The sequence below is a fragment of the Staurois parvus genome, unplaced genomic scaffold (assembly GCF_062004578.1).
Source record: "Staurois parvus isolate SC_StPar_1 unplaced genomic scaffold, SC_StPar_1.0 ptg000154l, whole genome shotgun sequence".
Classification (NCBI taxonomy): Eukaryota; Metazoa; Chordata; class Amphibia; order Anura; family Ranidae; genus Staurois; species Staurois parvus.
Window position 1 is genome coordinate 22,106,574 of NW_028317950.1, and position 120,147 is coordinate 22,226,720.

Consider the following 120,147-nt stretch of genomic DNA (forward strand, 5'->3'; position numbering starts at 1 on the left):
CCCCTCACTTTGGGGAGCTTTCCACTTAATGTCTGTCCTGTTTCTGGAACAGAAAGTAAAAAAAATATCCACACAGAGGACACACGCAGCAATAAAAATATTTCAGATGTTTTAACTCTTCCAAACTTTATCCAGAACTGTAAAATGTTTTTTATTTTTTAAACTTATTTTATTCAAAAAAATGTGTATGCCAATTGTATAAAATACAATCACATGTATCTGTGCAAAGTCATGGACAATATCAAGAAGTATGACATATCGAAAGAGCAATAGTCACCATCACATGTACACACAGATTTCTCGAACAAGAGATAAAAAAGGGATGCAAATGAAAAAACAAAAAACAAACAGGAACAGAAAATAAGAGAACTGAAAACAGCCATTAATCCATAAGGTACATTACAACAGTTAAAATATTATCATTAAGTGGCATTCATTCACCTGCACTACTGTCTAATTTTACTTTAAGCATGCCCTGACTGTTATATAACACATACTGTATGTCTTGCCATTAGGTGATGCCATTGCTGACAGCATGAAATGGGAAGGGGTTTTCTTTCTTAACCACTTCCTGACCACCCTATAGCAGAACTACTGCTACAGGGCGGCAGGGATGCTCAAAATCACAGATGTTGTATTTCCGGGTAGGGGGGGCGCTTGCGCACTGCCCTACCCCGCCACCATTGGCGGCTACAGCTGTCGATCACCGGATCCCGGCACCCGGCAATCGCCGAGGAACACTGCCAGGGGAGAGGTCTATATGTAAACAATACAAATTTCTCCCCTGTCAGCACCAGCATGCTGCTTTGTATTGCTATGCATAGCAGAGCAATACAAAGCAGCATGCTTACATAGTAAAACACACACAGGCCACATAGTAAAACAGCATACAGTTAATTCTTTGATTGCCCCAGATGTTAACCCCTTCCTTCCCAGTGTCATTAGTACAGTGTCAGTACTTTTTAATAGCACTGATCACTGTATTAGTGTCACTGGGGATGTCAGTGGCAGTTAATCAGTCCCCCCTCCAGTGTCAGAATGCCCTCTGCAGTCCCGCAATAAGTCACTGCCATTACTACTATAAAAAAAAAATTCCAGTATATATACCGCCATTTGTAGACGCTATAACTTTCATGTAAAACAATTAATTTACACGGACTGGGATTTTTTTTTAAAGACATTTAGCAGAATACATTCTGGCCTAAATATATGAGGAAATTTGATTTTTCAATTTTTTTTACTGGATATATTTTTAGCAAAAAGTAAAAAATATTGTTTTATTTTTCAAAATTGTCATTTATTTGTTTATAGCACAAAAAATAAAAACCGCAGAGGCAGTCAAATACCACCAAAAGAAAGATCCATTTGTGGGGAAAAAAAGGATATTGTTGTTACATGTACCACATAGCCAGTACTTGCCAGATATTCCTGCAGCTCCTTTAATGTTGCTGTAGGCCTTTTGGCAGTCTCCCAGACCAGTTTTCTTCTCATCTTTTCATCAATTTTGGAGGGATGTCCAGTTCTTGGTAATGTCACTGTTGCACCATATTTTCTCCTCTTGATGATGACTGTCTTCACTGTGTTCCATGGTATATCTAATGTCTTGGAAATTCTTTTGTACCCTTCTCCTGACTGATACTTTTTAACAATGAGATCCCTCTGATGCTTTGGAATCTCTCTGCGGACCATGGCTTTTTCTGTAGGATGCGACTAAAAAAATGTCAGGAAAGACCTACGAGAACAGCTGAAGTTTATTTGGGGTTAATCAGAGGCACATTAAGTGAAGGCAGGTGTGTACTGACTCCTATTTAACATGGTTTTGAATGTGATTGCTTAATCCTGAACACAGCTACATCCCCAGTTATAAGGGGGTGTGCACAATTATGCAATTGCATTATTTTAGTTTTTTATGTTTACTCCCCCCCCAATGGATTTAAGTTTGTTTTTCAATTGAGTTGTACAGTTTATAGGTTACATTAAAGGTGGAAAAAGTTCTCAAATGATTTATCTTTGTCTCATTGTTTTTTACAACACAGAAACCTGACATTTTAACAGGGGTGTGTAGACTTTTTATATCCACTGTATGTCATCCTGCCTATTCTGGTTTAGGGGCACACTGTGCTCCCCCTGGGACATTCAGCACGCCACTCCTGTGACCGCTGTGTCCGGAAGATTGTGGATCCCGGTACCCAACCACTATGCAAACACATGATCACAATGTCAACAAAGCTGTTGTGTCCTTGTTATATAGCTACCCAACGACCCCTGCTGATGACCTGAGGCCAACATTTGTGGGAGGCAGATTTAGATCTCCATTTAACGCCACAGCAAGCAGACAAAATCTTTCTCCTGGACCATAAATTTTCCATAGCAAATCAATATCAGTAAGCGGGGTACAAAATTATCACCTGGTGGTACAGGGTACATTATGTTCTCCATAAGATGAACAGTGCTATTCCTGACGTGTATTGGTGATGCAATGCAATGTGGCAGTGGGCATTATATTTCATATTTTTTGGTCCTGTCCAGGCCAACCGAGGCCAACCCTGCCACATGCTTACTTGATATCCATCATATGGAAGAATTGACAGCTACACTCCATAACTGAAGAACAATTCAGGAACAAGTGGAGGCCCTGGAGATATTTCACATGTACGGAAGCTTACTTGCCGGAAGTCGTCCGTTCTGAGTCCACCTGAAACCCAGGTTTTTTATTTTTCAGTGGGTGTTCTGTTATGATACCCTTTCGCAGTGTGCTTTGTTTGTTTTGCAACAATCTTGCAAATAGTTCTCCCATCCTGTCCCCTCCCTTCCCTTTTTAATTCTCCCCTCCCTTCTTTCCTTCCCTTGCTGTGCTCTTTTTTCTTTCCTTCCCTGTATTCTTCAGATTTAAATTGAAAATTGGTTACCTTCTCAGAAGTACTGCACCAAACAAAAGTATCTGGAGACATACATTTTGCAACAATGCGTTATTATGTCAGTATAGCTGTTTGATCTTTCTTGGGTCTTACGGCCCCTTTGTCTCATTGAATTTCCTGTTGCATATGCAAAGCTGTGTGGAGGCGGCTCTTTTATGTCATTATTACATGTCAAATATGTACCACATTATGGCTTTTTTCTTGATAACTTGGAATGCTTTTGATGACAACTTCATTTTTTGTACCTGAAAAGCTTTTCCATAATAAAAGAAAAAAAAAAAACAAAGCTGTTGTGAAAGAATTTCATTCACAACAGTTCTGTTTCCTGAAGAGTGATGCTGTGATTGGCTCACAGCTATTACATAGTACCTGGGCCAATCACAGCACCCTGTACCATGTGATTAGCTGTAGTCAGTCACTGATCACTAGTAATCCCAGCTGTCATTAATGTAACCCATTGAAGACAGTTGAAAACATTGCTGTTACAATGATCATCATGATGTTTTAAAACAGTGCTGGTGACAGCATGTAAAAAAATGTGAAAGAAAAATCATTTAATTTCTTAATTTTCCATAAAAAGTTAAACTTCAAAGAACTTGCCCTGCCTCTTACTAAGTACCTCTGACTGTCAGTACATCAGGACTGATCAATTTTCAAATATACTGTATATACCCTAGATATATATATATATATATATATATATGCCATATAACTTTCACACAATCCAGTGGTATGCACTTATTCACTTATTGGGATTTTTTTTTTACCAAAGGCATGTAGCAGAGTACGTTTTGGCCTACATTAAGAAAAAAAATGTTATTTTATTGGATAAGTTTTATTTGTTTTTTTTTTTCAAGATTTTTTCACTTATATATCAAAAAATAAAAAACCCAGTGGAGATCAAATGCCCCCATAAGAAAGCTTTATTTGTGTAAAAAAAAAAAATAACAATTTAATTTGCGAACAATTGCCAGTTAAAGTAGCGCAGTGATGAATAGCAAGAAATGGTCTGGTCATGAAAGGGGTAAAACCTTCTGGAGGTTAAGTGGTTAAAGTGGGTTTTTCTTATTCAGGCTTTGTTTGAGTACAATTATAACCCATTGTCCATAGAGTGGGAATGTCTTTGATTGCAATTGAGTATCTAATGCAGGCCATAGACTCCTAGATGTAAGCTCCAAGGAGCAGGGCCCTCAATTCCCTCTTGTATTGAACTGTATTGTTACTGTACTGTCTCCCACTATAATGTAAAGTGCTGAGCAAACCGTTGGCGATATATAATCCTGTATAATAATAATAGACGGGTCGTTTATCGTCCGAATTTTCATCCGCACTAAAAATCGGCCGATAATCACGCCATTAGTGGGGCCAGCCCGTCGGCCATTTTTCGCGGATCTTCTCATTTATTTTTATTGGTCATGTCGGAAAATCCAGGAAAAACTGCAGTTTTTCATGGACATTGGTGGCAGCATCGCTGCCAGCAATGACCGATTTTTCGTTTATTGGCCGAAAATTCGGACGATAAACGACCCGTCTATGGCCTGCCTATAGGTGTTTGGAAATTAACACTCCAAGAAGCTTTTATTTTGTAACTCACTTATTGTTATAATAAGTTCATCTGGCCTTCAGTCTGAATATCTCATCAGCATTCCATATTATTTATAATTTGACCTCAGGAAAACCGTGACAAATAATACATATATACGGTGATATTTATGTAGAAATTGTGTGTCAGTGAACGATCACCGTAAATAGAATTCAAAGAAGAAAGTAAAACACAAAGGCAAAACAAACTAACAGGAAGTTCAGACCATGGCCTTTTGATTCCATTGATATCTGATGATAGGCCATTGTCACTTTATTAAAACTAACCCAGAAAACAAAGCTGTAAAATTAAGACAATATAGTAGCAGATTTTCTTTAAATTTTTCCCAAGGGTCACAATATTTGTGTTGTATTATACAATAACATTTACATATATATTTGTTTGTCTGTTGGAACTGCTTGGCTCATAATTGGTCCCCAGAAGACTATGTCAGGCTGCAAGCCACCTCAATTAAAAAAAGAATATGGGGATGTATCTCTCTTATAAAAGTTTACAAAACAGCTGCCAATGTTCTGTCCATCAAAAATCACCTTTGTGATTTACCCCAATTGATCACAAGCCGACATGATAAAAGAAATTATATCTTCCTATTTACCAATTTATTTTTTAAAACAAAGCAAAAATGTCTGGAAAGTCAATTGAAACAATCATAAGCTAAATATAATCAGATAAGTAATATGTTTTTGATACCCTACATTTAACAAACAAAGGGGCATGAATTGGGCACCAATTCACAAAAAGAACATTGGGGAACTGGAGAAAGTACAGAAAAGGGCAACCAAACTGATAAGAGGCATGGAGGAGATCAGCTATGAGAAAAGATTAGAGGAACTGAATTTATTCTCTCTTGAGAAGAGGAGATTAAGGGGGATATGATCAACATGTATAAATACATCAGTAGTTCATATAGTGAACTCGGTGTAGAGCTATTCACCCTGAGGTCATCACAGAAGACAAAGGGGCACTCTTTATGTCTGGAGGAAAAGAAATGTAATCTCCAAACACAGTAAGGTTTCTTCACAGTAAGAGCTGTGAAAATGTGGAATAGACTCCCTCAAGAGTTGGTTCTGGCCAGCTCAGTGGATTACTTCAAAAAAGGCCTGGATTCTTTCTTGGATACACAAAATATAACTGGATACTGTGAGGGACCGCCTGGCGGTACCACTAGCACCCCACTGATCAGGCAGATCAGGCGGTCCCCAGAGCACAGAATCTAAGCCCCAGAGTACTTGTTCACCAGGGCCCCTGATGGTGGGGATGGACTTGGAGTACCCTGAGACCAGGTCGTGGCTACTGAGTATACCTGTCAGTGGTAGGGGTAATCGCCAGGGGCTCCCATGGGGGAGAGCCTGATATAAGGAGGTCGGGTGATCCCGATGGGATGGATGGCTGAGCAGGTGCGAGGTCAGACAAGCCGGGTCGGTAGCCGTGGGGACGGTGCGGTACAAAGCAGCGGGCAGAGAATAGTCGGGTCACTCGCCAGGTCAGCAACAGAAGGTCAGATCTAATAAGGGGCATCCAGGAGAGAGGTCAGGCAAGCCAAGGGTCAGAGCAGGAGAATACAGCGTGGTCAGGTACAATCCGGGTCAGCAACTTACAATACACAGGTTCGCAGATACAGGAATACAGGAAAGACCAGAAGGCACTGAATGACAGCTCAGGGCCGTTTAAATATCACGCCCTGCGCTGTCATTGGTGCCAGGTGCGCGCGCGCGGCTCCTACTGCGCATGCGCGAACCCGGACGCCGCGGCTGGCCAGGACCTAGTGCCCGCGTCCCTGCATGGGGCGGCGCACTGCACCTGCGCCGTGACCAGCACCGCGGGGATCCCTGACACTAACATTTATAGGTAAAGTCGATCCAGGGAATATCTGATTGCCTCTCGGGGGATCAGGAAGGAATTTTTTTCCCTGCAGAAGCAAATTGCATCATGCTTTGCTGGGTTTTTTGCCTTCCTCTGGATCAACTGTGGGTATAGGATTATAACTTTTTTTGTTTTTTTTCAATGGTTGAACTGGATGGACTTTTTTCAGCCAGACTAACTATGTAACTATGTAACCCCTTCACGCCGACGTAACACAAATATGTGGCTTCACAGAAGTGGGCTTTTTTTCCGCACAAAGACTGGGATGTCACTGAGAGCAGGATTGGGACCCAGGACTCCCGATTCCAGGTCACATGATCGCTCTGATAGCCTCTGATTAGCTATAACAGTGATCAGTCACTGTACAGCCCACCCCTTGGGTTTTTGTTCTCTATGAATGGAAGAGAGAGATACATACTCCTTGCATAGAGGAAAAAAAAACCCAAAAAACTGTTTATTAAAAACAAAATAAATAAAGAAATATTAAAAAAGAAAAGAAAAAATAAAGAAAAAATACCTAGATCTAGTTCAGTGCCAGGGTTAGTGTTTGGGTCAAAGGTCTGGGTCAAAGGTCAGGATTTTTTAAAAATTGGTTTCAGTGTCAGTTAGTGTCAGTATCAGTGTGTTTTAGGTAAAAAAACAAAAAAAAAATGTGCACTATTGTTTATGGGCTGTAATGTGGGTAAAAAACAACAAATAACATACACATATATGGAATCGCTGCGATTGTCAAGCGCTGGAAATTTTTTTTGGGTTGGTCTTTGGTGGTAGGTTATGGTAGTAACAAGAAACACGCAGCAAAATTTAAAAAAATGATTTTTTTTACTATTTTGGGCCAGTTTTCCTTTGATAATAAGAAAACAATCAATTTGTCCTAAAAAAAAACAAGGTATAATTTACCTGGATGTACAAAGTAGTTGTGATATATTCCTAGGCGTTAGGATTAGTTTTACCCTTAGGTGTAATGGGGTTAAATAAGAAAAGCTTAAAGCGGAGTTCTAGTCACTCTGTAAAAAAACAAATAAACGTCAGCAGCTATAAAAACTGTAACAACTTACTCTTCTGATCGCCTACTTTAGAGACATATTTTATGTATCCCATTTACACTGCAAAGCAGTACGGTGAGCTGCGGTAAAATGCAGACATGTTTCATTTCAGTACAGCACACTGGAAGGCAATGCATATCACTACACCACAGTGTACTGCACTCCTGTGCAGAGACATGAATGAAGTGTCACTTTGTAGCATTTCAAATAAAGTTAAAAAAAAGAACACAGTGCAGTGAGCTAAAACACACATTTGGTTGCAGACTCACTACCCCTGGACTGACAGTAGCCAGTATGCTAAAACTGAGCGATATAACATACAGTGCTATGTGAAAGAGCCCTAAAGGTGTCAGGAGCAAGGGGCCTCACTAGTCTGTATGTTATGAGTAGTGGCATTGTGGTTTATTAGTGCATGCATGCTGCTTCCAGTTGCTACCTGTGTCCAGAATGTGGAACTTTGGATTCTGACATTAACTGGCCGCCGTGCTGGTTGAATTCTGAGGATGCATGATGGATGGGGATTCCTCACGCAATGCCCAACCTCCTTCATCCATGTACCCTCTGTAACTCTGAGCTCATGACAGAGCTCTTTTTTTCAAATTCCTTCATTAATTTTACTTTTGCTGCCTCATGTGGTTAGGCATCCTGCAGTTTAACTCTCCTATTGTAAGGAATTCCTTCCTAAACTCATACTACTTTTTCCATCCTAGAATTCATATGCAAGATGTGGATTTACAAGTAGGTAATGTAGAAGCAGTACAATACTTGTATCACATTTGTTTATGTTACATTTGGTACCTCCAAATAATATTCTTTAGCAGCTGCTGCCTGGCATGCTACTATAGATCCCTTTCACATGACCAGAACCTGTCAGTTTTTCAGGCGAACTTGATCAGAAGGTCCATTCATCTCTATGAACAGGCCAGAGTAAATAGACTGTTTTCTGTTTACACCCACCTATCACCAGGTCTGACCAGGTTCTCTAACAAATGAAATCCATCCTCTTCTGTTTAGTCGGAACAGATCAGAGTGTAGTCAAGTGTAAACAGACAGCGGAGTCTGTTTATTCTCGGCTGTCCATAGAGCAAAGCAGGCTCTGTCTGTGTCTGCTTTACAGAAACTGAGGGGATCTGTGAGTTAATCACAACAGAGTCTACCCCACGTGAATGGAGCCTTGCTGTTAACCAACATTCCCAAGTCTTTCTCCAGCTCTTTCTCCTTAAATGTGATGGTGTTCTATTTATTTACAAGGTACATTTTTTTAAACATGTGTGACAATGGAACAGTTTTTTATGCTAGGTTTTAAAAATGTTTAAAATCTCAAGATCCTTGTTTATGTTCTGCTTCTGATCATCTATGTTGCGATCTTAATCAAAAATGTATCTATCATTGTGCTAGTATCAACATACCACCATCTCAATCTGCCCATGTGTATCTTCCTCCGAAATTTGTCTTTGGCTGATATCTTCTTTACCGCCAATATTATGTCAAACATATTAGATGTCCTATTAAAAGAAGAAGCCATTATTTCCATCCTAGGTTGCCTCATTCACTATTATGTGTTTGCTTCCTCAACTCTCACACAAGGTTTCATACTTACTGTGATGGCTTTTGACTGGTATTTGGCCATCTGCCATCCTTTGCACTATTATCTTCTCATGAAGCAAACACTCTGCCTGCACTTTATTTTCTGGCTATAGGCAATTTGTTTTGCCCTCTCCTCAATTGAAATAGCCACTTGGTCCCAGGTAAAGTTTTGTGGCTCCGTCATCATCAAACATTTCTTCTGTGACTATGGCCCAATCTTAGCCATTGCTTCTTTGGACACATCACTCATAGAAACTGAAGATTTTATTACTGGCTTTCCTCTTACGTTTTTCAAATTTCGAATAGAATAGAAACAGCTTTTTTTCACAGTGAATTTGAATCAATTTGATATTTTCAATTTGAATTTGATTAGAATACATCGAATCCATTGGAAAAATTCAAATCCTGTCAAAAACTATTAAACGAAACTGAGCTAAACAACATTAATTTTGTTATGAATGCAACAAAACAAAATTATTAATTTAATGAATTGATCCAAAACAAAACATTTTTTTTCATTCTGCACATGTCTAATACATAATTTATGCTCCTTGAAAGTCCAATGGTGCTTCTTGGATTTTGGGTCTCTCAATGCATCTAGGCTGCGAAGGAGTGCCACACATGTGGTATACCCATACACAGGAGACTCGGCAGAATGTGTTTTAGGGTGTAACTGTAAATATAGTAAGAAATAGGTTTAGAGGTTCAAATATAAATTACTGTATCACCCAAGATATGGCTTCCATCCAGTAGCCAAAAAATATGCAGACCAACAAAGATTTGTGAAAAGAAATTCACAGGAAAGCGGCTACATTATGGACAGAATGCGATACTCAGAAATATTTCCAAAAATTATGCTTTATTACACATTAATAATAGACAATCGGGCAATCGCCCTGGTTTACCATCACCTCAGTATGAGACAATACACACAGACCTAAAACCATTTATAATCACACCAAGACCGGTCTGGATATATATATGTGCTGCAAAGGCTGTGACAACCATAGTCTAGAGCATTTGCAGCACCGCACATTGGTTACACTCCCTGTAGGAGGTGTTTTCAAAAAATTGTACCATAGGTATATAATATCACATGCTATGCATATAAGCAAATACAGTTACCACATGGAGAGAAACATAACCATAAGCCTATAAAAGGCAATATGGGTAAAAAAAAGAGTGAAAAAAGGTGGGATATACCCCAATAATGTAGTTATGGATTCATGCAGTACAACCCTGTGAAGGCACATGTGGTTGGGGCCCATCTACCCGTGGTAGACGCAAATAGTTTCAAAAATTCTTTATAGATGAAAGAGTCCCTGTTGATGTCTTGATGGAGAGATAAATGTAGATAGCAGAGGCCTGCTTTATATGATTTCTTCACCACAACATGTGGACTGCAAACCACTTTAATATTTGAGATAGAATGAGGCCCAATGGGTCTTCCGCCTGTTGCAATATATGTTGTATGCCTTGCATCTAGATAAAGCATCATAATGTCCCCATCCTACAATAAGACAAATAATATGAGGATAATCACTCTGGGTACTCTCACTCTGATGTATATATAGTATAAGTAACAGGAAACCTTCTTCGTTATTTCTGTAACAGTCCACTCACCACCTGTGCCATGGGTAGTAAAAAATAGAAATATCCTTCATAGGTACTGCCGTGTTGATCCAGGGAACTGCTGCTTACATCAGCCGACATTTTGCTACTAACACCACTCCAGTATAATCCAGAATTCCTGCCCAGGAATACACCCTCCTTCTTCAAACACTGGTGTACTCCACCACTACTACCAGCAAAATAATTTTTTGCCCGTCAATTGTTCTGCTCTTTCCAAGACCTACTACCATTAGATAGACTGGAACCGCTCCCCAGATGGACCTATTTTCAGATTTGATATTTGCTAAACACAATGCACAAACGTGATTGCTACACCAGAACCCTGGTGGACTTTGAACATCTTTGCTACGCCACCTCCCCACAAACCCATCTTAATTCTAAAATCTACCCCCTCTTGTTTTCAAATGCCCCTTCGGACCGTGATACCACACAGAAAGCCTAGAATAGAGACTTGGAGACAAAACCTTACTGATGAAGAGTGGGCCCGTACAAATCACAATCTCTTTAGAGGTTCTATTAATGTAAATCTCCAAGAAACAAACTACAAAAAAAAGCTGCTGGTACTGTACCCCGGCACGCCTCCACATTATTTCTCCTGACATACCAGACACTTGTTGGCAATGCCAATCGGATAAAGGGATACTCTTCCACATTTGGTGGTCTTGTCCTCGGATACGCCCTTTCTGGACTGACGTACATTCCATGCTTAAACAAATAACAGACCATGACCTGCCCTATGAACCTGCTACTTTTCTCTTCCACCATACAGATTTGTCCCCCTCCACATACAAACGACCACTGACCATGCATTTATTGAATGCAGCTAAAACACTTATCCCCAGGGCACTGGAGATCAACTAAGACCCCGGAACTTTTTGAATGGCTTTGATGCATTGAACAGGTGAGAGAGATGGAGGAACTAGTGCATATTAGCAAAGAAATGATTTCCTCATTTACCACCACCTGAATGAGATGGTTCTTGTTTACCGAATCAGACTTGTACTTGACTGACCCATTCAGGGTCTACACCTTCATTTCTACCTCACTTCACCTGATCCTCATCAGGGCCATCTTTACTATTGATTGGACCCTGGGCAAACATTTCCTCGGGTCCCTCCAATGCAATTTTGCTCTCTGCTTGCTCTGAGACATACAATAAATAGCAGCTAGACTCAAAATCAGTTTACAGCAGCAGATCTGGCAGCAATTGCGATTGGTTGTTGGAGATTACAGAATATCATTTCCACTCACTGACTGGTTGCTATAGGTTGCAGAACAAATTACAGCTCACTGATTAGTTGCTAGAGGTTACAGCACATGATTTCTGTATGGTGATTGGTTTCAAGAGGTTAATGCACATTATTACCACTCACTGATTGGTTGCTGTTGGTTACTATGCATTATTACTACTTACTTATTGATTGTTAAAGGTTACAGTTCATCATTACAGCTCACGGATTGGTTGCTAGAGATTAAAACACATCATCTCACTGCTTGCACACCATGGACTGGGAAGGTGAGGGGATCCACCAATAGACAGAAACTAGGGATCCGAGGACTTCTGGGATCAGTGGCAGTGCTGGGGTTGGGATATATGGCAGTGCTGGTGGGGTGGAAAGAGTGACAGTGCTGGTGGGGGATGGGATCAGTGGCAGTGCTTAGGGGGATGTGATCAGTGGCAGTGTTGGATGGGGATGGGAGGTGACATTTCTACACTGACTACCAATGTAATGGGGAATTTGCACTGACCACTAATTTAATGAAGAATTTACACTGACAACCAATGTAATGGGGGATTTTACACCAACAGCAAATACATTTCTACACTGGACACCAATGTAAGGGGGAATTTACACTGACCACCCATTTAAGGGGGCTTCTACATGGACCACAAATGTAAGGGAGGATTCGACACTAACCACAAATGCAAGTTTGGAATTTAACCGCCTACCAATAGAAAGAGCATTTTCTACACTGCTGAGGCACTGTGGGGCTTGGTGAGATTTTTAAAAAAGGTCAGGGACCTTTTCTCTGCATTGAAATGAATGGGCTGCCCTACATTTATCCACTCCATCAGTACACCTTTGTGTAGTCATACATACATTTCAACGGTGTATTTAGTTATTTGCCTGAAATTTCAGCTTCAAAGAAAATAACCTGAGGAAAGGGCTATAACCTAAAGTTCAATAATTTAACAAACAGCAGAAAACTATCTAAAGTTCAGAGGCTCTTTAACCAATTTAGGGATGCTATAAGCTATAGGAAACTCCTCTCATTGCATTGTATTGTCTGCACAGGAAATGAAATAAAAAAAAAATAACTACCGGTATTTATCTTGTAGAGGACTGCAAAATAATAGTTTCTTTTTTTCATAATTCTTTTTGTACTTTTTTAAATTGTTAGAGATTAAATATTTGATACACATTTACCAACTGCAACCAACAGGTGGTGGGTTATTGATAAGAGCACCAGTTGTGTTAGTAAACTGGAACTTCACCTGAAAAGGGAAGCTCCACTTTTTCTCCTTCTCTCCCACTTTTGGATGGTTTTTTTTTTGCTCTGGGAATGGGTACCCCGTTCTGGCAGATACTTGCTCTACCTAGGTAAGCAGAGTGGAGGTTCTCCCTTTTCCCACCAACCTCTTGGGATATGTCACAGGTCCCAGGAGACTGCGAGACTATTGGAAAAATCCATCCCATCTTGTGCTTACACAGTGGGGAGCCAGCTGAGAAACACCAGGAAGTCACAGCCAGTTTCCCACATCCAAGATGGCGACACTGGGGACCCAAAAACTGGCTTGTCTGACTAGAAAGCACATCAGTAACACAATTTATTAGGAACAAGCTGAGTAGTGTTCAAAGAAGTAAGCTGCATCATTATATTGTCTATCAGATTATTGTGTAGGAAGCCATCTATTGGGTGTTCACTGCAATTAAAGCCTATTTTTAATATTTTCAGATGACAAGAACAGGAAGTTATAAAGTAAATTGGTGCAGCGCTACCCCAATTCTACACTACTCCTACACTGGCGTATCCCAAAAAAACATCAGATATATATAAATAAATGATGTACCATACCATTATACAATAAGTTGGTAAATAGAATGCACATAAAAACAGGATGAATCATCCAAACATGATCTAATGGATCGTATCGCAGAAAAATATAAGTGACTAATGTATGCCACCAGTGCAATTCAGTGAATACAAAAAACACTCACTCACAAATCATAAAGTGAACTGATCCACTAAGGGATCCATGGTGAGACAAAATGTGAATTAATGGTGTAATGATAAAGAAACACCAGTGAAAGGAATATTCAGAAATAAAGGTCAAAAAGTCCTATTGGGACTCCAAAAAGTATGAACTATAATAATCAACATATAAAGTGAATCACTGAAATGTGGGATCAATTATCACACTGATAATAATGGTGACCACGAAAGCTATAAATAACCAAAAAATATAGTGAAAAGTAGTGAGAATAGGTACGTGAATCCTTGAAAGTGGGATGAAAATTTAATCACACAATAGTGATAAGTGCAGTGATTAAGAAACAAAAAAAATGTTTTAAATAAAAAACATATGTAAGTGATATCACAACAAAAGTGATGTTCAAAAAAAGACCACTATGAAAGTGTCACATAAAAAAAGTTCATAAGTCCATTTTGAGTAGTGCAGAAGAACAGAAAGTTCCTCGTACTGGTTAATAAAGTTTATCCACAAACCACTGCATTTTAGCTTCTTTTTTTCCTTTGATACACATATGCTTGTAAGTCTATTCATTGTTTGTTAAAGTTATGATATATCTAGATAGCGCTGTTACGTATTCCATGTGGATTGAAGATGTGCTGTCTGCAAAGAAATGTGATGCATTGTGTTAGAAATGTGCATGCGTTTGTAAGAGACATATATAAAAGCATATTGTAACCTTAGTTTATGTGATTTTATTGCAGTTTTACAGAACTATTCACAGAAGTAAATTCAGTTTTGGCATTAAACATAACACTGCTTTTGTCAGTTTTGTTAGCTAGCTGTCAGCTAACCATTAATAGGACAACATAGTAAAAAAGCATACATACTGTATAACAGGTGAAGATAAAGGAAAGAAAGAAAGTGAAAGAATCCACACGAGAACTGTACTTAAGACAGTACTCCACTGTGATTCATACATTATGGATCCAAATGGGAGTGTGGGTATTCTGCATCAGATTTCAGGGACCAGGCCTCACATGTCCAGCTGCAGATATTCAGTGCATTCCAACAGATCATCAGTCAGTTCTGCAGGCCTTAAAGCAAGAGCAAAGGCGGAAGCAGCGTGAGCAGAGGTACGCTCAAAAAGAAGCTGGCTTGATCAGGCAGAATGTAGATCTAGAAGCTAGAATACATGTGCTGATGATTCAAAAAGTGACAGCATCAGTATCAGCAGAAGCTGTGGTATACAAAACTGCTTCTGTCAGTTTTGTTAGCCAGCTCTCAGATAACCATTAGTAGGGCAGCATAATCATCTTCCACCAACCATACCAAAGACTCAGCCTGAGGCATATGAAAGGGAGGAGTAAAAACAGCATGACCATGAGATGTAGTAGGTGAAGCTAATTCAGAACAAACATGAACCAAAGACTGAAAATCTGCCCTGATAAACTAAGGTGTGCATCACCTGAAAGTATTCCAACAGTTTTTCTCGAGTGCAATCCTGCAAAATCAGGTGGCAAAGATCTTAACTCCCCAATGCCAATTTCACACAACAGATAACTTCCACTAGAAGCATCATGACATAAGGACAGCAGATACTAAATGCAGAGATCTCCATTTCTTCAATGCGTTTCACAGGACAAAGCCTTCTTTTTCAGGAACAGCAGAGCTTTATAACTCTCTGGAAAGATGAGAACAAACAATGACTAAATTCTCATCTCTGGTATATAAATATAGTAAGATTTGGTTTCATACAGTAATGTAATACTATCAGATTTTAGTGTATTGAGTGAATGTCAAGTGAATGTCAAGTTTTTACATTTTTGAAATTCCTGCCGGTTCCGTCCCCCATATGTCCTGTCGCTCACAGGGAACGGAACCCGGAAGACAGATGCCACCAGAGGACATGGCCGGGGACACTGCAGGAGAGACATCGCGGGAGTGCAGGACAAGGTAAATGCTGGAGGGATCCCAGAGCAACGCTGCAGGGTATTCCCGAGTGTAGCTTGGGGTTACCACTTGTGGTGCTGAAACTTTACCCCGAGCTACACTCGGAAATACCGCCAGGGAGGTTAAAGTAGAACAAAACTTTTTTTTCATTTTGGATAGATCGGGTGTCGGCAACCCGCGGCTCCAGAGCCGCATGCGGCTCTTTTTCACATTTGCTGCGGCTCCGGAGCACACTGCCCACCAGGTGACAGGCAATAGAGTTGCCGTAGCTCAGTGGTCGGCAAGCCGCGGCTATTTACACTCTTTAATGCGGCTCTTCTGTGTGCCTCTCGGGCGGCTGCCCCAAAAGTCAGGACTCTGCAGCTAGCCCAGCAATGGGCAAACTACGGCCCGGCGGACCTTTTAATCCGGCCCGCGGAGCGTGGCAAACATTGGCTGTCAGGATGTAGGCGGGGCAGCGTGACGAACTCCTCTCCTCTCACAGTCCACCCGGAAGACCGGAACGGCGCGGGAACACGGCGAGAGGAACGCGCGGAGCAAAGGTAAGTGAATTGACACAATATGGGGAATGAATTACTATAGGGGGGATGAATTACTATATGGGGGATGAATTACTATGGGGGATGAATTACTATATGGGGGATGAATTACTATGGGGGATGAATTACTATATGGGGGATGAATTACTATGGGGGATGAATTACTATATGGGGGATGAATTACTATAGGGGGGATGAATTACTATGGGGGATGAATTACTATATGGGGGATGAATTACTATGGGGGATGAATTACTATATGGGGGATGAATTACTATATGGGGGATGAATTACTATGGGGGATGAATTACTATATGGGGGATGAATTACTATGGAGGATGAATTACTATATGGGGGATGAATTACTATGGGGGATGAATTACTATATGGGGGATGAATTACTATGGGGGATGAATTACTATATGGGGGATGAATTACTATGGGGGATGAATTACTATATGGGGGATTAATTACTATGGGGGATGAATTACTATATGGGGGATGAATTACTATGGGGGATGAATTACTATATGGGGGATGAATTACTATGGGGGATGAATTACTATAGGGGGGATGAATTACTATAGGGGGGATGAATTACTATGGGGGATGAATTACTATATGGGGGATAAATTACTATAGGGGGGATGAATTACTATAGGGGGGATGAATTACTATGGGGGATGAATTACTATGGGAGATGAATTACTATATGGGGGATGAATTACTATGGGGGATGAATTACTATATGGGGGATGAATTACTATGGGGGATGAATTACTATATGGGGGATGAATTACTATGGGGGATGAATTACTATATGGGGGATGAATTACTATGGGGGATGAATTACTATATGGGGGATGAATTACTATGGGGGATGAATTACTATATGAGGGATGTATTTTCAGTTTTAAAAATGTGGCTCTCAAAATAAATTTCAATCGTGGTTTTGGCGAGATTTGGCTCAGTTGAAAAAAAAGGTTGCCCACCACTGACCTAAGGCTATGATTGTGATTATGACGATACACTGTGGCCCTGATTAACCCTTTGCTTACTGGGCCCTTAAACCCCCTTCATGACCAGAGCGCTTTTTGCAATATATGCAGTGTCGGATTTGTTTTAAATGTTGCAATGGTTTTGCGGCTCCCAGTCTTTTTTACCCTCTCGAAAACGGGTCCAAGTGGCTCTTTATGTCTTAAAGGTTGCAGACCCCTGGGATAGATCAAGGGAGGGTTATAACCCCGTCAGAATTTTTTTCATTATCTGTGTCCCATTGTGGAGATTTCCCTTCACTTCCTTTCCCAGGATGTGAGAGGAAATCCCTGCAAATGAAGGGAATTCCTTGGGAACCCCTCGGTCACCAGAACTAGTGTCCCCTTTGGAAGATTTCCCCTCTACTGCTTTTTCTGGGGACAATCCAAAATGTGGGATTTTCTTTAGCTTTTGATAATGGTAAACAAGACAAATAGAGAAGGTGAATCTCCCTCACGGGTGTTACAGGCAGCAATACAAACTGACAGGCATTCTAATTCTTCTCCACTCTATCCAAACCTAAAAAAAACTTTTGCCTGTAATTATACCTCAATGTAGGAGACATTTTTGTGTGCACTTTCGAAGATGTGGTCAGAAAAGTGCAGCATGTGACAAGTCGTTGTGGGAGGACATATTTCTGGCGACTTTGACCCATAGAAGGACTAGAAATTGGTCTCTAACAAAATGGCCGTCAGCGTTACATTCCGCTTGGCGTTTAGTGTCATTTCTTACCAGACGTCAGGTCAGGTGGTGGTAGAATGGGCGGGCGCGTTTATAAGGAAGTGCGCAGGCGCGCTAGCTTCCTCTTTGCTGTCGGCGAGGTGAGTGAGATGGCGGCTCGGGCCTGGGAGTCGGGATCTGGAGGGCGGTGGGGGATGCCTGGCAGGCCTCTTACCCGTGTGTTCTCCTTGTGTCTCCTGTGTACAGGTACAGAGCGCCATCATGGGCCGCAGACCCGCTCGCTGGTGAGTGATCCGAGGAGAGGAGCCGCCATGTGCCGGCCAGGCCGCATCCATGTGGAGTCCGAGTCGCCAGCATGGGGGGGAACGGGCCTAGTCCGGGCGGAGGAGCTGACAGCTGCTCATCGAACACCGTTCATGGCTCTGGCGTTCTTATGTTAGAGGGGGGATCCAGTAATGGGGGATAATGATGGTTTACATTGAAGAGCTCATAATGCCAAACGGGTGCTGCTGAGACCTCTGGGGCTTCTAGATAGGACTGTGCTGGGGTGAGGGCCTCTGCTAGCCATGGCAAAAGTATCTGTAGGAGATGTAGGCTCTGATTGGTTCTGCCTACATGGTAATCTGCACCCCCTTCACACAGTCATTGGTGAGCGGGGACATGGGTGCAGCTGCTGGTCCTCAGCGAGTCCCCACTCCAGTACAGGGACTTGGGGGTGTGATTAAAGTACAATTCCAGCATCAACCCAAATGGTTTTAAAGCAGAGCTCCACCCAGAAGGTGACAATGCTTCAAGGCTCCTCCCCCGCTCCTGGTAAAGAATTGGCCATTTTGGGATGTGGGTACCAGATTGACAGGCTTCTGCTCTGACTGCCTAGGTGATCAGAAACGGAAGCTGTGCACTATAAACAAAAACAGTTAAAAATTTGTAATAAAACTATTTTTCTTTTGTATTATAACATTTTGCAAACCAGGTAATTTTTCTCCTTCGCTGATGTGTGTTGAGGTGGCACAGATAGGCAGCAGTGATGAGGTGGCATTGATGATGCTGCACTGATGGTGAATGACGGGCAGTCCTGATGATCACTGGTGTTCTGCTTTGTGACAGCTGACGGTTATCGGCAGTACTATCCTCACGCTGTGACAGCAAGAGGATAGTGCCACCGATAATCAGCAACTGTATTTACTCTGTGATCTGCTGTCATTGGACACAGCTGATCACATGGTAAAAGGCTGCTGTGATTGGCCTTTTACCTGGTGATCAGCTGTGTCCATAGGACACATTAATCACAGATCGCTGGGGGCATGTGGGAGGACCCAGAACTGGATAACCGCGCTGTAGAAGTCATTCGGCTATAGCGTTGTTACCAAGTGGTCAGTATGCGTTTAACCCTTGTGGTGGGAGGAGGGGCATGCAAGGGTAGTTTAATTCATGGCCTTAAAGCAGAGCTCCACCCAAAAGTGGAAGTTTTACTTTAAGGACTGCTCTCCATTAAGGATTTGCACCTATGGGGGGCGGGTACCCAAATTTGACAGGTACTCGCTCCCACTTCCGGTCGGATCGCTTAGGCGACCAGAAGCGGAAGGTGTCCTTCCTCCCTGTAGTCTTTTGGTACACGTGACAGGCCCTAGAAGACTACAGGACCATTCATGAAGCGCAGCGCTACTCGCGCATGCGCAGTGGGTACCCAGCTGTATTCCTCCTGGAATACAGGACGGCCGGTGTAACTGGCTGCGAGGGACAGGTAAGTGGCTGTTTTTTAAAAGTCAGCAGCTACAGTTTTTATAGCTGCTGACATTTATTTTTTGACAGGGTGAGTGGAACTCCGCTTTAAGCTTAAATGGCAGCTGCCAGTCAGTGTAGGACATCAGGTCACTTTAATGTCACTACAAAGACCTTCTGTGTTTTGTAGTGCCAGCACCCATTCATCCTTCTTTCCTCCCCCCGCTCTGTTGTCAGCTAGTTTGACAGGCATTGGTGCATGGCCCCAAACGCACACTGTCTGCATTTGGGGCTGTATAGGTGAGTCCATTCAACTATGCATTTCCAATGACTAACATAGGTTGCTCTGGATGCATAAACAGATTGATCTTGCATGCTGTACAGACATATGTGCTCATGTGAATGAGCCCTCAATGCCCCAAACGATGACTTTATAGGAATATATGTTTATACTCCACAATTGGAGCTGTAAACTGGGTTCTACATGCAAAATATTCTGTTAATTTTATGTAAAGGTAAATGGCAGTGTTTGGTTTTATTTATTTTTACATTGCTCTAAATTGATATTCTTGTGTTTAGTTACAGATACTGTAAAAACAAGCCCTACCCAAAGTCCCGCTTTTGTAGGGGTGTCCCAGGTAAGATGCAATAGATTTTTTTTTTCCTCTACCCCTCCACCCCCCTCTACTCGATGACAAGACACTTGTATGTTCATCATTACAATGCAGTATTCCCTAATGTGTCCAAGTATACCACGCTTTTTATAATTTTCTGGGAGCTGAAGACATGTAATTAGCCTGTTGGATCACTGGGCCTGGTGTTGGCTTAATTACTGAGATTTCTTTAAATTTAGTTAAGCCCATGAAGTGTCTGGTTTCCTAATCCTAAATATGATAGGATTGCTGGCCATGAATGGACATTTAGTTTGGAGTGATATGTTGGGCATTCCATGGTAGGGCCCTTGTACACATGGACGTCAGAGAGCCTACTAAGCGCCTACCAGGGTGTCTCATAGACCAAGGATCAGTGCATGCTGCCACTTAAGTACTTTGTGAAAATGCCGACAGGACTTTTTGATGTTGAAGTTCCCTTGTTTAGTAAAGCACTGGCTGCTGTGAGGCCAGTTATAGCTGTCAAGCAGAAGTCACTAAATCTACTTCTGCACATTGCCTTAGTTGTAATATATAACTCTATTGTAATATCCTATTTCAGTCAATTTACTTTTCAATGCATTTACTTTTTTGTGGCTGACTTTAAAAGGAATATGTTCTTTTGTAGATCCTAATGGTCTTTAATAGATGTCAAGTTTAGTCTGTTTCCAAGGAATTTAAATGTTTAGATATTCAGAGAGATAGACGTTGTGCCAGTAAGTCTTATTTTTTTTCTTTCATCTGTAGCACATTTGCTTTTTGTTTTTGTTGCCCCCCAGATCCCAAAATCAGGATTTTTGACTTGGGTCGCAAGAAGGCCAAGGTGGATGAGTTCCCACTATGTGGTCACATGGTCTCCGATGAGTACGAGCAGCTGTCATCTGAAGGTAAGACCAACCAGCTATGGAGCTTGTGTTCTCACTTTTATTAAAGTGTTAGCCTGGATATTCTGCACTGGAATATATAGCTTTAAACTGCCAGCCTTACGCTCGCTAATTTTTACTGAATATGACAAGTAGTTTAGATGTTACTTGCATCTGTTTTGGGACTGCTGGAAAATCTTTGCTAACTCATTCTAAAGGGTAGTTCTGCTGACCATAAAAAGCCAAACTGGACAGTCACTGGTCACATGGTTTGGGGTTCTAGGCCATCTAGGCATGAGTCCTTAACCATCTTTAGTTTCCAGTGCTGTGATAGTTTTGATAATGACCCAGTCATACAATACTGTACCCAAGTTAATTTCGTATAATTTTATTTGAGACAGAACTCTTTGGTATAAAATAACCAGAGGTTTCTTTTTTTTTTTTTTTTTTTTTTTTTAAATATATAAAGGAAAAAAGACAAACCTTTTGTAACTGTTGCTTTCTGTTGTATACAAAATGCCAGAACAGTACAAATACCCCCCTCCTTCCTCAAATGACCCCCTTTTTGGAAAGTAGGCACCCTGGAATGATCTTTTATGCTGGTAGTGAAAGAGTTAACATTATTGGGTGGCATAAATCCATTGTACTAAATGGACCCTGTGCAGTAAAATGCTTTTAGAAATGTTAAATGTCAGATAATGTCTGCTTCATGGCAGGTATTAAGCTTTGGACAGGGTCTCTTTAGATGAGGAACACTCCTTGTTTAACCACCTGCCGACCGCAGATAGCTGAATGACAGCTACACTGCGGCCGGCAAGTTCTGGGAGGGCGTCATATGACGTCCTCCCAGAACGCGCTCGGGGGCGCGCACTAGGCGATCCTACGGACACAGCTGATCACGTGATGTGGTTAAAGGTCAATCACAGCGGCCTTTTACCATGTGATCAGCCATGTCCAATGACACGCTGATCACAGGGAAATGCAATTGCTGGTTCTCGGCTGCACTTTCCTCACGCTGTCAGATTGTGAGGAAAGTACTGCCGAGAACCGGCAGTTGTCAGAGCAGGGATTGACACTTGTCAGGGCACTGATGATCAGTGCCCTGATGATCGGTGCCCAAAAGTGCGCCCACCTGTGCCCAGAAGTGCGCCCAGTCAGTGCCCAGTGGTTGTGCCAGTCAGTGCCACCGATCAGTGCCGTCTATCAGTTCCCATCAGTGCTGCCTATCAGTCCCACCTATTAGTGCCCATCAGTGCTGCCTCATCAATGCACATCAGTGAAGGAGAAAAATTACCTGTTTGAAAAATTTTATAATGGAAACAAACTTTTTTTTTTCAAATTTTTTTTGCACTTTTTTTTGTTTATAGCGCAAAAAATAAAGTGCCCAGCGGCGATTAAATACCACCAAAAAGCTTTATTTGTGAGAAAAAAATGATAAAAATTTCATATGGGTTCAATCTTGCATGACTGCGCAATTATTTAAAGTGTGACAGCGCTGAAAGCTGAAAATTGGCCTTGTAAAGAAGGGGGGGTATAAGTGCCCTGTAGGTAAGTGGTTAAGGCTTGCTGGGTGAAATTATGTATAAACCTTAAGGCTTGATAAAGTAAAACCCAGGTCTGTTGTGATTGCTCTGATTGGTTTACAGCAATCTGCAGGTAGAGCTACTCTGGCTTTGTTTTTACCAATGTGTGCTAATGACTGCATGTTTACATGCTGTAAATAGTCCTGTTTATAAATGACATTTCAGAAAAGTGTTCGGATCCTGTGTTTGTGTGGTCCGCTTTACTTTATCTGCCTTTGTAAAAAAAAAAAACCAAACACACAATGTGTCTCGGCAGACAACCTTGCCACTAGATCTCTAAAGATATAAAGATCTCATTGGATGGTTAAGCCCCTCAGCATCCTTATGTAAATGCAAAATGGCTGGGTTGATGCCTTCAGCAGTATTCACCAGTCTGTTTAAGGTCTTGCAAAGAACAGTTGGCTGTAATAAAAGCAATGTGCAGGAATAAGATTGCAGCTAATTAAGCCGACCAGCTTTTGCCATTATCAGAAGCTGGTGTGCAATGGCTGCATACAGCAATTCTCTGGTTGTGTATGCGCTTTGTCTCACCCCATACAAAGTGCTCTAAGGGACCTGGGAGACATTTTCTGCTGCTGGCAGACAAGAATGCCTTAGTGATCATTCTCTGGATTAACAGACTTATGTTTTCTTTCTAGCTCTTGAAGCTGCTCGCATCTGTGCCAACAAGTACATGGTGAAGAGCTGCGGCAAGGATGGTTTCCACATCAGAGTGCGTCTCCACCCATTCCACGTCATCCGCATCAACAAAATGTTATCCTGCGCTGGGGCTGATAGGTAAATGTAGTAGATGTTCTGACCTCTTAGTCTTGGTATGGAAGCCAAAAGAGCAAAGTTTTTTCCAGAAAATTCCAACTTTATAGAGCCAGTTAGTGTTCTGGCACAAATTTTATAGGGCAGGTACCTTTGGGGAGCCTATGCATAACTGGGCCTATTCACACTAGAAACTGCATGTCGAAATTGCACAGGAACCCTGTGTGGTTCTTGGTTGATTCACATGCAGTTCTGAGCCGTGCGTTTTCAGCTGAGTCGTTATAAAAGGGCTGAAATCGCACTGCACCAAAAGAAGTGCATGTATTACTTTTTGAAACTCAGTAACCAGATCACTTGGTGCTTTTGTACCATCAGGTTGGTGCGGGCAAACAAACTCTGTTACCTGCGCTTAGGGTGTCTTTAGCTTTGTACTGACACCTCCTGCAGATCGCAAGGGCAGAGCGATTGGAATGTGGTGTGGAAAATGCACAGGAACACTGATTTTCTGCACTGTGTTCTAGTGTGACTGGGCCCATGTGCAGATGGTCTTACTGGAATCGTAAGATCACATTGCTAACAGCTTAGCTACCTTACTGACTGCTTGGCTACAAATGCCTGAATGCTAAAGTTACGAGTTTAGCATTATTAGATTTGAGCTTAGTGCTTTGCTTCCCGTGACAGTTGTACATTTTTCATTTTGTTCCAGCAGCTAGGAGAATACATGCAGCCCACCTTAAAGGGATTGTAAACCTTCACATTCCCTTTGTTCTCAGCTGTATAAGAGTTGGGGGAGGAGGAAAAAAAAAACAGCACACTGACTTTCCCAGTGAAAGGCTGAGATCCCAGCACAGCTATAGAACTGACCATGCTGTGCTTTTGCCTAGCATACTGTTTTTATAATAGGAACGCAGACGGACTGACAGGAACATCAGGGATTTCACACAAGGGAAGCAATACAAAGAATATGATACTTTTTCATACATGCACATGGTACATCAGGAATATGACGTGTTTTGGTTTACATAATTAAGCATTTTCCGTCTTGCAGTTAATTAAGCCGACCAACTTTTGCTATAATCAGAAGCTGGTGTGCAATGGCTGCATACAGTATTATCCTTGGCTGTGTATGTACTTTGCTGCCTATGCTTAGTTCTTTAAGGGGCCTTGGAGACATCTGTCAACTTCCTCAGTTTTGCTGCCTATGCTTGGTGCTTCAAGGGGCCTTGGAGACACCTCTGTGCCAACTTCTTCCGTTTCTAACTTATTTACCTCCACAGGCTCCAGACTGGAATGCGTGGTGCTTTTGGGAAACCTCAGGGCACAGTGGCCAGAGTTCACATTGGACAGGTCATTATGTCCATCCGCACCAAGACCCAAAACAAGGAGCATGTGATTGAAGCTCTGCGCAGAGCCAAGTTTAAATTCCCCGGCCGCCAGAAGGTAAAATGCAGTTCTAACTGATCAGATTATCAAATATACAGTAATGTCTGTCCTTTAATTTCAGGTGTGTAAACCCAAATTCTCATTTAGTATGTTTTGGTGGCATGTCTCTTTATAGTGTGGTTTTTTTTTTTTTGTTTTTTTTTTGTTTTTTTTTTGTTTTTTTGTGTATTGCAAAGTTTTACCTGGAAATCCTGTCAGTAATTGCGCTTCTGGTGAAGGCTGACCCACACTGCACCACTGTTTCACAATTAGCATTGTAAGCCTTCTGTTTGCACTCCTTTACTTGCCTGTTGGGCTGTCTGAGACCTTATGGGCATCCCAAATGAAGGAATGCATACAGTAGGCTGACTATATTTTGCAATTTTAAGGCACTGGCTCAGTGGATCCTGGAATGAACCTCCAACAATTGCTGACAAACATAAAACATTTAGGTTTTAAATACCGTGAGGATCTTCATTCACTGCTCTTTTCTTTTTTTTTTTTTTTTTTTTTTTTGCTTAACTGGTTGTGTTAAAACCACAAATGTCATGCCCAGTTTGGGAACATTTGCATGCTTTTGTCCTCAAGCATGCATGCAGTTAAATTCCTTCATGATCCATACATTAATGAATTAAGATTCTAACCCTTTTCCTACTGGAATTTCACTTTGAAATCATTAAGGCTGGTTCTGGGTAAAGTTTGTTGCAGGTAGTGCTGTGGTTGGGCATATGTATGAATTATTCATCTTTAATATGTCATTTTATAGGTTTAATATTTGTTACTGCTGTTTATAACATGTCCCTAATCTTCTCCAGATCCACATTTCCAAGAAGTGGGGATTCACGAAGTTCAATGCTGAGAACTTTGAGACCATGGTGGCTGAGAAAAGTCTTGTTCCTGATGGGTGTGGTGTCAAGTACATGCCTAACAGAGGCCCTCTGGCTAAGTGGAAGGCACTGCATGTTGAATGAGCTCCCCACTTTTATCTGGCCTATGTACTTTGAGATCTTGTGTCAATAAAGTTTTGAAGTACAGTGCGTTTTTCTGCCATATAGTTTTAACTATACAAGGCTGTATGTAATTAAAAGAAATTTGGTATTTCATTCCTATGTTATACGTTTGTAAGTTTTATATTGGATCGCATCTGCTGCATGGTTTTTTAGGTTGGTTAACTGATCTGACCCAAGGATTAAGATGACATCATCAGCACTTACACTTTTTTTAAATGATGTGTTTGTCTTACTCCTATTAATCTTAGTATGTGCCTAATAATTGGGGCTTTTCTAACCCTGGTTCACAATGTATATGACTTTGAAATTGTGCTACTTGAAGTTGCACGATGTCAGTCTCATGGCTGTGACTTGGAAGACATCTGTGCAACTTCACAGATTTTTTTTTTGTACAAAGCATGCCTGAAATTGCAAAAAAATAGAGCAGGAACTACTTTCAAAATCATTGTGACTCTGGAGTTGCACCAATTTGAATGGGTCCATTGCAGGCAATGAGGTGAGACTTGTCATTCGATTTGAAACTGACAAGTTGCACCGGATGTGGACAAGGGCTTAAAGGCCAACTCCACCCAATGCTTTTACACTGTGGTGCCATTAGTGGGGTGAATTAGCCACTGTCATCTGAAAAGATTAAATATCCCTCTAATTGTATCTGCACACTTTATAATGGTCATACTTTAGGCCAGGTTCACACTTGCATTGACAGTGGGTGTTTGTGTGATGTGGTGCCATTTGTTCTTACCAATTCACTATTTTTTTTGTAATGTAGCACACCACAATTGTAATCAATGAAATGTGCTGCCCCTAAACACTACCCTTCCTGCCCAGGCCAATTTCTAGCTTTCAGTGCTGTTGCTCTATGACAATTGAAAGGTCGTGCAACACTGTACCAATATTATATATACTTTTTTTTGGTTTTGGAGACAGCTTTCTTTTGGTGGTATTTAACCACCACTAGTTTTTTTTTTTCTTTTAAATGTTTGCTAAACAAAATATTTTGAAAAAAAGTTATTCTTGGTTGGTTATGAAATAAGCAGTTTTTCATCATTGATGATTAGTGTAAATGTGCCCTGTCAGAATTGCTGGCTTTCCTTTCCTAACTGATGACGTATGAGGTAAATAAATGCCAAAAACACATTGGGCACAGCTGGTCACATAGTAAAGGGTCACTGTGATTGGCCCTTTACCTCAATCTGTGTACAATGGACAGCAATCAGTGTGTAGGGGTGGGTGGGATTCTGGAAGGACATCTATAGACACCCTCCAGAACTAGATGACTGCTGTAGCTGTCTTTTGGCTATAGTTGGCAACTTGTTAATGCACCTCAACAGTATAAATCCAGCCTTGCGTAGACTTGTATTTTGGCCATACAGCAAGATATATATAATAGGATTGCTGTATACGCCTGTCCCCACCAGCATGCATGTTTACTTTGCTCCTAGCTGCTGGTAGTGAGGAGTGGATGCTCAATGTATGAGGAGTTGCCCCCAGTCACACACATTGGTGCTGTTCAGATGCTTGGGTATAGAGACCATGGATGGCAAGAGCCTGGAGCAGCAGCAGGAAATAGGTTTGTATACATGGAACTGGAACATAAGTGGCTTCTAAATGTTGCCTTTTGCGTTGACTGCTTACCCGACTTGCTGGAGCCACAGTGCAGCCAGGAGACAATGAAGTGTAGTCATGGTGTTCCACCAAACTAAATCCAAGTCTAAAAGCAAATTCTAGTTCCCTGCTGGACTAACAAAACACTTGAGTGAGCAGCCAGTGTTAGCTGACCTGCCTCGTTAATTGCTATAATGAACAGACCGACTGCTCCAAGTAAAGGTTTTATTGGATTTTTGTGTCTTCTGCTTGATTAAAACTCAGTGAAGTGATTTGGTGAAGAATGCGACGAACTGAAATGTAATGATGCCACATAGCTTAATAATCATATACAAATAGTTTGCTGGAATGAAATGGACAGTTATAGCTCTCTGTCCATCCGTGGGTCTGTCCGAAGATTGACCTCCACTGGGAAGTGATCACTGACCTCCAGGGCCTGTAAAGAAGAAAACATTTTAAGATTTGCATTATACACTAATGGGTTCTATGCCATGTGCAGCTCTCGCCTGCCTTAGGTGGGCTTACTAGGAACCTACCTACAGGTGCTTAGAATTGTAATCCCTTTCCAAGAAACTTGGATCAAACATAGGAATGATATATCTGAAAGGAAATCACACTTGGATACACACACAGGTTGCCGTTCATGTACTATATCTAGAGATGCTAGTTTACTGAACTTCACTGATGTTTCTGATTTGCTTCAAGTTTGTAATTTGCTGGCTGCTGAAACCGTAAGTTCACATTTGCAATGTGTTAAATATTACACCTGTATGTAATGCTTAAGATGTTACAGTACAGCACCTGCCTCTACTACCATTACCACCCTGCCTGACAGCAGTCTTCTGCCCACATAGTCGTATTCATTCACAGAGTTCTGTGAATGAATGAACTACAACTACCATCAGCCACCATGGCAGTTTTTAGTTCTCAATGAACTGCAAGGCTGCTGGTGAGTGCTTTTGTAGTTCATTGATTTATCCTGTGGTTCAGTAACTACAGAAGGTACAGGTAGAAAGCTGACTGAGGGTCTGCAGGAGCCATGCATTGTACCAGTGATTTGTTGATTGCAGGCACAATGCTTTACAGGCTGCAGTGTAAAAAAAAAAAAAAAAATTTCTTTTACCTGCAAAAAAGTGCATTTATAATAAAAGGTCAACCTATCCTGTAGGCTCCATGCACTCTGGGTGTTTTGATAACGCTGGTAGCGTTAGCTGTGTAAAGTCACATTAAAAACGTGAGATTTTCAGCTTTTTTTGCATTCGTGTTTAATGACTTTTTTTTGTAAAAATGCCAGATTTACAGCGTTTTGCCATGTTTTTCAGCGTTAGAGCGTTTTTAGCGTGTCCTCTAGAAGACTTCCTGCATTTGTATACAGCTGACTAGAGCCCACAGCCCCTGTGCTTTATCAATTATTCTTTTACACCCTATAGTTAAGGTTTGTTGCAAAGGAGAACATTTATGACAAAATCCAGCAAGAGTCATTCCTACCTCCTCTTCAGAGAGCCCGAGTTTTTTCTGGAAGTTGAATGGTTTGGCAGATCCTGGTATAATCGCTTTGAGAAATTCTTCTCCGTGTACAACAATGCTGTGTGAATATAAACAAATTTGGTTATGTCAAATATTACAGGACCAGAATTGACCCAATTCTTCCATCCCAGTATTTACCGGTCATAGGCACAATGTGTTTTGGTGTTTACTGTTGTGTCGTCTTTATCACCGATCAGCCAGTGGAAGGTATTACTGCTCCGCAATTGAATATTCTTCCATTCCTCATTTGTCACATAGCCACAAGCTGCATTCAGGTCTCCAAGAAGCATAACACTCTGAGATCAGAGAAAATAATACAGTACATTATTTCCCATACAAAATGCAGTTGTCGTGATACAAACATTCCTGTGGATATCTGCACAGGGTATTTTATGAGCTAGTACACTTGCCCTTCTACACTGGGAATGTGAGCTGAAATTACACCAGGGTTCTAGTAGCATGACAGTTGCATATTTTACCTGTTTGTGTTAGCCTCTACCTTTAAAAAAATGTAATCAAGTATACAGGTGAAACTCGAAAAATTAGAATTTCGTGCAAAAGTTCATTTATTTCAGTAATGCAACTTGAAAGATGAAACTAATATATGAGATAGACTCATTAGATGCAAAGCAAGATAGTTCAAGCCGTGGTTTGTCATAATTGTAGTGATTATGGCTTACAGCTCATGAAAACCCCAAATCCACAATTTCAGAAAATTAGAATATTGTGAAAAGGTGCAATATTCTCGGCTCAAAGTGTCCCACTCTAATCAGCTAATTAAGCCATAACAGCTGCAAAGGGTTCCTGAGCCTTTAAATGGTCTCTCAGTCTGGTTCAGTAGGAATCACAATCATGGGAAAGACTGCTGATCTGACAGTTGTGCAGAAAACCATCATTGACACCCTCCATAAGGAGGGAAAGCCTCAAAAGGTAATTGCAAAAGAAGTTGGATGTTCCCAAAGTGCTGTATCAAAGCACATTAATAGAAAGTTATGTGGAAGGGAAAAGTGTGGAAGAAAAAGGTGCACAAGCAGCAGGAATGACCGCAGCCTGGAGAAGATTGTCAGGAAAAGGCCATTCAAAAGTGTTGGGGACTTTCACAAGGAGTGGACTGAGGCTGGAGTCGGTGCATCAAGAGCCGTGGTGGCTCACAGACGGATCCTGGACATGGGCTTCAAATGTCGTATTCTTCTAGTCAAGCCGCTCCTGAACAACAAACAACGTCAGAAGCGTCTTACCTGGGCTAAAGAAAAACAGACCAGGTCTGTTGCTCAGTGGTCCAAAGTCCTCTTTTCTGATGAGAGCAACTTTTGCATCTCATTTGGAAACCAAGGACCCAGAGTATGGAGGAAGAATGGAGAGGCACACACTGCAAGATGCTTGAAGTTCAGTGTGAAGTTTCCACAGTCTGTGTTGATTTGAGGAGCCATGTCATCTGCTGGTGTTGGTCCATTGTGCTACATTAAATCCAGGTCAACGCAGCCGTCTACCAGGATATTTTGGAGCACTTCATGCTTCCTTCCACAGACGAGCTTTATGGGGATGCTGACTTCATTTTCCAGCAGGACTTGGCACCTGCCTAGACTGCCAAAAGCACCAAAACCTGGTTCAATGACAGTGGGATTACTGTGTTTGATTGGCCAGCAAACTCGGCTGACCTGAACCCCATAGAGAATCTATGGGGCATTGCCAAGAGAAAGATGAGAGACATGAGACCGAACAATGCAGAAGAGCTGAAGGCTGCTATTGAAGCATCCTGGTCTTCCATAACACCTCAGCAGTGCCACAGGCTGATATCTTCCATGCCACGCCGCATTGAGGCAGTAATTGCTGCAAAAGGGGCCCAAACCAAGTACTGAGTACATATGCATGCTTATGCTTTTCAGAGGTCCGATATTATTCTATGTACAATCGTTGTTTTATTGATTGCATGTAATATTCTAATTTTCTGAGATTGTGGATTTGGGGTTTTCATGAGCTGTAAGCCATAATCATCACAATTATGACAAATCACAGCTTGAACTATCTTGCTTTGCATGTAATGAGTCTATCTCATATATTAGTTTCACCTTTTAAGTTGCATTACTGAAATAAATGAACTTTTGCACGATATTCTAATTTTTCGAGTTTCACCTGTATAGAAAAATATAAAAATGTATTTTTAAATAATTAATTAGTGTGTCTTTGTATTAACCTTTGGTAGTTCCCTACATAACATGAGCCAAACTGGAAGAGGCAGGAGAAGCAAAGTTATTAAGGTACAGATCGTTGGCCAGTTGGAGGACAGAACATAACAGAGCTCATACATCAGTGTGTTACTTCTCTATTGCTATGTAATCACTGGATTGGGGCGACAATTGACCAAGATTCAGCTTCAGCACTTTGTAAGTCACTGATTTGAGCCCCTTTCACATGGGCGGACTGAAAAATAGACAGGCGGATCCATCAGACCATCGATTGTTCTCTATGGTGAGGTGGATGTAAATGGGCATGTGCCCATTTACACACACCTGCATCCCATCCGATCCACCAAAAACGGATGGGGGATCTGTTCCCATCCGTCCAGTGGATCGGATCGGATGAAAGTCGGATGAAAACATACAGGCGGTCTGTTTACATCCAACTGCCCCATAGAGTACAGCAGGCTGTGCCCATGTCTGCTCTGCACAAGCAGAGCAGACACGGACCTGTCATCTGCCTGCTCAGCAGGGATCAGCAGTCAGATCCCCCAATGAGCAGGAGGATCCGCTTGGAGTCCAGTCATGTGAAAGGGGCCTAAAGCTGGCCATACACAGAGCAAATGTCTTCTGATTTCTAATGAACCAGCCGTATCTGAGAGGGTGACCCTGTCTGCCTTCGCACCCAACATCCCTTGATTGAAAAATCAAGGGAGCTAGGCTTAAAATTGCTGGCGAATTTGTGCCTTCATCCAGTTAGATGGAGGCACTGTTCAGATATTTTGACAGCTGGCAGAGCCGGCAAACAGAATGAAATACCCCAGTGGGGAGAGTCATCAATCCACCCTGTGTAGCATGGATGGAGGAACCTATTAAGTGCAGGCTGAACAGAAAAAAATCTTTATGTGTATGGCCAGCTTTAGAAAATGTAGCTCCGACCTTCCTGCTTTGCGTGCAGACTCATGATTCAGGAAGTATTGAGAGCAGAGGATCAACATGACAGCTGATCAACTAGTATTTCCAGGCAGAAGTTAGCAATGGCATCCTTTACATTGTTACCCAAACTGTTACTAGGGTGTGTGCCGGTATGACTACAGTCTTTAAACCTAATCTGGCGCTGTGGAAGCTAGGAGAATAACAACCTATAGAACAAACTTTTCCATGCCTACCTCAATTCTCCAGTGACTCTTCACCTCCAGCATGACCTGCAGGAGACGGTTGATCTCCTTAGCCGCTTCCCTTGGGCAGGTGTGATGAGACATCAGGGCAAAGTCTTTAATAACTGTCACAAAGAACATTTGAAATGTTTACATGGAATTTATCATCAAGATGTAATACCCAGTAAAAAGCCTTTGATGTAACTGTCCCACTGTAGTACTTAGAGGCAGTCCGTCATTTAAGTGGAACAAACCCTCCTGGGAAGGAAGCCAAGGAAGCTGCCATCTTGGCCTCTGTTTGATCTGGAACTGACATGGTGTTGCGCATGGTCAGTTATGAGTCCAGGGATTTTGTGGTTTGACAGCTTGGTTGAAATCACAAGGAAATGTAATGCATGCCAGGAATGGAATTGTTTTTAAAAACCATTAAATTGATGGATTTAGTTCTGCTTTAATATGCATGATAGCTTTGAGCCATGTGAGGACCATTTGCTCCTTCTTTGGGGTCCTTAGTGATTTCTGTTTTGTATTTGTGCTCTTTAACAGACATAAACTGGCCCCTTAAGGATTATTTTCTCTAAATGCAGACCGCTGTTCTATTTGAGTTTGGCATGCCTGTCCTACACAGAGATAGCAAGAGTCAATAAGTACAACCTACCTGTTCTCAGTGAGTGGAAGCGGACAACAAACGGTTCTCTTGCAAAGGCGTCGGGGTGGTCTGGATGGTCTTCCACATACTGATACCAATCGACCACCTTTACTGAGTCCGATCTGCCATGTAAGGAAAGCCATAGTTACAACTCTAGGTGGAGACAACTGCAGATCTGCAGCAAGTATAATATGCAAGGTGTAGGAGTTATGGGGGACTACTAAAAATTCTAACTGGGTCCAGGACCAAGTTCATACTTCACAGACTCACTATCTTCATAAAACAGTATAAAATGTTTGCCAACAGAAGATTGTAATAAAGTAAACCTTTCACAGATCTGGGAAATTCAAAACAGGCATTTTGTGGGAAAATGCTTAATCAAAAATTACTTCTAGTGAAAGCTACAAGTCAAAATGATCAGCAGATCAAGAGATATAGGCATCTGAGTATGTACTGTATAAATATTGACTTTCCTAGTAGGAGGTAAAGTTGGCACCACCACCTTCTGCTCCCTGGACCTTCCTGTTGGTTCTTTCATGTGACCGGCGGTATAATTGTCTAATAGGGAGGTAAAAGGGACAGGGCCAAGATTGTTTTTTTTTTTTTTTTTTGGGGGGGGGGGGGGGATATTTAACTCTGCCTAATGTCAGCTGCATAAAAGATAAAGCTCTGTCCTGATTGTTTTGATGTTAAAGTGATTGTGAAGCTATTTTTTTTATTACAATAACAAACATGTTATACTTACCTGCTCTGTGCAACAGTAGAGCACAGAGCAGCCCCAAACCTCCTCTTCTGGGGTCCCTGCCAGAGATCTTGGCTCCTCCAAGTCTGCGTCTGCCCCCATAGCAACTGCTTGCTATGGAGGCAGATATGAGGGCGGGCTCAATCATATCCATCTGTAGGAGCTTAGCCTTCCTTCTCCACACTGGATTTGACTGACAGTAGCAGGAGGCACTGGCCCCCACAGCTGCTCCGTCACCTATGAAAATAGAGAGAGCAGAGAAGAGCTGCTGCAGAAGGGCACAGTGCTGGATCCAGATCAGGCTCAAGTAAGTGTTCAGGGGTGGGGGGAGGGACAGATACATGAAGGTTTTTTTTTACCATAATGCAGTAAATGTATTAGGGTAAAAAAATATTTTGCCTTTAGAACCCCTTTAACTGTAGGTGATCTTCTGTAAGTGATCTTCTCTATGCATTTTTTGACTATATGCTCAGTTTAATTTAAAGGATAAGTTCACCTTCGTGAACATGTTACATGATCCTCCCCTTTTTAGGGGGGAACATGTAACATGTTTTGGCTCCTGCAGCTGCTTGGCAATTTGCTCCCTCTATGTGGCAGCAGTACAGGGAGAAGTTCCCCGTACCCAGGGCTGCAGTTAGAAACCATGGGGCCCCATACATCCAACATGGCAGGGCCCCCTTCTAAAAAGCTTACTATGTCTCAGTTATGAATGAACACAGTAAGTGATCAGTACTAATCACTCATTGTTATCATTTAAAGGAAGGAGCTGGTAAATGTGATATATTTCCTCCGTTCTCCATCCTGAAGGATCCTATTGTGTTCTTGTAGCTGCCGATGGAAAGGAGATGAGGGAAGCCAGCAGTACTGGAGGGGTGGGGGCGCACGGTGTATGGCTCCCTCTGCAGCAGCTGAAAGCCAGCGGGAGGGAGAGGAGAAGAAGCCAGCTTTCAGCTGCTGCAGAGAGCCACACAGAGAATCATTTCCAGTAATCCCCCCCATCCTGCCATGCCAATCACCCTCCCTGCCCACATTGATTATCATGTTACAATGGCATCTTAAAATACCTGTGGGATATATTATGCAGCAAGTGAACATGTTGTCCCTGAACATGTGTTGAAAGCAGAAAAAATGGGCAAATATAAGAATTGGAATGGCTTTGACAAGGACCAAATTGTAATAGTTAAATGACTGGGTCAGAGCAACTCCAAAACTGCAGCTGTTGTGGGATGTTTCCAGTCTGCAGTGGTCAGGACCTAACAAAAGTGGCCCAAGGAAGGAAAACCAGTGAACCGGTTGCAGGGTCAAAGGCAGCTAAGGTTTATTGATGAACATGGGTAGAGAAGCCTAGCCTGTGTAGGCCAAGGTAATAGAATTGCTACTGTAACTCAAATTGTTGAAAAAGGTAATGCTGGTTCTTATAGAAACACACAGTGCATCACAGTTTGTTGCATATGGTGCTACGTAGCTGCAGACCGGTCAGGGTGCCCATGCTGATCCGTGTCCACAGCCAAAAGCACCTACAATGTGAACGTGAGCATCAGAACTGGAACATGAAGCTATAGAAGATAGTGGCCTGGTCCGATGAATCCAACAATAGTTTGAGAAAAACAATGACTTTGTGATGTTGTCTTCAATTTCTCTAGATCTCAATTGGTGGGATGTGCTGGAAAAACAAGTCTTATCCATCCGTGGAGGCCCCTCCTCTCAACTTATAGGACTTAAAGGATAAGTTCACCTTTTAACAAAAAATTATCTATACACTTTTTTTGCAGGTAAAAAATGTTAATGTATTATTTTTTGTTTCTGGAGCCTCTAAAGCATTGCACCAGCGATCAGCAAATCGCTGATGCCATGCAGGGCTCCTGCAGACCTGTCAGTGTTTCTGTGTGCCTGTACATCTGGTACAGGCAAGCAGATACTTACTGACACACAGCGCCGTGGTTGTTCATTAAGAACTACAAGCCAACAAAGCTGTCGGAACTTGTAGTGTTCTCATTTACAGAACACTGTGAATGAGTGACGTGGCTGGGCAGGTGGGACCCGCATGGTTGAGTTTTTTTTTTAAATTGTGACAGCTGTAATGCATTACATGTTACACCCTGTATATGGATGTAACATGTAACATGTTATGAAAGGTGAACTTATCCTTTAAAGGATCTGCTACAGATGGTGCCAGATTCCACAGCATACCTTCGGAGGTCTAGTGGAGCCCATGCCTCGATATAGTGGGTGGTCATAATGTTTTGGCTGATCTGTGTAAGGGTGGATTGGGGTCATGCATTTGTTGCATTTGCATTTGGACATTTTTACCTTTTGGGTAAAGTGGGGAAGCAGCCTCTGCTGGCTTTTTTATTGCTGTCCACATTCAGGAAAAGAAAGAAAAATCCAACAGGTTACGGCTGAAACACTAGGTAGTGGGGAATCATCCAGAAGGGGTGCCTGTTCAGTGGACAAGTGTCAATGGCAAAAATTCCCCTTGTTTTGGGGGTATTTCCACTTACATCCTGTCATGATTGACAGACTGGAAGTGAAGGAACATTTCCCAGATGGGGACAGCAAAAAAGAGGAAGATTGTAATGATGCCTTATTTTAACCAAATCTAAAGCAAAACAAAAAAAATATTCTTCTTTAAGGAAACATCTACCTCTGCCATACCTGTAGATGAAGACAAACTGCTCTTTGTAGCTGTTCTTTCCCAATCTTTTACTCTCCACATGTTTGTATTGATGGATAGAATCGTACCTACAGAAAATGGAAAGGAGACTTTTGAGACCCAGCAGGTGTGTTACTGGCCAGGTCACCAGTTGAAAACACAGGGAAAAAAGCCTGAAAAAGGAAACTAATGCAGCCACCACAATAATTGGTAAGCTGCAATATATTAGTTATATTACATTTTTGGTTTCGAGTCTAATACCACTTTAAAGACATCAGAAAAGGGCAGCAAATTGCATTTACTGTATATATACATATATATACAGTATATATATATGTGTGTGTGTGTGTTTGTGTTTTTCCAGCATGCACTTTGGAGTTACCGGTTGAGTTCAGTCACAAGAGCTGGGACAGCTTCTCCCTTGGAATCTCTGACCTCTTGGATGGCACTGATGTCACAGCGAGACAGAATCTGTTAAAAAAAAAAGCCTTTTTCTGTAAAGTTGTTGGGTTGTAAACCCTTACATATATATATATATATATATATATATATATATATATATATATATATATACCCACTAAAGTGACTGGCCTCAGGTGATACACAAAGATTAAACCATTCATCCCACATAAGTTGTGCCTGTTTATTTGCAGTCTCCTCTATTCTACAGCCATTCAAAGTGCAGGAACAGAGCTAAGGCTATCAGTCTTCTGAAGGTCCCTCCCCTGTCACCATTTTACTCTTGGTGTTAGGAAAACTTGTCAGAAGTGATTCAAGCTGCTAGCAGAGAATTGAAGCAGCAGACAGAAATCACACTTATGCCCCATACACACAATCAGAAAATCGAATGACAAAAATTATTAGTACACAGCTTTCAATAACTGTTCACGACTGTACATGAGACAATATTCGAAGGAACAAGCACCAAAAATTTTCTTGTACGATAACAGCACAAATGATTTTCGTTTAATCAGTAAAGTAAAAATTCATGAGACCAAGATCACTCATGCTCAGAAATGAAAGAATACATTACAATACAATACATTACATCACTTCTGAAGATGTATTCGGTCTTACATGAATTTTCGTAACTTTAGTAACCTCTTCATTTTTGATATGAGGCTAGTACTGAACCAAAAACAAACGATAAGTTGTCCGATCTGATTGTGTGTACTGGGCATTAGTGCTCTTGAGACAAGTACACACTATAGAGAGATGTGCTTTCTTCATATTTCATATTTGAGGTTTACAACCACTTTAACAGCAAGAAACGAGGGAAGAGGAGCAAGAAAAGAGTTTCTGCACACATTGTAGAAGGTATTTGCCTTTAAAAAGAACACCCAAAGAGATCATTAATTGAACAATTACCCACCTTCACCAGGGTGCCCATTATCTTCTTATTGGATGCTTTAGCTTCTCCAAAACTTTTGATGTTAAAAGCACAGATCTTGAAGGTAGCTGCAGAGACATGCAGAACCAACAGGAAAAGCAGAAGGATGGGAGTTTTCATCATGTAGCTGTAAAAACAAGAGCTTACAATCTAATACACCATCGCAACTTCACTTTGACAATTGAAGCTGGTTCTGATGAATTGACAGTACTTACCTATTAGTGTGGTGTGATTTTATTTCACTGAACTGTGTAGGTGAGAATTCCTTATTGTTGAAGAAAATGTGGTTGAGGGAAGTTCAAAGTAGCCAAACTTCTGATTTCCACTACAACACTATCATTGCATTGCTCAGTAAAAAAAATTCTATTATTATTTTAGTAATTGATAGATTGATGTAATTAGCTGAGAAATGTTAAACCTAGGAAGGTGTCTTAGGAGATATAAATATGGTACAGTAGATACTACCTCTATTCAGGAGAAGCTGAAGTTACAGGATGGGTCTCTGGTACCTGGAAGGATAATAATCTCTGATGAATATTGTGGGTCTACTATTGCAAAACCAACACAACTGGAAAGGTTAGATAGTATAATAGAAAAAAGCAGAGTTAAATTTAGGATAATTAGAAGTACCAGCATAGTAAATCATAAGGATGTCCAGAGGAATAAATTCATGAAGTCCAAAGATTGTAGAAACCAAACAGTAGGGATGTAAGGACTTTAAGGTTTGAAGATGAGCCACCATCAATAATGCCACGAATGCCCAAGGGAACCAGAAAAACAGAATTCTCAAAACTCAGAAATACAAGATGAAGAAATAACCTGGGAAATAAGTAAAAATGTCCACATTGAAAGAAAAATTGCTGATCCTTAGTAGGTTTCTAATTTAGCCATCCAGGATGTTTTTAACGCCAAAGAAAGTACTGGAACCAGTACAATAATATACTTCAAATTGTTACAGTTTCCAAAAAAAATAAAGAATGTAACTCTTTGATGTTGAAGATCAGGTTACCAGAGGATTAAACAGGACAAACACCAAGTCAATGGATGATGAATGATCACAGTCGACACTGTTAATGTTCAGAACAGGTTCATATACACACAGAGCAGGTCTATGAACAGAGGACAGAGAGGTGCCTGCTGTGTCAGTGCTGGGTCAGCATTTTCTGGAACATAAGAGAACGGACAATACACAAGGCTGGAGGCTACAGGAGGACCATTCTGCAATGTACATAACATTTTTATAGTAGTTCCATGAGGTGTACCTCATGACAACCTGGTGGCCACTGCCTAGAAAAGCTAAAAAGTAGCTAATAAGTAGCCATTATAAAAAGTCCAGTAACAAAACCTTACTAAATATACTTTAAAGCCAGGGGCGGACTGACCATTCGGGCACTGCCTGAGGGCCCAGGGTCAGTAGGGGGCCCCATGAGATGCCCCTCGTACCTTCCATAGGCTTTTTTGGGTGTGGTTTGAGTGTGGGTGAGGACACAGGGGCCCCATGAGTTGTCAGTCCACCCCTGTTTAAAGCATGGAACTTTTCTGCATCTGTTTAATGCAGAGTACTATTTTCCCAAGAGTAAGGCCAAAACACTTCAGCAGCTAATCATCTTGTGCTACGTTCACACTAGCCTTGTGTGCAGGCGGCAGAGAGGCGTTTGGGAAGCGTTTTTACCGCTTCCCAAACGCCTCTGCCAATTCTGCACATTACAGCACATGGTGCTGTTCTAACAGGAGCGTTTGCATCGCGTCGCGGCAAAACGGACGCCTCTGGTCGAGTCAGGAGGCTTTGAAGCCTCCTATTCTCGTCTATGGTGCCGCTCCGCAAACGCCCGGGCGGCGTTTGCGGTGCGGTTGCGGGGTGTTTGCGGAGCGGTAACACCACTCAAATGCATTATAGGCGTTTGTGGGGCGTTATTAACGCTCGCAAACGCCTACCAACCGCCGCTAAACCGCGCATGCGGCGTTTGCGGAGCGTTTGCCGAGCGTTAAAAACGCTCCGCAAACACCGGACCAACGCTTGCCAAACGCTATAGGGGCGTTTGGCAAGTGTTGGCAAAACAGCCTAGTGTGAACGAGCCCTAACGATAGTTGATTGTTATAAGTGGCAGTGTATCATTCCTATTTTCATTGCTGATCATTTTCAAAAAGTTTGCGCTATCACTTTAGTAGCTGAAAGGTAAATTGGTCATTTGTAAAGCAACTGTTGCTTTTGGATAGTTTTCATCCAGTTTAATTTCAAAGAAAGACAGACATGCTATTGGTTGAAACCTTAACCTCTTGCCGACCGCGCATAGCCGAATGACGGCTTCACCGCGGCCGGCCAGTTCTGAGTGGACGTCATATGACGTCCTCCCAGAACGCGCTCTCCTGCGCGCCCCAGGGGGCGCGCACCCAGCGATCTCCGTGATCGCTGTGTCCTACGGACACAGCTGATCACGTGATGTGGTGAAAGGCCGATCCCACCGGGATCCAATGACACCCTGATCACAGGGAAATGCAAGTGCCGGTTCTCGGCTGCACTTTCCTCACGCTGTCAGATTGTGAGGAAAGTACTGCCGAGAACCGTCAGTTGTCAGAGCGGGGATCGGCACCGATCATCAGGGCACTGATGATCAGTGCCCTGATGATCGGTGCCCAGCAGTGACACCCGCAAGTTCCGCCCAGCAGTGCGCCCACTAGCCCCGCCCACCCGTTCCCAGCAGTGCCCCCACCTGTGCCCAGCAGTGCCCCCACCTGTGCCCAGCAGTGCACCCACCTGTGCCACTCTGCAGTGCCACCTACCTGTGCCCAGAAGTGCCACCTACATGTGCCCAGCAGTGCCACCCACCTGTGCCCACCCACCTGTGCCCACCAGTGCCACCCACCTGTGCCCACCAGTGCCACCCACCTGTGCCCACCAGTGCCACCCACCTGTGCCCACCCACCAGTGCTGCCCACCAGTGCCACCCACCAGTGCAGCCCAGCAGTGCTGCCAGTCAGTGCCACCAGTCAGTGCCCAGGGGTTGTGCCAGTCAGTGCCGCCAGTCAGTGCCCAGAAGTGATGCCAGTCAGTGCCGTCTATCAGTACCCATCATCAGTGTCACCTATCAGTGCCGCCTATCAGTGCTGCATATCAGTGCCGCCTATCCGTGACCCCTAATTAGTGCTGTCTATCAGTGCCGCCTATCCATGCCACCTCATTAGTACTGCCTATCAGTGCCCTTTAGTGCTGCCTATCAGTGCCCATCAGTGCCACCTCATCAACGCAAATCAGTGAAGGAGAAAAAATACCTGTTTGAAAAATTTTATAAAAGAAACAAACTTTTTTTTTTTTTTCAAATTTTTTGCACATTTTTAATTTATAGCGCAAAAAGTAAAGCGCCCAGTGGCGATTAAATACCACCAAAAGAAAGCTCTATTTGTGAGAAAAAAATGATCAAAATTTCATATGGGTACAATGTTGCATGACCGCGCAATTGTCAATCAAAGTGCGGCAGCGCTGAAAGCTGAAAATTGGCCTGGTAAGGAAGGGGGTATAAGTGCCTGGTAGGCAAGTGGTTAAAACACAATATACCAAAATAAATACAAAGTAGCACATTTTAATTCAAACTGTTAGCAATCTTGTTTTGTTGAGCTTTATGTACCTATGCGTATGCACCTGGATAGAAAACTGGTTACAGGAGGGTGTGCAAAGAGTGGTGATAAATAGAGTATTCTTCTAAATCACGGGTGTCAAACTGGTGGCCCTCCAGCTGTTGCCAAACTACAAGTCCCATGAGGCATTGCAAGAGTGACAGTTACAAGCATGACTCCCAAAGGCAGAGGCATGATGGGACTTGTAGTTTTGCAACAGCTGGAGGGCCGCCAGTTTGACACCCCTGTTCTAAATGGTCTGCAGTTGTGAGTGTACTACAACAGGGCTCTGTCCTGGGACCAATTCTGTGTTCATAAACGATACAGAGGTTGGTAGAAATAGTTCAATCTCAGTGTATGCTGACACTACAAAGCTAAGCAGGGCAATACAGCACAGCAGGATTTAGAAACTTTACAAGAAGACCTTGATAAAATAGAGGGATAGGCAAATACATGGCAAATGAGGTTAAATGTAGGAAAATGTAAAGTAATACACTTATGGGGCTACAAATATGACTGCAAGCTACATGATAGGGGGAGGACCTCTGGGGGAATTGAGAATAGAATAGGATCGGGAGGCTCGAGTAGATGACAGTCTCAGCAATAGCATGCAATACCAAGCTGCAGCAAGCAAGGCCAGCAAACTATTAGCGTGCATTAAAACGGGTGTTAACTCAAGAGATAAGTCTATAATTCTATCTCTATACAGTCTGGTTTGGCTGCATCTTGAGTATGCCATCCAGTTCTGGTCACCAGTCCTCAGGAAAGATGTGCTGGAACTGGAGCAAGTCCAGAGAAGGGCAACAAAGCTAATAAAGGGACTAGAGCACCTCAGTTACGAGGAACGACTAGAAACATTAAACTTATTCTCCCTGGAGAAGAGAAGCTTAAGGGGAGATAGAACCACAATATATAAATATCTGAATGGTGATTCTAGTACATGGAAGAGACTATTCAGTCTCAGGTTACTCAAGTGGACACATAGTCACCCAATGAAGTTGGATAAGTAGCGGTTTAACCTTAAACTGCATAGAGGGCTCTATACTGTTAGAATGGTAAGGATGTGGAACTCCCTTCCACAATCGGTGTTGTCAGTGGAAGTATCATTAATGTCTAAAGCCTTTTAGATGGGCATCTTAGCAAACACAAGATACAGGGATATGGAAAGCAGTAGAGGCATAAATGCATACACACACCTACACATGCTGAACTGGATGGACTGGTGTCCATATGCATCACCATATTCCCAGCAAGAAATTAACCATGGGGGGGGGGGGGAGATACTGAGAAGGTAATCTAAAAGTTGGGCAAATCCAAGGAAGAAATGTAAGTGGGGACAGGTGTCTCCTATGTAATGTAAATGTAAGTGGTGCCTCTATATGGACACCCACAGTTTAGTAGGAGTTGGGAAAAACAGTCAACAATATGTCTAAGAATGGCTGCTGTATGGTAGAAGCCCATATGGGGCTAGTCAGCTCTACCATCCTGTTTATGTTTAACTAAAATATTGAGGTGTAAACAGGCTAAGGATCAGGGCCATAGAAAACAGAGCAGTGAGTGTGAAAGACGGCACGAGGGACCCTAATTGGGAGTGTCTAAAAAGGTAGAGGAAACATAGCAGGGCATCCATCTTACAGAGGGAGATCCTACAACCATAAATACTTCCTACTAGGCCATAAACATAAACTTTGTTGAGAATCCGGCAGCAAGGGCAGATAGTTGAGACCACAAACCTTCTCTGTGTTTGCCGAAATACAAACTCTAATGCAGGCCATAGAAGGGTTGAAAATCGGCAAATTTTCACAGCAATGATGGGCAAATCGGCCAATCTTTTTACCGATAAAAAATCTGCGCATGAGCCGTGACCTGCAAGAAAAAGAAGAAGAAGAGGAAGAAGAGGAAGAGGAAGAAGAAGAGAAAGAAAAAGAAGAAAAAGAAGAAGAGAAAGAAGAAGAAGAAGAGAAAGAAGAAGAAGAAAAAGAAGAAGAGGAAGAAGAAGAAGAAGAGAAGAGAAAGAAGAAGTAGAAGAAGAAGAGAAAGAAGAAGAAGAGAAAGAGAAAGAAGAAGAAGAGAAAGAAGAAAAAGAGAAAGAAGAGGAAGAAGAGAAAGAAGAAGAGAAAAAAGAAGAAGAAAAAGAAGAAAAAGAGAAAGAAGAAGAAGAGAAAAAAGAAGAAGAGAAAAAAGAAGAAGAATAAGAAGAGAAAGAAGAAGAAGAGATAGAAGAAGAGAAAGAAGAAGAAGAAGAAGAGAAAGAAGAAGAAGAAGAGAAAGAAGAAGAATTCTAGTCCGCTATTATATTTGACATTGAAACGTATTGCGGTTGCAACAATGTATCTAGTTGTATCCGGAAAAAAATCTGTATCCGAAATGGATACAAACAGATACATTGTTGCAACTGCAATACTTTTTAATGTCAAATATAATAGCGGGGCTCTCTGCAAGGGACAGAAGTAATTAAATGCCGGCCGTAGACAGGAAGAAAATCGGATGATTTTTTTTTACTGTTGGTGGTAACGTCGGCTTATTGAACGACCGATTTTTCGTTTTTTTGTTTAAAAAACCGGCTGGTTTTCTCCCCATCTATGGCCTGCAGAAGGTAAAAAATAGAGTGATAGCAAGAAATAGCTAAAGGGGAAGAAATCCTGCAATAAAAGTTTGTTCAGAAACCCCAAAGTCATGTTCAAGCATTCTGAGTTGGTTGCATTAAACTTGAAACTACTAAAGAGGCCAAACAGCTCCAGTAATTTATACAAGGAGGTAAAAAAGACAATCATGAGGTTAGTCAAAAATTGGAGTAATCTTGTCTATATTCTCATCGCACACATTCCTGGAAACAGGATTCTTTAGTGATGGGTACTGCAGCGACTACCAGCTGGATACTGGACACATCATGGATCAATGCACATATTCGCCACACACCATGGATCTTCAAATGTTATCCAAAGCTGTTATTACAGAGAGATCATATCACAGAAGAACAAGTGCAACGTTTCAGAACCACGCAGAACCCTTTTGTCAGACGTGGTCATATTGGAGTAAGTCATTGGCAAACAAGCTTACTTTATTAGTAATGCCGCCTGTAGTATATTGTGTGTAAAATATATATATATATACATACACACACACACAGTATACAGGGCCATGTTTTGATACAGGTCAACTATGTTTAACATAACAAAAGGATAGCTAATGGCTCTCAGCTATCCAGTTACACTTTTCAAAGGAGGTTATTTGCAAGGTTACCTACAAGGGATTGTAAAATGCAGATTTGTATGGTTAAGCATTTCAAAGGATACATTATTATTATTATTATACAGTATTTATATAGCGCCAAAAGGTTTGCTCAGCGCTGTACATTGTTTACATATTTTAAAATGATAAAGAATGTGATTTGACCATACAAGAAGTATTTATTGATGGTATGTAGACTCCAGGGTGTATTCACTGGAAATGGTGAAAGGGTAACTTGTTTACCTGGTAAACACTATAATGACTTTAATTGTTATTTCCAAATATTGCGAGTAGGGTCTTTTCATGTTGAGATCAAAAGTGTTTGGTCAGCCAGTCAGAAACCCCTTCCGGCTGTATTCACTGAAATTTCAGAGGGATGCTTGGGCTGTTAAATTCATGCCTTTATTCAATGTGGAAGTACAGGTATAGATTAGAACACACATTATTGCATGCATAGAAGCTACCTAGGTACATATTATAGATTGGACATATGCTGGATGATATGGAGTATCGTAAATGTGATTCTGAGGGCTGCTGTTCGTTGTAAAATTTACACATATTCGGCTGGATTTTGTCATCTGTTGCAAGTATCTTTTGGACTGTTCCAGAACCTAATAAATGTCTGTCTCTGGATGAACCAAGTTGCTGTGGGAAAGTTCATTTATTGGATAGAGCAGTTTTGTATTCCATATCAGCTAGTGAACTCTTGCCTCAACAACAACAATTATAACAGAAATGATCACTCCTCATCCTTAATATATGACAACACCACCAACAGATAATCCCTAAATTGAACTATTTCCTACAGAGCTCCTCACAAGGGGCTCAGTGGCCATATATATGGAGGAGGAGAGCAGACAGCCCTGGGGGTCTTATTAGAAATAGGGACTAAATCAGAGAGGAAACCTTTCATAGTTTTAACCTAGTGACGCCGAGGACAAGAAAAGACGGCAACAGGAGACACATAGACAAGAAGATGGTGAAAGCTATAGAAAATGTAAAGAGATTTTCTAACCTTTACCCCTATGCCTAAAATGTGTATCTTATTCCTCCCCCAGTTGGGAGAGATTTCCACTTTTTTTTGTTCCTCTGACCCCTGTTACATAGTCAAGTAAGGGTGAATCTTCATGTGACAGGGACAGTCCCAATAGAATGTGACAGTGGCAGTCTCCGATCCTGTCACAGAGAATATTCGTCACTGGGGTCGATTAACTCCGCAGTAAACACAAAACCAGTAGCCGCCTTATGTACTTTAGTGGGTTCAAACATCATTCAACATCTGCTCTTCTGAATTGTAAAGCTGATCAAACTTTAACCACTTGCCTACCGGGCACTTATACCCCCTTCCTTACCAGGCCAATTTTCAGCTTTCAGCGCTGCCGCACTTTGATTGACAATTGCGCGGTCATGCAACATTGTACCCATATGAAATTTTGATCATTTTTTTTCTCACAAATAGAGCTTTCTTTTGGTGGTATTTAATTGCCACTGGGCGCTTTACTTTTTGCGCTATAAATTAAAAAAAGTGCAAAAAATTTGAAAAAAAAAAAAAGTTTATTTGTTTCTTTTATAAAATTTTTCAAACAGGTATTTTTTCTCCTTCACTGATTTGCGTTGATGAGGCGGCACTGATGGGCACTGATAGGCGGCACTGATGGGCACTGATAGGCAGCACTAAAGGGCACTGATAGGCAGTACTAATGAGGTGGCACGGATAGGCGGCACTGATAGACAGCACTAATTAGGGGTCACGGATAGGCGGCACTGATATGCAGCACTGATAGGCGGCACTGATAGGTGACACTGATGATGGGTACTGATAGACGGCACTGACTGGCATCACTTCTGGGCACTGACTGGCGGCACTGACTGGCACAACCCCTGGGCACTGACTGGTGGCACTGACTGGCAGCACTGGTGGGTGGCACTGGTGGGTGGCACTGGTGGACAGCACTGGTGGGTGGGCACAGGTGGGTGGCACTGGTGGGCACAGGTGGGTGGCACTGGTGGGCACAGGTGGGTGGGCACAGGTGGGTGGCACTGCTGGGCACATGTAGGTGGCACTTCTGGGCACAGGTAGGTGGCACTGCAGAGTGGCACAGGTGGGGGCACTGCTGGGCACAGGTGGGGGCACTGCTGGGAATGGGTGGGCGGGGCTAGTGGGCGCACTGCTGATCGGAACTTGCGGGGGTCACTGCTGGGCACCGATCATCAGGGCACTGATCATCAGTGCCCTGATGATCGGTGCCGATCTGACAACTGCCGGTTCTCGGCAGTACTTTCCTCACGATCTGACAGCGTGAGGAAAGTGCAGCCGAGAACCGGCACTTGCATTTTCCTGTGATCAGCGTGTCATTGGACACCGCTGATCACGTGGTAAAAGGCCGGTGGGATCGGCCTTTCACCACATCACGTGATCAGCTGTGTCCGTAGGACACAGCGATCACGGAGATCGCCGGGTGCGCGCCCCCTGGGGCGCGCAGGAGAGCGCGTTCTGGGAGGACGTCATATGACGTCCACTCAGAACTGGCCGGCCGCGGTGAAGCCGTCTTTCGGCTATGCGCGGTCGGCAAGTGGTTAAATAGTTTGTTTGAACCAAGCTGATCCAAATGAATTCTTTACTTCACTAACAGTTGCAGTGGCTGTGTGTGCTGTATGAATTGTATGTAGTCTCAGCTAAATATACAGTTCTGTGTTCCGGCAGTGAGGTGAGAACTTTTCATTTTGTTCCTAGGACAAGATCGAGTGCTACTCAGCCATTCACAGGAAGTGTTGTATTCTATGAATGAACACAAAGCTACCTCTGATTGGATGAGGTGGAGAAGCAGGCTGATGATTACATAAACTTCAACTCAGCCAATCAGAGGAAGCTTTGTATTCATTCATGGGCAGCACAGTGAAAAAATGGTCAGCACTTCCACCTGGCAGTACTAGGGTCGCTGGTTTGAATCCCAACCACCGCACCACCTGCCTGGAGTTTGCATGTTCTTGCCTGTGTGGGTGTCCTCCGGGGACTTTGGTTTCCTCCCACACTACAAAGACCTGCTGATAGGTTAAATGGATCCTGTCTAAATTGGCCCTAGTATGTGTATGTATGAATGCAAGTTAGTGACCTTAGATTGTACCCCTATTGAGGCTTAGGGACTGATGTGAATGTACAATATACATGTAAAGTGCTGCATAAATTGATGGCACTATATAAGTACCTGTAATAAATAAATAAAATAATAAAATAAATTACAAAGCTCCCTGTGAAAGGCTGAGTGCCGCTCGACCAGACTTAACTTTGTTCCAGGAGCAGGATGGAAAATCTTCTGCTGCCGGAACATAGTGCTGTATACTGTTTGTAGCTGAGGCTATATACAGTCTATAGAGTTCTACAGTTTTCAGAGTTTACAGCTGATACACACAGATGATGGATCTGTTAGTGAAGTAAATAGTAAGTTTGGACCAGCTTGGTCAAAACAAACTATTTAAAGTTAAATGAAACATGGAAATCAGCCTGAAAAATTGTCTCTGCCACTTGCCCCCACACCCAGACAGGAATATACAGAGGCATCTTTCTTTAACTAGTTCCAGCCTTTGTGTGAACTAGTGTGATATATATGGCCAAAAAAGGTCATCATTGTACAAAGGATATGTGTAGCAAGGCCAGTGTTTCTGCCCTTCTTCTGGGACACTTCCCTCCACCCATATATAATAATTGTCTGCTTTGATTAACCGCCTGCCTGCTGCCTTATTATTATACAGGATTTAGCCTTATAGTAGAAGTACGGCTCCAGGGTGGCAGTGCTGCGCAAAATTACATATATATATGTGATTTGCATATCCAGGTAGGGGGCGCATGCTCCGCCCTACCCTTGCCGCTACTGGGTCCCAGCCAGAGATTTCTGGCCAGCACTCTGCGATCATCAAGGAAAGCCGACAGGGGAGAGACCTGTGTGTAAACACTACAGGTCTCTCTCCTGTCAGAAGGACATGCCGCTTTGTATTTCTCTACACAGCAGAGAAATACAAAGCAGCATGTCTCCGAAGTAAAACTCACACAGCACACAGTAACACAGCACACAGTTAACCCTTTGATCACCCTAGATATTAAACCCCTTCCTGCCCAGTGTCATTGGTACAGTGCCAGGGCTTTTTATTAGCACTGATCACTGTATTAGTGTCACTGGGGATGTCAGTGACAGTTAGTCAGTTGCCACCCAGTGCCAGAATGCCCGCTGCAGTCCCGCTATAAGTTTCTGATTGCCGCCATTACTAGCATATATTGAAAAAAAATCCAGTATTATTATACAGGATTTATATAGAGCCAACAGTTTACTCAGCGCTTTACAATATAACGGGAGACAATACAGCAACAATACAGTTCAATACAAGAGGGATAGCAGGGCCCTGCTCCTTGGTATATACACCGCCATTTGTAGACGCTATAACTTTCACGTAAACCAATTCATTTACACATATTGGGATTTTTTTTTAGCAAAGACATCTAGCAGAATACATTTTGGCCTAAATTTATGAAGAAATTTGATTTTATAAACTTTTTATTGGATGTGTTTTATAGCAAAAAGTCAAAGATGTTGTGGTTTTTTTTTTTTCAAAAATGTCAGTCGTTTTTCGTTTGTAGTGCAAACAATAAAAACCACAGAGGTGATCAAATACCACAGAAAGAAAGCTGTTTGTGGGGGAAAAAAGAACAAAAATTTCATTTGTGTATAGCGTTGCATGACCGCACAATTGTCAGTTAAAATAATGCAGAGCCATATCACAAAAAATGGCCTGGCCAGGATGGGGGGTGAATCCCCTGGGGGGCAAGTGGTTAAAGTGTTGCTAAACCCACAACAGTAAAATCAGTCTGTATATGGAGTAAAGCATGCTTGTTATACTCACTGTGGAACCTAAAGGGTTAATCCTCTGCATTGTGTAAAAAGGCTGTTTGATCCTTTTTTCTCTGTTCCTGCCTGTTTTCAAGCGATCACCACTTATCTCCAGACTGAACCGTAGGCATGCACATGCTCAGTTTGGTGTGTATTGCTAGAGAGGTTTTTTTTGTTTTTTTCTTGGGAGAGTGCATGTGATCAGCACAAGGCCAATCAGCACTGTCCAAACAGAGGTTAGGGGTTTTGCATCCTCCTAGAGCAGAAAGAAAACTCCTCCTACAAGCTTTAGCTAGTGCTGGGCTGGACACTGAAAAAAGTCACAAGACTGCTCTAACTGCTATCAAGAGATCCCCGAAGTTTACACTTCTTAATAGGTGATTTAACAGTACTGATTGGCATATTCAAGGCTTTGAATATCTTTTTATGTCCTTTTCCATCTTTATAAAGTTCCATTACCTTGTTACGCAGGACTTTTGACAGTTCTTTTCTGATCCCCATGGTTCAGTATCTAGCCTGCTCAGTGCATCCATGTGAGAGCTATCAAACTCATTGACTATTTATACACTGACACTAATTGCAATTTAAAAAGCCACAGATGTGGGACATTAACCTCTAATTGGCATTTTAACCCGTGTGTGTCACCTTGTGTGTCTGTACCAAGGCCAAACATTCCAGGGGATGGAAACTTCTGATCCAGGCCATTTGGGTGATTTCTGTTATCATTATGATTTAAAAAGGAGTCAAACAACTATGTGATAATAAATGGCTTCATATGATCACCATCCTTCAATAAAAGAGCATTTTTTGCAATGATCAGTCATATTTTCAATATCAATGCCAAAATTTCACAATTTCTGCCAGGGGAGCCAACCTTTGATCACAACTGTATATACTGTATGTTGAAATGTGTTTTTATTACAAAATATATGAAAAATACATTTCAAATATACTGTATGTCTTTAAAAATACAAATCTACATTTTTGGAACGCATTTATAAATATATGTAAAAATATATGTTGAAATTACTTTTTTATATGTAAAAAAAAAATCTGAACAATATATTTTAAAAAAATATAATTTTTCAAATATTTTGTAATATATAAAAAAAGCATTCAATATATTGAAATATATTTTGAAATATATTAAATATGTCCAAAATTTTAGTTTTTCAAATATATGTCAATATATTTGGGAAGAATATATTTAAAATATATATTTTTCTTCCATGTGGGTAGTGCATTCTGCTAAAACAATTGTAATCTCATGATACTTGTATGTCCTTACCAGTTCTTTGCGTGTAATTAATACCTTTGAAAATTTTTGATCTAGAAATATGTAATGACAATCCTGTACGTAGACTGTTCAGATAACCTAAAAACAACACAAGACCTTTTCTTTTTGTACAAACGTATTTTTATTGTTAAGGTATAAATTCATTTGACAAACATTATTCTTATGTAACAGTTCTTTGTGGGTAACCTATGTGGGTAACCCCATTGTTGGGGGTTTTGGGTGAGGAAGGTGGGAATTCTTTGTTGGGATTGAAAAATATAGGTTTCTGTTTGTAAACATTAAAAAAAGCTTAATAAAAATTATTTGATTAAACAAAATCCATTTTGAGTGGCCCAACCTTTAAGGGCCAGTTCACAGTATAGAAACGCAGTGCAGATACATTCCGGATATGTTTTTGCATGTACGTTTTTGGTGTGTTCTGTTGCGTTTTTTATGCATTAAAGTTAATTTTTTCTCTTCTCTTTTTCTTCAGTTTAACCACTGACCCTCCAGAGGATTTACCCCCCTTCCTGACCAGGCAATTTTTTGCATTACGGCGCTGCGTTACTTTAACTCAGTGGTTCTCAACCTTTCTAATGCTGTGACCCTTTAATACAGTTCCTCATGTGTGATGACCCCCAACCATAAAATTATTTACCCAGTAATTATAATTCATGAGTGTCGTTTTACCTCCAATACTGCTGCTTTCAACACAGTAGCTGCTTTTAACAGAGTAGCTGCTTTCAACACAGCAGCTGCTTTCTACACAGTAGCTGCTCTTTACACATCGGAAATATGTGTTTTCTGATGGTCTTAGGGGACCCCTGTGAAAGGGTCGTTCGACCAGCAAAGGGGTCGCGACCCACAGGTTGAGAACCACTGCTTTAACTGATAATTGCGCGGTCATACAACGCTACACTCAAATGCATTTTACGTTCTTTTTTTCCCACGAACTGAGCTTTCTTTCGGTGGTATTTGATCGCCTGTGCAGTTTTTATTTTTTGTGGTATAAAAAAAATGACCGGCAATTTTGAGAAAATAACAATATTTTTGACTTTTTGCTATTAAACATGTCCAGTAAAAAAAAAGTAAAAATCAAATTTCGTCATAAATTTAGGCCAAAATGCATTCTGCTACATGTCTTTGCTAAAAAAAAAATCCCAATACGTGTAAATTAATTGGTTTACATGAAAGTTACAGCGTTTACAAATGGCAGTATAAATATAGGAATTTGTTTTTTTTTACTAGTAATGGCGGCGATCAGTGACTTATAGCGGGACTGTGTCCTTGCCCAAACTCAAAAAAGCCTATGAAAAAGGTACCATGGGCATCTCATGGGGCCCCCTACTGACCCCGGGCCCTCGGGCAGTGCCCGTGTTTCCAAATGGTCAGTCCGCCCCTGGTAAGCACACAGCTTTGGATGGCTGTGCTGTGCATAGCCATCCAAAGTAGTGTGCCCGAGCTGACAGGGAGGAGGACTGTTAGTAAACCAAACAATTCTCCTCCCCATCGGAGATGCTTGGTAATCATCGGGCACCGGCGGGTAATCACTAGCCGGGACCCGGTGATAGACAGCCGCGACTGTGACCCTACCCAGAAATGCAAAATCACATATATATATATATATATATACACACGCGTGATTTTGCGCACCTCTGCCGCCTTGTAGCAGTATATTTGCTATAGGGCGGCGGGAAAGTGGTTAAATAAGGACATGTGTGTTTTTGGTGCATTTTGGTGCATTCCAGTGCATTCTTGATGCATTGTACCACGTTCTAGTACAGTTCTATGCAGAAAAAATTCAGTATGTTCTACTTTTTTTCTGCAACTGGAACTGTAAGTACTGATGTGAACTATGACATTGACCATATCACCTACTTTCTGTGCATTTTGGATGCAGAAAAAAATCAACTGAAACGCAAGTAGTGTGAACTAGCTCTAAAGGTTTGCTACTGTACTGTGCAGTACATCTATAAACAGTTCATGCACATATTTTGCAACCTACACACCCCTCGGCAGCTTCTCTTATTAGAATAGTATAAAAAAGTTATATGAGACGATTATATTTTTTGGCCCTCCCCTCCCCAGGATGGAAACTTTGGAAATAAAGGTAGGTAGACCCCAAAATGACATTTGTTTGGAGTTCATTATTGCATGAACCAGACATGATCTTTAACCCACCTAAGGATACAAAGTTTAGAAATAAAAGGTGAGTAGACCTGCCAACTCATTCAGAAACTGAGCTTGTTAGATCCACCAACAATGGGTTCGAGCTTTCTGTGGAGCATGATAGATGTCCCTGGAGGACATCACAATCACACCTCCTGGCTATCAGTGTGACACAAAGACAACAATTCTACCAGAACTGTGTACAATATCAAAGTACAGTACAATCATAGCAAGTATAGGAAGTTATGAATAACTGAAACATTAATACTACAAAAGATGTTCTAACCCCATTATTCCTGATACATATGTAGGTTTTTCTTAGAATCACTCGAAGAAGAGGTAGAGAAGATGGAACATACAAAGTGGTAGTAAACTCGTTCTTTTTTTTATTTTACCTACAGGTAAGCTCATAATCACATTTACTTGTAGGTAAAATTATATTTGACTTATATTTGAAATGCTACAATTTTGGCCATATTAAATATATTTCAATAAATATATATATACACACACACATACACACATATATACTGCATGTTGAAATGCGTTTTTATTAAAAAATATATGAAAAATATTTTTAAAAATACATTTCAAATATACTGTATGGCTTTAAAAATACAAATGTACATTTTTGGAATGCATTTACAAATATATGTAAAAAATATATGTTAAAATGACTTTTTTATATGTTAACAAAAATCTGAAGAATATATTTAAAAAATATATTTAAAAAGATATTTGTCATATAATTTGTAATAAAATTGCATTTTAATATGCAGTGTGTGTATATATATATATATATATATATATATATATATATATATATATATTGAATATGGCCAAAATTGTAGTATTTCAAATATATGTCAATATATTTGGGAAGAATATTTTGAAAATATATTTCAAATATATTTTTTTTTTACGTGGGAAGATCGGGTGAAGTTGGGAGCCAATGCAGCGGTGATACCGCGCCGCTGGAGGACATCATTTTAAGGCAAGTTTTGCATAATGTGCTAGTATAGGATGCATACTAGCACATTATGACATTACCTTGCAGGGGATTTTTTTTTCCTGCGGTTTACTACCTCTTTAAGTTGCAAATGCCAAAAAACATTCCTGAGGACATCCAAGTTATTGCACTGGAAGAGCTTATGAAGCCTATGAAGACTCTAGGAACAGGAGGATGCAGGTATCAAAGAATCCAGAAGTGACTTGTGGAAACAGGACTCTAAAAGCAACTAAGGATTTTTTAAGCTCCTAAAAGCTGTTAAATAGTGTTATCCTACAGAAAAAGGCCTCATGCATACTGGACATTATAAATATGGCAGTAGTGTTGCCGTGTTAAAAACAAAATCTTTGCTGCATTTTGCCACTTTTTAAATTTTTAGTTTTTTTTAGCAAGAAAACACCTCTCTGCTATTTTTAACTCCCACTTTCCCACCATTCCTCTCTGAATAATCATTGTGTAGTTTATTTAGCTGCCATTTTCAGAGCAGAGAGAGCATTGTGTTGTTCAGGAGCTAGCTTTCTTTTTCTTGCTGCGTCCATGGATCCTGTAATGCAGGAAATTGATGAGGCTATGCTACGGATTCTGTTAAGGATGGTGAGGAGACAGACAGCTGGAGGAGAGAAGTAGCCATCGACGACGAATCTGGATCCATCCTTTGATACCCTGATGTGTATCCTCCATATGTCCATAAAAGGAATTTCCTGTTTGCACACAGTTCTGCTAGCTGAAACAATGAGGCAGCAAAGGACATTGGGAAATGTCCATAAAAGGAATTTCCTGTTTGCACACAGTTCTGCTAGCTGAAACAATGAGGCAGCAAAGGACATTTGGGAAATGTTCCTGTGTGCACACAGCACAGGACAGACAATGAAAGAAAGGGCAGCAAAGCACACCGGGAAATTTATTAATTTACTGTAGAAAAATAGCAGTCTCCAAAAATATTGCTTTAAAAAATGCTTGAGTCTCAAAAACGCTCATAAACACCAGATAGCCGTGTTTTGACGCATTGTTCAGCATTAAAGAGTTTTTACAGCTAAAAAACTCCTCTTCTAATGCAGTAGTTCTGTTTTTTTTCCCCAGCCAAAAACACCCCTGCCAAAAAACGCTGATAAAAGCCTATGTATTCATGTAACATGCTGGGAAGTTTATTGGCTGCAGAAAAAAATGCCTAATGCCAAAAACAGCAGCTGTAAAAACATCCAGTGTGCATGGGACCTAAAGCCACCTAGGCAGTCTTTGTCCATTAATTCCAGAAAGTTCTATCATTATTTCTTACACTAAGGCCTAGTTCACACTGGCTTTGAAAGCAGGCGTTTGAGGGTCGTTTTTAACACTCCTCAAACTCCTATGCAAATAATACTATAGGCAACACACAGAGCTGTTCACATTATCAAAACATGAAGCGTTAGCATCACCTTGCTTCAATTTTGAAGATTCCTGTCCAGGCAGGAGGCGTTTGAAGCCTTTCAACGCCTGTCATTCAAGTCTATGGTGATGCTCCTCAAACGCACTGGCAGGTGGTTGTGGAGCGTTAAAAACATTCCAGTTTATTTAGATCGTGGTGTAGTTTTAATGCTTGTCAAATGCTTATAAAAAGCTTAAAATCTGCACATAGGGCATTTGGGGAGCGTTTTTAATGCTTGTAAAAAGCCAGTCTATAGCTCATTAACACTTGTCTAATGCCCATACTAAAGCTATAGGAGGAGCGTTTGGTAAGAGTTAGAACTTTAGTCAAGTGTGAACAAGCCCTAGCAGTCAAATTAATTATTGAAGGTTATTTCCATGTTATTAGACTCGATGATCTATATTTTATGTAAACCACATCTTTTTATGATGCGGTACTAGGAAGACTCTGCAGGGACAGTGATATAAGCATGGTAATTGAAAGATATATAAAACTGCAATAATCAGAAAAGGAGACAGCCAGTGGTTAGAGAGGTTAAGTGGCTTTGCTGTCCTTGTAGGTCATAAGATACCATGAAGCACAAAAATAACACATTTCATCATTATAATACATACAATGGGATAAGGTTAGCATACAAAACAGCATCAGAAGATAGAGGTCCTGAGTTTTCATCTGCTAGAAAGTGGTTTCTGCGCTTTTCTTAAATTTCTTTCATTGTAAAGTTTTTGTTCCTCCAGCTGCTAGGACGCTCAGAACAAGGAGACCAATAGATGGAAGCAAAGTATGAGCGCTACCAAGTCTCACATTAAAATCTGCCTCCACTGGATAATGATCACTGATTTTCAGGGCCTGCAAGATAACATAAAAGGGATCAATGAAGAGGCAGGCAATATGCAGCATAGTCATACAAAAACAAAAATGGATGGAGATAAAACTGACCTGTCACCTACAGTAGTGTTGTATACTGTTTGTAGCTGAGGCTACATACAGTCTATAGAGTTCTACAGTTTAAAGAGTTTACCGTTGATACACACAGATGATGGATCTGTTAGTGAAGTAAATAGTAAGTTTGGACCAGCTTGGTCAAAACAAACTATTTAAAGTTAAATGAAACATGTAAAACAGCTTTAAAAATTGTCTCTGCCACATGCCCCCACACCCAGGCAGGAATATACAGAATTTAAAATTTGGCATCTTTCTTTAACCTCCTCGGCGGTATGATTCTTTCCGATTTTTTGTGCTGAGAGCGGTACCATTTTTTTGCATGGAAATATGTAGTTTTTTATTGTAGGCTGTAATTTTTAGGAATAACTCACTGAAATCTGCCCGAACAAGAGTCTAGTAAACATTCCGGATATGATAAAACTTGAAACACGAAATCATAAAATTATAATTTAATAAATAATCATAAAAAATAATAATATAATAATAACACATTTAATTCAATAATATAATCAAACCAAAAACACTGAAATTTGAAATACAGAGGCAAATTCGCACATCGCTGAGCAAAGTCGCAAAATCGTTTTCAGTGTCTGATGACGAATTTCCCCACAAATCAGTATCACTCAATTCTGCAAGTGGTTCTGATTTACTATCGCTGTTCTAAAATCGCTTTTGACGTAAAGGGACGCTTTTTGGACGCCATGGACTTTTCTAAGTTTCCAGGCAGAAAGAACATTCAAAATGCAGGCAGGGCACAGGACAAAGCAGTAGGGACAAAATATATGTGAAATGCATTGAAACAGCAATGACAGCAAAAATGACATTTTTTAAAAATTTCAAATTTCCCGCCGGTTCCGGCGCCCGTACGTCCTGACATCACAGGGACCGGAACATGGAAGCCGGATGCCGGCATCGGCCAGAGGAGATGGCCGGGGACGCTGCAGGGGACACATCGCGGGAGCGAAGGACAAGGTTAGTGCTGCAGGGACCCCCTGAGCAACGCCGCATGGTAAGCCCGAGTGTAGCTTGGGGTTACCGCTCTTGGTACTCAAATTTTACCCCGAGCTACACTCAGGAAAACCGCTAAGGAGGTTAACTAGTTCCAGTCTTTGGGCTTGATATATATGGCCAAAAAAGGTCATCATTGTACAAAGGATATGTGTAGCAAGGACAGTGTTTCTGCCCTTCTTCTGGGACACTTCCCTCCACCCATATACAATAATTGTCTGCTTTGATTAACCGCCTGCCCACCGCTCTTTCATAGAAGTACAGCTACAGGGCGGCAAGGCTGTGCAAAATTACGTATATATACGTGATTTGCATATCCAGGTAGTGGGGCACGCGTGCTGCCCTATCCTTGCCGCTATTGGCGGTAAGAGATGTCAATCACAGGGTCCCAGCCGGAGATTTTAGGCCAGCACTCTGCGATCGTCAGGGTGCACCAGGCCTAGGGAGACTGACAGTTGTTTTGTGTTTCTTCCATTTGCGAATGATTGCACCAACTGTTGTCACCTTCTCACCAAGCTGCTTGGTGATAGTTTTGTAGTCCAGTCCAGCCTTGTGTAGGTCTGCAATCTTGTCCCTGACATCCTTGGACAGCTCTTTGATCTTTGCCATGGTGGAGGATTTGTTTGATGGTTCCTGTGGACAGTTGTCTTTTATACAGGTAAAAAAATTAGATTAGCAGCACTCTCTTTAAGAGACTGCTTCTAATCTTACCTGTATGACAGACACCTGGTAGCCAGAAATCCTGCTGAATGATAGGCGATCAAATACTTATTTCCCTCATGAACATGCAAATCAGTGCATAATTTGTTACACGTGCATTTCTTTTGAATTTTTTGTTGCTATTCTGTCTCTCAGTGTTACAATACACCTACCATTTGATTTTTAGACTGATCATTTCTTTGTGAGTGGGCAAACATTCAAAGTCAGCAGGGGATCAAATACTTATTTCCTTCACTGTAAATAGCTAAGGCACCAATTTAGTTACTAGAAATTGCAGATGAGAAAATGTACCTCATTAGGTAACAGAGTTGAGAATATTTAGCTTAGTAGATCACAAGTGGCCAGCGTTTTAATATGGATTTATTTAAGTCTAGGTTCACACCTATACAGGTTGCGTTTGATGCGTTTCTGCATTGAGTTTTGCAATGCGTTGTTTTTGCACTTGCGTTTTTTATGCTTTTTTTAAATTTTATTTTACTTTTCTATTTGCTAGGCAGATTTTAAATACAAAATGCATCAAAAATGCAGCAAAAACGCAAAACATACTTTTCTACAGCATTCCCATTGAAGTCTATAGAACTAAAAACGCAACGTTTTGTGTTAAAAAAATTTCCTGACCCTTTCCAAAAAACGCACCGGGTGAAAATGTGGAGATGTGAACCTGTCCCATAGGAAATCATGTTAAATAGACTGTACTGCGTTTCTGCAAAATGCTGCAGAAAAGGCTTAGGTGTGAAACTAGGGTAAAGCTGCATTCTAGGTAGGTTTTCCCCTTTCAGTTGCAAAGGTATATATTGGGCCAGCTTATACATATACATATTCCATACCTGGATGATCCCTGTGGAAAGTATCACCATAGCCACCGCTATTACAGTGAACCTTGCTGTCCTCCAGATACCATGCTGAGCAGCTGCCCTGCTGCACTCTAACCACAGGGGGTCGCTCACCATTCAGAGAACACCTTGTATTTTTTCAAGGTGTTCACTGATTGGATGAGGTGGAGATTGTGATGCTAATCCCCACCTCTCCATATGGTCCAATCAGAGAATGAGAAAATGTAAAGCTTTCCTGTACAAAATTAGTGACCCCCTGTGATTGCCATGCAGCAGGACAGTCAGCAGCTACTACAGTGAGTTTCCAATTCCACGGGGATCAGCCAGGAATGGAATATGTATGCTTACATTGGTCCAAGCTGGACCATGTAACTCTGCATGAAAACATACGTGAAATTCAGCAATAGAAGGCGCAGAAGAAACTATAACCACTAACAACTAATCAAAATTTAAAATGATGAAAATCTGCTCTAGCGCTTAAATAAAACAAGAAAAGCAGCTGACACTATACTCTGATACAAAGTATAAACCAAATGAGAAAGACTAAAGTGCAGCACTATAAAAGATGAGTGAGTAAATAAATATATTATCAATTATAATTCATCCTAATTGGCAATGTATATGTATAACAGTCACCCTAAAAATGTGAAAACATACAAAAATATGTGCAATGTATATATGTGTAATATCAATTGCATCAACCAATTGTATGCACAATCCAAAATAATGTGCAAATATGCAATAAAGTGCAAAAATCATCAATGAGCAAAATATGCTAGCATGCAAAAGTCCACACTAGGGCTTTAAACAGCTCCAATTATAACATATGGTAATAACAATATAGTAGATAATGATATGGATAGTCTCCATTACATGTGTGAATCCCAGTGAGAACATTTCCAGTTCCAAAGCTTCATGTGTCACTCACCACCCACATTGTGCAAGGAAGGCTTACCAGAATTATATGACCCCCAATGTAGAGTGGCCTCCTGCTCACTAATGGCACCTCATGGGACTCCCAGGTCAGTAGGGTGTATGACTCCTGCATCTGATCTCCAGATCCCCCAGATTGACACTCCACACCTATTTCACACTTTCAACAGGACAGGCAACTCATGTCACAAAAAGGGATAAAAGAATCCCTCCTGTAGTGTAAATCCACATAAAAAGAACATTTTATCTTGTAAATGCACATACAATGTATTGCAGAGCATACAGAGTTTTTAACATCACAGAATTCCACAATGCCAGTAGCCAAGATGGCCGCAGTTCAGCATGCATACGTGGTAGCATGTATCCCAGCTCCTTCCTACGTGTTTCGTCACATACCGATGCACTGATGACGTCACATGGGACAAAACACGTAGGGAGGAGGGGGGATCAGGAGCTATAATGTTATAATTAGCATCATTTAAAGCGGAGCTCCACCCAAAAGGGGCAATTCCGCTTTAAGGACTGCTCTCCCACTCCCTATTAAGGATTGGCACCTTTGGGGGGCAGGAGCGGGAACCCGAATTTGACAGGTACCCGCTCCCACTTCCGGTCCGATTGCCTAGGCGATCGGAAAACGGAAGGTGTCCTCCCTCCCTCCCTGTAGTCTTTTGGGACACGTGACAGGTCCCAGAAGATTACAGGACCATTCATGAAGCACAGTGCTACTCGCGCATGCGCAATGGGTACCCAGCTATCACAGCTGGGTGCCCACACTGAAGATGCTGGCCTCCCGGAATACAGGTGAAACGAGCTGCGGTGGACACACCACGGGACTGAGGGACAGGTAAGTTGCTGTTTTTTAAAAGTCAGCAGCTACAGTTTTTGTAGCTGTTAACTTATTTTTTGACAGGGTGAGTGGAACTCCGCTTTAATAATTTGCACTTTTGCATGCTAGCATCTTTTGCATGTCGATGATTTTTACACTTTCTTGTGTATTTGCACATTGTTTGCATAAAATTGGTTGATGCAACATATATATTACACATGTGTTTGCATACTTGCACATTTTGTAGGGTGATTGTTATATATATATATATATGTATATAGACTGCCAATTAGGAGGAATTATAATAATGATATATTTATTTACTCACTCATCTTTTATAACACTGCACTTTGGTATTTCTCAACTAATCTGAATTAATTATACTGTAGTTAGGTAAGTTAATTGATTGGTTGATTGAGATACTTCACTTTACACATCACCATTGTCTTTTGTGCTGTAATATAGAATAAGCTGGTATACCTATTTCTGAACCTCAATGAACCAATAGATATGTGAGCTATGCCTAACCCATAGAATGGCCATCACAAGCATGCTCCTTATTTATTGCCTTTCCATTGAAAATATTTCAATCAGAAGGCTTCATTTGCACAGTTATGAGGTTACACTAAAATATGGTTACTAACACTGTGTGGAAGTTCACTTTAGGTGGAGCATCAGCCCCAAAACGTTTAATAAAATATAAATAATAAAACATGTAAAGTTTAGAATCTCTAACAGGATTCATTGCTCTCTGTGTCTCATTGGGGAGATTTCTCATCACTTTGAGGACAGGATGAGAGGGTAAACTTCCCCCCCCCCAATGAAAAACTGACAGACAATTTAAGCCTTCTACACCATATCCAAGACGAAATCCGTGGTCCTCTAAATCTGTCAGCATATAGATACTTTAATGACTTCATAAAGTCATGACAGTCTACTCATCTTCACCCCATACCTCCACCTCTGTGAGTCCCAACTCTTTTGTAAAATTGTAAATTCCAGCAGAGTTCACCAAATTTGCCAATTCCTCGCCGTACACCACTATCCTGTACAAGAAAAGTAACATCAAGTTAGAGACTGAGGAAATGCTTTCTCCTGCCTGCAGATTACTCATGACATCATCTGAGCCTAGGCAAAAATCACCTGATTGGAACTCAAGGACTGGTTTTTAATAAAAAATAGGTGAAGATTTTGTGGAAAATTATGTGACTCTATATTATGTCGTAAAGATCTTATTCACACACTACTGTACTTACTAAAAGAACAACTTTAAGATATACTAATTATTGCTTAAAGTGGTTCTAAAAGCTGAAGGTTTTTTACTTTAATACATTTTATACATGAAGGTAAAAGGTAAAAAAAGCCTTCTCTGTGCAGCTCCCACCCTGGGCCCCCCAAATACTTTCCTGAGCCCAATCTTGATTCAGCATGAGAGCAGCGGCTCTCCCAGCTCTCTCCCTCCTCATTGGCTCAGACACAGCAGCGGGATCCATTGGCTCCCAATGCTGTCAATCACAGTCAGTGAGGAGGGAGCGGGAGAGGGACCGAGCAGTACTCTGTGTGTCTTATGACCACGCAGAGAAGGGCTCGGGAGTGAGCGTGCACAAGTGCCCCCATAGCAAGCAACTTGCTCTGTGGGCACTCAACGGGGGGAGGAGTGCAGGCGAGGGACCCAAGAATTTACACTCGCTTTAAGCCATGCTATAATTAAATGCTGTAATAGATTATGCGCTCTAATGAGCAGGGCCCTCTGTTTCCTCTTGTACCAAATTGTATTGTAACTGTAATGTCTACCTTCATTTTGTAAAATGCTGCGCAAACTGTTGGCGATATATATATCCTGTATTATAATAATAATAATGAATGTGATGCCATTTTAGCAAGTAGATTTTAGGATGCCTTACATTCTATTGTCAGCTTGATGAATCAGGACTTATGTGACATATATCAATTTTTCAATCTTCTAACAAGGGTAGTATGTTAGCCTAGGTTCACATATGTGTGGGCGCATTTAGAGCATTCATATGGCAGGTACAGCGGATTTGTTGCAGGTTCATTTAAATTGGCTGCTGTACCCAGAAGAAAAGTGGGAAAAGAAGTCCCTGACCGTTTTATAAAACGCATCGTACAGAACCACAGTTTCATGTGCACGCGAAAACAGACGTGGGTGCTAGTGCGTGAGGACATCAATAAGAATTAATGGCATTCCGCACATCTGCTACAGAGTAGCACCTTTCTGTGTTGGTCAGGAATGCATTGGATTATGCACACGCATATGTGTATATGTGAACCTAGCCATGTGGTATACCCTTATAGGTTACTATTTCCACTCTTCCCTTAATGAACCTGTACTGAGAAATATATCAAGGATACCATGGCAGACTACCTCCTACTAATTGCCTGGCTGTCATACCGACTCAATTTCTTCAGGGCTTTGAGTCACTAAGTGGGAAGAAGTATGCAGATCAGAAAAGTCTCAATGAAGTTTTAACTCCTACCTTGCATACTTGTTCTAGGTCAGTGATTCAGAATGTACTGAAACTACCAATTCGGCTTGACAGCCAGGCAGCTAGCATTTTATGGCAGGTGCACAATAGCAACTTCCATTCTTCTACAGGTACCACCTGTATTGGGCCCAGGCCAGCATGGGGGCCCAGGCAGCTGCGTGAATCATATGTGTGCAGGGAGGGTTATTGGCACGGTGGGGGGAGTAATTAATGGATCCACTGTGCGGCTCTCTATGCAGCAGCTGAAAACTGGCTTCTTCTCCTCTCCCTCCCATTGGCTTTCAGCTGCTGCAGAGAGAGCCATACAGGGGATCGGTTCCAGTAATTGCCCTGGCACAACACCCATCATCCTCCCTGTGTATCATACATTTTCCCCTGCTGACCAGGCCCCCCTGTGTGCCCCCACCCCCGTAGAGATGCTGGCTTCCATCCCTTCCTTCCCACCGGCAACTGAAAACATACAATAGGATCCTTTCGGGTGAAGAGTGGGGGAAGGGTCTGGTAAATATGTCAAAAAAAGAAAAGAAAGTTCCCAGCTCAACTTGCCAACAACCGAATTGACTTGTCTAACAGTATGCGTTAAAAACAGGGGTTTAGTTAACACACATTTGCAAATACATAAGCCACAGAGCCACGTCACGGAACCCCAATATTCTGTGGTCCTAACTCTACAAATTTTGAGAGCCCCCATAGTAGAGGCACATGTATTTAATGAATAGACCAAGAGCAGGTGAACCTGAGGGAGCTCACCCCTGCTTAAAGGTACAGGAGCGCACTGGACACCCAGCATGTACAGCAATGGTAGCCATGGTGTCCAGTGAGCCCCCTCACCAAAAGTCAACAGTACAAAAAATGAAAAAAGAAGTGTCACATTTACCAGCCCATTCCTTTCCTGAATGAACACAAAGAGTGATTGGTACTGATCACTCACTGTGTCCATTCAAAACCAAAGCATAGTAAACTGTGTTTTTTTTGGGGGAGGCCCTGTCAGGTTGGCTGCATGGGACCCCGTGGTTTCTAAGAGCAGTGCTGTCCACAGTAGCAGACATTTGGCCTCTAAGGTAATTGCCTCATGTGCCTAAGGCTGGTCCTGGCTCTCTTCTACCTTCTCAGTACTGTATATTTCTCTTTCTCACCTGTCATAAGGGCACTTTGTGCTTTCTCTCACTGTAGTGTCAACCTCGTCCCCAATCAGCCAGTGAAATTTTGGATCACTATATAGGCGAAGAGAGCGCCTCTTCTTCTTAGAGAGGTAACTGCATCCAGCGTTAAAGTCGCCCATAATAACCAGATTCTGTTATGAATATAAAGAAGGGAGAGTTATTGCTAGTTATTGCTTAATTAAGCTATTACAAAAAAAGTGAGAAGCATTGAAAATGTGATATTGCCGCTTGAAGTGAAATCATACTTTGTTCACACAGAGAGAGTGTACAGAGAATAGAGTGCTATGTTTTGTTTTTTGCTATCTATGTCCCAGTTGGGGAGATTTTTCCTCACGCCCTGTCCAAGAAAAATAAGTGAGGAAACATCTCTCCAAAATGAGGAGAAATCCATTTGTCACCAGAAAAGTTGTCCCCGTTGGTGGATTTCCCTTCACTTACTGTTCTGTGACAACTGTAAAAGTTGGAATTTGCTGTACTGATGGAGGTTCTAACCCTCCGCCACATTAAGTAAAACAAAAAAAAAGTTTTTCCTAGAGTGCAATTACAAAAGTCGGATTCTGTTTGTAACAGACAGTGGAATAAAGTAAAAAACACCTTTATTTAAAGCTTATCTAAACCAAGCCTCTCAACTTTTAAATTTGAAAAGAGGGACACCAACGGACGGAGAAGACATGAAAATGGCATCGCTATACTTAATAATGGGACGTGGAATAATGGAGCATGGTCAAATAGGAGTCTGAACCAACATAGTATATACGCTGTACACAGTCTGCAGTCCTTATATTCAAAACAGGAATTGGCTCACAGTGAGAGATTACATAATGTGAGCCAATCTGCCTTGATAAATGCTGTCGTTCTGACATTTCCAGGCCCCAGGGGCTAAGAGGAGGAAGGAGTGGTGGGACACAGGGAGACCCTCACTAGTGAAGTGATGTTCATTATAGTAATTTTGCAGGCTGACAATTTTTATATTCATGCATGAAGGTAAAAAAACCCTGCATCTAGCCCCCCTCAAAGAGCCCCTATACGTACCTGAACTGATCTCAGTCCAGCGCATGAGAGCAGCAGCTCTCTCCTCTTTCTCCCTTCCCACAGGGCAAATTGATAGCAGCGGGAGCCATTGGCTCCTGCTTCTGTCAATCAAATCCTATGACAAGGGAGCTGGGGGGGGGGGGGCATGGATGCAGATAGCGGGGCCCATGTGAATGCCCCCATAGAAAGCCATTTCCTATGGGGGCACCCACCAAAGAGGAGGAGCCAGGAGAGTCGGCAGGGGGCACCGAGAAGAGGAGGACCAGGGCTGCTCTGTGCGAAACCATTACTTATTATTTACAGGTGAAACTCGAAAAATTTGAATATCGTGCAAAAGTTCATTTATTTCAGTGCAGCAACTTAAAAGGTGAAACTAATATATGAGATAGACTCATTACATGCAAAGCAAGATAGTTCAAGCCGTGATTTGTCATAATTGTGATGATTATGGCTTACAGCTCATGAAAACCCCTAATCCACAATCTCAGAAAATGAGAATATTACATGCAATCAATAAAACAAGGATTGTACATAGAACAATATCGGACCTCTGAAAAGTATAAGCATGCATATGTACTCAGTACTTGGTTTGGGCCCCTTTTGCAGCAATTACTGCCTCAATGCGGCATGGCATGGAAGCTATCAACCTGTGGCACTGCTGAGGTGTTATGGAAGACCAGGATGCTTCAATAGCGGCCTTCAGCTCTTCTGCATTGTTCGGTCTCATCTTTCTCTTGGCAATGCCCCATAGATTCTCTATGGGGTTCGGGTCAGGCGAGTTTGCTGGCCAATCAAGCACAGTAATCCCATGGTCATTAAACCAGGTTTTGGTGCTTTTGGCAGTGTGGGCAGGTGCCAAGTCCTGCTGGAAAATGAAGTCAGCATCCCCATAAAGCTCGTCTGCGGAAGGAAGCATGAAGTGCTCCAAAATCTCCTGGTAGATGGCTGCGTTGACCCTGGACTTAATGAAGCACAGTGGACCAACACCAGCAGATGACATGGCTCCCCAAATCAACACAGACTGTGGAAACTTCACACTGGACTTCAAGCATCTTGCAGTGTGTGCCTCTCCATTCTTCCTCCATTCTATGGGTCCTTGGTTTCCAAATGAGATGCAAAAGTTGCTCTCATCAGAAAAGAGGACTTTGGACCACTGAGCAACAGACCTGGTCTGTTTTTCTTTAGCCCAGGTAAGACTTGACAAGAGGAATACAACATATGAAGCCCATGTCCAGGATCCGTCTGTGTGTGGTGGCTCTTGATGCACTGACTCCAGCCTCAGTCCACTCCTTGTGAAAGTCCCCAACACTTTTGAATAGCCTTTTCTTGGCAATCCTCTCCAGGCTGCGGTCATCCCTGCTGCTTGTGCACCTTTTTCTTCCACACTTTTCCCTTCCACATAACTTTCTAATAATGTGCTTTGATACAGCACTTTGGGAACATCCAACTTCTTTTGCAATTACCTTTTGAGGCTTTTCCTCCTTATGGAGGGTGCTAATGATGGTTTTCTGCACAACTGTCAGGTCAGCAGTCTTTCCCATGATTGTGATTCCTACTGAACCAGACTGAGAGACCATTTAAAGTCTCAGGAACCCTTTGCAGGTGTTATGGCTTAATTATCTGATTAGAGTGGGACACTTTGAGCCAAGAATATTGCACCTTTTCACAATATTCTAATTTTCTGAGATTGTGGATTTGGGGTTTTCATGAGCTGTAAGCCATAATCATCACAATTATGACAAATCACAGCTTGAACTATCTTGCTTTGCATGTAATGAGTCTCTCATATATTAGTTTCACCTTTTAAGTTGCATTACTGAAATAAATTAACTTTTGCACGATATATTAATTTTTTGAGTTTCACCTGTATTTACCAATCACTTTAATTGTCCCATCTCTGGCTATGTAGCGAACAGAATAGCAAATATATTAGAAGTTAAAACTATTCATATAGACATATGTATTTCACTGGTGCATTTAGAAGCTTCATTGGTGTTCTACTTTAAGGGTTGGATCTGCTTTTACTAAAGTAATTTAGAATAATTGAATTTTACTTACATTACAGCGCCAATTACTTGTGACGTGCAGAAACACATCATAAAGGTTTTCAAGTTCCTCCATGGCTTTCTCTGGGGCAGTATGCTGCGGAATCACAACCAGGTCTTGCAGGTCTGAAGAGAAGGAGAGGTAAGCCATGGTGACAATGCTAGGTTCTGCCACAGTGTGATTATAGGAAAAAGATAGGAAAAGATTCAGAGCATTTTTCAATGGAGAAGACTGTCTTTGTCAGGGTTTGGTTTTGTAATCCCAGATCGGGGCCTGGAACTTGAAGGCTTCTTTTACAAAGAGTTTTATTGTAGATTAAGCAGAGATAAACAAACATTCAGAACATAGAGTCATTGACCAACAAATATAAATTGTACTGTGTAATTAGGAGCTAATTCAAGGCATGCATTGGTAGAGGCATAAGCTTTAACTTATTACATAAGTGCCCTGGAGGAGAAAACGGGGAGAAGGGTAGGAAGGAAACGATTAACAAACCTTTGAGGGTCAATGAAAATGTAGACTCTAAGGGGGTATTTTGCTACATCCACAGGAACTTGAAGGCTTCAAAGTGTGTTGAGTGGGATGAAGCCTTCAATCCTATGTCCAGGTCTTACAGGAGATCTACAAGACTTTGGGGCTCCAGACAGGAGAGAGGTATGCTCCCATTTGAAGACAGGTGTGTGATCTTGTACTTGAGACAGTGGTGCTCTGCCCAAGAGAGAGCACTCAATGGTGGTGATCTTCTATGTCCATCAAACTGAAAAAGCTGAGGGGGTTACTTCAGTTTGTAAGACTAGGAGAAAGTCTGGGAGACTGAGAAGGCTAGGACAACTAGGCAAATCCAAGGGACTGAGGGAACCTGTAACTCTCACAGTAGTGAGAGAGCCCAGGGCATCAGATGAACCCCCTTGAGAGGCCAGGAGTGGGCCCTTACAACAGGGAGCTGTAACTAAAGGCTGAGTGAACCAGGAGAGAGTTGAGAAAGCCAGGAGAGCTGGTGAGAAGGTCTGAGGGTCCTGTGACAAGAGGAGAAGTGCTGCTGAAGAGTGAGCCCGATGGCTTGGTATGTTTCATGAATCTGTTTTGCTGTGTAAAACTGAAACATCTGCGTGGGCAGGTTTTATGGACTTTACCTTTGTTGTGTTTACTCAGGCCCCGTACACATCTCACAATCATTGCGATTCATTCCGCAATTCCAAATGGCGTGGCAATCACAGAAGCATGCCATCATCCTTCAATGACACCCCAGCCGCAATGCGATTCTGACGCACAATCCTAAATTCACCTTTGCAAACCGCGTGAAGCTTGACACCTGAAAACCAGCAGGAGCTTCTTTTTGGAAGGTAGACACACATAGGGCAGCCCATTCAAGTTTATGGTCTGCCCTATGTGACACACAGAATCACTTGAAAATTGCATGTCAAAATCTTGTAGTGGGAACACTTGTTCCGACTACACGATAATGTGAACAGGGCCTAAAAGTGGGCTGACAGACCCTACAACAAAGTTCGGACTGATTCTCACTTACAAATGATTCTACCACTAAGCAATATATTTATATTCTGCTGAATGCAGAGACCAGGGGAGGCAGAGATGAAGGGGTGCTGCAGCTACACAGAGAGGTGCAGGATTTGGCAGAGGAGTTCTATTTTCCTCTCTGATACAGACTGTTGAGACAAGGTGGGGGTGGAGACCTGCAGGAGAGGTGCAAGGGCCACACGAAATGGCCTGGAGGGCCGGATTCGGCCCGTGGGCCTTGTGTTTTGACACCTGTAGCCTAGATGGAGGGAAACAGATCCCTGCCCATTTTTTTTAGCAGGCCACATTGGATTAGGGGTAAGCAGGTGTAAATGTTGGTCCATAGGCATGAATGGAGGAAAAACTGACAGGTGGATCTGATTGGACCTTTTGTGTGAAAGGGGCATAAAAGTGTTTTGTTTTGATAAACTTTGAATTCTAGTAAGCTGTTAACTTCCTGAGCTCTATACTTGTGTCATGGAGAAGAGGAGCGGGGAGGGAATAAGAGGAGGGCTTTGTTGTTTCTTATCTATTAGAAATGAAGTAGGCAGGGCTGACACCACGTGAAATGTAAAGCTTAAATTGTCATGGCAGAAATGGAAGGTAGGCGCACTCATTTTTTCTGTACTTGCAGTGTGTTTAAAGGGATAACGGGTGTGGAAATCAACTTGTCTTGTTTTTCTTGTGCTTGCACAATTTAAGTTATGTTTAACAGCCACAACTTTTTTTTTGTTTGTTTCAGTTTTGGATACAGCAAGGAAGACTTCTATCCTCTGCTGATTCATATTGCTGTCTGTCTCACTATTTAAGAAACAGGATGTCACAAGGATAGGAAGTGACAGTGAAATTTCGCAGACCACAGACAGCAATGTGAACCAACAGAGAATCTAACTGGTTTTCATTCCTTCCACAAGTAAAAGAAATTAAAGTTCTAACTGCAGTTTGTGATCACCTGCCTAAGGCTATTGTCAAACAAGCAAACCAGAATCGCAAAAGCTGGCCATACACGGATCAAAATGATTCAGCGGGGACCGACTGTATTTCAGTCAGTGTGTGGCTGTTCCCGTTCGACAGAAGTTGATAATTTAAAGCAGAAGTAACCCACAGAAACCAAAAAAAAATCTGTACCGGGCAGTTTAAGTCATAATTTGCTAGTATGCACCGCTTACTAGCACATTATGACAGACTTACCTGAAAACGAAGGCCTCCAGTGGCACGCTGTCTCAGCTGTAGGTGCTTCCATTTTCAACTATTCTTCCCTCCGGATTCGCGGTGTGAATGGCAGAGCTATGACGATGTCACTCCCACACATGCGCACAGGAATCACTGTTCACAGCACAGGGCTTGAGAGCGAGCCCATGTGAATGCCCCCATAGGAAGCCATTTCCTATGGGGGCACCCACCAAAGAAGAGGAGCCAGGAGAGCCGGCAGGGGGCACTGAGAAAAGGAGGATTGGGGCTGCTCTGTGCAAAACCATTACATAAAGCAGGTAAGTATAACATATTTGTAATTTTTTTTTTTTTGCTGTTCCTTCAGTGAGCATGCTCCGGTGACATCACTGGCTGCTTCTTTAGTAAATATCTCCTAAATGGTGCACGGTCAGGAGATATTTAATGTACCTATAGGCAAGCCTTATTATGGGCTTACCTATAGGTAAAAATCAACCATGGGAGTGGACTCCCACTTTAAATGATTTCTGTTGAAGGGACATGTAGGAGAATTGTCCTCCATCAAAGGCTGCAGCCAATCAGCGAGTGCCGCTGTGAGAATACATTGTCCCATCACGGGGAACTTCCTCCATCCTCCTTGATTGTGTGGATGGAAGAATCTGATAATTTTTTTTTTGTTCAGTCTATTAGATGAATGAAAAAAACTAACCATACATGGCCAGCTTAAAGTGGACCTACACCTTAACTGTGAAGTTGTCCTCTCCTGCCTCCTCTCCCCTCCCTCTCTTACCACCGGACATTCTTTTTTTTTTTTCTAAAGGACTTTATTTGGACTTCTGCTCTGCCATTGATTTGATTTGTACTGACATCTGACAGTGACAGCTGTTGCTGGTTACAAGCAGCATTTACAACCAATGGCAAGAATCTGCTGATTCTTGCTGGTGACCACCCCTGGCCACACACAAACTGCAGTGAAAATGTAGCCTTAAAGTAATACTAAATGCTCGTTTTTTAATTCTTTTTTTTAAATAACACACATTATATTCGTCTGTTCTATGCAATGGTTTTACACAGAGCAATGCCGATCCTCCTCTTTTCGGGTCCCCTGCTGGTGCTTCTGGCTCCTCCCCCTGAGCAGGATGGTCTCCGCTGAACTGGCTGAATTTCGATCCATCTATGGCCAGCTTTAGAGTTCTGTTTTAACCACTTCCCGTCCGGCCCATGTACATAAACGGCCGAACGGGAGCAGTGTAGGAGCAGGTGACCATTTATAAACGTCCTCCCGCATTCCCTGCCTGTGCGCGCTCCCTGGGAACACCGATCGCTGTACAGGACCTCTGATCCCGAGGTTGGTTGGCCAATCAGTGATCACATGAATAGTAGTAAGCAAGATATCACTTCCTGACATCATTGCTTTTTATGTGTGAAATCTGTGAATGATCACAGAGGTCACATGGTACAAGGCTATTCACAGCAGCCTTGTACCATGTAACAAGCTGTGACCAATCACAGCTCTCACAGTATTTCTCAATGGCTGCAAGAATGCAGCCAGAGAGAAGGAGAAATTATTGCTTTTACAGCCTTTATGGGTGTAAAAGCAATCAGTGTAAAAAAAAAAAAATAATAGTGACACTGTACTACTTGTGGGGCTTGATGAAGAAGATTTTTAGGGTTAGGGTGACAGTATGTAAAAAAAAAACAAAAAAAAAACACATGAATAATAATTTAAAACTTTTTTTGAAAAATTATAATTTTTTGGTTATAAACAAATTTGAATTTTTTTTTTTTTACTAAAAAGATGAATACATTTTGGCCAAGATTTATGAAGAAAGATTATTTATTTGCAAACTTACATAAGAAAAAACTTTTTTTTTCAAAATGTATGGACTTTCATTTATATAGCAAAAAAATAAAAATCCCAGTGGTGAATATTGTAAATACCACCAAAATAAAGTTTTATCTGTCTCAAAAAATGCTAAGAAATTCATATGGGTACAGTGTTGCATGACCGCACAATTGTCATTCAAAGTGTGATAGCACTGAAAGCTGAAAATTGGCCTGGACAGGAAGGGGATGAAAGTGTCCGGACTGGAAGTGGTTAACTACTACACTATTCTGTATTTATAATACACATTCACCAAAAGCTTTCCCTTTTGTACCACAATTCTGCTAAAGCTGTGGAAAAACTGTACAAAAATGATGACATGTAAATGGTGCACAACAGCAACCAAACACATATTTCAGTTCACATACATTTTAAAAAACATTTGAGTATAATAAACGTTAAAAAATGAATATTGATTCCTATTAATCGGAATTTGTAGATCTAATAGCTGCTTGAAAATTGTCCTTGCACGACTTTATCAGCAGCAGTTAAAAGAGTATCAAAGGTTTAATACAGAAGGTTCTTAATATACTGTATGCCATAAAAAAATTATTGTAATGAAAAGTAAAAGTACAGGATTGGACCTGTGTTTGGTGGATACTAGGGAATGTACAGGGGCAGACTGACAACTCATGGGGCTCCCGGGCAATAGGGAATCATGGGGCCCCTGTGTCCTAGCTCACACTCAAACCACATCCAAAAAATCCTATGAAAAAGGTACCAGGGGCATCTCATGGGGCCCCCTACTGACCCCGGGCCCTTGGGCAGTGCCCAAATGGTCAGTCCACCCCGGGAATGTATATCACCTTGTTAAGCTGTGTCTGTTGGGTTATTACCAGGACAGGAAAAATAGGTAAATCTCTCAAACAGACACAGACGGCAACAAATATTTTCTATTTAGTAGCACAGGCAAGGGTTTGAACATCAGCCCAGTTCATGGAGCTGTTTCTGTTCACATTCATTTCTTCTCACTTCCTATTTTCATGACATTCTTTTACAACCTGACATACTGGGTGTCACTAGGACAGGAAGTGAGAGTAAATCTCCCCAGTGGAGACACAGATAGCAATAAGGCCTTGTTAACATGGGGAGTATGAATCCATGGCCCAAGGTGTGTTTGAGGCTGTGTACCTGCACAGATGTCACATTGGGAGCAGTGGCTGTAAAATTGACAGCAATGGGACTGTCTGCACATGGAACACCTATACATCCCTGTGCAGGTAAACACAGCCAACACATGGGGCATGGATTTATATACCCCATGTGAATGGGACCTTAAAGTGTCAATAATCCACATCAGTAAAAACTATCAGTAAATTCTGTTCCTACTCACTATGGGATTAGCTTTCTGTATTCTGCAAAAATGTGTGCAGTTGGGGATTTTGCAGAGCAGTGTTGGCAGCTACTGCACATGCTCATTTTTCAGTGAGTTTTCTACCCTGAGCATTTCCTCCCTATCACATCCAAATAGCAATGAGACTATAGAGTCACACCCAGGAGCTTATTTACCACAAGGCAAACAAGGCATTTGCCCAGGGCGGCATTTTTTCAGGGGGGGAGCAGCATATTTCAGGGGGGCAGCTGCATTTTTCAGGGGGGCAGCGCCATCTGCCAAAAGAAAGTATGGAAGAAAGGACACATGCAGCATGGGGACCAGGTGGAATCTGAGAGAGGCTGCAGGCTGCTTGATGGTGTATACAGAGCCTGACTCTTGTTCCCGGGGATGTCAGGAGCTGTGAAGGTGAGTGTCTTCTTTCTTGGCAGAGTGAGGGGGTTTGCCAGTGTGTATTGGGTGGTGGTAGTGGAAGGCCCTCTAGGATGGGGGGGGGCTGGGGTGGGGTGTTGTTGGTCAATGTCAGGCTCTTATCATGGGGTAGGGGGGTGTTTGTCAGTGTCAGGGTCTCTCCATGGGGGAGGATTTTTGTGTTGCCTAGGGCAGCACGAAACCTAAATACACCACTGGTCACACCTGTGGACATATACACAGTGGTAAATGACAACCCACTCTCTCCCTCCTCCTCCATGCCCACTGACCAGCTAAACACAATGGTGGCGGGATAATGCATCTTGATTGATGGTGGCTTCACCTCTTTTTCTAAGATACAGGATGGAAGGAAGTAACAAAGCCTGTGATTGGCAGAAATCTGTCCCACACCACGTTATTGCCAAAAAATACGAAATATTTGATTTCAAATATATATTTGTGTTCTATCTATGTATAATTCTGCTGGTGCAGTAATATTATTGAAGGTTCTGTAAGCACTGTTCAATTTTTGCTCATTGTCTTGGCAATAAAAGTTGTTTGGATTTAAAAATATATATTATTATTATACAGGATTTATATAGCGCCAACAGTTTGCTGAGTGCTTTACAATATAACGGGAGACAATACAGCAACAATACAGTTCAATATAAGAGGGATAGGAGGGCCCTGCTCCTTGGAGCTTACAATCTAGGAGGGAGGGGCTAGTGGTACAAAAGATAATAACTGTGGGGGATGGACTGGCTGGAAGAGTAGAAGATTCCAGTTATTAGCTGAGGGCAGGATAGGCTTCCCTGAAGAGATAGGTTTTCAGAGATCGCCTAAAAGTGAGCAGTGTAGGTGATAGTCTGATAAACTGGGGTAGAGAATTCCAGAGGATGGGGGAAGCTCTGAAGAAGTCCTGGAGATGAGCAAGGGAGGAGGAAACAAGGGAGCAAGAGAGCAGGAGGTCTTGCGAGCAGTGGAGAGATATATATTTGTATGACAATTACAAAACGTTTATTGACATTAATTATTTATTTTTACTCTGTATCCCAAAGAATGTTTTTTTTTATTTTGAACATGTGACCAGCAGCAGAGAACTAGAAGCTCCTGCTGTCACTGTTTTCCTGCAGACAGGCTGAGAAAGAGCTGGGTCATGTGACAGCTGTATATTTATTAGAAAAAAAGGTACTTACATGATTTTTCTTTTATTAAAATAATTTTAGTGCCATCCTCCACATACAAAAAGAGAAGGGGCAATGTAAATTAAACAGTGTGTTTAGTATCACGTTAACTTGACAGAAGTTGTCACCCTTCCCCACAAAAAGTTTTGGCATTCCACTTTACAACCTATATGTATATAAGTGTGAATATGATTCTATCTATTGATTTAGCAAAATACATCCCAGTCACTAATGTCTTTTCCAGACGTACAATGTTTCCCCATTTACTGACCTGCGTATCGCAATGTGAAGCGGACCACATATGGTTCCCGAGCAAACATGTCTGGTTTAGATGGGTCATTGTCATCGTACTGATATTTATCCCTCACAGAAATCTTGTCTGATCTAAGAAGGGAATCAGGTGATTAGGAATCTGGAGAAGGCTAGGAATGAGGAATCTGGAGAAGGTGAAGGGTGAGGAGAAGGTGAGGTATTGGGTGAAGGTTAAATCAGATAGATATAATATATTACATATTAATAATATGTATTCCTAGAGTCAACAGTTCCAAGCACATTTTCCCACACACATTTTTCATGAACTTCTAATCTCCATAGTTGAAAAAAGCCAGTTGATTACAGAGCTCAGTAGCTCAAGCTGAAATGTACACATGCAACTGAATTGCTTTCGGTTTAGAAAACCCATAGAGCTCTGGAAATTCCATGTCATGAAGACATCCAGTATTACATGTTCATTTGTAAAACACATTTTATAAATATATAAAAAAGTTATACAACAGTTTATGAATGTATACATTTAAAAAACATTTATAAAACATAAAAATACAAAACTGGCCCAAAAGCCATATAGTATCCCCTTACAGTAATCCTATCCCAAATAAGGTGTTGCAATTGCAGACCTTCTTGTGGAAATGCTGGCTGGTATACCAGGCATCTGGCTGAAATACTTTCTGAGTTATATAAAGTCAGTAATCAAGATCTGCATAGTTGTTTGGGTCAGTATCTCAAAATATTGAAGCAAGAGAGTCAGCATGACAGCTAGGCAACTGTGATTTTCAGGAGAGGTCAGCCATTGCAGCACTGTTTCTGGCTCACCAGACAATCCTAACCCCTTGACGACGATCGAACACAAATATGCGGCCTCTCGGCATCTGGGCCTTGACGCCGTGCAGCCGCATATTTGCGTGCAATTAGAAAATACATATGTGCTGAGAGCGCGTGCCCACATATGTCCGCGACTCACGGAAAGGTCCCAATCTCCCCTTTTGATCGGGATCTTTTCCGATCATGTGACCACCGTGATGGCGAATCATGGCGGTCACATGACCCTAAAACCCTGCCCCCCGGAATCTGAAACCTCTTAAAGGGCCGGGAGGCGCCGGCGCGAGGAGGTTAAAGAAAAACCTGGTCATTCAGTAGAGATTTGTAATTGGTAGCTTCCCATCGCTGCACTCAGCTGTTTACATTAAAGTGTTACTAAACCCAGGACCCTGCATTCATTAAATCTGGTCTTCCACAGTACACAGGACACGGAAATGCAATTATTTTAGTAAATATAAACTGCTAAACACCTTTTCTCATATATAGCAGTCTTGTGACTTCTATCAGTGTCCAGCTGAGCACTGGTTAATCTTGTAAGAGGAGTTTTCATTCTACTCTGACTGTCCTATGAGGCTGCATGATCCTTAACCCTCTGTCTGGACAGCGCTGATTGGCTCTGTGGAAATCACATGCACCCTCCCAAAAAAAACCCAAACAATAAAAACTCTCTGGCAATACACTACACATCAAACAGAGCATGTGCAGACTTGCCACTGCTGCTCTGCACTATGGCAGATGGATTAGGGACAGTAAAAGAAGGGGAGGATCAGAGAAGACAGAATCAGACAGCCTTTTTACTCAATGCAGAGGATTAACTCCTTAGGTTCCACAGTGAGTATAACAAGCATGCTTTAATGCGGGTGTCAGCAACCAGTAGATCATGATCTACCAGTAGATTGCAGCCAGGTGACTGGTAGATCACGGTCAGGGCTTGCTGACCCACCATTCCAGAGCATCAAACAGAGTGCAATGTAGAGGGACTACTTGTAAAATTGGAGCTGTAGTAGGGAGCAAGAGCTGCATAAGCCGATGTCTCGTCTGTAGTGCTGGCTCCTATGCCCTGTCATGGTTGGTGGATGTAGCACCTGCCAAGCATGACCCATTCAAGTGAATGGGGCCGCTCTGCAAGTGCCCTGCAACGTTGTGCAGTACAGAAAACAAGAAGTTAAACAGGCAGTGGGGTGTTGCTTTCTCACCACCTGCTTTAACCCCTTGGACCCCACAGAAGCATGCAGTTGTGGGATGCTTACAGAGTAGCCCCGTGTACTTGAATAGGTCATGAATGGCAGGCGGGAGCACCCACCAATAGCAACAAGGGGTTTCATTCCTGCTGTGACAACTGAACACCTTTAGCTGCAGCTAAAGAGGGTAGGGACTGGGGGTGGTAAAACTGTAACTCAACCACAGGGTTTTACCACCACCCAACTTTACGTATGAACAAGCCCCAAGTGTGATCCACGTGTGTTTGACAGGTGGTGAGGAGGCGATATGTTGCTTCCTCACCACCCAATATAAACCAATGATTGGCATGCAATGCACACGATTGCAACATAGTAGTACAGCAATTAGAGGTTTAAATCAGGCGTGAGGAGGCAATACTGTGCTCGGTGATCTTTGACTTCTCCCATGTTGTTCAGGTAGATCCCCACCTCTTTAAGGTGCCTATCCCCGATTTGCTGCATATACAGACTGATTTTACTGTTGTGGGTTTAGTAACACCTTAACTCACACAGAAGGCTGCCAGTATGTATATCACAGAACTTACTTATATATGAAGACATATTGTTCAGTGTAAGAATTTCGGCCCAGAGATGGACTAGCAACAGCCTGGAAAAGGTCCCGTGGCCTAGGAAAAAAAAGGAGCATATTACAGTAGAGCTATACCTAATCAATAAATCCCAGATAATCTTTACCATATTTGTTTCATGTCAAACGTTGTTGTCAATTCTTTTTTAAACTGCTGCTTCCATTGGTCCTCATGCACACTGGATGTTTTTACAGCTACTGTTTTTGGCTTTTGGCGATTAATTTCTACAGCCAGTAAACTCCCCAGCATGTTATCCCATGTGTCCATGCACACATAGACTGTAGTCAGCGTTTTGGCCAATCAGTGATCACATGCAGAGTAGTAAGCAAGATGTCACTTGTGACATCATTGCTTACTACGTGTGAAATCTGTGAATGATCACAGAGGTCACATGGTACAAGGCTATTCACAACAGCCTTGTACCATGTGACAAGTTGTGACCAATCACAGCTCACACAGTATTTCTCAATGGCTGCAAGAATGCAGCCAGAGTGGAGAAATTATTGCTTTTACAGTGTAAAAAAAAAAAAAATCTTTATCACCCCCCACAAGTAGTACAGTGTCATCATGGTGACAATGTACTGCTAGGGGGACAGTATGTAAAAAAAACAAAAATATTATAAAAAAAAAAATAAAAATGTAAAAAAAAAATGTTTAATTATAATTTTTGGGTATATTTGTTGTTGTTTTTTACTAAAAAGATAACTGAATACATTTTGGCCAAAATTTATGATGAAATATTATTTATTTGCAAAATTTTATAAGAAAAACACTTTTTTTACAAAATTTTTGGACTTTTTCATTTATATAGCAAAAAAATTAAAATCCCAGTGGTGAATAAATACCACTAAAATAAATCTTTATCAGTCTAAAAGAAATGCTAAAAATTCATATGGGTACAGCGTTGCATGACCGCGCAATTGTCATTCAAAGTGTGATAGAGCTGAAAGCTGAAAATTGGCCTGGACAGGAAGGGGGTGAAAGTGTCCGGACTTGAAGTGGTTAAGAGTTAACTTATTTGCAACAATTGTCAATTTTCCTGGCCTCACCCACCTATTCAGTCCCTCCAGCAGTTTGGACAATGCTTGGCCTTTGGGGTCATGCACTTCCTGGAGGAGACAGATGTCGCACCGCTGCACAATCTGCAAGAAAAATCACAAAAGATTTTCTAAAAATCTGCTTTGCCACAAATCTAAAATTTTATTTATAATAGATTATCCATGTAACAGAAATATATATGTATTATATGTACAGAACCAAGGTCATGTTACTTTATATATATATACAAATCCATACCTTCTGGAATGCTTATCATAAGAATCTATGTATCTATTTTCAAAGAACGCAATCTACCAAGGTTGCTATAAAACAAAGTAAATACTTTGTTTTTTACTTTAAAATCTACCTGTGTTAAAAACTGAGATACAGGTGTACCGCGGTTTACGAACGCCTCGGTTAACATAATGTTTGGTTTACGAATGAAAATCCATTGAAAATAATGGCTCGGTTTACTCATTTTTTCCGCAATACGAACGGATTAATTGGTTTGAAATGCATTTACAAATTTTTTTTGTAATCATGTCCCTGTACAGTATTTATGCCTTTAAAGTGCACTTTATAAAGAGTTTTTTTACTTTTTGTCTAACCTCCGGAACGGATTAATTGGTTTTCAATGCATTTATGAGGTTTTTTTTAATCATGTCCCTTTACATGTTATGCCTTTAAAGTGCACTTTATAAAGAGTTTTGAACAGATAAAATTATTTTTTACTTTTTTTCTGACCTCCGGAACGGATTAATTGGTTTTCAATGCATTTACGAATTGTTTTTTAATAGTGTCCCTGTACAGTACTATGCCTTCAAAGTACACTTTATAAAGAGTTTTGAAAAGATAAGACTTTTTTTACTTTTTTTCTGACCTCCAGAACGGATTAATTGGTTTTCAATGCATTTGCAAATTTTTTTTAATCATGTCCCTGTACAGTATTTATGTCTTTAAAGTGCACTTTGTAAAGACTTTTGAACAGATAAAAGACTTTTTTTTTTACTTTTTTCTGACCTCTGGAACAGATTAATTGATTTTCAATGCATTCCTATGGGAAACCATGTTTCGGTTTCCAAATTTTTTGCAATACGAAAAGTCCCGAAGAATGCATTAAATTCGTAAACCGAGGTACGCCTGTAATTTATAATGGCTATACAAGCCACTTTGCAATATATTGTTATCTAAAGTGATCTTTCCAAATCAATCTTCAGTCTGCTATGATTTTTTTTAAACTTAAAAAAAAAAAAATCTAATTTCTCTTCCATCCACCATTTTGTACAGACCTCTCAGAATTCCTGTTTCCTGCTACTGTGATTAGTTTGTTCCAAAAGTCTGCATAGAGCTTGAAGATCAATCACGTGGCTTTTGCATTGGGATTTTTCATTCTCTGTTCAAGACTTAGAGTCTCCACATACATAAAGCATTACGAAGGCTCCAACATTTCCTATTACAACACCGTGCCTCTTATGATGGTTATACTAAAGGCAGGTTCTCCCACTTAAAGTGGTTGTAAACCCTTACAAATACCCAGTGAAGTGACTGGCCACAGGTGATACACAACAATGAAACAAATATTTGTACCTGTTTATTTGCTGTCTTCGCCTCTCTATATCCCTTCAAAGTCCAGAATTTATAAAGCTTGTCTGAGAGTTAAGAGAAAAGGAGGTGGAGAGCTGAAATTACACACTGCAGAGCTGATTGATGAGAGCTCTGAGAGCTGATTGGAGGGAAGAGATACACCCTCTCCACACAGCTCACAGGAACAGACCTAAAGATGTAAATCTGCTGGAGGTCTCTCCCCTGTCACCACTTTTCTCTTGGTGTCCAGAAAACTTGTCAGAAGTGATAAATGTAGATAGCAGAGGAATGAAGCTGCAGACAGACATGACATTTTGTGCTCTTAATTGAGACAAGCACACACTACAGAGGGATGTGCTCTGTTCATATTTCATGTCTGAGGTTTACAACCACCTTAACTAACAGTTTAAGAAGAGGCATATCAGGGGCCTATATGCATTTTATGTCAAATAAAAAAAAGTATATAAAATATGATTTCTTATTAATCCTAAGCATATTTCATTTATACATTGTTCTTCGTATTTGCTCAACTCATGAAAAATCCTGTCTTTTGTTTTAGATAGAATGGTGAAGGGTTAGGACCTTTGTCTGATTTTAATTACTGGCTGTTGCTTATTTAGAAGAATTTTCCTCCAGTTTGATACCTATCAAGCTGACAGTATACTGTAATAGAAGGAAGTTTACCAATCAGGTCACGGATGGAAATAAAAATCTGACAGTTAACGTACAGAAAAAAAAGATTGCCTGCTATGAGTTCTGCTTATCAGAGTTACAGGGTGTGTTCTCCATAGTACCTTGACCAAAATATCCAGCACCTCTTGGTTGGCAGTCTTCTTCTCCCCAAAGTGCTGGGCATTAAAGGCACAGATTCTGAAGGACCACACATGGGGCCACAGGAGGTGGAAGAGTAGAAGGTGGAGCCAAGGAAACATCTCAATTATTTTTCGATTATCTCCTCATGTTCCGCAAGAAGCAATGGACAGGCTGTCAAAAGCGCTCTTCTTCAAAAGGTGGTTTGTATAATTCTATCAAGATATGAATTGATATAATCGATAGCATTATATATCTTATATAATATTGTATACATTAAATGCATATTATAATTTTATGTGCAGCTATATGGTGCTATCCTAAGCCTCCAAACACTTCCCTGGCATGTCCACAGTCTGACTATCTCCTACAGCATGTCTGCAGTCTCTATCTCCTGAGTCATGTCCATAGTCTCTGACTGTCTCATGTAGCATGTATACAGTCTCTGATTATCACCTGTAACATATCCACAATCTCTGACCATCTCTTGTAACATGTCCGCAGTCTCTGACCATCACCTTTAGCATGTCCTCAGTCTCTGATCTACTCCTGTAACATGTCCACAGTCTCTGACCATCACCTTTAGCGTGTCCACAGTCTCTGACCATCTCCTGTAACATGTCCACAGTCTCTGACCATCTCCTGTAACATGTCTGCAGTCTTTGACCATCACCTTTGCATGTCCACAATTACTGACCATTTCCTGTAACATGTCCACAGTCTCTGACCATCACCTTTAGCATGTCCACAGTCTCTGACCATCACCTTTAGCATGTCCACAGTCTCTGACTATCACCTTCAGCATGTCCACAATCTCTGATTCAGGGGATAAAGCTTCTTAAAGGGTGCTACTCCTTCATCTTTCCAATGATCGTGCCTTATAGGAAATGTGGAGCTGATGCTTGCTACTAGGGTCATCTCCCGCTGTATGGTAGGACCTACAGTTTCTTGGCCATTGGAGAACTAAAGACAGTTTTAAAATTAACAAGGCCAAGCTGTGTTTTATTCTGTCAGTTCCCCCAAGGCTATTTCTAAATTCATTCTTCAGGAAGTTTTAGTTCCCCTCTGAGGTCACTGACAAATTACAAAATGTTCTTCATAAAAGGTGCACTTAAAACAGGCTTACTGTGCAAAGTATATCAAAATCGTTTTTGAAGAAAATACAATTTCTCAATATTGAAAATATGTTGGATTAGTTGCCGGCTTCAACATACAAACATTGTGTCTCTTGAAGAGCTGAAAACATACCTTTTTTTTAAATAATAAATGTAGAAAAATGTAAATGTAGATAAGGTTTGAAACACAACAAAAAAAAAAACAATTAAGTGAGGAAGTAGCAGGAATTGCAAGCATTGAAACAAAAGTATTAAAAGCTGGAGGCAAAATAAATGAGCATTAATAAAAAAAATATATAAAAAGCAGAAAGGAAAAGTGTAAAGTACAATTGTCAGTACAGCGAGTATGTCATTCTTCAGTATGGTGCCACTCTGTGAAAGCGAATCTGGCACAGGAATGTGATGCTTTCGCCAGGCAGGTTAAAGTCTAGAATGAAGCCACATGACCGATGTTACTGTGTAATCTACTGCCCTGTTACACTATCGCTCATTAATTTTTTTTTTATTATTCATAAAACCTATTTTATATATCCTTTTATTAAGGGTTGACACTGCAAGGCTTTCCACAGTTACTATAGAGAGTGCCATTTATACTACACTAACATCACTATCGAGAACTTTTTACACCTATTTGGGTACTTTTCCTTGCACACAACTCAGCAGTTCCTGGGTCCTGTAGAAATCAGTGGCATGTTCAGCAATGACACATTAGTTGCACCATCGGCCATACTGGCCTTGCACCCTTGTACACTCTCCTCCCACAATTTCCCCCCCCCCCCTATATCTCACACCCTGCACTTATCACCCTGTATCACACTCCATCCACGGCTCATCTGAGCTCACACTCATGTCTACCAAGAATGCAGCTCACCCTTTGGATTATATTAAACATTTCATCTCTGGAGGGATGGGGGGAGTATGTCTCACATTGGCTGGGCAGCCTCTTGACACCATCAAGGTGAGTTGTCTTTTCACTACTACTGAACATGTTTTTCAAGGGACAACTTAGAAATTGCTTGTGACCTCTGTGATCACTACTTGGCCAGACTTATTATATAGCAGAAGCCATTGTTCTGTTACCATTGTGCTAGAAAATCTACTGCATTTCTGTTGTATTGATTCTTAAAATTCCTTTGAACTGAGAATTGTGGTTGCTTAGTTGCTGGAATAGAAAAAGTGCAAATTTCCATGCTGGAATCTGCACTGACTTGAAGGTGTAGATTTACTAAACCTGGAGCACTCAGAATCTGGTAGCTGTGTATGGTAGCCAATCAGCTTTAGGCTTTGACAATAAAACTTGGAAGCTGATTGGTTTCTTTGCAGAATTGCACCAGATTTTGCACTCCAGTTTTAGTAAATCCCCCACTAAAGTGTCATCATTAGCTTATGGAATGAACCCACCCATAACTTATTTTTTAGTGTTTGGTAACTGCTGGAATGTTAAACCACCTGTCAGTTTCTTATATTTCTTTGGGGGACTCTATTGGGGAGATTTCTGCACAGAGTTTCCAGATCTGCAGTAATGCCGTGACTATTTTGAGGAGTTGGAACACAGATGGACAAAAAGAGTTTCGAATGATGGAGAGAATTTACTGTTAGGGTATCCACGACATATATGAATCCAGGGGTGGACCCAGCCCAACAGGTTATGCCTATACCTGAAATACCACTTTGGAGTTTACTAACCCTTTAATACATAATTTCTGTCCAAGCATGGTAGGCGTGCTCCCCTTTTTGTCACCCATGGGTACATACCCTAAGAAGCTAGTTAGTGAATACTTGCATAACCAAAATATCAAGAATATGTTAAGGAGCCATTGATGCCAACCCTTGGAAAACGTCATAGAAATATAGAAAATAGGAACTGGAAGTTCAGTTAACAATATGTCCTGGTGGTTCTACTGGACAGGAAATCTCTTAAATGAAAAAACAGACAATACAATTTCTACCATAAGTCCTGTTTCTTCCCACTCTACTTGCTTTAAGTATGAAAGCTCAAACCATTGATTACAATGATCCACTATTGCAGAACCCAATCTTGTAAATTATAATTTTTTTCCTAATAACATCTAAATACTTACCCTTTTACAGCTGTTGCATAGATCTGTGGAGCTGCTTTGTAGGTCTATAAGCTTTGGACAGGGTAGAGCAGATGCACAGTGATCTCTTGCCTTCTATCTGCAGTCACAGATCTGGGTGAGGTCCTTTTTTCCTTGCTGACTACAGACACAATTCTTTATCATGTATACCATTCTCAAAACCCCTGAAGACTCACAATATTGACTGCTGTCATCTGGGTAACTAAAAATTTGTAATACCATTCAGGTTGACAGTAGACACATTTCTCATCAGGAAGAACAACTAGTGAGGGATCTACAGGACCTCAGATATTATATCATCATAGGTGACATGTGGCCAATGTTTATTAGCATACATACATAGTATAAGGCTTACATCACCTATTTTCTTTATTTTGCTTTTGCAGGGGAAGAGTTAAAAATTCTGTCTGTGGCCCAGATGACATGATTTTTCCTCTTTTCCTGTACTTTTGGTGGAGAGGGAAAAGAGAAGATCAATCATCACTGGAACAGCAAAGTCTAGACATTCTCTGAATGCTCGGAATGGCACCAGAAACCTAGTGGAGATCACAGGAGTAGCAGTGTCTAATACTCTGACTTTCAGCTCCGAGAGGAATCCCACAGGATTGGCATATGCACAGTTAAATTGGACCAAGCTGGATCAATGTAACTATGTAAAAAAAATCCATACCTGGAATTCTTCTTTAACCGGTTGTTGCCTAGCCTATAGTTAAATGATGGCCAGGCGGGACACACGCCATTCTGGGTGGACGTCAAATGATGTCCTCTCCAGAACACGCCATACGGGTCGCGCTGTGGCGCAATCTGTCACCCACAGTGACACAGCCGATGACCGATTAATGTATTGTCCACTGCTGGTACCATGTAATTACTGTGATTGATCACAACAGATCACATACCAATTATGCACAATGGATGGAGTTCATTCATGCCATTCATTGTGTACTATTGTGTTGACTGGTCACAGTGATCACATGGTACAGACAGGGCCAATGACAGCTAACCATAATAGTAAACACTGAATGAATTGATTTCAATCAGTAAAAAATGGTTGCTTTTAACAGTGAAATTCACTTTTATAAGCAATCATAGTGTGTAGAAAAAAAAAATCCTCATCACTTCCCCAGAGTACTATTATGTATTACTATGTACTACTAGTATTACTATGTCAAAACTGTATTGCTCTGGTCACAGTATGTTTAAAAAATGTATTAAAAGAGAAAAAAAAATTTAAAAAGTTAGATAAAAATTATAAACTTTTTTTTTTTACATATGGTCACCCAGTCAGTGGCCATGATCTCTGCCACACCAGTTATTTGATGACACTGCACTAGCAACAGTATGTAAAAATAAAAATTGTGAAAGAATCAATTTTTTTACATTTCTTCATTTTCCACAAAATTGTGACCAAAAATTACAACTTCATAAAACTCGCCATGCCTTTTACTAAATACCTTGTACTGTCTACTTTCCAAAAGGGGTCTTTTGGAGGATTTTTACTGTTCGGGCCTCAAGAAATGAGATAGGCTGTCAGTACATCAGGACTAAATAATAAGGCTTGGTTCAAACCTATACGTTTTTTAGTGCTTTTTGCAGAAATGCCCTACAATCCATTTACCATGGTTTCCTATGGGACACGATCACATATATGCTTTTTTGAGCTGCTGCATTTTTGGAAAGGGTCAGGGACTTTTTTAAACACAAAACGTTGCATTTTTGGTTCAATAGACTTCAATGGAAACACCGCAGAAAATGCCTGTAGTGTGTTTTTTATGTGTTTTTGACACGTTTTGCATTTTTAACCTGCCCAGCAACACGCCCCTCCCCCCCAAAAAAAGCACAAAACATATCAAATACGCGTCAAAAATGCATCAAAAATACATGAGAAAAAAAATACAAAAGCACTGCAAAATGGACAAAACTGCATTGGTGTGAACCAAGCCTAAACGCTGATTTGGGTTATTTTCACCAAAGAAATGTGACCTAAATTTTTGATTACTTGCAAAATTTTATAACAGAGACATGATTTTTGGGGTTTTTTTCTCTTAATTTTTCTAAATTTTCAGTCCTTTTTAATTTATTTAGCTAAACAAAAAAAAACAGTGGTGATTAAATACCAGAAAAAGAAAGCTCTATTTGTGTGAAAAAAAATTATAAAAATGTACTACAAGTACAGTGTTGCATGACTGCGCAATCATCCTTCATGGAGGAAAGATTACAGGAACTGAATTTATTCTCTCTTGAGAAGAGGAGATTAAGAGGGATATGATCAACATGTATAAATACATCAGTGGTTCATATAGTGAACTCGGTGTAAAGTTATTCACCCTGAGGTCCTCACAGAGGACAAGGGGGCACTCTTTACATCTGGAGGAAAACAGATTTCACGGAAAGGTTTCTTCACAGTAAGAGCTGTGAAAATGTGGAATAGACTCCCTCAAGAGTTGGTTCTGGGCAGCTCAGTGGATTGCTTTAAAAAAGGCCTGATTCTTTTTTGGATACACAGAATATAACTGGATACTAACATTTATAGGTAAAGTTGATCCAGGGAATATCCGATTGCCTCTCGGGGGATCAGGAAGGAGTTTCTTTCCCCTGCAGGAGCAAATTAAATCACGCTTTGCTGGGTTTTTTGCCTTCCTCTGGATCAACTGTGGGTGTAGGATTACAACTTTTTTTTTTATTAATAGTTGAACTGGATAGACTTTTGTCTTTTTTCAACCAGACTAACTATGTAACTTCAAAGTGCAACAGAGTTGAAATCTGAAAATTGGTCTGGGCAGGAAGGGGGTGTTAGTGCCTGATATTAAAGTGGTTAAACATATCGTCTTGAGAAAATATGGGGCCTGTCATTGCTGACCTCAGTCTGAAAATGTCAGTTGCCTTGTAGTCTATGGTTTTTGAATCAGTAACCTGGAATAAGCACACAAGCGAAGAGTCCTGACTTCACTCTGACGTTTCTGGCTTCATGCTTTTTTCAAGGTTGACAACCAACCAAGCAACTAGCATTTTCAGAAGGTGTGACCCTCTGCATTTACCAAAGACCTAACTATGTAACAACAATGTCATTACAGGTCAATCTACAGATTCAAGCTCGGCCTGAAGTAGGTGTAGCCCCTCGTTACAACAACACTGTGGACTGTTTCCGAAAGATCGTCACCAAGCAGGTATGTACCAATTTCTAACATTGAATGAAAAATCATGATTTGGTGGTATATTAATGAGTAATAATTTTGATGTAGCTGCACAAAGAGATTCACAGAAAAAAAAGGAGCTTTGGTCAGATTTTTGTTGGTGTCAGTGTCTCCAATGGGCAAAGTTTCATTCACTTCTGTCAGGACAAGAAATAATGAAAAAACTCTCCATCAAACAAACAAATTCACACCTTACCATGCTCCAGTTCAATACCAGGTTCTGCACCAAAACTCAATCCTTTCACTGGCAGATCCCATAACCAACACTAGGGCAATGGTCATATGATTCCTAGTGGGAGTGATGTCAAGATACTGTGATCAGCCCCCTGAGATCCCACTGTGGTTTATGCCATACTAATCTTGGCATGGACTATTATTTTCTTAGGTGGAAAGCTAGAAAAATATTTTTCCTTAAAGCCTCTTTGTTTTAATTGTTTTTACCCGTATTTCAATTTTTATACTTAGCATTCTGACACTGCAACATCCCAAGGCAAGCAATTTACCCAGTGGAGTAGGAGAATGTTTACAGCATTACAGAGTATAGCTCAGTGAAACAAGAGAGTGCTTTTTTACAGATCTTTATAAATAGACCCAGAACTCGACCTGCAACATGTAGGATGCATGTGCTGTGTGGTGCCTATTGCCCAGCCCTTACACTCCAACAGCCAGTAATGGAAGCAGTGATTTGTAAAAGCGTGATAATGACAAATATCTCTAGCAGTATCATGTCTCCAATGGTGATGAGTTAGGGTTTAATTCGAACCCAGAGTTTGGCTGCCATTGCTGGGCCATAGAACTGCTGACATGAATCACCCAATAAGGACACATGGCCATATTGGGTCAATGATGTAACCAGCATTGCCGCCCCTTTGTATATATGTGCAACTGCATGGAATCTCCCGCCCACAGATAATTGTCCCAACAATGACAGCTAATGTCCGGACTGAACATAAACACATCCCTACTCTCTATTCCTTAGCTGGCTACAAAATCTAGCTGATTCCTGCTGAAATTTAGTGACCCTACAAGCACTGCTTGGCTTAAATGTTGGTTTAAAAATTGACTGAGCTGGTTGAACTGTAACTGCATCCTCTCAGATGAAGTGACTGTTCGAGTATTCAGGAACTGTGGGTGCTGCAGCTGCTTGAAAACAATAGACAGAAGTGTGGATTGCTCCATCCACTCTGGCTGAACAAGACGAATCTATTGATGTAAGCCCAGGTTTTGACTGTCTCCTGAAATTTGCCTCTAGTCTCCAACCATACCTGTAGCATGTCCGCAGTCGTGGAAAGTTCACAGTCATGTCCGCAGTCGTGGAAAGTTCACAGTCATGTCCGCAGTCGTGGAAAGTTCACAGTCATGTTCGCAGTCTTGGAATGGTCACAGTCATGTCCGCAGTCTTGGAACGGTCACAGTCATGTCCGCAGTCTTGGAACGGTCACAGTCATGTCCGCAGTCTTGAAACGGTCACACTCATGTCCGCAGTCTTGGAACGGTCACACTCATGTCCGCAGTCTTGGAACGGTCACAGTCATGTCCGCAGTCTTGGAACGGTCACAGTCATGTCCACAGTCTTGGAGCGGTCACAGTCATGTCCGCAGTCTTGGAGCGGTCACAGTCATGTCCGCAGTTTTGGAGCGGTCACAGTCATGTCCGCAGTCTTGGAGCGGTCACAGTCATGTCCGCAGTCTTGGAGCGGTCACAGTCATGTCCGCAGTCTTGGAGCGGTCACAGTCATGTCCGCAGTCTTGGAACGGTCACAGTCATGTCCGCAGTCTTGGAACGTTTACAGTCATGTCCGCAGTCTTGGAACGTTCACAGTCATGTCCGCAGTCTTGGAACGGTCACAGTCATGTCCACAGTCTTGGAGCGGTCACAGTCATGTCCGCAGTCTTGCAGCGGTCACAGTCATGTCCGCAGTTTTGGAGCGGTCACAGTCATGTCCGCAGTCTTGGAGCGGTCACAGTCATGTCCGCAGTCTTGGAGCGGTCACAGTCATGTCCGCAGTCTTGGAACGGTCACAGTCATGTCCGCAGTCTTGGAACGTTTACAGTCATGTCCGCAGTCTTGGAACGGTCACAGTCATGTCCGCAGTCTTGGAACGTTTACAGTCATGTCCGCAGTCTTGGAACGGTCACAGTCATGTCCGCAGTCTTGGAACGGTCACAGTCATGTCCGCAGTCTTGGAACGGTCACAGTCATGTCCGCAGTCTTGGAACGGTCACAGTCATGTCCGCAGTCTTGAAACGGTCACAGTCATGTCCGCAGTCTTGGAACGGTCACAGTCATGTCCGCAGACTTGAAATGGCCACAGTAATGTCTGCAGTCTTGGAATGGCCACAGTAATGTCTGCAGTTGTGGAATCAAAATAGTTACAGTCATGTACACAGTCTCTGAATGATCACAGTCATGTATACAGTCTCTGAACGGATCTGTACAGTCACAGTTATGTATGCAGTCTCTGAACGGATCTGAACATTCGCAGTCATGTATACAGTCTCTGAACACTCATAGTAATATATATAGTCTCTGAACAGGCACAGTCATTATTATTATTATAATACAGAATTATATAGTGCCAACAGTTTGTGCAAGGCTTTACAAAATGAGGGCAGACATTACAGTTACATTACAATTTGGTACAAGAGGAATCAGAGAGACTCATTAAAGTTTACAATCTAAGAGGGAGGGTCAAGTGATACAAAAGGTAATAACTGTGGGGGATGAGCTGAGAAAGTAAAAACACAGCATATTAGTCAAAAGCAGAATAGGCTTCTTTAAAGAGAAGCATTTTCAAGGATCGTCTAAAGATGGATAGGTTTTGGAAATAGATAGATTGGGGTAAGAAGTTCCATAGGATGGGAGAAGCTCGCGAGAAGTCCTGGATGCGAGCATGGGAGGAAGTGATAAGGGAGCTAGAGTGCAGGAGGTCTTGGGAGGACCGAAAACAGTGGTTTGGTTGATATTTTGAGACCAGGTTAGTGAAGTGGCTGGGGACAGAGTTGTGGATGGCTTTGTAAGCTGTTGTTAGTATTTTGAATTTTATTCATTGGGTGCGCAGAAGCCAGTAGAGGGATTGGCAGAGAGGGGTAGCAGACATTGAACATTTGGAAAGGTGGATGAGTCTGGAGCAGTGTTCATGATGAACTGAAGGGGGGGGGGGATAGCCTATGTAAAGGTAATAAAATGGGGGGGGAAGTTGCAGTAGTTGAGGAGAGAGATAACCAGGAAATGAATAAGAAGCTTTGTGGTGACATTGGCTAAAAAAGGGGCATATTTTGTAGATTTTGCAGAGGTTGAGGCGGTATGATTTGAACAGGGATTGGATGTGGGGCCGAAAGGACATTTCAGGGTTCAGGGTTACCCCATGGCTGAATGCTGTGCCATCGACCTTGACAGAGAAATCAGGGGAAGGGGCACATGGGGGAGGAAATTATATGAGCTCAGTTTTGGATAGATTGAGTTTGAGAAAGTGGTGTGACATCCATATTGATATGTCTGTTAGTACATCAGTGATATATGAAGAAACTGATGAGGTGAGCTAAGGGGTAGAAAGATAGGTTATGTTGTCATCAGCATAGAAATGGCATTGGAAGCCATGGCAAGCTATCACCTCACCAAGGAAGGAGATGAAAATCGAAAATAGGAGAGGTCCAAGGACAGAACTTTGGGGGACCCTGACGGTAAAAGGAATTAAAGAAGAGGAAGTAGAGTTGTAAGGGACACTGAAGGAGCAGTGAGATTGGTAAGATGAGATCCAACAGAGAGTAGTCACAGAGACCAAGGAAATCAAATTCTTTGAGGAGGAGGGGGTGGTCAACTGTATCAAAGGCAGCAGAGAGGTCCAAGAGTAAGATTAAAGAAAAAAGACCAACTGTTTTAGGTGTTAGTAAGCCATTTGTGAGGTTTAGGAGAGCAGTTTCTGTGGAGTGATGTGGCCGAAATCCAGACTGAAGAGGATCGAGAAGGTTATTCTCAATGAGGTGGCAGCTCAGCTGGTTGTAGACTAGACATTCAAGGAGTTTTAGAGGGTTGGGGGAAGATGCCAGTAGAAAGGGAGAGATAGAAGATGTGAGTAGGAAAGAGTAGGTTAGAGCCAGAGGGAGACCATAGTATTTGCAAGGGAACAGAGTCCAGGGGACAGGTGGTTAGGTGGGCATTAGAAAAGAGTTTAGTGACTTTCTCTATAGTAGCTTTCTCCATGGTCACAGTCATGTATACAGTCTCGGAATGGTCACAGTCATGTATACATTCTCAGAATGGTCACAGTCATGTATACAGTCTCAGAATGGTCACAGTCATGTATACAGTCTCAGAATGGTCACAGTCATGTATACAGTCTCAGAATGGTCACAGTCATGTATACAGTCTCAGAATGGTCACAGTCATGTATACATACTCAGAATGGTCACAGTCATGTATACATTCTCAGAATGGTCACAGTCATGTATACATTCTTGGAATCACAGCCATTATCAGAGAGTCTTAGAACAATCACAGTAATTATCACAGTCTCTGAAGGAAGCCTGCCGTTTCCGTATTTTGTACATTCCTAGCCTGTATTGTATAGCATGGTATACAGTTAATAATATGTTCAGCAGTTTGGAAATGTCAGGGGCCCCAGTAAAAGCTCTCTATGTTAAATATGTTGACCTGAACCGTGTGATGTTTCCTATGTTAGACATTAAGGAAAGCCTGTTGTATTGCAGAAGAGTAAAAAGAAGAGAAAACGCAGCTAGTGATTTCCCGATTGCTGTACTTTACCTTAGCACTGCAGGGGCCTCCTCGCTCCGTACTTTATCTGGACATGTATTGTGTGTGAGTCACTAACTCGGGAGTAATGCTCCCCCTTCATCCAGGGGACAGGTGGTTAGGTGGGCGTTAGAAAAGAGTTTAGTGACTTTCTCTATAGTAGCTTTTTCCATGGTCACAGTCAGGGGCGGACTGACAACTCATGGGGCCCCCGGGCAATAGGGAATCATGGGGCCCCTGTGTCCTTGCCCAAACTCAAAAAAGCCTATGAAAAAGGTACCAGGGGCATCTCATGGGCCCCTTACTGACCCCGGGCCCTCGGGCAGTGCCCGAGTTTCCAAATGGTCAGTCCGCCCCTGGTCACAGTCACGTATACAGTCTTGAAATGGTCACAGTCATGTATATATTCTCAGAATGGTCACAGTTACGTATGCAGTCTCGGAATGGTCACAGTTACGTATGCAGTCTCGGAATGGTCGAAGTCATGTATACAGTCTCGGAATGGTTACAAGTATGTATGCAGTCTCGGAATGGTCGCAGTCATGTATACAGTCTCGGAATGGTTACAAGTATGTATGCAGTCTCGGAATGGTCGCAGTCATGTATACAGTCTCGGAATGGTCGCAGTCATGTATACAGTCTCGGAATGGTCACAAGTATGTATGCAGTCTCGGAATGGTCGCAGTCATGTATACAGTCTCGGAATGGTCGAAGTCATGTATACAGTCTCGGAATGGTTGCAGTCATGTATACAGTCTCGGAATGGTCACAAGTATGTATGCAGTCTCGGAATGGTCGCAGTCATGTATACAGTCTCGGAATGGTAGAAGTCATGTATACAGTCTCGGAATGGTCGCAGTCACGTATGCAGTCTCGGAATGGTTGAAGTCACGTATGCAGTCTCGGAATGGTCGCAGTTACGTATGCAGTCTCGGAATGGTCACAGTTACGTATGCAGTCTCGGAATGGTCGAAGTCATGTATACAGTCTCGGAATGGTTACAAGTATGTATGCAGTCTCGGAATGGTCGCAGTCATGTATACAGTCTCGGAATGGTTACAAGTATGTATGCAGTCTCGGAATGGTCGCAGTCATGTATACAGTCTCGGAATGGTCGCAGTCATGTATACAGTCTCGGAATGGTCACAAGTATGTATGCAGTCTCGGAATGGTCGCAGTCATGTATACAGTCTCGGAATGGTCGAAGTCATGTATACAGTCTCGGAATGGTTGCAGTCATGTATACAGTCTCGGAATGGTCACAAGTATGTATGCAGTCTCGGAATGGTCGCAGTCATGTATACAGTCTCGGAATGGTAGAAGTCATGTATACAGTCTCGGAATGGTCGCAGTCACGTATGCAGTCTCGGAATGGTTGAAGTCACGTATGCAGTCTCGGAATGGTCGCAGTTACGTATGCAGTCTCGGAATGGTCACAGTTACGTATGCAGTCTCGGAATGGTCGCAGTTACGTATGCAGTCTCGGAATGGTCGCAGTTACGTATGCAGTCTCGGAATGGTCGCAGTCATGTATGCAGTCTTGGAATGGTCGCAGTCATGTGTACAGTCTCGGAATGGTCGCAGTCACGTATGCAGTCTCGGAATGGTCGCAGTCATGTATGCAGTCTCGGAATGGTCGCAGTCACGTATGCAGTCTCGGAATGGTCGCAGTCACGTATGCAGTCTCGGAATGGTCGCAGTCATGTATGCAGTCTCGGAATGGTCGCAGTCATGTATGCAGTCTCGGAATGGTCGCAGTCACGTATGCAGTCTCGGAATGGTCAAAGTCATGTATACAGTCTCGGAATGGTCGAAGTCATGTATACAGTCTCGGAATGGTCACAGTTACGTATGCAGTCTCTGAACAATCAGCCATTATCACAGTCTCTGAACCGTTCCCGAAGGAAGCCTGCCGTTTCCGTCTTTTGTACATTCCTAGCCTGTATTGTATAGCATGGTATACAGTTAATAATATGTTCAGCAGTTTGGAAATGTCAGGGGCCCCAGTAAAAGCTCTCTATAGTAAATACGTTGACCCGAACCGTGTGAAGTTTCCTCCGTTAGACATTAAGGAAAGCCTGTTGTATTGCAAAAGAGTAAAAAGAAGAGAAAACGCCGCTGCTGATTTCCTGATTGCTGTACTTTACCTTAGCACTGCAGGGGCCTCCTCGCTCCGTACTTTATCCTCCGCCTGGACATGTATTGTGTGAGTCACTAACTCAGGCGTAATGCTCCCCCTTCATCCAAAACTGGGGCAAGTGCTAGACGCAGAGCCCAGCTGTCTGCCAGGGCGGGATCTGTGACCAATCAGGAAGAAGATGGGATGTCACATCTATTTAAAACAGAACATCAGTTTGTAGTAATCCGCAGAAATAAAACCAGATGGTGCATGGAACAAACTATTCCCAATTCATCGCCTCACCGGCACACATTATGCTGCCCAAATCATAGCAGTTAAGATCTTGCAATCCTTCATATGCTGGATGGTTATAATGTATCTTCTACACCTGTTAACACTTTGCGATTTCTTTTTATTTATTGACAAATCCTTGCAGCTGGTGTATAAATTTAGGTTGTTGTGGACAAACACTCTTAGGGAATCCGATACCAAGGGAAGAGTACTTGGACATTTCACTATTCCAATGAAATAACATGTATGTAAGATCAAACCGCGCAAATCTCCAATCAACTGAAGTCACAGAGACGCAAGTATATAATACGATATTGTCTCTTAAAAGGCTAATGCAAATGGATACTGCGCTAGGTGGACCCTTAAAACATTGTGAGCACTATAGAGACCTTCACACCTCTGAAAATTTAAAATAAAACACTGTAATAGTTAAACTAAATAAGTGCATACATATGCCCTATGAAGACCCTTACCCCTCTGAAGGGCAATCAAAATAAAAAAAAAAAATTGAATAAATTGAGTGAGTACAGTAATCATTAATACTGTAAGAAACCATGATATGTGGTCAAATTCACCTAAAATTTCATGCATTATAGTACATGAAATAATAATTGAATAAATTGAGTGAGTACAGTAATCATATATACGTGTAAGAAACCGTGACATGTGGTCAAATTTACCTAAAATTCAATGAAATAACACGTTTATGTCTTGTCTCTCTGTGACCACCTTAAAGTGGTTTTTTTACCTTAATGTATTCTCTGTGTTAAGGAGAAACCTTTCAAAAGCTGATCCCCCCCAACCCCCCAAACAGTTTCCTGAGTCCGATCTCGATCAAGCACTCCGCTCGTCTGCAACAGCTCTTCTCCCCTCTCTCCTCTCAGTGGAGACTCACCATTGGCTCCTGCTGCTGTCAGTCAATTCCTGTGAGGAAGGAGGAAGAGGTGGGGCTGAGTCGCTCTGTGTGTGTCTATGGAGGCACACAGCCCAGCTCAGGGATCCAGCCAGCATTAGTGCCTCCATAGCAAGTAGCTTGCTATGAGGGCACACACAGAGGAGGAGTGTAGGATATTGTAATTATATATATATATATATATATATATATATATATATATATATAGTGCATATTCACATTACTGACCAAAAGAATAGCCAAAGACTCCTTACTATGTTAACCACAAGAATTTACTCCCCTTCCTGACCAGGCCATTTTTTGCGTTTCGGCGCTGCATTACTTTAACAGAAAATTGCACGGTCATGCAAAGCTGCACCCAAATGAAATTTATATCCCTTTTCCCCACGAATTGAGCTTTCTTTCAGTGGTATTTGATCACCTGTGCGGTTATTATTTTTTGTGCTATAAAAAAAAAAGACCGACAAGTTTGAGAAAAAAACTATATTTTTGACTGATATTAAACATGTCCAGTAAAAAAATAAAAAAAATCAAATTTCATCACAAATTTAGGGCAAAATGTATTCTGCGACATGTCTTTGCTAAAAAGAATCCCAATACGTGTAAATTAATTGGTTTACGTGAAAGTTATAGCGTTTACAAATGGCGGTATAGATACTGAAAAATTTTTTTCTACTAGTAATGGCAGCGATCAGCAACTTAAAGCAGGACTGCAGCAGACTTTCTGACACTGGGAGCAACTGACTTGGTGTCACTGACATCCTCAGTGACACCAGTACAGTGACCAGTGCTAATAAAAAGCACTGACACTATACTAATGGCACTGGGCAAGAAGGGATAACAGGGGCGATCAAAGGCCTGAGCTGACAGGGAGGAGAACTGTTAGTAAACAGTCCTCCTCCCTGCCGGAGATGCTCGGTAATCACTGGGCGCCAGTGGATAACCACCAGCTGGGACCCGGTGATTGACAGCCGTGGCCGCGAATGGTGACGCGGGTAGGACGTGCGCGTCCCCTACCCGGAAATGCAAAATCACGTAAATATACATGATTTTACGGAATTGCAGCAGACTTTCTGACACTGGGAGCAACTGACTTGGTGTCACTGATATCCTCAGTGACACCAGTACAGTGACCAGTGCTAATAAAAAGCACTGACACTGTACTAATGGCACAGGGCAAGAAGGGGTTAACAGGGGCGATCAAAGGACTGAGCTGACAGGGAGGAGAACTGTTAGAAAACAGTCCTCCTCCCTGTCGGAGATGCTCGGTAATCACTGGGCGCCAGTGGGTAATCACCAGCTTGGACCCGGTGATTGACAGCCGTGGCTGCGAATGGTGGCGCGGGTAGGATGCGCGCGCCCCCTACCCGGAAATGCAAAATCACGTATATATACATGATTTTGCGCACCCATGCCACCCTGTAGCAGTATTTCTGCTATAGGGTGGTTCAGGAAGTCGTTAATTTATGCACAAGGTAAGTACTTTACCTTGGCTATGTTGGGATAACCTGTTTTTGGATAAATATGTGGAGAGTCGGGGAGTTCAGAGCAGCTTATTTGCAAATCTACCAGCATTGTAAAATGCAAGTTTATCTGGTTGGATTTGGAAAGGGCTTAAATATTCATAGTGTACTGGTTTATAGTGATGAGAATTTCAATGTGGGTGTCATGTCCACCTTTGTACAAGGATGTTAAAGATTGCCATAAACAAGACAAGGAGTATCTATTTAACTTTTTAATTAAAATCTATGCATGCTGCTGTTTAGGTCTAGACACAGTGGGGGGGATTTTCTAAAGATGGTAGCCAATCAGCTTCTAACCTCAGCTTATTAAATTAAGCTTTGGCAATAAAACCTGGATGCTGATTGGTTTCTATGTAGAAGTGCATCTGATTTTGCACGATCCAGCTTTAGTAAATAAACCCATTGTAACACATAAGATGATACATGCTCATAGAACCAACCAATCAGATTGCCCGACACTTTGGTCAATGGGAAAAGGTGTATATTAGGGAAGGTTTTTTGGTTGAGTGGGGACAGGAGAAAGTGGGTCCTCTGAAGGTGTCTGATGATTACATGAATATTCTAAGTATCCTGTCATCTGCTTTGTCTGTACCTCTGTCTTATGGATTGTTGCTGAGCCCATTAAATCTCTCTCTGGAAAAGGACTGTTGGACTAAGCTCCAAGGACCAGGGCCCTCGAACCCCTCGTGTATTTTATTGTATTGTTACTGTACTGTCGCATGTATTGTCTCCCATTGTAATGTGCAGCGCTGAGCAAACTGTTGGCGCCAGGGGCGGACTGACCATTTGGAAACTCGGGCGCTGCCCGAGGGCCCGGGGTCAGTAGGGGGCCCCATTAGATGCCCCTGGTACCTTTTTCGCAGGCTTTTTTGAGTTTGGGCAAGGACACAGGGGCCCCATGATCCCCTTTTGCCCAGGGGCCCCATGAGTTGTCAGTCCACCCCTGGTTGGCGCTACATAAATGCTGTGTAATAATAATAATTGCTGTGGAAAATACATTTATAAATACTCTGTCTTATTGACTGTTTGGCTCCATGTACACGGGACACTTCTGAATGATGGAAACTGACTGCTGGAATACGTAGGTTAAAAAACGTCTGTTTAGCCACGTTTGCATACCGCGTTTATGCACGTTTATCAGCGTTTGCGTTTAGAAGCATTTTTTAAAGATAACCTCAGGAGATCTTCCAAAATGCCCAGAATGCACAGTAAAAAATTTACTATTTCAGACATTTTGAGAGAAATAGAGAGAGCAGAAGCAGAGAGAGCAGTATTTGTTGAGGTTATTTGTCTTTTTTTTTTGTGGTGTTTGGATGTGTTCCAGATCATTTCTGTGCAGACATTATTGCAGCAGTGTCTACCATATTTTATTTCATGCAAAACCTCAAAGTATGATGTACCAGGTCCATTTGAGTACTGGGAAAACGCTTTGCATGCATTTTTCATGATGAAAAAAGGCCCTGGACAGCATCTGGGAATGGAAGAGTTAAAAAAAATTTCACACGCAAACGCTCATATACGCGGTTAGTCGCATTTAGCCACATTTAAAAGCGTTTGAAACTCTGATAAAATCTACACCTGAACCCAAGTTTTCTGCGTTCCAAAAAAGACAGTAAACTGAACTGCCTGTAAACGACGATGTGTACATGGACACATAGGAAAACATTAGGGAGAGTTCAGGGGCTGGTGAAAAAAACGCTCAACAGCTCCTGAACATCAGTTTATCAGCTGCAGTGTACATGAGCCCTTTCTGTGTGGACCTCTAATTGATATAAGACAACAAGGAGGAGCCAAGATCTTTGGCGGGGGACCCCAGAAGAGGAGGTTTAGGGCCCCTCTGAGATAAAATAGTGCACAGAACAAGTAAGTATAACATGCTTGTTATTTTAATTAAAAAAAACCCCAAAGCTTAAGTTTTACAGCCATTTTAAAGTACATATACTGTATATGTATACATTTTGTATATAAAAATTAAAACTTTGAATAGCATAAGGAAGGGTTAAAACCACAGGCAGATTTCCTTTCACTTCCTGCCCTGTAGGCTCAACAGGAAGTGAGAGGAAATAATTTCAATACTTTAAACATGTGGTGCTGGACACTTTATTTTCCACTGCACAGTACTCAGCAACGGCAGTGAAAATGAAAGCAGTTATTTCAGTACTCAGCAACGGCAGTGAAAATGAAAGCAGTTATTTCAGTACTCAGCAACAGCAGTGAAAATGAAAGCAGTTATTTCAGTACTCAGCAACGGCAGTGAAAATGAAAGCAGTTATTTCAATCTATTCTGCACTATTGGGATGTTCCACATGCCCCTGTTCATCAAAAGTAAAGAATCTGAATGATATCAGAAGCACAGTTTGTGCCAGTTTCTTCCCACAGATGCTTTGGTAAAGAGACCTTTTGCTGTTATATAAGTGACAGTGACACAAGATCATATACATCTGCAGTATGTCTCCAGTCGATTTTTTTTGCACTGGCCACGTACTGCTGTGAAAATGAAATCTAATAATGATGTATACCCCTCTACCCACCACTATTACCTGCTAGCCTGCAGTAGTTGAAAGGTGTAGGGAAACCTGGAATATATTGTATCATCTGTACTATCGAAAACTGAATATTGGAGACTTTTTCCATGGTCCATAATACCTGGTCATTGACATAACAAAATATCCTTTGTCCTTCTCTTCATTAGGGGTTATGGGGTCTCTACAGAGGAATGGGGGCCCCCCTGGCTGGTGTGACCCCAATAATGGCAGTCACATTTTTTGGATTTAGTCTGGGAAAGAAGCTGCAGCAGATCCATCCAAATGAGCAGCTCAGGTGAGATATTGCTGCCTAATAGGTGTTGGTGACAGGTCCAATCTAAAAAAAACCTATCTGCTTACATGTTTCCTTCTCTTTGGTTCCAACGATTCTAGACCACATCAAGTATTTTCAGCAGGAATGTTGGCAGGAGTTTTTGGTGCTGTTATCGTCATCCCTGCGGAGCGCATCAAATGTTTACTACAGGTGAGAGACCAACTTGCCAAAAATGTATAGCTGATGTGCACAGTGCCAAAAGCCACAGCAACCAATCAGATTTTAGCTTGCAGTAGGGCAATCTCTACATGATAAATTCTGATTGGATGCTTTATACATTGCATTCTGTCTAATGAATTAGCTAGCATTAGTTTTATTTATTTTTATTTTTTTTCTTGGTTGCCTTACTATTGCTTTTCAAGTTGAATCATTTGCTCATTAAAGTGAACCTGTCACTAACATAACATAAGAGAACATAACATAACAATCTGACACTAGACTCCACAAGAGGACTGTACCTACCTTTTTGTGATGTGAAAGATGGTCCTGTGCTTCTTAGGAGTCTCTGATCCCAGTCATGCTCTATATTCACAGTGTAATAATGAGACAAGTCATATTTCTAGCCTGCCTCTGGCATCCTTCAAAGCAATGTGCACTCCTCAATGACCTACAGAATATATTTAAAAAATATATCTTTTTCAAAATATATATTTTTTTAAATATATTCTTCAGATTTTTTTTAACATATAAAAATGTCATTTTAACATATATTTTTACATATATTTGTAAATGCATTCCAAAAATGTAGATTTGTATTTTTAAAGACATACAGTATATTTGAAATGTATTTTTAAAAATATTTTTCATATATTTTGTAATAAAAATGCATTTCAACATGCAGTGTATATATATATTTATTGAAATATATTTTGAAATATATTGAATATGGCCAAAATTGAAGCATTTAAAATATGTGGCAATATATTTGGGAAGAATATTTTTACAATATATTTCAAATATATGTTTCTTACATATGGGCAGATCAGCATGTGCCATCACCACGTGGTGCCTGTTCTCAGACAGTTAGGTTAAGCTGCTCAGGTAATGAAAGGTTCAGCTTAATCCACCAACTGGCTAACTTCCAAGTTTCATGGCCAAAAAGGTCCCAGCTACATTTCTATACATGTTGGTTGAGTGACAGAGAAGGCCAGCTCAGGTTTTGTATTTTACATATTTATACTGCATCATATTATGCGGGATGTTACAGAGTACATAGATCATATCCATCACTAATGCCTACCGTGAAGGAGCTTACACTCCAATGTCCCCACTTTATAATTCCCCTAGTCAAATCACTATACTGCTTTACTGAATAAGCCTGGGAGTTATAACAGAAATGTTATATTTGGGTATGTAAGCATATCAGCCCCTTATCAAATATTGTATCCCTCCCTTACCTCTCTTTCTTTAATATCTTTGTTATTTTTAGTGTAGACACCCTGCCCTAAGCAGGAGTGTCTATCTAAATGTAGAGGTGCCAACCTGCAACCAGCTTAGCTGAATTGATAGTTCATCTTATTTGGGTTTCTTCTGGGCCCTGGTTACTGTATGTGTCCATCTGTTGCCTATAGGTGGCATGGCTGCCTCTGGCAATAGCATGAAAACAATCAAAGTCTTCAATATTTATCTCATCCTGGCCAACCAGTAGGAGTTTCCTTACCACTGGCGCATGCTGGGAGAGGGTATAAATACTCAAAGAGCGACCTTAGGAAGTCAGTCTGTTCTCTCCTGGGCCTCCTGCCTGGGGGAGGGGGTGTGTTGTGTTGCTGAAACCTCTTAGGCCTGCTGCCTGCGAGAGTGACCACATGGTTTGGCAGAGGCCTGGATTTAGGGATTTGCCTGCAGAGCCTGGGGATTGAAGAGCCATGAAGTACCTCCAGATGTACCTCACTGGAGTAAGGAGTCTCTCGACAGGGTGCTGGCAGATTATTTTCAAGTGCTTTACAGTCAGGAGCCAAAATCACAAAATGCTGGGTCAGTTTCAAGGTTATTTATCTGTGAGGAATTGAGTACTTTTATTGTGAACTCTGCTAGTCCATGGGTGTCCTGTGCCCTATCCCTCTCTCCCTGAAGTTTTCTGTGTGATCAATAAACTTTTTTGTTTACACCTTAAATGGTTGGATGAAATGTCAGCCGACATTGTTACTGGCTGTACCAATATGCCTCTGGGGGTCAGAGCTGTTCCGCACTGCGAGGATTTAGTCTAGGGGACTATAAGAGCTCTTTTACATATCTGATCCTCTACTCCCTCAAAAAACGGCACTCCTCTATGCTCAGTGATTGGACTCTTCCTTGGCTTCCCCATGTCTAATGTAGGGCTATGGACCCTGCATCAATCTTAAATGTCAACAGAGGACCTTAGACCACTGAAGTGCAGGAGAGAAGAAGCTGAATGGACTGGTTTAGCAACATGAATGAGACTGTGGGGTTGGGGAATGTGCTTTTTCTTGTCCCCCTAAACATAATCAAGCAGTTAATCCTTGTACTGTTGGCATAGCCCCACTACAAATAAGGGATTTTTACTTTTCTCAGAGTTCAGCTTTAATCTTTTTTTGTATCACCCTTTAAAATGTGAATCAGCCACTTCTCTTTTTGTTCCTTCCTTTCTTTTACTCTTTATTACTCTATCAATCCTGCCCACTTATTGTTCCTATCATCAGGAACCAGGTGGTGTCAGCATGGAAACTGGAATTGTAGTGCCAACAGCGAGATTTGGTATTCCAAGGTTTATATTGTTTAACAATGTGTTTTTCTTGTTAATTTTATGTGAGTGCATATGGTGTAACTACAGCACCATACTACACCATAAATATTACTTACGTTTGTTCTTTGCTGTTGATCTAAGTTAATCTAAAGTTATGGACATTATGGGGGGGATTTACTAAAACTGGTGCATATTGAATCTGTGCAGCTGTGCATAGTAACCAATCAGCTTCTATCCTTAGCTTGTCCAATAAAGCTTTGACAATAAAACCTAGAAGCTGATTGGTTACTATGCACAGCTGCATCAGATTCTGTGTGCACCAGTTTTAGTAAATCATCCCCTATATATTAATGCACTCTGTCCCTCCTTTAGGGACCAAAGGTTCTTTGGTGGGGGGAGTGTGTAGCTGGCTGCCATCTTCAGCTGGTGCACTATGTAAACAGTTCGGCAGTGAACAGCTGAAGAGCAGGCTAAACTGTTTCTGCATGCGATCTCTCGGTAACCCCCGCCACTGCTCCAGAGAGGGACCGAGTGTGCAGCAATGGGCTGCATATGTTTTCTTGATTCCCCAATCCCCCTCCCTCTTGACAAGCAGCAGATGGACCAATCAGTAAAGATTAGAGGAGGATGATGGGACATGAATCCTCTGGAGAGCATTGCCCATTGGAAGTAATGAGGCCTGAACTACAGCTCCCACCAAGCCTTGCTGCAGAGAAAGAGCAGGATTTCCCTGGGCAAAAATTCACTGGAAGGGCCAGTGCAGTGGGGGGAGAGATAGTGAAAGGACCGTGCTGTGGAGACCATCCCAAAGAGAGAGAGAGAGAGACTGAGCCACTGGAAAGCCATTGCTGTGTGGGGAAACCAGAGAGTACAGAGTGAGACTGAATGCGGAGGGAAGGAGCCACTGGCAGGATATAGTCTTTGCTGTGCTGCAAACCTGAGTTTCCCCAAGCAACTCAGAGTGAGTGGACACCTAAGCAGAGGGACCACTGCTGCTGTGTCACTGGGTCCGGTGAGTGGACCTTGCAGCCATGACTTTTTGCTACCATTAGTTACTGAGCCCGTAGGAACTGACTATACAGCTGCTTTATAGCTCTATTTCTGCCTGCAGGCATTATTAACTGTCCTCATGCATGCCAACAGTATCATTGGGCCTCAACGTTAGTCGGCAGAAGAGTTAGGATTAAAGGCTGCCCCTGTACAGTTGCTACCCAGAGACCTTTGCCCTTTTTCTTATTTTAAGAGGTACCTCTTAGGGGATACAGCACCATATCCTAGACATTCCCTTAGAGTGCGCTGATATTGAAAATATGACTGATCGTGCCAAAAAATGCTCTTTTATTGAAGGATGATGATCATATGAAGCCATTTATTATCACATAGTTTAGGGAGGTGCTCTATACCCTGTGACGTCACACTGCATGGCCCCTGTGGACGGCCGGCGGCCATTTTGGAATTCCCTGCTACCAGCTGCTCACTATACATTATCTCCTGTTGTTTTGGCTCGTTACTTCCGAGCCCCCCCCCCCCCCTCCTTTAAGGATTATTGGGATGATCTGGTGGCCACATCTGGATTGGTTAGACTCCCCCCGGTGGTGAAACGACTACACGTCCTCTGCTATCTGGAGACCCTGAGGTTGTGATGTTTGCCCAGCTGATGCAGGCCAGATGACCTTTCTCTGTGATCCAGTTCCAGTACCAGTAGCCGGATGACCAGGAGTTGGTTAACACTCAAATGCGCATTACCATTGCGCTTTCTGGTTAGTGCAATCTACACTCAGTTCTGTGGGAAGAATATGGTCACAGAAGTCACTTATTGTGTCACCTTTTTACCTTGAAATTGGTTTACATCATACACCGCAAGAACACTTTTGTTGAAGATTTTGATTGATTTATTCATTCATGTATCATCATTATTATCCCTGGACTTTTAGGATAATTTCTTAAATTTATTTTCAATATTAAGTGGTGTTCATGTTACCATTCACTATATGCACTTTCATTATATGCACCGTATGAGGATTTGCATGCAATATTATGTTTACTAGCGCTGCATGGTTGTTCGTTATATTATCACATAGTTGTTTGGATCTTTTTTAAATCATAATGATAACAGAAATCACCCAAATGGCCATGATCAAAAGTTTACATACCCTGGAATGTTTGGCCTTGGTACAGACACACAAGGTGACACACACAAGTTAAAGTGCCAATTAGAGGTTAATGTCCCACATCTGTGGCTTTTTAAATTGCAGTTAGTGTCAGTGTATAAATAGTTAATGAGTTTGTTAGCTCTTACGTGGAAGCACTGACTAGGCTAGACACTGAGCCATGGGGATCAGAAAAGTCCTGCGTAACAAGGTAATGGAACTTTATCAAGATGGAAAAGGACATAAAAAGATGTTCAAAGCCTTGAATATGCCAATCAGTACTGTTAAATCACCTATTAAGAAGTGGAAAGTTTGGGGATCTCTTGATATCCACAATTTCTGCCAGGGTATGTAAACTTTTGAGCACAACTATATGTACCATAGATTGCTGAATTTGCTGGTTTACGTATTGATTCCAGTTTAATGGTATAGAAACTGATTCTAAATTGCTTTGGCAAAACTATTATACTGTCTAGCAGACTTTGCTTAAATTTACCTTCTGTGTGCCTAATGCTGCTCGAACCACTATTTATTTCAACCTGGAGCAATAAATTGTGTTCATTTACCATTGAAAGGTCTTTTGTCTATTTTCTGGTAGTAATTCAGTTCTTTCCTCCTATGATGCAGGGGTCAGGACTCACATGTGATGTCATTACAATCAATCACTACAGAGGTAGTAGGGGACCTCGCTGACTGGTGGCTTAGACAGAACTGTCACTAGGTCCAGGTCCACCATTTATTGATGCCTGCCCTAAAGGATTACAGACTGCAAATATATATATATATATATATATTCTAACCATTCCCCATTCTATCCAAATTAATGAATACTAAATATGGTTTTAGCTATAATTTTACCCTTTTCTCTCTCTCAGGCTCAAGCAAACAGCTCAGTGAAAAGGTTTGCAGGACCCATAGACTGTGCCCAGCAACTGTACAGGGAGCAAGGGATACAGAGTTTGTACCGTGGCACTGTACTTACTCTGTTAAGAGGTAAGAGTGTTCTTCTTTAGAGAACTCTACAAAGTACTATTGTATCTAAAATTACCCCCACCCCCCAAAAAAAAAAAATTAAAAAAAAAAAAAAATATATATATATATATATATATATATTCTCAACACAAATGTGATACAAAAAAGTTATATTACCCATACCAAATATCTTCCTTGTTGTCAGTCTTTATCTCTGGCAGTCAGGTAGATGATGCCATTATAATCTAAAGGAAGCCTTTATCTGTGTAACACATAGCTATCCTGACATTGAGGGATATTGGAATACGAATGTTATATTAACATCACTCTCTATGCACTCCGTAAGATATCCCGGCTACTGGAATGTACTTCATGAGCTACGAGTGGATGAAACAGAGGCTTACACCAGAAGGTCAAAGGTGACTAGCAATTCAATAATTATTCACCAATATGAAAGTAAATTGCTACAAAGTATAAAGCTTCCAGTTTTACAAATATGCTTATAACAAACATATGAAATAAATATACTATGTAATAGGCTGTATTTATGGCAGAGCCTATTGGGCTATACTTCAGTGCACATGTGCTAGCAGGAGGAGAGCAGAGAATGAAGAACTCATCAGGGAGCAACTACTCATTCACTGTCCAATCAGCAGGCAGGAGGTGTGATCCAAACAGTGCTGCTGCAACAGAGGTGAAGGTCTTGGCTGTGCTGTTAGCAGGGGCACCTGATTTACAAACTGGTTTATCAGAATTACAAACCATTTGGGACGTACCACAGTAAAAGCGCTCCTGCACATGTATTTTAGTTATGTGCGTACCTACATCAGGTTCAGCCTTAAATGTCCATCAACCCCCAAATATCTTTGGAAATTTCAATGGCAGAGAAGAGGTGATTGACATAATGTCCATGCATGCACACTGCAATTTGGATGTTCTGATATTATACTACATGCACACATAGGAAAAATTGATCTGAGTTTAGATGTGCCAAGATCTGAGAAATAATTGCTCCCTTAAAGTGTTACTAAACCCACAATAGTATAATCAGTCTATATATGCTGTAAAACATGCTTGTTATACTCACTGTGGAACCTAAGGGATAAAACCTCCTAATTGTGTAAAAAGGATGTTTGATCCTCCCCTTCTACTATCCCCAATCCATCTGCTGATAGAACATACCCTTGGGGGAAACTGCACATGCTCAGTTTGGTGTGTATTGCTAGATAGTTTATTTTTTTCTTGGCAGAGTGCATGTGATCAGCACTTAGCAAATCAGCACTGTGCAGATAGAGGGTCAGGGGTTATTCAGCCTCTAATGACAATCAGGGAAGAATGAAAATTCCTCCAGAAGCTTTAACCAGTGTTCTGCTGGACACTAATAAAAGTCACAAGAGTGCCCTTACTGCTGAGGAGAAAAGGCATTTAGCAGTTTATATTTACTAGAATAATTGCATTTCCATGTTGTGTGTACTGTGGGAGACCAGATATAGAGAATGCAGGATCCTGGGTTTAGTAACACTTTAAGGAATAGAAGTCTCGCCTTTCACAGTAAAGCTGCAAATTGACACTGACAGAATGATGAACTTGCTGCCACATATAATAAAATATTTTACAGGCTATGACTGTTAATTCTGTTTGGAAGCAGCTTTTCTTGTTTTATCAAAGTCTAAGCTTGGTGGAACCAGATCACAACTGCTAATTACATTGCAATATTACATGGATTTATGGAAATCAGGACAGTAAAAACCGAATTCTAATTTGTTGATATCAATTACTGCATTTTATCTTGATCTTCTAACACTGTAGATAAATCTGTATTTTGTTCATCCTTGTATCTTCTAAATCCCACAGCGTCAACAATCTCGGTGCAGAGCGTATTTTGCTCGCAGGAGGTGTGGCTGGCATGTGTAACTGGGTAGTGGCCATTCCTATGGACGTACTAAAGTCTCGATTTCAGACAGGTATCTCAGCTTACATTGTCTTTTCAACATACATGTGCTCCATGTAAAAAATTGAAAACGATTTAAAGAAAAAGTGTATTAACCTCACACATGACATGACTTGGCTGAGTGGGTCATATCCCATCATGCAGGCATTGGGATATAAGATCTTCAGCTTTCCCAATGCAAAAAAATTACATAACAGTGATAACTGGATGCGGTTGAGAGTTTGTGCTATTCTTTGTAAACAATATTAAAGCCTAGGTACATTTTTTTTATGAGCACAATGGATGTTACTCACATTTAATACAAAGTCTACTGGCTGGCATAGTGTAAATCTGATCAGGGCTGATACCAATGTTAGTACTGTCACAGGCTGACTATGCCCACCCTTTCCACCCTCTCATCCATTCATAGAAGCCATACTATAGCATCCATGAATAAAAAGCACTCTTCGAATGGAAAATGGATGGATTAATGGAAGGTCTACCTTTTCCATTCATAGATCCTTTTTCATTCATGGAAGATATAGTACGATTTCTGTGAATAAAAGAAAGAGGTGGGGGGTTGAAGGGGTGGGCATTGTCAGCACTCTAGATGAGTGCGTGCCACAGGTCCATTGACCCCTGCAGCACCAGAAGATCATGGCTACAGAAAAGGATTGTACAACCAAACTGAAGGGTTATGACAAGATTTCAGCTGTGCCATTAACTGTTTTTTTATATTGTCTCATTCCAGCTAATGCTGACCAATACAGAGGAGCCCTGGATGTCTTAAGAGAAGTTCTGAAAAACGAGGGGCCCAGAGGGTTGTACAAGGGCTTTACAGCAGCCATGTTGCGAGCATTCCCAGCCAATGCGGTGAGTGCTAAAGAAGCAATGAATGAATGTTTTCCCCCCAGGAAAATCCAGCACTGGGGATGTTTGCATAGAGATAACTCTCCCCCTTCTAGGTGCAAATGTCTATGTTTTTAAAATAATATATTATAAGAAAGATATTCAGCAGGGGTTTATTTACTAAAGCTGGAGAGTACAAAATCACGCTCACTTCTGCTTAGAAACTAATCAGCTTCCAGGTTTTATTGCCAAAGCTTAATTGAAAAAGCTGAGGTTAGAAGCCGATTGGCTGCCATGCACAGGTGCTCCAGATTCTGAGTGAACCAGTTTTAGTAAATCTACGCCATAGTGTCTGTAGGCACCTTAAAGATGAATTCCAGGTATGGATATTTTTACATAGTTATATTGGTCTAGCTTGGACCAATGTAACTATGTATATACTACACTTGTGAGATCCTCCAGAAGCTGGAAATCACTGTAGTAGACACAACTTCTCACAAATACATAATAGCCAATTTTCCATGCCAATGTTTCGAGCCCTGGCCACCTTCCTCAGGAAGACTCACTGAGAAATCCTTCCTTCGAGCACTGGTGATTTTTTACTCTTTATTTCTGGTCATACATGGCACCATCTGTTACAGTCATTGCAAACACTGCATGAAGTTATACGTATCTGGTGTAGCACCATTGGACTTTTGTAGCTCTACATGGGACTTTCCAAACTGGAAGACTTTCTCTTGATTCCTGATCAAGTAGCAATATGTGATTTCTGATTTTCTCTCACTATCAGTCATGGTGACGGTGGTCATCAGGGGAATTAGAAATGAACAATCTCCCCAGTGTTTCAGCCAGGGTTTCTAACCACTCACTAATCTAAACAGTAAAAGAAGGCTTTGTATATTTTTTAAAGTGAAACTGAACTGAAAAAGTGAAGACTTGCTATGTTATAAGAGTGTCTAGAAATGTTAACTGTGCCTAGCAGAACCCTGAAAAATCTACCCTATGTCTTGAGTTCCTCCTGAAAAATATCAGTGCACTTCCTAGTATAAGAGGATACCTAGGTAGGCCCGTGTCTACAGCCTCCTAATTGTATATCTTTAGTATGAGATCCAAGAAACTGCTGTTTCTAAATGCGTTTCTTAGGAGATCTGTAGTGAGATTTGGTAATGTCACTACCATGCTGCTCAATGTTTTCCTTGTTGGATGCTCTTACATGTGGAAGTGAAGCCTTACCTCTATCAAGATGGCCACCTCCAACACATCAATATATTGCAGAACAAGGCATTGTAAGTCTTGAAGGATTAGCTGCAGGGAGACCAGAGGCAACACTGCTGATTAGTCCTTTGTCCTCTGTTTGAGGCAAAGATTCCAGAGTTCAGTTAAAGTTAAAGGAAAGGTAGGGCCAAAGCTCTTTTCACCCTACTTCTCCTATGGATCACAGGAGTGCGCTTTGTTCTGCACTTTGTTCTTTGACCCATTTTCAGATGACAGCATGGTAAAACTCACTGTCGATTGATGTCACAGAGGTGGTCCAGACTCTGGAGAAATCACAACTTTAATGTCAGGATCCACTTGTAGATGCCTGGACTAGCCACTGAGAGGCTGAGCCAGCCACTGCCTCCCCTCCACAGTCCAGCACTCCAATGAGTGTTGGAGGGCCAGAGCAGAGAGCTGGTGACCGACAGTCACTGCTCTCTGCTCACTGAAGATGGAGAACTGAACGACCAGAAGTCTTTGATCACTCAGTTCTCGGTCTTAAATCGATGCTGCATCCACCTAGGTGAGTATAAATGTTTTTTTTTACAATCTTAAACTTCTCTTTTAATAAATAAGGCTTGGTCCAGGAACCAACACAACTTGCAACTGACCAAAAAAGCTGCGACAGCGCACTGTATTAATTGTCCTTCTACTCTACCAATCTCAAACTATGTTCACAGTGCAGAGACAAAGCAAGAGAGGCCTAACTGGTTCAGAGTTCATCCCCTACCTGTCACAGTCTGTGTGCTGATGTGCAGGGAATTACAGGAAGCTGAAATCAAGAGATTTTGACACTTACATTAGCTCTCAATAAAGATATGTGTCACGTTGCTTAGTCAGTACATGAAGGATTAAATAGTGCTTTTTATTAGCTGCTTGAACATCAGTATTACGTCCCCTAAAACTGATAATTCATTATTTTGATGACTGTTATCAGCTTAAATCAAGCAAGTGGTCACATAGAACTTACTGACAGCATCCTGTAAAGATGTAAAAAGAAGGTGACAACTTCATGCAAGACAAACTGCAGGAAGCCATAGCAACTAATAAATTCATGTTATTGAAGGAAAACTAGTACAAGATTAATTCTGATTGGATGCTGTGGATTACTACACTTTGCACTTAACACTTTCTCATTTTGTTATATTATTAAATCCACCAAGTTGTGAATATCCCTAGTGCAATGCACATATTAAAAGTATGCAACTGAATACAAATAGTAATTTTTTTTTAAATCTCTTGTTCTTATCTTAGGCCTGCTTCCTGGGATTTGAGGTGTCCATGACATTCTTAAACTGGCTGATCCCAGACAGCTCTTGAAGACCCTGAGGACACTGACAGTTTGTGCTCCATATATCTAAAAATATAAATTGTGATCTTCAAACATGGAGCTCATTCAGCCTAGAGACGTTACTGTTCGTCTATGTGGCAGTCAGCACCAAAAACAAAAATGCTTGGAGGATCCTATTTTATTGACTCAAGAAGTATATATGCAGCATGGCTTGTGACTGAATATTGATGAATATTGAAAATCTTGGCTATATCAAGAGCCTAGAAGAGACTAACCCTGAATAAACTGACAACTTGGAGTCCAAAACATTCTTCAGACTATTCCACTTTACAATCAACACTAATATAATGACTTTCTTAGCCAGCATGGGTCAAACTAGAGGAAACTGGGGCTGCAGGTGTTAAAGTGTCATTCTTCTCGGACCTCAAAGTGTTAATGTGTCATTGTTCTGTAGCTCCAAGTGTCACTGTGCCATTGTTCTGGGGATCCAAGTGTCACTGTGTCATTGTTCTGGGGCTGCAAGTGTTAAAGTGTCATTTTCCTGGGATTTCAAAATGTTAGTGTGTCAATGTACTGGGACCTCAGAGATACAGTATGTCATTGTTGTGGGGCTCCAAGAGTCAGTGTGCCATTTTTCTATGGCTCCAAGAGTCAGTGTGCCATTGTTATGGGGCTCCAAGAGTCAGTGTACCATTGTTCTAGGGCTACAAGTGTCAGTGGGCCATTGCTCTAGGGCTACAAGTGTCAGTGTGCCATTGTTCTAGGGCTACAAGTGTCAGTGTGCCATTGTTCTAGGGCTACAAGTGTCAGTGTGCCATTGGTCTAGTGCTACAAGTGTCAGTGTGCCAATGTTCTAGGGCTCCAAGAACTAGTGTACCATTGTTCTGGGGCTACAAGAGTCAGTGTGCCATTGTTCTGGGGCTCCAAGAGTCAGTGTGCCATTGTTCTAGGGCTACAAGTGTCAGTGGGCCATTGCTCTAGGGCTCCAAGAGTCAGTGTGCCATTTTTCTAGGGCTCCAAGAGTCAGTGTACCATTGTGCTGGGACTACAAATGTCAGTGGGCCATTGTTCTGGGGCTCCAAGAGTCAGTGTGCCAGTGTTCTAGGGCTACAAGTGCCATTGTGCCATTGTTCTAGGGCTACAAGTGTCAGTGTGTCTCTAAGGGGTTAATTTACTAAAGCTGTGGAGTGCAAAATCAGGCTCACTTCTGCATAGAAATCACTCAGATTCCAGTTTTTATTGCCAAAGCGTAAATGAAGAAGCTGTGGTTAGAAGCTGATTGGTTTCTATGCAGAAGTGAGCCTGATTGTGCACTCTCCAGCTTTAGTAAATGAGTCCCCAAGTGTCAGTATGTCACTGTTCTGAAACCAAAAGTGTCAGTGCCATCCCTTTGGGACACTGAGTTTTATTGTGCCACTGTTCTGTCAGTGTTTCTGTTTACTGATCCTGTTTATATAATAAAATTATTTATTTATAACTGTTGTCTATTATGAAGCTAGCATGCTGTGGATTCAAGCACTAAAGTGTTTGAAAGAGGCCCTGTCTGTGCTATTGCTTGTTATAAATCATCATTATCAATTTTCATCTTGAAACCTACACTGACATCATGAATGGAACTCTTGCTCTTAGTGATCTAAGTGTAGCACACCCTTGGGTGGAACTTGGCTAGATATATAGGTTTAGCTCCCACTTGAATCTGGTGACACCTCTGATTATACCCAGAACACTTCGACACTCTGAGAATATTTTTTATGGGTTTTATTGAAGAAGACAAACCCTGAAAAAGAACTAGCTGATTTAACACAGGTAATGTACATAAAACACAGATACCACTTTGCATAACACAGTTAGTAAGAAGTCACAATTCACTCGCCAAAGACTCCAAAAACTGACTAGTATCACACTGACTAGAGTGACATATGAGAGTGGCATTGACACATGAAACAATGACTGTTAATGAGGTTTAGCAGCTTATTGACATTTGCTATAGCAGTACTATCTAGAGCAGAAATGTCCTACCTAACCACTGGCCAGTGGGATGAAACTTAAAGTCTCTCAACATTGGGGCCCTTTAATCAATGGAAGAGCTCACTCTCTGCATGGGAGAGTATTTGTAATCCAGGGGTAGCAGGATAGCACAGTCTGCTTTAAGCAGAATCTTCCAGTGAACATTGCAATAGAAGAAAAACAACACTTCAACAAAATCTTTACGATACAGGTGAAATCCTGATATACTGACACTTGCTCAGTATATTTAGAGCAGCCAGCTTCTGTGGGGACTTGGAAGTAAACACACTCTTCAGCCACAGCGCAAATCTTGAGAAGACAAACCAGTAATATACAGAGACAGAGTTCTCTCATCAATCAGCAGCAGGATTAGCTAATTCTGAGCAGCTTGGGCTTTCCAAGATCTGTGTCACTCTGAGAATTAGAGAGCAGGCTTTCTCATGACCATTCTCCAGAGATGAACAGCAAATGCAGCAATATCAAATCCCCTTTCATCACAGAGTACTCACTGTTTCTGGATTGTCCTCTAGATAACATTAGACAGTAGTAGAAATCCTCTCTCTTTCAGCAGCTCCAAACTTTGGGAGACACATGCACTTGAGTGGCTGTAATCCTGAGTGTCAGGCAGGACAATCCTTGGTTTGCACACTGTCCTCCTGCAACAATTTCTCTGCTACACACTCCCAGCCCAGTTTATGGGTTCCAGCAGCACAGAGAGGGAGACTCTGTGACTTTACACCAGGAGCCCTTGCTCCATGCAGTCCCCTGAAAATGTCTGCCTCCCCACATGTGCTTCTTCCTTTTTCCTCTCTCCTTTCCTCCACAGCCAATCATAAGTTCAGTTGCAACAGTGCTGCTATGGGTGGATCTTTCTCAGCTGTAGCAACAACCAATTAGAGCACAGTTCTGCTTTTCCTGTCTGTCACTCACAAAGAGAGAAAAGAAAAAAAAATGCTTTGCAACTGCTGTTTAAGATTTAAAGCAACCAGCACATCTCTACATAAGACTTTCAGAAGAATGCTTGAGCAAGAGGTTCTAGGCTCTGTCAAGTACTGCCAAACTTCAGGACTGATTAATGGTGGACACAGCGGTTGACAGATCGTCCCGCAGCATGGCCCATGGTGCACGAGGCACAATCCTGGGAGGATGTCCACTTCAAGATGGGAGAACTCCCACCCGGCCATCATATTACAATAGTATAGGTATACAAAAAAGTAGCTGAAACTGCCTGTAAACTGCAGGCCATACATTGAACAATTTATGTGAAAATGCATTCAGAACTGAACCAGCTTTGGATTCCAAATGGACTGGATGGATCAAAGCAACCAAATGTTCCAGGTCCCATTTAGATCTATGCATGTAAGTAGAGGTATGTGATTTGGTAGAGTTACATAGAAAAGTGATGGCAGAAAAAATTTGAGTGGTCCATCAAGTCTGCCTGTTTTGTGTGTGTTTTTTTTTGGGGGGGGGTTAGAGTTATATAGAAAAGTGACAGCAGAAAAAGACCGAGTGGTCCATGGAGTCTGCCTGTTTTGTGTGTGTGTGTATTTTTGAGGGGGGTTGGGTTTTTTTTTTGGGGGGGGGTTCTTGTTTTTTTGTTAATTTTTTTGTCTGAGTATAGATCTATGCTTGTCCCAAGCATGTTGAAGCTATTTACTGTTGACTGGTTCACTACCTCTGCTGGAAGTTTATTCCAAGCATCAACTATTCTTGCAGTAAAATAGTACTTTCTGAGATTAGTTTTGAACTTTCCTCCAGTTAGTTTAGAGTCATGTCCCCATGTTCTTGATTTTGATTCCCTGTTGAAAGTACTGCCCTCCTGAACCTTAATCACCCCCTTTATGTATTTAAAGGTTTCAATCATGTCACCTCTTTACCTTCTTTCCTCAAGACTGTACATGTTAAGTTCCTGAAGTCATTCTTGATGTGTTTTATCCCCCAGACCTTTCACCATTTTTGATACCCGTCTCTGCACTCGTTCTATCTTTTTGTAAGTGAGGTCTCCAGAACTGGATACAGTTAAACTGCACCCAGAACACATGCACAGTGTTTGCCATGTATGCCAAAGGCCTAGTTCACACCAGTATGGTCAGTTCCAGTTCTTTCAACAAAAGTACAATCTGCTGCATTTCTTTTCATCCAGAACGCATCAAAATGCATGTAAACACACTGGAATACAAATAAAGATTTTTTTAAATGTCAATGCTTTGAAAATGCATACAAAATATGTGTAAACATGCATGCAAGCCTATGGCCACACCACCCTGAATGTATGTAATCTCTTCGGATCTTGGAAGCTAAGTAGGGTTGGACCTGGTTAGTACTTGGATAGGAGGCTGGCTGGGAATACAAGGTGCTGTAGGCTCAAAAAAAAGTGTATGCAAAAACTTGACATCCTTTCGAGGAAGTCAGGTGAAGTTATGTCAGATGCATGGACCAAAAGCAGAACTATAAAATCTGCAATTTTTGATACTCTGTGACTGGGGTTTTAGCTTCCTGATCCACTGTGAGCATTCTCCCTATGGAAGAAAAATATATTTGAAATATATTTAAAAAATATTCTTCCCAAATATATTGACATACATTTGAAATGCTACAATTTTAGCCATATTCAATATATTTCAACAAATATATACTGCATGTCGAAATGCGTTTTTATTACAAAATATATGAAAAAATGTTTTTAAAAATACATTTCAAATATACTGTATATCTTTAAAAATACAAATCTACATTTTTGGAATGCATTTACAAATACAGTGGGGCACAAAAGTATTTAGCCACCAATTGTGCAAGTTCTCCCACGTAAAAAGATGAGAGAGACCTGTAATTGGCATCATAGGTAGACCTCAACTATGAGAGACAAAATGAGAAAGAAAATCCAGACAATCACATTGGCTCATTTGGAAAGAATTTATTTGCAAATTATGGTGGAAAATAAGTATATGGTCAATATCAAAAGTTCATCTCAATACTTTGTTATATATCCTTTGTTGGCAATGACAGAGGTCAAACGTTTCCTGTAAGTCTTCACAAGGTTGGCACACACTGTTGCTGGTATGTTGGCCCATTCCTCCATGCAGATCTCCTCTAGAGCAGTGATGCTTTGGGGCTGTCGCTGGGCAACACAGACTTTCGACTCCCTCCAAAGGTTTTCGATGGGGTTGAGATCTGGAGACTGACTAGGCCACTCCAGGAATTGAAATGCTTCTTATGAAGCCACTCCTTCGTTGCCCGCGCGGTATGTTTGGGATCATTGTCATGTTGGAAGACCCAGCCATGTTTCATCTTCAATGCCCTTGCTGATGGAAGGAGGTTTGCACTCAAAATCTCACGATACATGGCCCCATTCATTCTGTCCTGTACATGGATCAGTCGTCCTGGTCCCTTTGCGGAGAAACAGCCCCAAAGCATGATGTTGCCACCCCCATGCTTCACAGTAGGTATGGTGTTCTTTGGATGCAACTCGGCATTCTCTCTCCTCCAAACACGACGAGTTGTGTTTCTACCAAACAGTTCTATTTTGGTTTCATCTGACCATATGACATTCTCCCAATCCTCTTCTGGATCATCCAAATGCTCTCTAGCAAGCTTCAGATGGGCCCGGACATGTACTGGCTTAAGCAGGGGGACACGTCTGGCACTACAGGATCTGAGTCCCTGGTGGCGTAGTGTGTTCCTGATGGTAGCCTTTGTTACGTTGGTCCCAGCTCTCTGCAGGTCATTCACTAGGTCCCCCGTATGGTCCTGGGATTTTTGCTCACCGTTCTTGTGATAATTTTGACCCCACGGGGTGAGATCTTGCGTGGAGCCCTAGATCGAGGGAGATTATCAGTGGTCTTGTATGTCTTCCATTTTCTAATTATTGCTCCCACAGTTGATTTGTTCACACCAAGCTGCTTGCCTATTGCAGATTCAGTCTTCCCAGCCTGGTGCAGGTCTACAATTTTGTTTCTGGTGTCCTTCGACAGCTCTTTGGTCTTCACCATAGTGGAGTTTGGAGTGTGACAGTTTGAGGTTGTGGACAGGTGTCTTTTATACTGATAACAAGTTCAAACAGGTGCCATTTTGTCTCTCATAGTTGAGGTCTACCTATGATGCCAATTACAGGCCTCTCTCATCTTTTTAAGTGGGAGAACTTGCACAATTGGTGGCTGACTAAATACTTTTTTGCCCCACTGTATATGTAAAAATATGTAAAAATATATGTTAAAATTACTTTTTTTATTTGTTTAAAAAAATCTGAAGAATATATTTTAAAAAATATATATTTTTAATAATATTTTTTAAAATATAGTCTTCAGATTTTTTTAACATATAAAAAAGTAATTTTAACATATATTTGTAAATGCATTCCAAAAATGTAGATTTGTATTTTTAAAGATATACAGTATATTTGAAATGTATTTTTAAAAATATTTTTCATATATTTTGTAATAAAAACGCATTTCAACATAGTGTGTGTGTGTATATACAGTATATATATTTGTTGAAATATATTTAATACAGCCAAAATTGTAGCATTTCAAATATATGTCAATATATTTGGGAAGGATATTTTTAAAATATATTTCAAATATATTTTTTTTTCATGTGGGTCTAAACATGAAATAAACAGCGGTTCTAAGATTTACTGCACTATAAGCCTTGCTTTCTCTTATCTTATGCATTTGAGTATTGTAAGTTACCCCTTGGAGATTGCCCGGCCCTGAGAAGGAGCATTATCTGGCCCTGGCGTTGAAGAGCAGTAAGTTTTGTAAGAGGAAATTCGCATGTGATGCATGACACATGGCAGAAACCTACGGTGACTGTAGTGATTTCATGCTTGCACTTATGGTCACTATTTCATACGCGCATTGTTATATTTTTGTATGAGGTTGTTCTTGTGATATATACTACACTATATAGGATCAGTGCTCCCCTATACAGCAGATTACACAGGGGTGTGCTGTGCCCTCCTCCTCCTGTCGTGGCTTCTCCATACAGCAGATGACATAGGTTCACAAGATCAGTCCTATGTTATCTGCTGTATAGAGGAGCACTCTATAGACAGGAGTGGGAGGGCACAGCACAGCCCGCACCCCCTCCTGGCTCTCTCCTCTCTACCGCTGCCCCTCACTGTCTGAACTTTACTGCTCACAGTTTATTGCACCGGGCTGCCCTCTCTTGTCCCGGCCCTAAGTTCTGAAATGGGGAAAGGAGAAGCTCAGCAAACCAGGCAATGGGTTAATGGTGGGACCGTCCATGGTGTCAACCCTCTGGGGATAGCTAATAGCTAAATAGCCGTTCTAATATGACGCCCCACCACCACTGCCAACTTCGGAGACTTTAATAGGGTCTTCTGTCCCGATCAACCAACCTGCGCTACCGCTGGCTGGTCACAGAGCCAAACAAAGACTGCATTGGCTTTGTTTGGCTCTGTAATCTGCAATGACATTACATCTATATCAAATACTGGTGAAGCGCTTCCAATATAAAATAACGGGTCAGCAGGTGTTGGTTTTTTTTTATTTCAGCAAGTCAGTGTCGTCGTGATATTTTTGGAAGCAGTGATTGATGATGGATTACAATGATGGAACCATTTTTTTTTTTTTAAATAATGGACTTGTCAAAAACTGTTGTTTTGTTTTCTGTTCAATTAAGGTTTTTTTTTAAAAGTCTGGCGTGTTTATTTTTTCACAATTTAGCCCTTTAGTGAATGGGTAAGGGTACTCATTTACAGGGGGGGGGCAGCATCAGGTTGCCCCCTTATTTAAAGGGGTACCCTGATGCTAATGAGCTCCCCTGCCCGCAGACCGCCACAACCACCAGGCCAGGGTTGTGGGGAAGAGACCCTTGTCCCCATTGGCATGGAGACACCATCCCAATGCTGAGGGCACGTGGCCTGGTAAGCTGCAGGGCCGCCCCCCTTTCCTGGCCTGCCAAGCCTATGCTCAGATCAAGGGTCTGCAAGGAACTTAAGGGGGACCCCATGCTCCCCCCATTTTAATGTATGTGGTTCCATTTAAAAGTCCTACCAGGCCTAAGAGGCCTGGTATGGCTTTTAGGGGGAACCCCACACACTTTTTTTTTAATTTCTTACTGTGGGGTCCCTCCTAACATTCCTACTAGACCTAAAGGGTCTGGTAAGGATTGTGTGGGGGGGAATCCACCCTGTTTTTTTTTTTTTTTTATACAACAGGCATTTTATAAAAAAGTGTCAGTCCTGCTGCAGCAGGGTCTTTACATTGTACAGATGAGCAACTTTGCAGGAAGTTTAAGGGGACACCTCCAGGAATTTAAAGGCATTTTGCTTTTCTTTTTCTTTTTACTTTAAGCAATGAAAAATGACTGCCCCTTTAAATATTTGATTTTTTTTTTTCACTGATTCATGGCCCTCAGGGCAGTACCCGAGTCCCATAAACTTGCATTAAGTTCAAACTTCGGATTCAAACATTCGTTAGGTTCAAATGTTCGACCGCAAACTGAACAGGGTGGTGTACGGCTTATTGTGGTCTCAAGTATAAAAGAAAAGAACAACTGACCCTCCTTTTGCAATGGGGTCCATGATATAGGCCTCGTTCACATGGACGTTCCAATAGGGTCCACCTGTAAAACGGGTAGACAGACCCGATCGTAATGTTCATTCGCCTCTATGGAGCGGTGGGTGTAAATGGACATGTGTCCGTTTACACCCACTGACATCCAATCCGATCCAACCCACAAAAAAAGGGAAGGATGGGGATCCCCTTCTGTC

The 120,147-nt window shown here is 41.6% G+C and overlaps 4 protein-coding genes, 2 non-coding genes and 1 pseudogene across 10 annotated transcripts; 5 read left to right on the forward strand and 2 right to left on the reverse strand.

Moving 5' to 3' along the window:
* Positions 1 to 18,188: 18,188 nt before the first annotated feature.
* RPL10 (ribosomal protein L10) lies at positions 18,189 to 26,080 on the forward strand. Of its 2 annotated transcripts, XM_089675226.1 has the most exons (6): positions 18,199 to 18,334; positions 20,352 to 20,410; positions 21,202 to 21,309; positions 23,507 to 23,645; positions 24,899 to 25,061; positions 25,859 to 26,080. In XM_089675226.1, exons 1-6 carry the CDS (start codon positions 18,312 to 18,314, stop codon positions 26,012 to 26,014), a joined length of 648 nt encoding a protein of 215 aa, XP_089531352.1. In that variant the 5' UTR covers positions 18,199 to 18,311; the 3' UTR covers positions 26,015 to 26,080. The 2 variants fall into 2 exon arrangements, with proteins under 2 accessions (XP_089531353.1, XP_089531352.1); XM_089675227.1 differs by lacking the exon at positions 25,859 to 26,080 and having other exon boundaries at positions 18,189 to 18,334; positions 23,507 to 23,647; positions 24,912 to 25,043.
* On the forward strand, positions 23,301 to 23,436 carry LOC149463642 (small nucleolar RNA SNORA70). Its single transcript, XR_016312448.1, has one exon. It is a non-coding gene; the product is annotated as a small nucleolar RNA SNORA70 (small nucleolar RNA).
* On the forward strand, positions 24,664 to 24,797 carry LOC149463643 (small nucleolar RNA SNORA70). Its single transcript, XR_016312449.1, has one exon. It is a non-coding gene; the product is annotated as a small nucleolar RNA SNORA70 (small nucleolar RNA).
* Positions 26,081 to 27,869: 1,789 nt separating the features above from the next.
* Positions 27,870 to 39,142, reverse strand: LOC149463644 (deoxyribonuclease-1-like). Of its 2 annotated transcripts, XM_089675225.1 has the most exons (10): positions 38,584 to 39,142; positions 38,169 to 38,462; positions 37,936 to 38,080; positions 36,946 to 37,034; positions 36,566 to 36,652; positions 33,178 to 33,290; positions 32,532 to 32,644; positions 29,324 to 29,481; positions 29,147 to 29,243; positions 27,870 to 28,094 (listed from the first exon to the last, which is right to left on the reverse strand). In XM_089675225.1, exons 3-10 carry the CDS (start codon positions 38,074 to 38,076, stop codon positions 28,020 to 28,022), a joined length of 873 nt encoding a protein of 290 aa, XP_089531351.1. In that variant the 5' UTR covers positions 38,077 to 38,080; positions 38,169 to 38,462; positions 38,584 to 39,142; the 3' UTR covers positions 27,870 to 28,019. The 2 variants fall into 2 exon arrangements, with proteins under 2 accessions (XP_089531351.1, XP_089531350.1); XM_089675224.1 differs by having other exon boundaries at positions 38,169 to 39,142.
* Positions 39,143 to 51,070: 11,928 nt separating this feature from the next.
* Positions 51,071 to 94,831, reverse strand: LOC149463645 (deoxyribonuclease-1-like 1). Of its 3 annotated transcripts, none has more exons than XM_089675220.1 (9): positions 94,694 to 94,831; positions 81,371 to 81,601; positions 79,008 to 79,096; positions 77,913 to 77,993; positions 75,321 to 75,433; positions 67,561 to 67,673; positions 64,444 to 64,601; positions 61,756 to 61,846; positions 51,071 to 56,384 (listed from the first exon to the last, which is right to left on the reverse strand). In XM_089675220.1, exons 2-9 carry the CDS (start codon positions 81,506 to 81,508, stop codon positions 56,247 to 56,249), a joined length of 921 nt encoding a protein of 306 aa, XP_089531346.1. In that variant the 5' UTR covers positions 81,509 to 81,601; positions 94,694 to 94,831; the 3' UTR covers positions 51,071 to 56,246. The 3 variants fall into 3 exon arrangements, with proteins under 3 accessions (XP_089531346.1, XP_089531347.1, XP_089531348.1); XM_089675221.1 differs by lacking the exon at positions 94,694 to 94,831 and adding an exon at positions 92,559 to 92,596; XM_089675222.1 differs by lacking the exon at positions 94,694 to 94,831 and adding an exon at positions 84,583 to 84,679.
* LOC149463646 (mitochondrial carnitine/acylcarnitine carrier protein-like) lies at positions 83,306 to 112,881 on the forward strand. Its single transcript, XM_089675219.1, has 9 exons — positions 83,306 to 83,459; positions 87,675 to 87,767; positions 100,085 to 100,212; positions 100,311 to 100,401; positions 105,981 to 106,098; positions 106,424 to 106,496; positions 107,932 to 108,041; positions 108,759 to 108,880; positions 111,368 to 112,881. The coding sequence occupies exons 1-9, from the start codon at positions 83,349 to 83,351 to the stop codon at positions 111,431 to 111,433; spliced, it is 912 nt and encodes a 303-aa protein (XP_089531345.1). The 5' UTR covers positions 83,306 to 83,348; the 3' UTR covers positions 111,434 to 112,881.
* Positions 112,882 to 115,657: 2,776 nt separating this feature from the next.
* LOC149463647 (5S ribosomal RNA) lies at positions 115,658 to 115,776 on the forward strand (annotated as a pseudogene).
* Positions 115,777 to 120,147: the final 4,371 nt, after the last annotated feature.

Excerpts from the sequence above, each read along its gene's own strand:
- RPL10 (XM_089675226.1), top strand. The coding sequence starts at position 18,312 with ATGGGCCGCAGACCCGCTCGCTG. Across the intron at positions 21,310-23,506 it reads CGAGCAGCTGTCATCTGAAG|CTCTTGAAGCTGCTCGCATC; the intron begins GTAAGACCAACC and ends TTTTCTTTCTAG. Across the intron at positions 23,646-24,898 it reads TCCTGCGCTGGGGCTGATAG|GCTCCAGACTGGAATGCGTG; the intron begins GTAAATGTAGTA and ends TTACCTCCACAG.
- LOC149463644 (XM_089675225.1), bottom strand. The coding sequence starts at position 38,076 with ATGATGAAAACTCCCATCCTTCTGCTTTTCCTGTTGGTTCTGCATGTC. Across the intron at positions 37,035-37,935 it reads TAATGGGCACCCTGGTGAAG|ATTCTGTCTCGCTGTGACAT; the intron begins GTGGGTAATTGT and ends TTTTTTTAACAG. Across the intron at positions 28,095-29,146 it reads TCGGGCTCTCTGAAGAGGAG|GCCCTGGAGGTCAGTGATCA; the intron begins GTAGGAATGACT and ends TCTTCTTTACAG.
- LOC149463645 (XM_089675220.1), bottom strand. The coding sequence starts at position 81,508 with ATGTTTCCTTGGCTCCACCTTCTACTCTTCCACCTCCTGTGGCCCCAT. Across the intron at positions 77,994-79,007 it reads CTGCTGGAGGGACTGAATAG|GCCACGGGACCTTTTCCAGG; the intron begins GTGGGTGAGGCC and ends TTTTTTTCCTAG. Across the intron at positions 56,385-61,755 it reads TGGGACTCACAGAGGTGGAG|GCCCTGAAAATCAGTGATCA; the intron begins GTATGGGGTGAA and ends GTTATCTTGCAG.
- LOC149463646 (XM_089675219.1), top strand. The coding sequence starts at position 83,349 with ATGTCTACCAAGAATGCAGCTCACCCTTTGGATTATATTAAACATTTC. Across the intron at positions 87,768-100,084 it reads GAAAGATCGTCACCAAGCAG|GGGTTATGGGGTCTCTACAG; the intron begins GTATGTACCAAT and ends TCTCTTCATTAG. Across the intron at positions 100,213-100,310 it reads CATCCAAATGAGCAGCTCAG|ACCACATCAAGTATTTTCAG; the intron begins GTGAGATATTGC and ends CAACGATTCTAG.